At 30.6% G+C, this 122,191-nt stretch overlaps 1 protein-coding gene across 2 annotated transcripts; it reads left to right on the plus strand.

Annotated features, from left to right (window-relative positions):
* Positions 1–4,667: 4,667 nt before the first annotated feature.
* LOC108904423 (homeotic protein Sex combs reduced) lies at positions 4,668–108,306 on the plus strand. Of its 2 annotated transcripts, none has more exons than XM_018706974.1 (3): positions 4,668–5,704; positions 105,174–105,386; positions 107,047–108,306. In XM_018706974.1, the coding sequence occupies exons 1-3, from the start codon at positions 4,999–5,001 to the stop codon at positions 107,160–107,162; spliced, it is 1,035 nt and encodes a 344-aa protein (XP_018562490.1). In that variant the 5' UTR covers positions 4,668–4,998; the 3' UTR covers positions 107,163–108,306. The 2 variants fall into 2 exon arrangements, with proteins under 2 accessions (XP_018562490.1, XP_018562491.1); XM_018706975.1 differs by having other exon boundaries at positions 105,174–105,510; positions 107,047–107,130.
* Positions 108,307–122,191: the final 13,885 nt, after the last annotated feature.

The raw sequence follows: 122,191 nt of genomic DNA on the forward strand, positions 1-122,191 counted from the left end.
AGTTACGAACTGTATAAATAGGCATACCTATACACAGGGGTTGCTAAGAACACTTGAAATAGTTTTTTTATTGTAGAGATGTTGGATAAACGTTTTGACGTAACGTCACTTTATTGTAAAAAGGTAGTTATTTTATCGCAGCGGACAATTTTTAGATATAAAAATTGCATATCTGCTGAATTTTAAAGCTATATTTTATATTTTACGATTTAGAATAATTTACTCAAAGTCAATGTCTAATGAGTGCACTGAGTACCGGTTAAGACTTGGTTAATTAGATGTTTAGACTGCGAATAATTGCACAAAGTTACTCACAGCCTAATCATTAATACTCACTCAAAATACTGACCGGAAGGTTTTCATCTCGTTAGATATTGGCATTTAAATAAATATATTTAGGTTAGACTAAATCGTAAAAAATACTTAATGTTCAGTAAAATGATGAAGTTTAATTAGATTAGAATACCGCAGCTCACCGTAACTGATAACTGAAGCAAAAAAATTAAATACATTTTTCTCTGCAACAATGCATTTTGCGGCACGCAAAACAAGTATAAGTTTCTTAAATAAAGCACTACTTCATAATCAGTTTTCTCTACATCGCTACCAATAAAAATTATGCGACCTATAAGTTTTATGTACTGTGTAAGTTGGATTTATCTTCATTTATCCCAAGAAACTTCTTATCGCAAATTTTATTCAAATTATTGAAAAGTGGATTATATTTGAAACACAACTTTTCTAGGAAGTAAAATTGTATTAAGACAATTTTTTAAGTCCATTAATTTTCATCCAAGGAAGCTGTGTAGACATAGGGAAACGTTGAAGATAATAAGTTTCTGCAAATATCCATTTTATTAATGAGGTTTTATCTGAATTTCAATCAGCTTGCATTGATCACGTCAAATTTTGATTTTTTTAGCATAGGTAGATTTGTTAAAGCAAGGTTCTATACAAAATCTTGTATTCAACTCTAAATAAAAATACTGTTCAATTTGGAATACCTAATTAAAACATTCTCATGCCATGGTTTTAGTGCACATCTCTTTTATCGAATATTTAATTATGTTTAAATAAATTTTTACATTTAGCAATTATAGTCAAAGGTTTCTGACAGTCTTTTGATAGTCTTATGGACTCATACTGAAAAACATACATTTATTTCGTGCTGTTAAAAAGAAATTGTAATTAATAGCAGTCGCATTTTGAAATCAAAATTAAATTAGTGAACATGACTGTTACACATTTTTTTACTATGTATTAAACATTTAAAACACATCACTTTCATAATGTGCATCAGAAAATGAACCTTTCCCTGACTTTTCAGTTATGGAATCTAATGATAAATAACGAGAGAATACTTTACGTCAATATAAATAAAAAATAACAGCAAGGTATGGTACACTAAGAAAAATACAGCTTTGATACATTTATATTAATGGTTATTATCTGATTAGTTTTATTGTAGTTACATAGAGCCCTAAGATTTTCATATTTTAAACATACATCGGTTCAAAATAGATACATACCAATTTAGTTAAAAGAACACTGATCTATACACGAACTTATTATAGCTGAAATAACTGGTACCTACTCGTTTTAGAGAACACTAAAAACAGTAGCATATGCAATATTTTTTATAAAAAAATACTTTCTCTTGTCATTTGTTAGCTATAAAAATATCAAAAATGTCAAACATAAATAAAACGTGTGTTATCTTAACCCAAAATACACTTCTTTGAGACCAACATTTCTGCACTAACTTTGTTCAAATCGAATTATTGATGGCAAAATTTACTTGGTATCTACCTACTGTAGTTAGTCCATAATCGGCAACATTGCACATAGTTGTTGAATTGTATATCACAGTAATAAAATTATAAAGGAATTTCGGTTTGGTTCTTTTGAAAATCGACGTACAATGCTATCCACATGTTCTTACGGAAAATTACTGACAAGGGATGGAGGGGGTGGTCGCCGATCAACTTCCAATTGCAGTTTCACGACAGTGCCGAACAAGTTACGTTGTGATATTTAGTAACAACTTCTTGCATATTCTCAGTGAATGTGACAGCCCAACGATGAAGGAGAAGATGTAATAATATTAATATTTATTAAATGTAAATGTTTGCAATTGGACATTTTAAAAGTGGATTGCATTTCTTAAGATGCAACCATTTCATTTTGGTTTTGAATACCGTCCTAGAGTCAAGAATAAACAAATGGGGATTAGTTTAAACATTTTTTATACAGGTAAGTCTGTGTAGCTTACTGGAAATGTTCACTAACATTTATTTAAAGTATATATACTTAAAAAAAAATGTTATCCTCTTTATATATCAGCAAATGTCATTTTATATACAGCTATTAATGTGTCAATAAAATATCAAACAATATAACATGTTCAGTTCACAGTTGAATTAATTAAAAATAAATTTATACTTGAATAAATCATCTAATACTGTTAAAATATTGAGTCATTTCGTAGGCAGCAAAATCCGTTAGTAAAATCTAGAAACCACTTCGATTTGAAAAGCATAAATTATTTGTGCTTTTGTGGTATGTCATTCCTTTAGCACACAAGAAGGAATAGTTGTTAGTCATAAAAAAATATAAGTATATTCAAATTGATGTAGGTATATGTGGCAACATATAAAGAGTGTTATTTAGTTATGTATTCTCTTAGCAATTGTTCATACAAAATTTTGATAAACATCAAGATATCTATATCCCAGTAGTAGAAAGTAAAAAGTACTCAAGTAAAACTTTCAACTCTGTTGTACTGATGAATATCTATGAAGGTATTTTCTTTCAATTCAAGGCAATTGGTTTACCTACTACCTCTTTTTATATATCTAATAGGTATATTCTTTATAGTTCACAACAATTTTTAGTTTTCTTTTATTAAAAAATTATCCTTTCAGTAAATTTTAAAAATTCAGAAAATTGGTTAGTATTGTTATCTACCTACTGAAAGTATGATTTACAAACATTTTAGTTATATTTACAGCCAGTGTAGACTCTGCCTGAGTGTCCAATACCGATTTTTATATGATAAGGTACCTACATCCAACCAATTAAGTATAAATTTGTTTTCGAAGTGACAGAAAAGTGACAGAAAGAATAGAAGAATAGACAGAAGGTATTTCTTTTTCTTGAAGATAAGTAATAAGAAAAATACAATAGGAAAAGACATTTTCAGTTTTTGCACCTACTGAAAGTATTCAAAATTTTTCTTGTGATTGATGTTTTAGACATCCAAAATCAGTATTTCAAAATTTAAATACTATTGCAACGACAAGTAGGGGCCATTAAAAAAGATATAAAACTTAACCATCCCATGAACTGTTGATTGATAGTTTGAATTATTTTTTGTGGATACTATACATATTAAATATTATTATTACTTACATATTATTATTATATACATACATATTTATGAATACACCTAGGAATATTGCAATATTGACAATACCTAATTATTATTACAGTGTGGTCATTTCAATCGTTTCAAGCACTGATGCGAGAACAAGTTGAGAATGTTAGAAAGAGAGAGGGTGGAAGGAGAAAATTTCCTAATTGAAATTGTTAAATAATAATGTAGATAGGTTTATGTAATGTGAGTATATGTAAGTATTCATATCATAGGTACTAAAAGAAAAAACAGAAACTTAGTTCACAAAATTCTGAATTCTTTTACTAATGAAAATAATTATAACTGCCTAAAGGTGTAAATCAGTATATTGTGTACACCGAAAGCAGAGAGAAAAAATACACAATTTTGTGAGGTACGTATTTTTCTTCTTTTTGTATTATATTGTGTTAAATGATGTAAAAAAAAGTTAAATCAGTTTGGAATTATTGAAATCCTAACCAATGTTTATCTCAATTTTAATGTTCATAATACATTACCACAAAAAAAGTTAAGGTTCACACTTACTCACCTATTTACTGAACTTAATAAATTCCTACTATTCACAATTTATGTTCTGATTATAAAGATATCTAGCAGAAAAATTACAATTGTGAGAACAGGCCGCCAAAATACATTTTGCACCTGCAAACACCGCGTAATTAGTATCTATTTAAATTAGTTCAACGTAAGTTAATAATCATTTTTTTTAATTATTGATGCTGTAATAATTATGATTTCATTGTGTCCGCGTAGTGTTAAAAATGAAAAAAATATACATAAGAGATACAATACAAAACAGATGATAAGAGAAATCCACTGAATCTGGAGTTTCTTAACACTTTCACAAATAGAACAACTCTATTAGCAATCTTTATCTACCAGAGATTACGTTTAGGGTGATTCATTAGTCCAGCTACTGGAATATAGTAGACATATACCGCTCAGCTGAGCATCAAATCTTAAACAATTCACAAATTATCAATTTAAAATTGTGAGTCCCGCCTCTTGCCCCTCCGAAACTCCTCCCCGAGCCTGCGCCGGCAATATCCTAACACGCCGTGTGGACTTCACCGTGCACGCTGACACCAACTTATCCCCTCTAACCGTCCTATCTCACTCTTTACCACAATCGTGAAAGTCCTATCTCGTTCCACTAGGTCTCCTCCGCCCCGCATATTCAACTGTTTGTCAGAATCGCATCCTCGTATACTAAATCCAATCAACGTGTGGTATTGCCCAGTCGTGGCGCCGCTAAGCAAACGTCTCGACGCGAATGTCTATCACTATCACATAAGTCCCCACGTGATACGGTCGACCGCAGTTTAACTCGTTCCCTGAACATACTCGCGATGTTGTTCTTTTTCAATGGTACCTGAAACAAGATCATAAAAATCTCTCGACAGTTTTATAGCCCTTAGACACGTGCCAGGGCTTAGTGTTGTGTTTATTGGTCTATTAGTGCCAGCTATTTTCAAGAAATTTATGACTTCTTGAACTCGATCCTGTGACAGAATAGTGGACTTGTGTTTGTGTTCGATATGTAAGAACGTTGTAACTGCATAAAAACAATACGTTAATCCGCAATGAGTTCGTATCAATTTGTTAACTCCTTAGCCCAGTGCTACGGTCAACAAGCTAGACCTGGAGCAGAACAGGCTCATCAAAGTGCCAGTCCTGGCGGTGACTATTATAACCCAAACGCAGCTGCGGCTTCGAATTATCCTCCTGCATGCTACTCACCGCCCCAGGTTGGTCCCCAGTATCCGCCACATCCTTACGCTGCTCCAGCACCAGGGCACAACATGCAACCTATGGGAGATTACACTCAACTTCAGCCGCAAAGACTTGCCACTGGGAGTAACTCCCACATGCACCACGCGAGCCCTGGGGGACAAAGTCCTGGAATATTAAACCCGTCAGCAAGTTGTAAGTACGCTGATTCTACATCTTCAACAGGCGTTGCTTCTCCGCAAGATTTAAGTACCAACGGTCCGCCAACGCGATCGACTCCTCCTTTGGCTAATACTCAAACTAGCAATAACAGCAACGCAACAATTACTTCGAAAAGTTCCGGGTTAACCTCTCCTCTATCCGTCAGCACGTCGCCTCCAGGCAAACAGGCAACAGGATCCTCCACTGCTTCGCAAAATTTATCATCTCCAGCCTCAAGTACAAGTTCTACTTCTAGCAACGAAAAATCTGGTTCTAACAATAATAATTCCAAGAGTGGAACGGCTTCGAACCCACCACAAATTTATCCATGGATGAAAAGAGTTCACCTAGGACAAAGTAAGTACATAGTAATTATAATTATGTTATATCTTCATATTTAAATATCCACTAAATTATAATAATACGATTTTTATATTATCGCACTATTAATGCGAAAGAAAATAAAATTAAGGAAAGATAAATAGCTTTATAAAAGACGGTACAAAATTAAACGGTGGGAGATATTGTTAAAAAATCATTAATCATAGTAATGGAAGAAACATATTTTATTCTTATACTTTCCGGCCGCTACCAGACGCTACATTGTTTGACACCTTGTCTTAAATACGGGTAACAAATTTGTAGTGCTCTTCCGTTCAACAATACCATACAATATTTACACCTGTTTTCAATTTTTAACTATTTTGCGCCAGCTGTTACATATGGATATGAATATGGTAATAAAATGTATCTGCTAACATTCCCGCAAGTACGCCGGAGGATTTTTTGTCACATAAATTATTTGGCGCTTGTTTTGAATGTTGTGATAATTCGACAATTATTATAATGTAGTGGCAAGTCAACTAATACCACGTAAATCAAAAGGATGTGTCATTAGGGTATAGGGCTGCCTCAGTTGGTAGTAGGCAATAAATCAAGCGGTTTGCTTGAGAGATCGACCTTTAGGTCTGAGATCAAAAGCGTCCACTTCCCTCGTACATTTTCACTTTAAATATTGATAATGCTGCGTGGAATAAAACATAATATGCCTTTATTCCTCTGGGGAGTTCTGTGAATTTATGAATAAGATAATTATTTAAGATTAATAGTTGTAATATTTAATAATTAATGTCCATACAAAAAACTCATTTCTTATATGATAAAACAAATGGTATTTTTACCCAAAAAATCTCATGGGTAGTTTTTATTCTAAAAATTAGGCATTAATAACTTTGAATCATATTTGAATGTACTGAGTGATTAGCTTTTATTTCAACCTTAAACCATGTAGGTTTAATATTTTACGCTATAAAAATATTTTGGTATCATAAAATGTCATTAAATACTTTATTCTTACCCAAGGAGAATCACCACCAATGCATTCTTAAACCTGTTTTCATTTTAAAACAGTTCTTAGCTTGTACGAAAAAAAATTAAAGGTTCCACTATGAACGTTAGGAATCAGATGAAGCTAAGTTTTAAATCACGGCAAACCCATTTTCGAAGTATTGATCTTCCGATATGTCATTCAAAGTTCCATTTACTTTTATCTTGAAACAAAAAGAGAAAAACCACGCAGACACAAAGTTCCTTCGTTACTTGTACTATAATGCAAATAATAAATTATTACAATAATATATTTTCAACGTGCACATGCAGTTTATTATCCTTTGTTTTTTACCGAAGGATCCGTTTACTATCTTCAAAAAAGCCCAATGAAGTTGTATAAGTAATTATTATGTTGCCGCAACAAGGGGCAATACTTTTGTTCGTTTGCTTTTGTTTTATCTCGTATAGATGGTTCGATGTAAGGTATAGTGTCAAGATTTGCAGGGGCGTAGAACATTTTTTATTCTCAAGACTAATGCCTCGGGAAGCAACACTCTATTATTATCTCATTCGCTTACCATCATCTTTAATTGTCTGTATATTTTTTACATCTAAATTGAGGACGGTGCTGCGTTACCTCATTTTATTTCTGAAATATGTATCTTAATCATATCACATTTTTCATTTATTGATTATAATAGTATCGGCATTTAAACCCATATAATTATTTAAAAAACTAAAACATTTTTTTAAATATGTATCTTATTAGCTCTTGTACTTTTACTTTATTTTAAATGTAAGTATTTTATAATTTATTTTAACTTTATGAAAAACTACATAAACTTTAAATATGTTAAGCCAATTCAACTAAATCCAAAAAAAGCTTTTTAGCTGTTTCTAGCCATATTTATCTACTAATGGCACCTAATCTTCTTCATAAAAGTGATTTGATCTTTTTTTTAATACAATGATTATGGTTTATTACTTCAATGGTTCTATGCTAATAGATAGGTAGGTACAATTTATTTAGTTTACAAATACTAGTTTCAATAATAAAAACTGATTTTATAAAATGAATTCACATGTCGATGTCATTACCATTTTATTAATAATTTGGTAATAAAAAAAATTTAATTACCTACAACAGAAAGGCAAATAATTAAAAATAACTAAGATAAATGAAATTATTATAGCCTCTTGTACTGACGAAGACTTATGAATAAAACTGTTACTTCTTGGGCGACGGCTCTGTAGCCTGTGCATGTAAAATAATATCAAAAATCCGACCGTGAAAGGAACAATCTTAGGCAAAATATATGTAATAATACATACATTCTGCACTAATTTTGGTAAATAAACCTTGCATATTTCTTATTATACAATTAGATATGCATTGAGAAACTCTACAGAAACTTTTAAGCCTTTAAGAGCGGATAGTCTAAAAACACAATGACTTAGCAAATGTCATGGTTATAAATCGCCTATGTGAAAAAAAGTATTAAAATAATAAAATATGATACTCATAATATACGTACACATTCAGTATTCTATGAGTTATCTGTAGTTAAGCATGACATAAATTAAAATAGTGAAATAATTTGATTCATTGAGGAATATATTGTCACTCTTTATATAAAAACGATCACAAGCAAAAGAGATCAGAAACTATTCACAACAAAATATTAAGTTATAGAGTCATACGTATATCTATTAATTTCTCAACATGTTTCGTAAAAGAAAAATCATTTACACATATTAAACACAACGATTTTAAGACACCTACATACTTTTAAAATTATTTGCCTGTAGTAGAATCTGCAAAATAAATAATAAGAAATATGTTGCATCAAAACATGATGATATTATAAATGAAATGTAAGAAGATATTTGCGAAATTATCTAGATATTTTTTGTCAACAAAAATTATCTGACCATATGCAGGATAAATAAAATGGAAAATAGAATTTTATTCGTGCTTCCGTTTTGTTCTTAAGAGATACACTTATTATTTTACTTGATCAAAAACCATCCTCGGTGCCATCAAATTGTGACAAAAACACAACTATAAAATTTGTCAAAAATGGATGCAGATTTTAGCTCAACGGTTATTGTTGGAGCTGTTATGGTCATTGTAGAATTGTTTTTACAACATAAAATGTATACTTACCATTATTTAGTACCTTTTAGGTCTACAGTCGCAATTAATGTCATAGAAAAATCAGTATTACCCGTCTTATGGTTATGAAGCTTATAGGTTTGTGCAACAAACATAGTAGACGTAGCACTGCACTAAACCTTTTAGAGCACCATAATTTTTTTCGCACCTGCAACTGTTGCAGACATCTTTTTTTATTGTTACAATAACATAATCTGTATGTAGGTATACCTACTTCGTTAAATATAGAAATTTATTTAGTTTTCTTTTCAAAAGTCTATGTATTAATATCCAGTTTCCTATGCGGTTGCTGTAAGTATATAGCAAAGTCATTACTTTTGTTAATGCAAGTTACTGCCGAATATCTACTCATAATTTTATGCACAAATGACACTTTTATATTTAGTGTCGATTTCTAAAACCTGTAGCTTAATTTTAATTAATAAATCAAGGCTGCGCGGATATTTCTATTCATCATTAGCATTATCTCCATGGGATACTAGATGAAGAACCTTTCAAATAAGATTTCTAAATTAATCTCGCTGTGTTTTTCCTGTTTTGTCGTACATTATAAGTAAAATATTCATTATAAGGAATCTGGTCCAGTCCGTATCATAATGTATGCAGAATTTCTAATGGTTTTAATGTGTTTAATTGCTTTTAGCGGTAAATCAAAGAATATTCATATAACTGCTAAATATCGCTTTGTATCCGGGATGAAATTATATTGGACCAAATTAACACCATTCACTTAGACCAGGACAAAGCAGTTACTTTAATGATTCAAAGCAAGGACAAGTCAAGGATGTAAAGTATATTAATTTTTAAGTAAGTGAAGTTAAAATATCTGTAAAATATAGTCGCTTCATTGCAAAAATTGGAAAAAAGAAAATAGAATGAATCAACCGGTTTTAATAATAAGTCAACTTTGTTAATTATACAAAATATATGTCATTTTCAGCTCAACAAAGCACTTTAAATGAGCTGAAAATTTCTTTCAAATAGATCAAAATAGTTTTGGTCAATTAAATCAACATAGTTTTTGATCAATTTCTTAAGAGTTGTTTAAGATATACAGGGTGTTCATGGACCGGTGGAAAATGTCTTAGATTTGAGTAATAGGTACTTGTCCCCGAGTTGAGAGTTGAAAGTCGATTTGTTTAGGGAGCACTTTTTAGTAAAAGCTATGTTATTTGAAATTATTCATATCAATGCATTCAATTTACGAGGACAGTTAGTCCTGGCCTACAAAAAAATGTGCAGACCTACTCTCTAATTTTAGTCATCGTTTTTTTGAGACCTTCTTACTTTTTTAAGTGAATTAATTGTTCCGGAAAAACTACGGTCTTGTTATGGTTAAATGCCTTAAAAACTGCGACAAAAATTCATAAAGTAGGTCTACAATTATTTTAACTGCTAAGGCTACTGAGGGCGCTTTACCCCAGGCGCCCCAAAGTGACTATCTGTAAATAGAATACATTGGGACAAAAATTATTCAAATGCAATGAGAAACAAAAAAGTGACATTTATTTTTAAGTCTCAATTTCAAGAGCTAATAACTTTACAGATTAAGATCGAATAAAGTTAGATAAACTTGTGAATATGTTTTTGCAATGACTACTCAAATCCGAGAGATTTTCTACTATTTCCTGGACACCCTGTAGACTTGAAATTTAGTTGAATGCAGGTTCCTCAGTTACCTAAACATAAAATCTGAAAAAAAAATAATGGCGACGGGATAAAGTTTCCGATGGGTTTCAACAATGAATAAAACAATTATTTTTTTTATATAGAAGAGAATCTTTTTTGTAGATTTATATGGATCGATTCTAACTAAATATTGTGCCTGTTGAACTTCTTTTGAAGAATTTTATGTAGAACGAAAGTCCAAAAACCATGACATTATAGACACCCGTGAGCAGCAGACCGTAGATAAAAATCAGCTGCTTTGATTTAATCTTTCAACAATTTTGGAAGCTATTCATCTTATCAAGTTTCATTCAAATCAGTGCGAATATATTAAATAAATTAGTTTTTCTGATTTTTTCTTTCAATTGTAAAGGTTACAATCTACACGAAAAAGTCAGTGCTTGTTTAACTTTTAATTGGAAATGAGCGACAGAATTCTACATATACTTAAAATAAGATTCTCTTCAATTCCGGATAACTTATTTTTTTATATTGGAGCTGGGATCTGAGGTCACTACCATAAAAATACATCTTGACAAAAAATTCTGTTTCAAGTTCATATAGAGTTCTTAAGAAGCAGTTTAAGAGAAAAACGTAACTTTTGGCTTTTGTGTATACATAACGAGAGAAATGTCCTTAAAATTTGTCGCAACGTCACTATTATACCTTGTTGAAAAAAAATGGAGAATTCTTTTGTCTATTTATTTTACAAGTACTGTGTAAAGGGAAGCGTATTTCACAATGCATGATTGGCCAAAATTTCGAAATGTATCTGCAATTATTTGACTAAATACAAGAAAATGTTTAAAAATAAGGAAAGGTCGAATTGTGTTTCTCACGGTTATAGCGTAATTCCAAAATTTTTGTCGACAACAAAAAATGTACAAATTTTGCGGTTCTAATTAATTTATAATCAGCTATGACGAATTGAAAACATTATTTTAGTACGATTTAAGAGAATTTATATTGTTTAACTTTCTGCCATGATTTATTTATTGTGAAAGTTTTTTTTATGAATCAGGAAAAAAAGCTTCAAACCAATTAATTTTAGTAAATCCAAAATGAATTGAATTATTTTTTTATAACAGTTTACTCTTTAGTTAATTCATTTCATAGCAACCAACTGAAGTTATTACATATACTTTAATTACAAGCTAGAATACATACATAAATCATTAAAGACATTTATTTCCAAAAAAACACTAGGTTTTTGACACTTCTTTAATTTTTGGAGTAAAAGTAAGACGTTATCATGTAACAGCTAGTTGAAACTAAGAGTCCAATTTTGTATTCCGATCACAACGTTTTTACTTCCCATAATAATTTCTAGTAGCATTAAATATAATTATGGAAATGAGTTAATTTTGATCGCTCTGTATTTATTATTTCATATAAAATTGCATGGAGAGCGTAAAGGCTATCCATAGCGAATTTGCATTTAACATCTTAATTATAATGGAGTGGTTTTCTGAATCTGCCAATTTACCCGCCCATCTGTTTACCAACACCAACCGGTGGAGGATGATTACATCTTCTCTTCGATAAGTATGAAACGCTTAAAAATATATAAATGGCGAGGAGATTATTGTTGGAATTATATCGCAATATATAAGGATTATACCATTTATGACAGGATGCAATTAATTTTTCATACTGAAGATGTCGTCCACAATTATTTAGCAAATAAGTGGAACCAGCATTATTTATTGCAATAATATTGGGAGGAGTATTCAACAACTCAAACAGAAAAATCGTAATCATCTTTGAAATAGAGAAGATGGTAAGTAAAATATATATACCTTGTATATACTATTACTATACTATATTATATATTACTATACTACTTGTATAGTATTATTAATTATTAGTTAATAATTAGGTATAGTCTGAGTGAAATAGAAAACTGAACAGTCACTAGATATTTGTTATTTTACTAAATAGGTAATTTTTTGGGGATTCAGGGGACTGTAGTAACTGTTTGATTAGGTGCATTGATGTATCTAAGAACGCTCATAATTAGATTATCAATATCATTTTTGATATCTTACAGGTTTCTTGTACTCCAAGACGAAATGTGGCCAGATGGGATATTGTGAATTTTGGCAGTCTTTCATCGTTATCTGCCACACATATTTAATAGGGGTAATATCTGAAATAATAGTGGTCATAGTAAGATGAAAAGTTACAAATTACTCAGGTAATAGATTATCATCTTACTTCAAAACTGAATTTAGGAGCGTATACTGTAAAAAAAATTCAGTCAAATTCACTCAGTTTTACTCAATACATAATGTATCAGTTTCTATCCACACCCGATTGAGTGAAATTTTCCCTCTATTAATATGAGTACAACTAAAATTATAAAACTATTGCAACTGAACCACTGCATTTAAACATAATTTTCACCAAATCAACCAGATTAACGGACATCTGTCCATCACTACATGCCATACACCACGAGATGATCTAATAGGACGATGGGAATAGACAAAGACAACGCACGACAACCACAGAATGGGGTGGGGTCACTCAATAATGAGGATATTTGCTCCGATTTAACTACAAGTGTACCAAATTCGAGTTTATCTGCAGAATTTAAGTAACGGTATGAGTGAAAGTACTTAGTTTTAGTTCAAATATTGTAACAAATCAGTAAAATTATCAAAATGCACAATATTGAGTGAAAATGTACTCAATAATTTCACTAAATGGATTCACTCCGTACCTTTATTGCTTTCACTCACACCGATTTTTTTACACTGACGATACAGTAAGGGGAGTTATTGCCTCTGTGGCCCGATTTTTGAATTCTGTGAAAAGCGTTCCTACAAATTCGTGTTCTTGTTTGGTCTTTCCAATAAAACTAAAAACGGAAGTATTTTAATTTAGTATTTCCATATTTAATCCTAAATAATGAACATTTCGGTTCTCGTTGTTCACGAGTAGCATACTGTATGTAAGTATGAACAACTAGTTGCCTTTGAAAAAATAGACAACAGAAATTTTAGCAGAAGGGTCACCCAAAATATTTTAAAGTAGACAAAATGCTTTTGAGTGCATTGCAAAATAAGATTTTATTTTTCATCAACCGTTTTTCACACTGTCAATTAAACAACATTACAAGGAATCTGATTGGCCAGGTACAACAAAACGTATCAATCTATCCTTTTCCTAGGAATATTATTCCCATATACCAGAACAGCAAGGTTCTTATACGAATTTATTAACTGAAATGAATTCCCAAAGGAATTTATTCAACTTCATTTGAAATTTCCTCTGACAAAGACACTTTATGTTCCTCCATAGCAACACGCAGTACGCTACAATCAATCTCTTGCTATGGCCACCAAGATCTTCAGATCTTTACTATATCGAATAATCATGTTAGTCATCTAATTACAAGAACGTGTAGATGCATTAGTGAACGTGTAGGGCATTGTGGTGGATTACACATTATTAATATCAATTTAAATCTACTTTAATGTTATTTTATTTGCTAGAACCCTTTAACATGTATGCCAAAGATTATTGAAGTAAAATCACAAGACATGGATGCCTAGTTTTATGTGTTACGTAGTATGTGTATAATCGACTAGCACATTAAGAAATAGAGGCTATATGAAGAAAAAAAGAGAAAACAAAACCGTTCCAGAATTTATAGAACATACAGGGTGACCCATTACGAATGGAAACACTCGCGTACAAAAGTTGTTTATGGACCGATTTGAACCGGTTTTTTTTTTAAAGATAGATCTCCAAAAGCTCTATCTTGATGCAAAATTTAAAGACGAAATTTTGATTTTCAGGGCCTACTACGAATTTTTTTTTAAGTGAAAAATAGCAAAATTTTGTTAGCGATTTTTTTATAAAAAATCTAACTGCGCCACTGGATTTAGGAACCCGTCAAATGCATTTGTACTAATTTTTGCGAAAAAATGTTTGCCCCTAAAAAAGTTATGACAATATCGGCATCACCAGTGTTTGCCGTTGTCGGTGAACCTATTCTTTTATAAAAACCGAATAGAACCCAAAGGGAAACTAAATTAAATAACAAACACTGGTTTAATAATTATTAATAAGAACCATAAAAACCAGTATACAAGAAAATAAACAACAAGTTCGTCAAATTATTATTATTTCGGGGTTATTATGCCAAAACATTTATAATTTTTCTATTCAAGAAGTCACTGGATTCTACAACCATAATCCAATTCTTTGTGAAGAATTTTCTGGAAAAAATATTACGAGATATCCAGAAAATAACGTTGCTTAAAAATAATATGAATAAAATTTAGTAGGCTGTGAAAAATAGAACAACTTGACTAGTGAACTTTGACAACACATGTCAAACTTCACTAGTAGTGGCACATTGTAATATCTTTTGTGCATGGTTAAATAAGTTCCATAATTCTTTGTGATGGCTCAAAGTTTAACTTTGCATGAGAAAATTGAAATAGTACGCCTATCTGGAGAAAATGATCGGACGGCAAGAGAGGTGTGTATAATTTTTAACAACAGACATCCAGATAGACCTAATATTACGCATAGCACAGTTTTCAAAATAAATAATACTTTATCAAAATGCATTTTAAAAGGGGACAATCAACAGAGAAGACGTATTCACGAGCAGGAAATTTTAAATTATTTTACAAACAATCAGGATTGCTAGTTTAGATTTAAATTTAGCTAGAGAAAGTATCCGACGCTGCCTAAAATAAATAACATAAAACCCTATAAACCTAAGTTTCTTCACACCCTGGAACCAGGCGATAATGAGAAACGAATGGAGTTTTGTCTCTGGGCACAGGGACAATATCTCAATTATCGATTTTTTTTAAAAAATATATTATTCAGCGATGAGGCCACATTCACGACGAATGGAATTGTATCATCACTGAACTCGCGGTGTTGGGTTTCAGAAAATCCAGAGTGGATAATTAATTGCCGAAGACAATATAGTCAGAAAGTTAACGTTTGGTGTGGGATAATTAAGGAGAGCGTCATTGGTCCGTTCTTCTTTGAAGGGAATATGAATGGCGAACAATTTCTACATTTCCTTCAGAACGAATTTTTTAATGCAGTCGATAATCTTCCATTGCAAGAGAGAGTAAATTTACATTTTCAGTTGGATGGATATCCAATACACAATGCGAGACATGTCAGGGAGTGGCTTAACGAGAATTTCCCCAATCATTGGATAGGTCGAAACAGTCCATTAATTCATTGGCCACCCCGATCTCCGGATCTTACCCCCCTTGATTTTTTTCTGTGGGGCTTTATTAAGTCCAAAGTTTATAAGACACGGCCAAATAACCGGGAGGTATTGTGCACTAGAATAAGGGAAGTGTGTGAGGAGATTACCGCGCATCAATTACGAAATGTTGTAAAAAATATAAAAAAGCGTTATGAAAAATGTATAGAATTAAACGGAGGATTAGTGGAAGCTACAAAAATTTAAATTTAATAACGTGATTAGTGTAAATAAATTTGATAGACTCCTTTTTCATTTTTAAAAATGTAATAATTTTTTAAACATTACTTTTTTTTATCAATTGTTGTTTATATTAGAGTAATTGTTGTTTATTTTGTGTATACTGGTTTTTATGATTCTTATTAATAATTAGTAAACCAGTGTTTGTTATTTAATTTTGTTTCCCTTTGGGTTCTATTCGGTTTTTATAAAAGAATAGGTTCACCGACAACGGCAAACACTGGTGATGCCGATATTGTCATAACTTTTTTAGGGGCAAACTTTTTTTCGCAAAAATTGGTACAAATACATTTGAGGGGTTCCCAAATCCAGTGGTGTGGTCAGATTTTTTATAAAAAAATCGCTAACAAAATTTTGCTATTTTTCACTTCGTAGTAGGCCCTGAAAATCAAAATTTCGTCTTCAAATTTTGCATCAAGATAGAGCTTTTGGAGATCTATCTATAAAAAAAACCGGTTCAAATCGGTCCATAAACCACTTTTGTACGCGAGTGTTTCCATTCTTAATGGGTCACCCTGTATAAGCGGTTACTCTTCATTTGCCATTACTATTATTTAAAATCAAACATATTAGTTAACAAAAATAGATAGCAGTTTTTTAAAATCATACACGATTTTTAGAGAATTACCACAGAACGTTTTGGGTAGGTATATAATTTTCACATTTTGTTGCACATAAAATATACATTTCTAATTTTATTCTAAAACGCTTGAGAAAAAAATATAACAGTATTATTACCCTCACCTTTTTTATGAAAAACGTAAAAAACATAAAAATATATTTTTAATTAATTCAAGAATTCTGAATAAATACTTTCTATTTTTAACTAATATTTCTTTGATATTTGAGTATTAACAGTTTCTAATGGAACCAGATATTTTTTAATTTTAAATTGGTTAGGTGAGGTAAAATTTAGAAGAACCAATAAATAAAACGGTATCTCGACTGATTCTGTTTTTTAAGATAAGCGTCACTTTATGGTACGCGCAACATTAAAAAAAACTGAAAATTTGTTATATGTAAATCAGTTTTTCCTGGAAGAAAATCTATAAGAAAACATTATAGATTAGGTTAACCAAAGATTAATAGAATAATCAAATAGCTACGAACAGTTGCATGGATTGTGTGAACCAACCAAGTTATAGGGATAGAGGGAAAATAAGTAAACGTTTAGGTTATCGATGAGTAGATATGTCAGACTTCAACTGGCACTTCTTGATCAACACCACTGTCTTACACATATATTTACTATACCTAGTAGAACTTTTTAACCGATAAATGAGAAGTAGTAACATTTAACTAATATTAGTCGAAGCATGTCTCATTTACAGTTACAAGGGCGATGCGAACAAGCCTTCCTGTAAAATTACGTCACGGTCATACTTCATTGTTCAATGGTTCCGTAATATTTAGGATTGATAGGTATCTGTAGTAAAACGTCTGGTGAAACTCTTAGTAACGTAGATACATATTTAGCTAATCCATAAATATCTTATCAAGACAAATTCGGCTCTCAAATCGGATGCCTTCACTTGTCTCCGAGTTATATTCACTTTCTTGACGTTTTCTTCACTGCTAAAATAAGTTAAAATTAAAGTAAAAACTATCCTACATGCATTTTTTGGTTTATAATTAATTAGTTATGTAAGTTTTTAATAAATTTCCTTGTTACGGAGAAATAAAACAAACTTTTACTTTTTAAAATCCTAACACCAAAGTGCTGTCCAAGCAATTATTGTTTAGAAAATTGATCATAACCTAACATTATATCTGTTTTTTTTTAAATAGTAAACGTGGTATTAAATTAAAACTTCCTACAAAAAGCTCCAACTGTTCCAAGTCGACAGCATTATTTTCCAGAAAATTAATATTTAATTTGTATTTAATATTTTGCAACAATGATTTCCATTCAAGTTATGGTATATTATTATTGTTTTTACTGACTTTTACAATTTTCATAATGTAGTAAATCTAACTAAAGGCTATTTAGCAGATTTTAATGTTACAATTGTATAAAACATAATTTTCTTTTAGGTATATTTAAAATCTTACGAGAATCAATGTCAAAACATAAATGTGACGTGTCTCTGGAAACTAGAGGACCTTTCTATAAAATTTTTAATGTTCTTTAACAGTGAACTATTTAATTTCTTGAGAGAAAATGCGCAAAAAACGTCTTCATAGATTTAAGCCAGTTATACCAAAATTGAAAATACCTCTCAACTGAAAAAAGTATTTAAGTTAACTCCATCAACATTGAGCATTCGAAATTACCCTTTAAATTTTTTGCTTATTGTTTCTGGGCAGCCGAATAAATAATATAGTTATACTTTTATTTTTGGTTTGTTTCTGGGCAGCCGAATAAGTAATATAGGTATACTTTTAATTTTTGGTAGAAGTAATTGGGTAAGTTAATAATTTGCTTTTATCTAGGCGGCTACAAATGCTATAAAATTTACTTTCTTTGTGAATAACTATTTTCTTCTTTCTACCGACTAAAAACTCCTTCCTTCCAAATTTTTGTTTGCTTCCTAGCTCCATAACCGTTAGACCCATTATAATACTAATATTGTCAAATGGTTATTTTTTTTTAATTTCCTCGGAAAACTGACACTGATGATGATGAAAAGATATATATGTGCAATATTGTCTATGTTCAGAAAACAAAAAAAAAACAAATCAGTTTTGAATATCAATCTTTTTGTAATACCTCTTGCAATTTTTATTTCTATACACGCTATAGATTTTATTTCATTTGATTAAATTTTTCTTATTATCATTTTTAAATGCGGAATTATAAAAAAATTTAAGTAAAATGTCTCTATTTAGGAAAAAAAAACACTGGGGTGACTTTTCCAGTCTGATACATGGTTGAACGACTAAATTTTAATTATTGCACTAGAAAGAAGATGAAAAATCCTAAACCTTAAAATAGTGATGATTATATTTAAAAAGTTAAGGATTCTTTTAAGATAGGTTTGTTGAAAAATTGATTCTTTATTTGAATGGAAAAATGTGTGCGAAAGCGGTGAAATCGAAATCCAGAATATCAATTTTTCTTAAAGAAATTAACAAAAGTAATGAAGATACTTTTTGTTTCTACGCTTGGAACATTATGACTCATCTCATCTTTAAATTACCCTACTTTTACTAAATTTACCGGCCTTTTATCTCTGTGACGGTTTCCGAGATAACTCTATCATCGCATCAACTGTGTTACAAAACATATTAGCAGTAGATGATGATAAACATTAATAGTATTAGCATTTTAAATATTTAATAAATGATTCAATTCTTAATTGTAATATGTATCTGTTATACAGGGTGTCCGTAAATGAGCAAAAAATTCAGGGGATAATTCTAGACCGAAAATAAATCCTACCTCTTTCTATAACATTTTTTCCAAAACTGATTAACGGAGTTACAGGGTGTTAAAGTCAAATTTTATTTGCAGTTTTTTTGCAATATCTTTTGCCACACTCATAATAGTTTGACGAGATTTCGTATATGGGGGTTTTCCAGGATGAGGATTATAAATTTGCCCACCGTTTTTTCGAATTTTGTAGAGGGCGCCACATACGAGCCTTTATTTTGATTTGAATGGTTCCAACTTTTTTGTGCTACACTTTATGCGACTTTTGACTGAATATTTTTGTTCTCCTAACCTTTTGACATAAAAAAGGTATACTTTATTTGTTTCGATAAATCTAACCGTTTTCGAGAAAAACGCTAAAATAACATTGCTTGCATGTGATGAATACGAAATCATTTTAATTTATTTTCTACATTAAACATAGCATGCTTTGGAAACAAGCGCTTAGTTGCCTTGGAAACAAGTTTGTGGAGAATTAGTTTTGACAGATAGTAATTTTTGTGAAAATTTGTTGTTACGCTGATGGTGGTTAATGATAAATAATAAAAAAATAACGTCCTCAACAAATAAAGAATGGTTTACTAACAAAATCATAAGGTTAAAATACATAAGTTACTAGAACAATACAAATACAAATTAAACATTCAAATCAAAGGTTCAAAGTGACGTCCTTCCTCTTCAATGCATAAATTAATTCTTCTTAAAAAATTCCGACGAACTCTATGGAATATTCCTTCCTTTTGCTTAATTACCTCACAATTAGCAACAATTCTTTCTCTCAGTTCATCGACGCTATTCACAGGTGTCCTGTATACAAGCGTCTTCAGATAGCCCCAAAAAAAGAAATCGATTGGGTTTAAGTCAGGGGATCTAGGGGCCCACTGTACAAAACCACCGCGTCCTATCCACCTTTCAGGAAAAGTTTCATTTAAGAATTCTCTGGCCGCTAAACTAAAATGCGGTGGCGCGCCATCTTGAAGCAGCCACATTGCATTTCTTAATCCGAGTGGTACATCTTCCAATAGAATAGGTAAGTGGTTTCTTAAAAAATCCAAGTAAACTTCACCATTGAGTCTTTGTGGAAAGAAATGTGGCCCAATTAAGTAGTCCCCTACAATACCGGCCCACACGTTGACGGAAAACTTATTTTGATAACCACGCTCTATTGATAAATTAGGATTCTCATCAGACCAAAAATGCTCATTGTGGAGGTTTATTAAGCCATCATGGCCAAATCCAGCTTCGTCCGTGAAAAGGATATTACGAACAAAATTTTGGTCACCATTATGAAGTATTCTAATTGTATTGCAGAAATTCACACGAGCAGCAGGACCTACGGCAGATAAGGCTTGCACCTTTTGGTAATGGTACGGATGAAGATTAGATCGCGTATTGTTTCATGTACTCTTTGGAATGCCCTCCTGAATAGCAATTTTTCTTCTACTTACATTGGGATTATTCTCTATCGAATTCAAAATACGAGCTTCTGCTTCTGCTGTTCTAGTATTCCGTTGTCGACCTACATCAAAAATTCTAGTTTTGAACGATCCAAATTCTCCCAGTCTTCGATGAATAGTACTGAACATTCGCGTTTCGGGTAGGTGTCTATTTGGAAATGCTTCGCGATACAAACTTCGTGCTGCAAGAGTATTGCCAGCAGCTAAACTGTAATAACAATGCATGTCCCGCAACTCCACGATAGAGTAATTGTTGTTCATTTTTATTATTATTTTTATGATAACAATTACTACAAAAGAACTTAGAACTTACTACTAGAAAAGAACTACAAAATTACTATCTGTCAAAACTAATTCTCCACCAACTTGTTTCCAAGGCAACTAAGCGCTTGTTTCCATAGCATGCTAGGTTTAATGTAGAAAATAAATTAAAATGATTTCGTATTTATCACATGCAAGCAATGTTATTTTCTCGTTTTTCTCGAAAACGGTTAGATTTATCGAATCAAATAAAGTACACCTTTTTTATGTCAAAAGGTTAGGACAACAAAAATATTCAGTCAAATTTCGCATAAAGTGTAGCACAAAAAAGTTGGAACCATTCAAATCAAAATAAAGGCTCGTATGTGGCGCCCTCTACAAAATTCGAAAAAACGGTGGCCAAATTTATAATCCTCATCCCGAAAAAACCCCATATACGAAATTTCGTCACAATATTATGAGTGTGGCAAAAGGTATTGCAAAAAAACTGCAAATAAAATTTAACTTTCACTCCGTTAATAATCAGTTTTGGAAAAAATGTTATAGAAAGAGGTAGCATTTATTTTCGGTCTAGAATTATCCCCTGAATTTTTTTGCTCATCATCAGGGATGGGCGGGTAGACAATGTCGACGTAGACAATGCAATTGTCTACGCGTAGACAATGATCTAGATGAAGTCTTAATTTGGAAGAGTCGACAATGTAGACAATGTCGACAATGTCAACAATTAAGAAACTCTCAAAACTAGAAAAAGGTGTGGTAGGTATGTACCTCAAAAAAATAATTTCGTAAGGCTGTAACTCGTGATTCTTGCAAAAAAAGAAAAATTGAAAATTTGGAATTTGGAAAAGTACCTACCTATCACAACCATCTATAAAAAAAATGTATGAACCGAGTACAAAAGATCAAACAATATCTGCCGAGAATTCACGAGAAAAAAAAAGTGTGTCGCTTGATGCTCCTCGATAGTTTTAGGTCAGGTCAGATTGACCAACATTTTTTTTTCTATAAAATCTCTAAATAATAAAGATATGTCGCATATATTCTTTAATGAAAATTTTATCATTTTTAAAGTCAGCAACAATTTGGAATATCTGATTAAGTTTTAAGAACGCTTTGTGTAGATATTTTAGTTTAGTTAGAGCACGTTAATTTTATTTTTTCTAAAGGTGTTAGAGTTACAGAGATTAATAGAAAAATTTTTTATTAAAGATTTCTACTAATTTATAATATAGGTACTCTTTCAAAATAATTTTTGTTTCAATCCTAGATCATATTATGTAAATATATAAGAACTAAGATTTTAATACAGATCATATAGAGCTGAGCTTTTCAATAAACGATAAATGGTAACATATTTCTGTAAATATTTGCAGAGACACAAGATAATATTTTTTATTGCATTTTCTCAAACTAAATATTATGTTAATTTATTGGTATATGTACGTCTATACATATATGAGTATTATATATATTCCCTAGTTTTCACTTAATGAGGTCACGAATGGAGACTAAAATTTAAAACTGTTTTTTACTGACTGTCTTAATTTATATATTTATATAATTTTTTTTATAATAATTTTTGTTTTAAAAAATATGAAAAAATATATATTAAGTATACAAAAATGAAAGTTTTCACTTTCAACTCTTAACCGACCAAAATTGTAATTTGCTTTACGTCCGCTCATTTTATGTTTATGTAAAAACAGCCAAACAGAAATAGTTGAGTGATGAATTGAGTACAGCACAAAATAGATCATACGTAAATGTAACGCAAATATAATATAGGTTAGATTAAACTCAAACTCCGCTTTGTCTACATTGTCTACATAGTCTACCTTGTTTACATAGTCTACGCGAAGTCTACACGTAGACGTCGACAATTAAAGTCGACGCGTAAACGCCCATCCCTGCTCATCATTTCCGGACACCCTGTATACCTACTAAACATCAGTTGAACATCCCTCTAGCAACTTTTCGCCAAGAGAAAGTATCTTAATAAAACCACGGTCACTGTTATTATAGAGAAAGAGTAAATCCCCTTTTATATGAAAATAAACAATAACACTCCTCACGATAAATCTTCTTTAAACTGAAGTATTCATTGTGTATCAAATTAAAATAGGGTGAAAATTTTATTCCACTCTCCACACATCGTAAAGTTCCTGGAGACTGCATCGCCCCATTTTAAATTGCCTCAAACAATGGGATGAACCTATTCATAGGAATACAAGCCGCAAGATCTATGGGATTTCTTCAGGTAATAAAGTTCTGACTCTGCGGTTGCTAAACGAGTCAATAAAAAAAGTAAAAGTTATAATTTACTGACTATAGTTGATACGCAGTGTATGGGTAGGCAATTGAAATGTTCTCCTGCAAATAAAAATTTGGCAATGGCCAAGTCTAAATTTTATTGGTTTGGGGTTATTGAACATATTATGTCGACTGACAGTTAATATATAGGTATTGCTCTTTTTTGTTAAGCGTGAATATGTTACGGGTAATTGAATAAAATTTTCTGTAAGTTGCTGCGTAGTGCTTATATTGTAGTGATTACATTGTATTTTATATGAACGAATATTTACTTGGTTGTTTTATTATAGAATAATTTTGGAAATTAAAAGGTTCACGGGGAACGGGGAAATAAACTTTGTCTAGTTAATCGTTATTTAAAATATTGAAATATATATTATAATTTCAGAATTCATTATTTTAAGAATGTGTTGCAATATTAGATTAAGTGAAATGGCCAGCAACGTTTCAAAGCTAGAGATGGAAATGACGAAGAAAAGTTACAAGCTTTTGCGGGTGCGTACTTGTTATGATCTTAGTCTTAGTCCTTAAAATTAAAAGATAGGAACTCTCAAGATTAGGTCTTAAGACTTTGTTAGGACTGATATTAAGTTAGGATTTTTATAAACCTACTCCTTAAAATATGTGGGTTTAACTTAGAGTAAAAATTAAGTTAGGCCTAAGTTAGGGCTAAGATTTGTTTAAGTCGCTATTAAAAATTTTACTAAAATATTCTATGTAATTCAAGGTAAGGTGATATTATTACTACTTTTTTAATTTTCACAATTCCGTTAATTTCAAACAATGTTTCTCACTCTGAGCATGCATATACCATAAAATGTTTTAAACTCTACTTAGAACCCTCTTGTTCTATGTATGTAATGCTCTTACTTTATAACGATAGAACGATTATTTTTCGAGATAATTGAAGCTAAATATAGGTTTACACAATACTCTAATTTTAATGTTCATACTCGTTGATCATTTCAGCATTTTTACTCATTGAATTACATTTTTTACATGAAATAAGTTTTGTAAAAGATTTAATAAATTGGACTACATTCCTAATATGTAATAGAATAATTGGCATAAGGAGAATGCACACAACTACAAAACAACACCGGCTATTTCAGTTCAAGTTATTGATGAAGCCACATATTTCAAATTTTACTTCGTTCAATGATCATTCATTATCAAAGTCACTCACTTTTCGCTGGGATACTTAGTAATGCTATGTACTTGTTTTATTTTAAATTTTTACCTAGCTTTGCATCTGCTTCCGTAATAAATTTTTACAAAAAAATTATTTCCTAAAAGCTTATTTCAGGGAAATAATGCAATTTTTCTGAGCAAAACTGTCGAAACGATCAATACGAATATGAAGTAAACATTATCAGGACATTGTGCAGCATATTTTAGGTTAAATTTTCATACTTGACGTATGTATAATTATTAATGAAACGCCCGGTATAACCTATCTCTCGTCGATATTTTGTTTTTTATATCAAACTATTTTCACTTATATTTATATATTTATAATACATTTTATTTAGCGTAATTTAACATTTTACAAGTCACTCAACTTCAACACATATGAATTGTGTAATACATATGAGATATAGGCACTACAAGTAGATTTTAATATATACAGAGTGTTCCGATTTATTGGTGTTCAGTTTTTAACATTAATAAAAAATAAATGCAAATCGAGCGCTTGTTTGAAAACTACGACGTCTTCAAAATGACAGATCCTACACTTATTCATATATTTTTTTTTTATTAATTTCGACTTTATTTTGTACAAAGTATAAAATTAATTACTAAAAAAAGTGTAAGACAAGCCTAGTAGTATAGAATTACGTCGTGTTATCAGGATTTGCGTAAAAAAGCAAATACTATTTTTTTTTTCAATCACAGCAGGCTGAGAATTTGCTGTTTGAGGACGTTATACTTTTGAGATGTGGGTGCTAAAGGAGCATTTATTTAATATATAAATATTTGAACTTCATTTGTTTTTTGCTTATTATGTTAACGGCCTGTGCATCTTTAATGGGGACAAACTTAATTAATAAATTGTATTTTACTATTTAATTGTGTGACTGTTATGTCTAAATGGTTAATTTATAAATAGCAATAGAGAAAATATTATGTAATTAAGTACACTAGTATGTACCTATATTTACCATATCTAGTTTTGTTTGGCCAATAATCATATTAAAGGAATTAAAAATATTTTGAAGTTGTCAGTATATTTATATCTGCGATATGACATTGTTTCTCCTTTATATTTGAATCATGTTTTGACTAAATGCCAACCAAATTCATCATACTGGAAACATTTCTCTTAATAGCTTGATTGATAATTACATAAATCTATCTACAGAATCTCTTAATCTCTGTTGAAAAATAACACACAGCAAATAACTATAAAATATAAAACACAGAAACTTCTTTTATTAGAAAACCGTTCTCTTCGTCTATCTAAAAATAAAAATTTCCCACATTACTCTTACACTTAGACACAAAGGAGAAGTTATATCTGAATTTGATAGCTGTATACACGATGGTGAAGCAACAACGTGGATCCAACAGGTGTATATATTTTGCTAACGTCTGCACAATCGAATATAAACCCTGTTGGGTAATAATGCGGGCAAGAGCAATGGCTTGTGACCCCAGGGCCATAAATATCCCTGGGAGCCTTCGGGATCGAGATACGGGATTGCGCTTCTTGGCTATTCTCTTTAGTTAGACATGTGTTTAGCTTGTTCCAGATGCATCTTAAAGTGGCTAATTTGAAAGTAAGTAACAAGTAGACTTTTAAAACTGTCAAATTTATATCCGTTTCTTTGTTGTAGTTGAATTATTGGTTGTGCAATTGTGAATATTACTGAATGAAGAGATAACGGAGCGCAACAGATGATTCCAATATTCGAGACGTTATTTTTGATGTCTCCGTTTCAGTTGTTTATACAAATTTCTTCATCACTTAGAACTTGAAGATGTTGCCAGTTTTCGAATATAAATAGGAAACTATTCGTAAACATACTAAATGGTTAATATTTAAATATTGAACATAATACATAATTATCTAAAGTACTGCGGTAGAATATTTCTTACTAAGAAATTAAAATTAGTATTTTATTATGACTAATGGCATATTTTAAGCTAGAATACGAGTGTCTTCCAGAATCTAGTACTACAGTCACAACAACTGAATATCTTTGAAATTTTGTATTTCGAATACGTAGACCTGTTCCACCTGTTTGCGTATAAACACCTATTTATAGTCAGTTTAATTGACTACTGGTTTTAAAATAATGAAAATCAATTGGTGCTAAATCCAGTCTAAATCATCTAAACTTTAGCACTTGGCAACTGAAGGAACACTTGAGTTTTTTAATTTTAATAGGTAGAAGTTATTGATGACAGCTGCATATTTTTAGTTTTACTTCAGTTAGATGTATTCATTGTCAAAATCATCTTTTTGCTGTGTATTAAATTGTTTCATAACAACACAATTTTACAAGTAAATTAAATATTAAAATAAGAATATTGTTTAGCTCTATTTTTAACATTAATTATCTCGAAAAATAATCACTTTGTCGTTATGAGCAAGACTAGATTATTTTCGTAAAGAATGTTTGAATATAAAAAGTCGTACTATAATGATGAATCCACAAGTGACGCAGAATTTAGAAAAGGAAAACTACTCCTCCGACCCTGCCGTATGCCTCTGGTAATAGCGAGGTACACCGTTCATCACATAATGTTTTCAAAAGTATCTGACGAAATGAATGCAAAAAATGTAAAATATGACAACCTGTAAGAGGACACATTTTATCCTAGTGTTTCAAGTTTAACCTTCATATGTCGGACACGGTATTATCCAGTTAGCGTATGTCCAGTTATTAATGAAACATCCTGTATTTTTTTGTTTGTACATGATGACCAAGAACTGATAGTTGGCTGTTATTATAGAAAAATGGAAAAATGAACTTTTATGGAATAATAATATAGATATTTGACTTAAAATTCCATTTTGGCGAGTTTACCGCTCTAACGGCTGTGAAGTACTTGAAATTAATTTTCTCAATTTCACATTCCTTGCGTCATATGAAAGCTTTCCTATTTTTCAACAACGTTTGCTCAAAAAGTTCTCCGATATCTTTTTCCGTTTACAAGATAAAATGATATGTAAGGAGAAAAATATTGCTGGTTGGATCAAGTCTGTTACTGGTTACCGTGGGAAACAATGTGTTTTTATAAAGCCGTACTGTTAATTTCGAATCTTTCCGAGCTTTCCTAAAAATTAGGATATCTACTTTCTCACGGAATATTCATTTTTTAATAAACATATTAAATTTGAGCAAAAATTAAAACATGTCAGTGGTGAATAAAAACATTGACGTATTTTTTCCACGGCGACGCTGACAAAAACATACAGTATAGTATATTTTTATCTTTTGAAAGGCAAGGTATATCGAATTTTTTTTTTTATAAATGTAATAATTTAAAAGAAGATTGAGAAAATGGGACTTTAACATCATGTAAAAAATATTTGTGAAATTGGAAAAAATTGTACCCATGGTTTCACAGCGCTAAAGGCGGTAAACTTATCAAAATATAATTTTAAGTCAAATACTTATGCCCCACACTATAAAGATCTCCGTTTGCGGTTTCCTATTTGCTCTTTCCGTTTATTTGTTACGTCGGCCAACCATCAGTTCTAGCTCACCCCGTACAGCGAATAGATATGATTCTCTTGATTGTTCTTTATTCTTAGGAGTGAAATGTGAGATCCATCACCTTGTGGTTTAACCAATAAATTCGTCACCTTCATTTTGAAGGCAACCCTAGCAGTCATTTAGCATTTGCGGCATATGATCAGTAATGATCTCATAGAGCAGATAACGTGTTTCGGAATAACTAAAGTGGAGTGTGTCAAGAAGAAAACAGCGATCTTGTTTGATAGCTTGGTCCGTTGTTAACGATTGCCTCGAGTCTTCCGTTACCACAGACGAGCGTCTTGATCGTTCTTTACTGCCTTGCCTCTTTGAAAACTAGAATTATATCCATAATACTAAATATATCAAAACCTGTGATTTTGGACTGTGTTTATTACAACTAACTTTTTCAGAAACGCTAATATTGGAAAATTCATAATGAGTGATTCGCAGGTTCAAAAATAATAAATGTTGTAGCACATTATTTTAAATTGATGGTCTTTTGTTAGCAAGCGTGTAAATAGATCCATCCGTATGATCCTTATGTTTCAACATTTGTTTATTGTCAAGTACAAAACCAATAAGTACTAAATAATTAAACTATCAGTAATTATACAAAACTATTTTGAGAAAGAATCCATGTATGAAAATTACTTGTTTGCTAAATATTCACTTATTTGTTTATAATTGTATATTGGAAACACGAAACAAAAGTGGCCAAAATTAGGTGTGTCTATGCATGTAACTCACTTTGGACATTATTAAGGTCTGAAAAATGGTAAAAGATCAGGGTTTAGGAACAAAAAAGTTTATTAATTTATGCTGATTCTCACTATTACTGTATTGTTTACAACTCCATTGGTTGAGGAGTTGTGGGAGAAAAAAAATGCCTTACTTGTGGTAGTGCATATTTAGATCACTGCAATGTCAATTTTTAGGGCTACCATTAAAAATGTTGCAACTAGCAGTAAATCTTGAAGTGAAATTGCAAGTACGAAAAATTTTTGTGCAAATTTCTAAATTTAGATGGAGTTGCTCCGTTTTTTGAAAGATATATCTTAAGTAACTGTATTATATCATATGACATTTGAATTTATTTTCAGTTATTAAAGCATATTCATTATTATTTTTTCGTTATCTTGACCAAAACTGGTTAGATACTTTTTTTTAAACTAAAGGTCCCCTCAGTTAAGTTTGCATCTTTCATGTAAAAATATTATTTGATAATTGGAAAATTAATATTAATGTATTCTATCATTTCTGTTTTTCCCAAACGAGGTATTAAGCCCAATTTGTTCCTATAAACTTTAGATCCCTACATGAGGCTTAAATCATAAGTGTGCAATAATATGTCCAACCAAGAAAAACTGGGACTTGCAGGTAAATTAGCCTCCAAGTATATATTTTACGAAAAATTTTCCATTTTGGTGTACCTACCTCACAAATAAATTATAGTTTTGATAGGAATTGAAAAACATTGATACTATGCCTGCAATTTTTGTATATGAAAGACTTATGCCATTATTTGTTTTTTATAAATAATTAATTGGTTTATTCAATAATATTGTAAATGATTGGGACTTGGAAATGAACGTTAAAAAAGCACATAAAACATAATTTTATCTAATTATATTTACTATTTGTATATTGCTCATTACTTTTAGCAAAAACAGAAACGATAAAAGCAAATGCAAAATCCAGCTGCGTAGTCAGATTTTAAATAAGATATTGTTTGTCTTTAACAAAGTAATAGCATTTTTTTTATTTCTCGAATTTTATTTAACTCACATGTAGCATTAAAATGACCAGTAGGTACCACCGATTAGAAAAGTGATGATTTTTATAAATAAATTTTTATCAACGGTTGCACCTTCCTCTTTAGTAGTTACTACTGCCATCTATTGTCATTCTGTCTTTACAGTAGTGATATTGTGAAGAGTATGAACTCGATTTTTATTTATTTTTTTTTTGTACGGCTATTACTTTCATATTTTATGCTGATTGCTCTCACACTGAAGAAGAAATTCCAATTGATCAGAATTTCTTCACCAGAATTTTGTTTTTGTTTTTATTATTTTTAAATCTCTACACCTCAGAAGTTCGGTGGATTATAACTATTTTTTCCAATTTTAAATTAAATATAACATACATACTTCACATACACAAACAGTAAAATTGACAAAAAAATATTATTATAGAACGCACAAGACATAATACTAAAATGTATGTGTAGTATGCTTATATAAATATATAAGTATATAGCATAACTTTCACCTGTTGATAATGTGATTCGGATTTGAGCTTTTTTATAATTATCGATATAGTTACGTATAGGCATTAGTATCTATAACTAACAAATCTATTAAAATTATACAAACAAGGATCGATGAAATCAAATCTGAATTAACAAACTCCCTTAAAAGGTATGTCTAGTTTTATCACATACTTAAATCTTTATTTAACCTTTTTACAGAACGGATTTGTCCTTAGCAATAACTATTTATCAAGACCCACGCATTAACATGTAACAGTAATCTGGTGTCAAAAAATTACATTGACAATTTTATCTTGAAAATATATTACTTAATTATGATATAAAATAATCTTTAAACAAGGTTATTAGTTCTTTTATTTTGTGTCGATATTTAATATATATACTAAGTTAAAATAATAATAAATATTTAATACATTAAAAAGAAAAAAACAAACGGCATTATATTTTACCGAAGACGCCTTAAAATAAGCGAAGAAATTATGCAAATACTGGTGCAAGGCAGAGTAAGGTAGATATAATTTTCTACTAAAACGTTTTGTTGAAAAAATAAAATATACATAACAACTTAATAAAACAAGAAAAATCTGCATACAAGATAATGTTAATGAGATAAATATAAATGAGCAAATGTCAAATATGTCATTATAATTACTTGGTTAGGCAGAAATACAATACAATGGAGTGTTTAGTGCATAATAGAGAGTATACCTATATAGAGTGGACCGTCTTTCATTTTCCATAACTTATACCTATCTAGGAAGTCGTAAAAGGTAGATTAAAGTAAAATAATGTTACTTACGTATATTCAAACGCTTGCAGGTAATGCAAACAGATTTAAGATATCTCCTTGCGTTTCAGAAATATTTTGAAAAAAAAAAATGTTAGAATATAGTACATAACATTTTTATATTCAAGATATAAAGCTGGAATTTGGTACTTTCATATAAAAATAAAAAATTTTGGAAAACAACTTTTTATAGTTGTTAGATGTTCTTATTTTTATATAAAGCTTTTTTCTAATTTCGGTGATACAACTGTGTTATAACTATTATCATTTTATTTTTTCTAGAATGGAGCACTTTTTCTAAAAATGTACAGATGATAATTAAATATGTAGAAATAAAACATCTATAAGAAAAGTAAGATTTGCTTTATGTACCTATCCAACATTTCTAAATTGTTGTGTCATTTTCTTTACTGATGAAGTTCATAACCTTCTATATTCGCCAGATCTCAGTATATCCAGATTTCAGGAGTCAGTCAAGTCTACTAAATCGCCTGGATGTAGACTTTAAATGTTTCGTAGGGCTCGGACTTCAACCTATGTACGTTACTTATTATATTATTATTAAGTCGTGTAAATATTTCGATCTATAAATAACGAACTTGACACCAAACTAATTTACAACAAAATTTAACATACTATCGATGCATTACTAGCAGATTACCTCTGAATATTATGAAGTGTACTTTCATGACTTTTAGTGTCAGTTAAATCAAATTACAATTATTACAAACTTGGTGGATTTACCTTTGATATGACTTAGTTGAAGATTTAGGGGTATTTTTTGATTCTAAGCTTTCTTTTGCTACACAAAATATTTCAAGAACGCTTAAAAAATCGTAGGTTTTTTTGTTCGTAATATATGATGAAATTTCAAAACCCTGATACTCTCTACTTACTTTTTACTGCTTTTGTCAGATCTAAACTTGAATATGTTTTATTGATTTGTATTGAAAAAGTCCAACTTATATTTGCACTTGATCGACATTATCCGCCGAGGGATTTTCCAGAAAAACCATCTCAGAAACGTTTTAATACGTACAGTTACGAAATTATAAATTTTCATATTCTCCGATTAGATCTTATTCAAATAAAAAAATGTATGATTGCAGATTAAACATAGGTACTCAATACTAGGTACTGTTCAATTGTAGCACAGATAAAATACTTTCTAGTGTACCGCCTTAAGTTAATCTTATTTATTAATTTTATAGTTTTTAACATTTTTTGGTAATTTCTTATTAGTTTGTTTAATAATTGTTCTGACATATAATATATCTAATTATGTTTGGAATCGGTTACTGCTTCTTTTTATTCATATTTTGTTTGTTTTGTGGTTTTAGTCAAAAACCGTTTTTTTTACTATTTTGTCTGTTTTATTCTGCAATAGCGAAATAGTGGCGCTAGATATTTACATGCAGTACAATATACTTTGATCTCAAAGTAGGTACCAAATTTCAGTTCTTTGCATGGATTATAATATAACGGCAGTATTCTAACTTTGTATTATGTAGGTGGGAAACTAATAACGATCCACCATGTATACTTAGTTATAAAACCTGAATACGAATTTTAAATAAGTGTTTTGTCCAAGTAATATTTATCCTTTGTAGTATCTGCTTTGCAAATAAATATCTGCTTGTAATTAAGCGTGACTCAGTCTTCATTTCAGTTTTAAAATAATCACTTGAGGAAAAAAATGATAGAAATAAATTTGAATCACGCAAAGTTGAACGCACTGTATACACAATGTTGTATAATCAAATTTTGTGTAAAATATTTTGTATGTACGAGGTTTGATGATTTATTATTGAAAGGAATTGGGAAAAATTGTGCGAGTTTACATTTATAAAATAGTTTACAGATATAAATCAATCAGTAGTCACTGAACTAATTTATTTAATTTTGTTTTCTGTTTTATACCAAGTTTTAAAAAGTAAAAAATAATTTGTTTAATTCGAAATGTTAAATAGTTTTCAAACACAGAGTAACTGATGGATATATTGCTCGAATTGTGTCTATCTAGTGTAAGAATTTAGGTGTAATAAATTACCCATTCTAAAATTATATAATAGCGCTTCTATACGACTTTGTCAAAAATAGTTATAAATATTTGTACATAACCACAATAAACACACGCTGTCTAGATATCAGCTGATGGAATACTTAGCACGGCCAACGAGAATCGATAACGTACTGTTAATGATACTTTAATAGTTAGTTTTACAAACATTTTGATTGCAAGTAGTGTGAAATATATCGAGTGAAAAATGTGTTTCATTTGAAAGATAGGTAGAAACACTAACGCGGTAAAAAATATGATAAAAATCCACGTTTGACACGGTTAGAATTGATTTTGATACGGTTTAATAGTTTTAAAACAATGCCCTAGAAGCATCTGCTTCGAAACACCCCTCGTCGTTTTACTCGACCCCTCGGAGATGTAAATAATAGACTAATCGCTTAGAGATTTTCGAATTATCTGGCGGCTTTAATGGCGTAAGTGCAGGGGGATATTTAATTACTTGTTTTAAAATCTATTAATGCGCAATTCTTTTTATCACACCTCAACCTGTTAATTGCAGTTAATACTTTGATATATTTTACACGATCAACAGTACTAATTTTAATATATACATATTAATAAGATTAGATAATGTTTACATACATAATTTATAAGTAATAATATGAACAATATTTCATAGAAATACTGGCAAAATATAGTGCTAAATCTGATAATCATTAAATCCAATCCTCAGCATACAACATTTAAACCAATTCTTTTATTTTTAGTTGTAAAATGATATCATTTTATGTATTTCAGATGTGTTATAATGGTAAAATTTTAAATATTTGATCTAGTGCCTAACTTTTTTTACTATGAATGCACCGTTTCTGAGGAACGAAGCATTTCCGGATCACATGTCTGTATTTACTTTTTTTTGTAAGCGTTGGCCCATCAGTTGACATTTTTGAGATATCCTATCCTGTAAAGTTGACGCAGTGACAGCAGCTTTGTATAGTATAGACTATACATAACTACAGGTACTATATATGACATATATAAGATGTAGGGGAGATCGATGTCATTTGTAACAAAAACTCCTCTAATTATCTTGGAGCCTAAACTATTTGGAGTATTTTCTTGTAAATTTTATTGCTTTTATTGCATAGGCATGTGTGATTGCTTGACGAATCCAAGTTGGCTCCGAAAACAAATAAACTTAAAAGGATAAATTTAGATGCTGATACCATTTTTAACATAGCACAATTGACCGCTGTAGATAGTAACATCTCAAGATGCAGTTGTAAAATATTTTTATTAAGAATAGCATCAATTTTAAGGAAATAGCATTCACTAGAAGTAATTAAATAATTTTTACGAAAGGAATAAACGCTGATGATCAATATAAATGAAATAATCTAACTTCATACTAAGTGCAAGTATTTTTAGAAATGTGGGGCAAAGAAGATCACAATTATTATAAATGAAATAGTAATATTTTTCCCACATGAACAGTGCTGAGCATATTCAGTTATGGATGTTTGGAAGTTTCATTAGTTTTCAATTTTATAAAGCGACTCGCGTGACATTTGTAACATTTCTAATTGAGCGTTATTTTTATCGATAATTTCTTTAGCTGCTTTTTGATAGATATTTATCAGTAATTCTCACGTAAAACAATATAATTGAGACCATCAGATGCCGACTTTTTTAATTTAAATTAATTTGTAAGAAAAAATAAGTTCAGACTATTATAGTAGTTTTCACCTATTCTGAACGCATTGAACAGCACATTTATTTAGTATACGCCTATTTAAGCATTCATAATTTATATATTGCTTAATGTAAATAGTTGTATAAATGCAAATAAATCGTATACTCTTATTTTAAAAATACCTTCTGTCTCCATTAAAATATAAAAGTCCATTACAAAGTATCTACAGATTTATCAATTATTTATACAGATCCGTCATAAATAATTAAAAGTAACGTGACCGGTAATTTTGTTTGAACCAAATTTTTTTTTTACATTGACAAATTTCGGTAAAATTACAAATTATTAAACAATAAAAGCAAAATAACATTAAAGCACAACATTCTGTTTCACCGGCTGGTGATTGGTGCAACTACTCGCGAGATTTTATTCAACCGATCGGCGTTCGTATTATCTAGAGAGTGTAGACGTAACAGTGTGTTATTGTTCATTGTAAACGAATCGTTAATATTGCTGACACTAAGATTTAGGGAATTTAGTTGACAGTAGGAACCGTACAATGTTGGTTGTCTATGCTCGGCGGTCACGTGGCTTGTAATCATTTATGAGGGCCCTGTACCTATTATCGAATAATTATAACTATCAATACTGTTTGTTAAATACACAATTTCCAGTTCTTTCAGTATAGCTGTAAAATAGAAAGCGTTGATTTAGGGACGATTAAATTAAGAGTTACACAGGGTGTTACAAAATGTTGTTCAGAAAATTGTAGAGCAAATTATACATTCGAAAAAAATTCCTAGGTTCGCAAATGCTTTGTTTTTGAAACAGATAATCTCAAAAAAATGTTATTAATGTTATCGACATGTTATTGGTAACATTAATAAAGTGAGTTTATTGTTAATACTTTCTTGTAAATTTGGACAATTAGGTTTTAATACAAATGTAGGTACATTGAAGTGAAGATACAAGAGTTTGATAATAAATGTTTAATGTTTCTTTAAAAATTATTTGCATGATATTTATAAATCTTCAATAGCTCGAAAACCGCTAGCTAAATGGCAAATGTGCAATAGAAAAACCAGTGGCGTAGATTTTCTGGTCAAAAATCAATAGGCACTCCCGCATATCTACGCTCCTGATGGCTCTGAAATGCAATCGATTATACTAAATTATAACCTATGTATCATAAATATATTAACCCAAATTTAAACGATTTCCAATGAAAAAATTAGAAATTATCAATAAAAAACATATTTTTTCATTTAGTTTTTGACACCCTCTATTTCGGAAACGAAGCATTTGGGGATCTATGTTTATAGGAATTTTTTCTCGTACTTTTGAATGTAGAATCTGCTCTAGAATTCTCTAAAGAACATTTGCAACACCCTGTATCTCTGATCTGTCTGAAAATTTTTCTCATTTCCTTGTATGTATTCAAAAATTAAGATGTTTGCATCTACCAACTTACATTGTACCTAATGAAAACTGAATTCTTTGCCTACAATATTCGAATCGAATATCTGTAGTAAATAGAACAGAATGAATAGAATGTCTGTTGTAAATTTTCACTACATTATTCACTTATGAAGTTAAAGAAACTATATATCTTCTAGTTAACTACATACATAGGTATTGCATCTGAAATTACTTTATTAGATATTTGTTTCTTTTTGTAGTAATCTTAATTTCATCATATCTATTAAGTTGTATGACTACTATTGTTTTAATAAATTTTCAGAGAAGAGACAATTAACTGACAGGAAATTCTGTTGTGTAAAAGAACGTTGCAAATGTTATAATTACATATATCGAATACCTATGAAGATATATGCAGAATTCCAGTTACTATATTGTCAAGGTTTTATTTGTTGCTACTACAAATACAACATTGAGAGATGACTCAAAAATCAGAGTAAGAAATATGTTTTATTTCATAACGTGGTTAATGTCAAATTCCTTCAGAACAGCAAGAAGGATATTGTTCCAATATCTCAATAAAATGTCTCACGAAAATATCAAAGAAGATAAATATTGTACAGTGACGAAAGAAGTGAGCGTAAATTAATAGGAAGATAAAAATAGTTACATATACTATTGTCTTCCATCTGACGGTTGCGGTTATTGTGTCATGTTTCATTTATAGGTATATATTGTACTACTAATAATATTTATAGATTAAAGTAAAGATTTATGTACATGTACTACAGAAATTAAGTGTTCTTGTATTATTTTTAATTGATATTCATGAACATAATTGTAATATATTTCTTTTTGAACGAGCTAACACGTACTGCTATTAACTTTACTAACTATAGAAATATAAATTTTGATTGTTTTCTTAAGATGGCGATTAATGTGCTACTTTAAAGCACAAAAGAAACCTTTAAAAATTTCATTCTTCTTCGAGAGGTGCTATTTTAGTTATAGTGTATTTTTGTTCGGAAATAACTAATGAAAGTATTTTCATATAGTCAAAAAGTAACAAAATAGATACGCTAAATATTTGAATTACTTGTTTATAGAAGAATGGTATTGTATCAACACATGTATTTGTATTATAGTTCTCGCATACCTGATATAAATTAGGTGTGGTGCATTTACGTTAAAGCGATTTATATAAAACAATTTATTGCTTCTCCAGATTTTAACGTGGGTGTACATAATATGCTTTGGTAATTTTCATTTAAGTTACAAACACACTTTATAGTCTATTAAATGCAAATAAATAATAGAAATGGGACCGGTAGGGAAAAATTTAAATATGATATACTGTTATACGAAATCACTTAGTAAGTAATTATAATTTTATATATTCGGCCTAATGACAGGAATCAATTAATATTAATTGCTATAACGAACGAATTATGTTCATGTTAAAATTGTAGATTTCCTAGTAGACCATTACACAATAATAGTTTACGGGAAAATAATGCGTTATTGTTTGGTATTTAATAAATTTTTAAACATAGAGATGACATTGAATAATAGTAATTTACGTTTCAGTGTAAACCATTTATGATTAATATACGAATGAGTCAGAGAGAAAAGAAAATATTTTGGGATATGATTGTTTAGGTCAATCTAAAAACAGATTGCTTAAATTTGGTTACTATTCGGAGCTATAGCAATCGAATTTTTAAGAAAACCACAGTGATGAATTTACAGGGTGAGCACAAACAATAAGCAGATATTCTGAAGTAAAAATAAGCAAATAAATTATATAAACTTTGGATATGCACCAATTTCGAAATATGGCCCTCAAAATTTTTAAAAACAGCCTTAAAACATTAAATAATAGCAATGACAGGTTCTCAAAATGATATAAAGTAATGTCAATATTTGTCTATTATAAAACAATAATTTCGCGTTTCATTTGCCAGTTATAGTCTTTCCGATACCAATTGAAGAACTAAGAGGTTGGCAGTATGTACCAGGTTCGGTCGCTGACTCGGCTTTGAAATATTTAAAAAACTTGTTCCCATATTTATTTAGCTGGATATGGCAGTTGAAGAAAGAGCGCGCGAGCAAACGCTGCACAAACACAGCTGCACTGGGCGATTTGGCCATAAATTCAGTTGTCAACAAATGATCTAGCAGTGCAGTGCACAATGCGAAATTTGATGTGATTCAAGTAATTTTAATTTATTATAGTCATCTTCTATTAATCATTTATATTACAATTGCGAAAGGGAGAAATAAGAGGGATATTTTGTTTACTACTCTTTGATAAGGAACAAAACGAAATTTATCATCAATATAATAAAATCGAGGAGGAAATAAATAATTAAATCAAATGAACATAAAAATAGAAATTTTCTACACATTATAAGTATACAAATTATTATAATTTTTTACCTTTAGCAGAAAACTTTTTTAGGGACGCCTATGAAACGCATTAAATTTTATTGCTACGCGTTTTTATACATGTTCAATTGACTTTGTCAATAAAACTATACCCATACTTAATTATACTTGATTAAAAGGGACAAAAAAATTACTCTTGTTAAATTATCATATTTTCATAAATATTGATTGCTTGATATAAAAAGCAATAAGAAATAATTATGAATTTAAACAAGTGAAATTTTTTAGACTTTCGGATATTTTTCTTTTTAATTTATACATTCATAACAATGTCAGACTATAAAGTTTAATCGTTATTATGCAACTCACATGAAAATCAAAAGTAAATATAGAAAATTTACAAAATATTTTTTTTTTCTGAATATGTCACCTTAAGCATATATGCACAAAATATTTCAAAATAATTGTTACGCTTCAAAGCAGCAACTGAAATACTGGATTACCTAAGTTGTGAACCTAACACTGTACCTACTTACAACATGAAAACTGATTTTTTTCAAAAAAATAATGAAGGCCCATCCAGACCAAGGTTAGGTTAGGTTTTTTTATTACTCTTGCCTGAGAAATGTTCTCTTAAAGTTGGTGGTACACTTTTTCATTGGACACCCTGTACTTTCCTGTACTTTGCATTTCCCAGATATTGACTTTATTTCTTATACATTTGTCTTCTTCTATCCTTATAAAATGTTATCCAGGGAGCTCAGGTAGGGAGATTGTGATGGCTACTTACCATCAAACAGCTCATTATGCCGGTTGCTGCCTTCACTTCCATGATGAAGCCAGCTGTAATGAGAAAGAAATACATGAATAATGCAATTTCTGAATAGAAACCAAAAATGTTACATATTGCGTTGTTGTGAGTTTCCGGATTTCTGTCGTAAATAGGTCCTTCTTTTACACTCTATATTCTGTGATTGTAAACCAGAAACGGCAAGCACGGCATACTATCAAAATGGAATGACTCAAATTTAAATTGAACAGTTTTCTTTCTACTGACTAAAACGTGACTAGTTGAATTTAAAACTATTTAATTACAAGTTTTTATCCATGCCGAACTGATTTAAATCACATCCATTAGTTACATTATCCTTCAGCTTACCCAAAATACGTCCATTTGGAAATGGAGAACTAAATAACTTATCTTTATATATTTGCATTGAGGTGTGACTGTGTTGTGAAAAGCGGGTACGCAATTAAAATAATCCGGTCTATCAATCACTAATCAAGCAAAAACAAATTATAGCGCCACTAGAAAACACAGGGACCATTGGCATCGACTACTGAGCCTCGCACAAACATGTAAGAGAAACAGAAGATTAAACCGACAAGTCTATCAATCAATTCAGTCGCCTTCGATAATGTTTTGATTGTGGAAATCTATACTTCCCTCAAAATTTGATTTATTCCAGTTTATTATTATAACACTTCTCTATATAAACTCACAAATAAATAACGATTTATCTAAATATTTAAAAGCACCATTGCGTTTGCAGAATTCGCTGGAATTTGAAAATTTTCAATTTTTTGGTGGTTTCAACAAAGAAAGTCCATAGCAATAAAAATGATTATCCGGCTATGTTCGTTGCAAGTATAATACTATCTGATTTGAAAATAGTAAAGTAGTTAGAGGTATAAAACTAAAAACGATCCCATGTTTGCTTAAAATCTGTGACAGTATTTTTAAGACGAATAAGAAATGTTACATTCTATTTACAAATTTTTGTGTAATTTAAAATTAATTTGAAAAACCAAGATTTAAAACCCAAAATGTATTGATCAATGCTTTCTGGGCGAATTTCATGTCGATCTTTATCTTGGATGATCAGTCATAGGAAAAATAAAAGTTTAATTTATGGTTGAAAAGATCAGAGGATAAGTCTATACCGATGACGTGGCAACTAGGTAGATGATTATTCTATCAAGTATAGGAGTTAATTTTTTGTTATTCGAAATATTTAATGATTTCAATATGATCGGTATGTTATTTTATAAAGTTACTTATTTATGGCATATGTTTTTTATTTATTGTGTTTTGCCACCTGTGATAAAATTTAAAAACTAATTAAATAAGTGATGACCGATAAACAAAAACTCATTATCAATTCAGAAAACCAAAATAGATTGATTTTCACTACGTGAACAACTGTGGCAAAATTATTTTCATAAAAATAACTTTCATGTTCCTTTTGAGGCAAGGGATTATTTACTTATTTTTTAATTTTTTTCATAGGTTGCAGCATATCCAATAAATGAAGAAGAAAAGAGACCAGTGGTTGCTTTTTTTTCAGTAGTATCTGCAATACAGATTTGTTTTATATTTAAATAACTACCCAGACCGACAAAATTTTAAACTAGACACCTGGTCATATTTTCCCAAAAGTATTTAACGAGCTGAATCCAAGTCCGACCTTGGAATTGCTCCATCTAGTTAGGTTTATGAGATATCCTTATGACGAAGTAATTTTCTTCAAATAAATCGTTACTACTCTGTCCCGCCAAAGTTCATTTTGGATCTTCTTTCTTCTACAAGAAATCGTTAGTTCAAAGTGATTAGTTTGGCGCACTTATCAATATTCGTAAATGGAGTAATATCAGGTGAATACAGAGAGAAAACTCAAATTAGAAACATCAAAATTCCTACTGTATTTCAGATATTGGGGTTGCTGATTTCGAATCTGAAGTTAGAGTTACAAAATTCAACATGGTGGATCCAATATGAAGGATGGAACCAAGAAATGGTAGAATTTAGAAATTAAACATTTTTTTCGAATAATACACAGTTTCTAGAAGAAATTGTGAGTATAAATTTTATCATTTAAGGTAATATTTTTGATAAAAAAAATCGTGAGGTTTTCAAATTACCATCACTATAATACTTATTCGTTAGCACATAATATGCCGAAGAAATCTATTGCCATCATTTTTGTTATATTCTGAGGTTGTTGAGACTATCGTATGTCTCTGCTATAAAGAATTCTGAACTTGTCGTGGTTGTTAAACTGGCATTACACTTTCGAAACTCAAGATGTAGGATCTAATATGACAGGTGATTCTATAACACCAAAATCACTAAGGACAAGACCGTCGCTATAACTGATATAATAAATTCCTGAACCCCATAGCCCTGTAAAGAAAATTTTTCAATTCCATTGATCTCGAATTTCAGTGATTCTCAGTGACAGTAACTTACGTCAGTAGTAGACACATTGATGTAAGTAGGTATTTCTAAATTCACTAAATTTTTACCTTTAGATAACCATTATCTCAAGTTTCATTACTCAAAGTTAAGTACATTCAGAAATATTTTAGAAAATGTCACATTTCTTTCAATTCATATTCGTATTTCCATCACACAAATTGAAATTTTAGGACTGAGTAATTAATCCTAAAACTGTGCGGGTAACTTTAGTTGGTAAGAATTTATTACAGTTTTAATAAATATTTTCAATTAACTTGTAGGTAGTTATTTAAGATACAAGAGAGTATCACTCTTTATTGCACGAACTTCTTGGTTAAAAACACGTACCAAACGAGAGTTATTAAGAGGTGCGTTTTATCTTTGATAGAACAAATTCTCATAAGAAATGGTAAGTTTTCTTATATGAAGTTGCAGCCTGTAGAGTACCATACCAATAAATCAAAAGTGTTTAGCAGAGGTGAAATAAACATTAGCGTTGTAGAAGATATCGTTAGTATATCGATAGGGAAAAGGTAAAAGCCAACAGAGTTCGAAGAAAGTACAAAGCCCAATTGTTAAACAATATCATAGGTTGCCCAATCTACAGTAGTAGAGTATATAGTATATATAACACTGGAGAGTCACCTGCAACCATTCATGCAAGTGCAGGAGGAGTAATGGTGATGGGTAGAAGTCATCGGTGGTGGCAGAAACGATTGAAAATAAAATTGCGATATCAAAACAAATTTTGTGCATAAGTTGCCCATTACATGTGTGTCCTGTTCATTGCAAAATAAAAGGTGTCCCAAAAGTAACGCAAGATTTGAATTGTGCGCTATTTTCATTACGAAGAGTTGGTAGTATTGTGCAGGGTCACATGTTGTAGTAAACACGTTGCGGTTAGGCAAAATGAAGCGCGACGGATGAGCGAGTGAAGATTGTGAAAATTCTTACAAATACGGAGAGTGTGTAGCTGAGACTGTGCGCAAATTACATGGAATTTTTAGTAGAAGGAACGCCCCAAATGAAACAACTGTGAAAGGATTATTTGCGAAATTTGAACAAAAAGGTTCGCTCGCAGACAATAGAAAAACGGGCTGGCTTCGTACTAGTCGTTCAGCCGAAAATATTGTTATGGTGAGTGATAGTGTGGCGGAAATTCCTTTTACCTCAGTGCGCCATCGGTCACTGCAATTAAACGATTCAAAAGTGGACGATGATTTTGCTAAGAAAATTGTATTTAGCGACGAGGTGCATTTCCATCTTAGTGGACAAGCATCACTGTCGAATTTGGGACAGAAACAATAACCAGCCACAAACACAGGTACATCTGAACGTTCTTGGCTCGTTGCATATCGGGCGCGCGAGTCTAACACGTACGTTAAGGGGGAAAAAATAACACGCTCTAAGTCTTGCGCTACGTGACGTCCAAGATAGCACGTCTACTCTTGTTATGTTTTTACGTGTGTGGCTGATATTTTGGAGTAAAGCGATTTTGGACCCAGTTCATAGAAATATATAGGAAACATCCAGCACTCTGGATGATTAAAAGCAAAGACCATACTAATAAAAATTTGAAAGACAAGGGTCACCGTAAATTAATCCAGTTGTGTAAGCAAGTAGTAGCAAGCCCTGATAAAAATTTTGTTTGCAAAAAAATTCAGTCTATACGAAGCGAAAGTATATATTTTTTCTTTTTTATAGCCAGTTTTTTCCCATTTCCTTCTATTTTTTCCATTGTCTATGATTCCAAAGTACGTAAAGGCTATTGCTACAATTTTTTGCTGTTATCCTTTTTCCGCCATTGTCGAGCCACATCAAAATATCAACCACGTTTGAAATCCAGGCTCGCGTTAATTTTGATCAAGTACGTCAATATTGATGTCCATAAACACATACCCTTGGTATGTACGTCAAAAACTCTCATCAAAGTATTGCCATTTAATATTTTCGTTAATGAACAACAGCGTTCTTGGCTCGCTACAGATTTGGCTCGCATGCCATGCTAAAACCTTCTCCAAGACGTTGTCTGTGTGGCCGGGTAATCTTCGAATCATTCAAGACCGATCACTGTATAGCCAAAGAGTGACAGTGTGGTATGGATTTTATGCTGATGGTCCGTTCTTATTTGTAATGCATTTTACTCGCTTATCCGTCGTATAACGCTCCATTTTGTCTAATCACAACGTGTTTGCTACATGTGACCCTGCACAATGCTGCCAACTATTTGGAATGAAAGTTGCACATAATTCAAATCCTGCGTTACTTTTGGGACACTCTTTAAATGTACCTACGCATTGGTAAAAACAAAAGTGTGCAATAAAAGTTTTTATGATGCCTGTATTTATTTGTTTAGGGTATTTTTCGTTTTTCTTTATTTTTATTGGGTATTTTACACCAGTAAAAAAAAATTAAAATTAAAAATTTGTATTGCATGCATAGTTTTTGACACGATCTGTAAATAAATGTATCCATGATGCATGGTTGTTTGCAATTATATTAAGTAAATTAAAGTGCAGATGTGTCATTTCGTTAAAACTGAAAATGATACTAATGAATATTGAACAATTCCTTATAATTTCATTTCAACTTAAAAAATGCGGAAGCTTTAATTACTTTCATCTAGTTAAATGCAATTGACTAGCATATTTTGATTGCATTGCCGATTTATAAAATTAGAGTGGTTTACATCAGCGGGAAATTATTTTTGGCTTCTCACCTTGATGAATTTTTGATACCCACTATTTATCAGAAATTAGTAATCTTGTTATTAAAGACGTTAAATAGTGTTGAAAATATTTTTATTGTTATTTTAAGCTGGTCGGCATAAAATAAAGGAGCGAATTAATTTTCTACAAGATCTGCTAAACATCTTGACAAACAAGTATAAAATATGAGCTCCGTGAAAACGCCGGTGCTGCATATATAAAATATTTAGTACCAAAGAAGTATTGCATGCGATGTAGGACTTTTTATTGTTGTGCCGGGTCCGACTTTTGTGCGCTATGTGATAAATAAAATGGAACTTCTTTTATACTATTTGCGACTAAATGAATACCGAAACACGTCACCGAAAGATAGAGTTTAATTGAACACGAATAAAGCCGCTCAAAAATGTCCATCGTCCGATACACGATTTAGACCTACCAGGCAGACAACACAAAATAAATCATCAATCACCCGTGCCTTGAAACAGTTGAAACAAAGCCGTATAAAAGCAGCGGGAAATACGAACTCTAAGATTCTAACGAGACTATACTTAGCGAAAGATGCATTGTATCGGACTTTTTATCCCGTACAAAAACTATTACTACAGATTTCATAAATAGATGATGGATTGGTTGTTGCAGATGGTTGGCTGCTATTGTTTTGTTCAATGAAACCAATCTAAAGTTGAATGTAATCGACGTGATTTTAGTATTAACCTTAAAATGGCTTGTAAAGCAAGTAACCGTTTTAAATATCCTTTATATGAATACCACGTTTTCGGTAGCTAATGATGTATGAATTGAAACTAATGAACATATACAAATTACATCAGAGGGAAACAAAAACTCGTTAATAACCGCATCGACTAATATTTTTGTAGGCTATCAATCAAACATATATAACTATATAGAAATAAAGATCGCACGGCGTAACCAATCGTTGGCTCATCTAATATTCTAAAATATTAAAATATGCTTGTAAAATTCGTTTTAATAAAAACAAGGAAATGTTTTATTCTTAAAGGTCGAGGAGTTTTTTAATAGGATGTCATAAGTTCAGGAACATATACCGCAATTAATTTAAAGACTTTGAAAACAGCTGAATAAATGCATGCATAACTCGGCTTTGTTTGATACCCAGAACATCTAGTGGACAATACAGAATTTTGGAAACTAATATTATTTTTCAAAATTTGAAGGAAGAACACAAAGACTAATTAACGTTAAAATACTTAAACAAATCTTAATAATGCATTCTGCGTTACAAATTAACGACAAAGTTACTATGGTTCGGAAATGCTTAGTTTTCAAGATAGGGAGTGTTAAATTCAAAAGCTGTCCGGAAACTGCAAATTGGGAAATAAGCGTTCATGCTCACATTATTCTTTCTCTTTTATTAGATTTAATTGTGGAACAGAAAAGTTAGGAAACATTTAATGTAGGTATACCGAGTGGTTAAGCGAGAATTGACTATTTTTTTTGTTATTATGTGGCAAAAATAATTAAACATCATGTTACTGATCCAACATGCTTATCTTTTTAATGGAACACTTTACATATTTTCATATACATATTTAGAAAAATATGCATTGTTGGAGATCCATCCGTCTATAACAGCCTTGTATTATAGTAAATGTAAGTATATCGGTGGTTAGCGAAAATTGGCTACATTTTTCTCAAAAAACTATTACACCAATATGAAGCATCAGATTTTCTACCTTTGGAAAAATACAAAAAGGTTGGAAGAGAAAGAGGAAACGAAGGCTGCAATTTATCTGAGCAAAGGCTATCATTTTACGCGAATGGTTGACTAATCTTATATAGACTAAGCTCTAAACTTGTAGGATAACATAGCTGCACTGTAGATGATTTGTTCAACTACAAAATGGTGTAGTAGATGGGTACGAGAAGTGGCAAATTGATATGTATTATTTGTATCTTCTTAAATCTACGAAAATATATGTTTTAATATTTATTCAGAGTGCAGCTTATAATCTAGCTACACATTTATACTTATTTTGAGTATTTTGGTTAACAAATTAAAGAAAAAAAATCTATAAACATGTGTATGAAAATGCTTTGTTCTCAAAAAAGAGGGTGTTAAATTCAAAATAAATAGTGGTTTTCTAAAATACAGGAAAATGGCTGAATAGGTACGTATTTTTAAGACAATTTGTATTTTTGCTCATAGTGTGTGCCACTTTTGTCCTGTATATTTACAAAATGTGTGCAATAAAGTTTATATGTACTGGCTTTATATGTAACAAAAATATATTTCTTATAAGGTCGTTTAAAAAAATATTTAAAAAATTGTACATACCTATTGTTTTTTTTTTCACTTTCACTTTCACTTTCACTTTTGTACTATTGACTAACTAAATGTACTGTTTTAAAGCAATTTTTTATGTAATCTTGGCGATTCTTTTGAATTTACTTTAAAAGCAAATTTTCTTGTCTTCATTAGGTGTAAAACATTGAATTATCCTTTCTTTGAAATTGTTATATAACACAAGGAGGATATTGTAAAACATGAATTTTGGAACTCGCTCAAAAGATAACACAGTAGTTATATATTCATATTTCATTCCATCTATATCTAACTTTTGTTATCGAAAATTGTGCTTCAGTTTGTTTAAATTTCAATATTATTAGGTTTTCCAAAAGAGTGTCAATTTAATAAAAGAAATAGAAGGAATTTACAGATCATTATTAACTGAATATGTGGTTCAATCATGTCAATTTCCTATACCTATATGTAATTGAAATAATACTAAATTGATTCAGATCAACGGACTCATACGTTTAGTAGTGAACTCACCAACCTTCTCGAAAAGTTTTCAGTCAACTACAGTTTAGCTGGCTTCTACCCAAATCCTATAATGGCACATCTGTAACTTCAAACACTTCTATTCTGCATAAAACTTCAGCTATCCAATCTATAGTAAAACTCCTGTCGTTCAGTTAGGTTCTACCTTAGCAGTTTCTTTCTGTCTTAAATTACTGTATTAAATTACCACAACCAATCTCAACTACGATTAGGACTGCTGTCATTCAAGAGGCTACTAAATTTTTTTCGTCAGGATGGCCAATATAGTGAGGGTTATTCCAGATAAATATTCATTCTATAATAATTAACTTGTAGCTATAAAGGAAATTCTGTAACTATATGGAACTTAATAACAATATAATTCTACCGGAGACCTCAGTGGATACACATGTACACCACACCACACGTGTCATAACGTCAAGTTGCTTTTGAAATAATTCAAGTAGTCGCGTTATCCATGAATGAATGAAATATTATTTATAGTACATGCATTACCTGTACTGGTTATAACTTGAAATAAAAAATTCTTTATCATTTTCCAGACATGATTAGACTCCAACTTTTTTCAAGCACTTTAGTTGCACCCTGTACATTTTAATGTATTGTCTGTTAATAAGCGATTGAATCAAGATACGAAATATAAAGAGGGTAACTTCAATATGCTTAATCTTTTGTTTAGGTAACGTTGTAAGTTTCCTTTCATTAATCCAACTTAATTGCGCAATACGGAACGACAAAACCAGAATTGTCAAAGGATTTTGATTTACGATATTCAAATACTAAAAATTATCAGGCTTTTAACAATTCACCCTCCAAATGCGATGATCGTTCCGAAACCCAGGGGTGAGGGAGGACACATCAGAGAGGAAATAGACAGACAGTTATAAATGGATAGAAAAATTATCAGAGCATTTCTTATTCGATCCAAACACTATACAAACATTGCATTAACTCGTGCCAACCTTCAAAATAAAATTCTTTTCTAAATTGTCATTCACCCCTCGAGGATTTTTTAATAGACAACTGACATTGCGTCCCAAACTGTTTATTTATCATTCAGTGCAGTTTTTTTATCGATGTATTCAATGCAGATCTGCTTTTTAAAGAAAGAAGGCTTATTGAATTTACTTTAGGTACTATTTCTAAAAATTAAATGGATTTAAAACATTTGTGGAAAATCTATTTTATTAAATGTTTATTAACATGTCTTATTATCTGATACATGCATTTTTTAATTGACGTGACACGTGTCTTTTAAGAATTTTATCTTACAGAAATGATACTTTTTTTGCCTTATCGATGGGACATAATATTATAACGAAATTCCAATCGCATATCGCTAAATATCTCCATTAGCGCGCGTAATTCAAAAAGTTCAGTTATTTTATTAACAGACTTCGTATAAGCCGTAGTTATAGTGAAATTCATATATTCAACTATTTTTTTTTTGTCACTGACAGTTCAATTAAAAAAAATCAATTTTAGCATTTTGCACTAAATGCTATTATTTGATTGTTACTTACATATGTCAAATGCAATGAAATTATATAAATAGAATTTTACACATATTCAATAACGTTAATATAGAAGTTAACAAATGTTCTTAAAATAAATAATTAAAATAACCTAAAAATAACTGGAATAATAAAAAAATAATAATATTGAACTAAACTAGTGGATTCAACATAAAATATAGATGCAAAAAGACTAATTTTTGCGAAACAGAAACTGTTATTCTGTTATTATACTTTACTTACATTGGCATTCAATACTTCATATAGTTATTCGAATCAGGACCCAAAATGCTGCACTTCAGTTATATTCACTGCACTCGCACTTTTAGAAAAAATACTTAGATTTAGGTAAAAATGTACTAAATATAAGTTTTTTAAGAGTAAGAGTGTAATGACAGTCCGTACAATATCTATACATATATTTCAAGGAAAGAATAAGCCAATAAAGTTCTGTTAGCGGAACTACTGTAACAATTTATCGCGGCGGAGGCGTGCTTTGAAATTTTTGTACCTCGGGTGTCGAATGCGGTTAATTTCAAGAAAATGACGCGGGGGTGTATTTGGAATTCTATTTCAACAAATATCGAAAGGATTGTATATGGTTTTTGTTCAAGTATTTCCAAAAACGAGTAAACTTTTCAAAATGCAAAAAACTAAATGTAAATATACTCAATAATTTAACTCGCTACAAGAATTATTTACAGTGTAGAAATAAGTACTAATGGATGAGTGCTATAAGGATTCAAAAATTAACATTTTTTAACTGTTACAGGATCTAATATTAAGCAAATTAATAAAACGAACGATAAGACAGGAAGGTAGCGCATTATAAGATTCTTATGTCCTTAACGCAAGGTAATAAATAAATATATGCAATTTTAAATTTATTTTCGGTTTTAACAAGCCATTAAGGATTCCTTAAATACCTCAGGGAATAGTTCCACAACAATTCCCACACGTCAAGTTTTCTCTTATAAAATTTATGTACCGACGTCGCATAATTAGAATTTGATTAATTTTTATGTTTAGCGAACGGCTTATAAAAGTGAACGTTTACGGGCAGACACAAAAACATGCTCCCCGCAAACACCAGGTATTAGAAAAAGCTTTTTATAAGCCACTTTTCAAGCGTATAGGTTAGGTTTCCTATCGTACATTCAGTTATTTATAATCTGGAATATTTAACTACAACTGTTTGTAATTTACGAGGTCACAGCAAGATTTATGGTACTGGATTCTTATACGTTTCGGATTAAAACAGTCTCGAATTTTTATATAACCAAACAACAGGTATGTGAATAAATTATTGCTTCTCATAGTAGCATTTACTTTTAAAAGAAATATATGCATATTTATACTTTATTAGGAGAAGCGACAGAGATTGTTATCGTTTAATTTATTATGATTTATGATTATGACAAAATTATCACTTAATATATTGCTAAATATGTATGTGCATACTTGTAATTAACCGTGCGTTTCCTTTTCGCTCACTGATTTAACTGCTCATAGAGTTTGAATAAATTACTAGATCATTGGTTACTTTGACGCCACACGTTATGTAAAATTGCCTTATACAAGTAAAGTTACATCAAGTACGTAATTTTACAGATTTTGTGTAATTAATTCAAAATGTAAATTCACAAATCGATATTTGTATACTTGCGACAGAAACAAGAAAACTATGAAGTAAAAAAAATCAATGCATTATTTCGTTATATCATTTCTATGAAAATATGCTATTTGTAGATGTTTATATTTTTCCAAGATAACAAAATACGACATACCTGAAAGGAGGAAGAATAACATTAAATATACAGGGTGTTCCGCATAAGAACCGACACAGGGCAGGTGCATGTAGGAGTGTCCAAAATATTGTAATTTAACCAAACTTATCTATATACAAAGTTGCACCCCGTGAGGAGTTATTAGCCCCCAAAGTGGGGCCCTAAATTTCGAAAAAAAATAATATCTCTGCAACACTTTACCGCAGAAGAACCAAATGTGGTATATGATTTAGGTTTATTACTGGTCTTATTTGACTATGATTTAAAGTTAATTGAAGCACTACAAGGTGTTCATTGGGGATGACTCACCCCTAAAATTGCACCGATTTTTATTTTTATTTTTTTCATTGACCGAATTGAAAAATATTGATATTAATTTAGTGTAGAATTTAATTTTAATTTTGTTTACTCTTGTTAAATAAAAAAAATGGTTTTCAAGAAAAACCGTATTAACTAACACAAGATTTTAATAGTGTTCATTACAAAATAATCGAAAAGTCAGTAATAGGCTTTATATTTTAAATTTGAAAATTTGCCAAATAAATTTTACTTCACTTCTCTCTTAATTTTACAAAAAGAATACAAGTACCTAGGTAGTTTTTAAATAAGCGAATATTGTATTAAGTAAAAAACACAAATAAATAATAAAAATAATAATTGATATATTTTCAACAACAATCAGAGGCAATTGTTGAAATAAAATAATTTTATTACTAACTGACAAGTTTGTAAGATAAATTCATTGCCTACTGACTTTCCGATTATTTTCTAATAAACATGTAAAAATGCCAAAATTGCCATTTTTGAGGTTACCTATGTTATATGGATAGGTAATTTTTTTGCTAAAACCATTAGTGGGATTTTAACATTTTAACTTACTCTTTAAAACGCGCTTATATACCGGGTGGTTCAGTTTGGTATTCGCCCTGTAGCTCCTTTTTTTTTAACAAATAGCTATAACAAACCCTATATATTTTTAAATCGCCGCTCAAACTCTATCAAATGACATTATTAGATCGACCCCATGATAACATATGTCAAAATTGCTACAGTCAACTCTTTTTGTTCAAATGGCACACTATATATTTTTTATCAATTCTGGAAGATATTTTTTCTGCGTTTAGCTATGTAAGGGAGTCTACAGTTTCATTAGAAATATTGTTAGAAAGACAGCAAAAAAGATTAACCCTACTTTTCGTAGCTTTATTCTGAAAATGATAGCCAGCTGTGGAAACAAAATACTATGTTTTTAAAGTAACATATTTTATTTTTAATACAGTAATATAACAATTTAAAACAATATTTATTTCAAATGTTCAAAATGACCTCCATTCGCTTTCAAACACAGAATAGTTGTGTTTATCACTCCCTCTTTACAAACACATTCTAGTGTTTCTTCATTTAATCTCCGTCATTCTACTCTCATTCTGTTTTTAAGGCTATCAATATCATTTAAAGGCGAAGAGTAGACTTTTTATTTTAGGTAAGGCCAACGAAAGAAATCTATAGGAGTGAGATCCGGAGATCTAGCAGGCCATTTAACATCTTTATCTAATGTTCTTCATATCTTGCCCTTCTGGGTTTAAAACTCTTCCTTTCTTTTGAAAACTTCCATCTGCCGCCAAATTCATAGCTAACTTTCCGAAAATTTTATCTGACCGAAGTTGTGTCTGCGGAAAACGATGTTGACATAATTGCCTGGCAGCGTTAGCATTCTTTGAGCACTCTCCATAAATTAAAATCATATCCAGTTTTTCTTGGTTACTGTAAGTATTGATATTATAATTACTTATAGATAGAATATAATATAATATAAATGTCAATTATTTTGACAAACCGTTGTTTAGAAACGTCAAAATTCAGTTGTTTCCGCAGCTGGCTATTATTTTCAGAATAAAGCTACTGAAAGTGCGGTTCATCTTTTTGCTGTTTTTCTAGCAATATTTATAATGAAACTATAGACTTCCTTATATAGCTCAACGCAGAAAAAAAATCTAAATACCAGAATTGATAAAAAAAATATATAGTGTGCCATTTGAACAAAAACAGTTGATTATAGCAACTTTGACATATGTTACCATAGAGACGATCTAATAACGTCATTTGGTAGAGTTTGAGCGGCGATTTAAAAATATATAGAATTTGTTGTAGCTATTTGTTAACATAAAAGAGATACGAGGCCGCGAAACTGAATCACCCGGTATATCCTGATATCATATAATGTTGAAATTTAGTAGTTTGACTTAGGTATTCTCGATTTTTATACAACACAGCACCACAAACCTAAATTTATCGGCACCCGGAAGTAGAGTTCTTATATATTTTTGGGGTCGCTGATCATGAATCTGAACTTCAAAATACTTTATCACTCCAAATTTTGCAATAAACTTTAAAAAATGTCAAAAAATTAGATATATGGCCGATATTTGCGCATTATATCGATCTGGAAATACATTTACACGCAAAAAAGGCTAATACGCTCAATCCTGAACTCATAAACCCTAAGCACAAAAACCCTAAGTCCATAAACCCATAAGCCCATAAACCCTTAACCCATAAACTCCAAACCCATAAACTCTAAAAATCGAGAAATAAATTTCAACATGCAATTTCTCTAAGACGAATAATGATATCGGGATAAATCCAAGTGCGTTTTAAAGAGTAAGTATAGTACTTTAAGACCCCACTTTATGGTTTCAGCAAAAAATTACCTTTCATGTAACATAACCTCAAATATTAAAAAAAAATCTATTTTGGCACTTTTAGCTTAGGATATCTCGAAAATCAGAGCTAATTGAGAAATTTAGACCTCGGATTCGAATTCAGCGCACCAAAATCCTTTGGGAAAGTATAGTCGTTTGTTGGGTTAAAGTCTTGTCAGCCTGTAAATTAGTTATTTTTTAGATCGTTTAGATAAGTTACATTGTTTAGATTGTGTTAGATTGATAGATTGTTTTTAGAAAATATGTTTTTTACTTTGTCAATTCTGTTTGCAGTAAATTTGTCAAGCTTAAACGAAATTTAAAATTGAAATTGCACTGTTTCCTTTAAAGGGTTGCTCCTAATTTCGTTTGTCGAATTAGCTCTTTATTCGATGCTCATTTTTGTACCGATGACACAAAAATATTATCACTTCAGTTCAGACGTAATAACTCCGCTCCGCTTCTGTTCATCCAAACGTAATGAAATTTTGACAGTACATCAGTGAAGGATCTACTTTTCGAACGCATGCAACTGCCAATAGATGGCCTCATTAGAAATACTACTTTTGAAAAGTCCTGTTTACTTTGGAATGTACCTTGTAAATTTCTTTATTTATTTTGATTTACGGAACATGACCTCAAGGCTTGTCTACTTAGTCCTGAAAAATCTTCTATACTAAATTTTATTTATTGTCTAGGTAACATATAAAATATGAAAGAATATAAGAAATCGCATGTACAAATACTGACCTTTTATTATTATATTGTTTTCTAATGTATACTTACCTTTTCCAAAGCGGCGCTTTTTTCGAAGGTATGTTTGTATATAAATCTATGATAAATAGGTCTGGCTGGCATAATAAAATAAAATATAAAGTATGCTGAAGCGATTTAAATTTATAGTGAGAAAGATTTATTACCCCTAAAATAAGTCATTAACCCTTCATATATTCGAAGTTGTAAACTCAGTCACGCAATGTATGTCAAATTAGGATAGCGCGAGAAGCAAGTTCAGCAATATTGTAATTTTAGGGAAAATCCATAACTATTTTTAATGCTAAGTAATGTAATATCAAGCAGAAATAACATTTACTTACTTTGTTAACAAGTTACTATGAATATATACCTATTGTTCTATATTCATTCAGTTGCTTTCTCTTATACCACTTTTTTCTTTTTGTGAATGGGTCGAGAAAAAATGAGGCAATATTTTTCTTGTTTGTTTTCTAATTACTTTTCATATATTTCATAATCCTAATAAATTGTGTCACTAGCTAATAAATATGAAGTGTAATAATTTATGATGACATAACTGAAAGTTGTTAGTTGCCAAATTTCATTAGTCAAGATTTTGGGTGTCCCTACTACCTACGTATGGGAAATTTATATTTTTTGATAAATCATAACAAGGCTTTATGTAATATTCTAACTACTGGTTAGACAAAGGTTATAATATTAATTTTTTTAGTCGCAGTAAAAACAGTGTCACCAATTATTGTGATTCACGAAGGGGAAAATCTGGTTTTATTATTACATGACGTTGCAGGATGACGTACCATAAATGAAATTCTAGATAACAGAATGTTAAAAAAAAACATATTTTTTATATTTTATCTTTGAAATATTGGATTAATTTTTTTTAAGTTGCTAAGATTATGTTTGCCAATATCTCCAAAAGTAATTGATATATCTTATTGAAATTTGGTGGTGTTAATCTTGTAAGTCTTTAAATAGTTTGTTATACAGGACGTTTATTATGCTGCAAACTAGGAATATTTCACAACTCTTTTAGATTAGGATTTTAAGATGTTTAATAAAATTTTCATGTCTTTAATCCCACACAAAAAATATAGGTACTTGTAATTACTTGGCATCGTCATAATTTTGCTAAAGTAAAATGCAGAAATAGTAAATTCTTATACATCGAGGCTATTTTTGAGTGATAATAATAGTAATGGCGATGTTAGAGCAACACCAATACAAGATTTCTCTTTCAAAGATTTAATAATTCATAATTTCAATGGTCACTGAACTAGAAGATTTACAGGGTTAGTTAAATTACAAGAAAGTTGTATATTTTCATGACATTTAGGATTATGAAGAGAAATTGCAGATAAGTTGCATCATTCCTGAAATAAGCTGAAAAAACTGAAAATTTGATTTTTCTTATTTCTTCCATATCTTTTTTATTATTGAATGTAGAGTAATGAAAATCGGTATATAGGTCACATATAGACGATATGCTTACCGAAAACACTTGAGCACTTATTTACAGCTGTAAATTATAGTTTACTTACTTTTGAATAGAAATGTAAAAATTTTCGTTGGTTTTTTCATAGCTGCTACGATCGAATTAAATAAATCAATCAATTGATGTTTTTTGCCCCCTAATAAAGTCCCTTCACCTAAGTATTACCTATACCTACATCGTTGAACTCGAAAAGTAATGATTCTTCTAATGGTACAAAAATTCAATATGGCGTCCATAAGAAAATCAAAATCATCTTATGTATTACTCTAGTTTCAATAAGATATGGAAGAAATAAGAAAAGTCAAACTTTCAGTTTTTTCAGCTTATTTCAGGACCGGTACAATCTATCCCCAACTTCTTTTCATAATTCGAAATAGCATGAAAATATGCAACTTGTTGGTAATGTGTATAACCAATGCTGTAGTACAAGAGATACACACATAAAAAAGTGACCACTCTGTATACCATTTTTAATTTTTAATTAGACAATGATTAATTACTACCTGTTTACTAGATATTGCAGTTACAATTCGATGATAGTGGGGAAATACAGCGTATAGAGTATTTATTTCCCACAATATTAAATATCTTTTGCATATCGACATTTTTGGTATCAAAGAACATTGACTTCCTTTGATAAGATATTTAGGAAAAAATTTTCTGAATTTATTTGAATTAGCTTAAATCTTTAAAATAAAGTAATTAGTTTAACCACTACTATTTAGGTGACTGTTTTGAATTAAAGGATGTACCTAATTTATTAATAAATATAAACTAATGTTCATAGAGGATTTTCGTAGTAAATAGGTATTTATGTTTCTGAGAATTGAGAAGAAGGCAACGTTACCAAACCGTGTATACCAAATTTGTCAGAAATGAGCAAAATTTTGTTAAATACTTTTCAAAATTGAATACAACTAATATGCAGAGAAACAAAGCTGAATCTTTTTCTGTTTGTTGAATTACAAAATCTGTTCGTTGTTGTATTATGACCTATTTAATATCCTGTCCAGAAAAATTTCATAATTGTTTCCTGTTGTAACGCTTTGATGTAGTCCAAAAACTACACTTGATTTATTAGACGATGTCATAAAGCTGCTGTTAGTACAGAATTATAGTCTGAACTAATACATAAATATAAATGTAAGGATTTAGTTAATTATTTATTTTACGCAAATTATACGAAGAAAATTCTCTCCTACTAATGTTTTTAAATGTAAATCAGGAGTTTACTATTTAGTAGAGTAGTAACATTTTTATTTATAGAACGAGAAGCGGTTACTTGAGACGTGCTTAAAAGATAAATGTATTGTCATTATCATAATTGTTTATAATAATTCTCGCAATAACTTTTTATTATTTACATCATTAAACAGCTTATCTTTCTACAAACAAAATGAAAAATCTTTGAAGACATTTATTAATGGATTTTAAAATAATATAGTAAGATAAGGACATACATTTATTATACAAATATATCTATAATGTGCAATTTACTTATCAATCCAAGATTTACACTTGTCGTTTATTTCCATTAATATGGTTTCCTTCTGAAAATGCTAATAACAGTTATTATATCATTAAACATCTATTAATTCAGTGTGTTTTATACTCAAATTACATAATAAGTAGTTATTATACGCTTTATTTAGTTCTAAATTTGTATCAAATATTGTGAATTTTATAATTAGTCATATTTAATTATAGATATTAACACTTGCTTCTAAATATATGAATGTTGTAATATTAAGTGTCGTGTAACACAAATATAGTATTTCATATGTATATTTTTTGAATATATGAACATCTGTGTTTGATGATAACAATAGTATCGAGAGGTCAGCAGAATTTTTTTATAACTTTATACTTTTGATAATTTGAATGAAGCGTAGAATAAAGTAAAACTTTTTTTTTTATACAGATGACAACTTACAGTAATGTGATATTTTTATATTTATTAAGCAAAAAAGAATTGTAAGGGATTTAAATGTAAAAGTTTATCAGAAAGTTAACTCATTAGCATAACAGAAATGTACGTCAAAGAGCCGTGTGATGTAAAGGTATAGTCAGTTTATGTTTATGGTCAGCATTGATTACATGTAATATGGTATTTTATTACGAGGAATAAATATATTTTTTAATGGTTAATGTCAAATAAAATTGCCGAAATGATAAAGTTCCCCATCGTCCATTTAGTCAATTAATTTCAAGTAACGTACAACAAATATGATCATACTTCTTAAATTGTATGCTTCCACTAAATTTTAATTTTGCAAACACTATAATGACTACAATTTAATTGATTTAAGGAGGGCGTTTTTATGAGTAATTTTTAGTGATTAATTTTCTGTGAATTTATAGCAATTTTTTGACAAGGATTTCAGAAAATCTAAGTAAGTTAGAAACTATATTTCTTCACTGTACCAGTTATACAAATTTTCTCCAGGGTATAAGACAGTTTATAAGCTGACAATAGATTTAGAATAAGGAAAAAAGTATATTTTATTTCCTATGTTTATCATTACATGTCCTGAACTTTCCAGAAAATATCGTATGAACATAATCACACCCCGCAGATTGCGTCTATGAAGCTATTAAGACATATTATTAATTATAATTATTAAGTACATTTACAAAATTCAACGAAACAGGAAAGGTACATTCCGATGTTTACATGGCTGCTCATGTTTATTGTGATCTTTCACTCCGAAACATTAGAGGAACACCTGTATTTCAACATTTTTATAGTTGTATGGGTTTTCTTGTTCTATCATTCTCTTATTAAAAGTGTGACTTCTTGTCTATAAAACGTCAGACTTAAAAATACCTACCTACTATTATGTTTATTTGGAAAACAGTATCTACGTTTAGGAAACCTTCTATGAAATCATTTTTTTGTACCAATAATATATTTATTTAACTGTTTTCTGTACAAAGTCAAATTTCAGAAAAGAAAAATAATCGCAAAAATAATTATCTGATAGTAATGATTTCTGGATTATTTTCCAGTACCTTAGAACAGAAAATAGGCACAAGATGTAGACAAAAGACATAAAAAAATAAAGATAAGTAGTGGAGTAAATATTGGAACACACCTAAACTTCTAAAAAATTTTGGAAGAGATTACCAAGCGGATGGAAAAGTGAAACATTATATAATAGAATTAATATCTATGGTACTAAATTAAAAGGTCTTCTATAAGCTTTATTCTTACATGATATTTCATTTGTTGCCAATGAATTAATTACGAATTATGTTTTATTTTAAGATTAGTATAAAACTTTACAAAACGTGTAGCTCTTCATACTAATTTTAAAATAAAATATAATTTTTAATTAATTTAGTGTTACCTTATCCATTTCCGTTATTCTTCCAGATACGCATATCGTGTAAGAATAAAAATTGTAGAGACTTTTTAAATTATGACCGTTGCGCTATTTTTAATGGAACCCTTAACATATTTTGACATAATTTGGACAGAAATATGACGATTACAGTAATGTAAAGTCTCATAGATCTGACTCTAATATTAAAGAAAATATTATGAAAAGGTTATGCCGTCAGGTCAATTCGTTAGACCATTACGACCTGTTATCTAGGAACTACTCTCTTTTCTATCACATAAGGCTTATAGCATATATTTTGACCATATTTCTTTTATTCTTACATAGACTCATCATCAGGTCACCCACAATCTCATCAATACAAATAGGAAAAAATATACACGTCTGTAATTCGATGCTCAACTGTTTTTTGTAATAACAGGTATTAAAAACTAAAAAGTTTCTTAAAGCATTATTCTGTTCTTACATCGCAAAATAACTGAGGATAAGGGATGAAACTTACATCCCATATCGAGAGTAATTTCTTAGCAGATTTAGTTTAATAATCATGTATTTAATAAAAATGAAAGGCAATGAAATAGTTTTATTTTCCAGACATCTGGTAGTCATAACCTTTGAATGACTCAAGTTTAAAAATAACCCCACTAATTCGGTGACACAAATTTAATTTTGAGTTCTGTTAATAAAATACAAAAATATGAAAAATGCAACTTCTACGATTTATATTCTGTTTAAAGTAAGTCTTCTCTGTCTGCTCTATTACCATATTCAGCACAGGAGAATCAAAACCATGAAGGAAGAAATATATTATACAAATGACAATGAAAGTTACAATTACTTAATTAGCACTCTATAGAATCAGTGCTCACTAGAGGTTGAAAGAAATTAGATACAATTTTTAATGATGAATTTAAAAAATGTACAGTAAAATAAAGTGTGGATACCAATAATACTCATTTAAGGACATATTCCCACAAGCATGGTTTTCACATTTGAGGACGTAAGAGCTGATATAACAGAAGACATTTTGTGAATTTATATTTTTTAAAGAGCTAGAAACCATGTTCTTTACTTTGATGGAACCGCTGACGCCTTCTCAAACATGTAAAATATACTGGGACATTTGCTTTCATATTCACTAATAAGAAGATCTGGTTCTTCGTACAACTGTAATATGAATGTTTTTGAAAAATGATTAGACTGCACCATCTTTGTAGTTTGAAATGTCTTTTGAATGTAGAAAGATATACAAAATTGCACAATCATTTCGATTGGAAAAAACTCTTCTTTATAATTAGGAGGATATGGTTGCTCTTACAATAAGGAGTGCATTGTAGCCCAAACTTTGCTGTTCGAAGTTTTGATCATCTTTTTGTATCACTAATATTATTTGATCTTTTTAAAATGACATCTATAAGGTTGCTTATATTTACCTCTAACTGTGTGGAAGAAATAGATATAAATATCCCTTCTAAATATTTGTTTAATTGGCCTACTCTCAGTTATAAGGACCATGCCAATTATCATAATAACATCAGGCTCGTTGGATCTTTAGTATCATTATGATACATTTACTTGCGAATATTTATAAACATATTAATCTTTGTGCCACATCTGAAACATCATAACATTTCTCTTAATGTAAAATTTTGCAGTATGCAGATCGGGGCATGTTTAATGTGCTATAGAAAAGTATTTATGGCAGTTTAATGATGACCTCAATATTATAATTCTCTCCAGAGGTCATCAGACTCGATGTCAAGATGGAGTGACAAGTGAAAGACAGGCGCGGGAACAAACAACTTTATATCAACGAGTCCGTCACATATTCAACTAAACGCAGAATAAATGTGATGATAAATAAAAAATGTAGGCGGGCTTTAAAAATACCTGCAATTGAATTGTCACGTCGTGATGAATTGATTTTGCTACATCGTTACCTTTAGAAACGTATTTAAAAAATACGAGTATTATTCTCATATATGCTCGCGGGTGTAGAGTGTATATATCAGCCTAAAATAAAAACGAATACACGAAAAATAGGAAGCTGCTGAAAGGTCTGATCTTTTAATTTATCGCTCATCGCCTGTCACTTATATAAACAAAATATTTGTTGCAAATGTTGTGCTAGTCCTAGACAACATGTAGCTTAACTAGAAGATAATGCATTCTTTAGCTTTACCCTAATTTATTTTTAAGTTATTTATTTTGTTATGTCTTGACTAATCCACCTAGTGAAATATTTGAAGTGTTCTCCGATTCGTCTGGGTGGTCGAATGGTGAAAAACGATAAATTTATGACAAGTAAGTGCCAATGCTTAGATATTTCCAAAGGCGAATTTACGCCACAAATAAGATCTAAAACAGAAAAATGTTCAGTACTTCGACTTTAATATACTGATAAACACATTTTGTTTGAAAATAAAATAAATAGTATAGGTTATTAATTCAAATTAATTTAAAACATAAGAATTCATCCATATAAACTTCCCGAAGTTAGCAAGAGAGTAGGTACGTTTGGTATATGAAAGACGATGTCATCTGTTATAGAAATTACGGAACTGCCGCGAACGCCTTTTGGTCGAGTATGGCTGTTGTGAACATCACGCGATATCATATTACGTTGCTAAGCGCACGCTATATTTTAAATATTCATGACTGCTTTAAACGATCAACATTTTATTTACTAGTACTATAACTACTCCATAAACTCTTCAGACATATGTATATGTTTTAATTCGATAAATTATGGTAAATGTATGCATTCACGGCAAACTGCAATTTTTCTGTAAAACGTAAGTAGTTAACAAAAAAACTTGCATTAGGTATACCTTATTGATACGATAATGGAAAAGTGTAGCCTAATTGTAAAAGAACAAAAAATTGGACAACTCTCCTAGTATGCAATTTACAATGTGCGTTCCAAATATGACTTTTGAAAAAATAGAACAAAAAAACATTTTTTTTTGCAAAAACCGGCTTATTTTATTCAAAATCGTCCACCGCGATATCTTGCAGGAAGTCGGACGTCCAGAAAACCTTTTCCTTTCATTGGCAAATCCGAAAAGGTAAAAGTCGCACAGTTTTGTGGACAATGCCGTTGGATTCAATATTGTCTTCACTTCTCCAAACGAGATTTTTTGTATTTTGGTTCCTCTGGCGCCTTCCACTCGGCACTTTAGCGCTTGGTTTCTGGATCATATTGAAAACACCAATTTTCATAACCAGTTACAATTGTAGTCTGTGCGGGGATGCACAGAAGTAAAAACAATGTAATTAGGGAAAAAATATTTATTCTCCTTAACTGAACCTCTAGACACATAGAGAATGACAATAGTAATGGACACATTCGATATCTGCCTTGCTAATTCTACATTTTCTTATATAAACTTTATAGAACAACGACGGTTATTGTAAGGATGCAAGGTGATATCACGCGCTGGCAAAGAACATGGGCCAGGGTCGGACAGCACAATGTTGTAAATGAAGTTTTCGTCCTTTTTGGTCTCCTTGATGACGTCCTTCGAATGTTGAATTCGAATGAAATGAGTAATTTTTGGTAATCAGTCAAAATGTGCGGAACAAACCGTGCACACATTTTTCGGCTCAAATGTTCGGCCCAAAGACGGTAAATTGACGTTTTTGAGATGCAATTCCATGAATTTCAATGAAGATTTTGTCTGATTTTTGATAAATTCACACACAGTTTTGGTGGCATCTGCTGTGGTGACGGATTTCGGATTTCGATTGACCAAAATGTTGCTCATTATTTATGTCCTTCCGACCGTTTTTAAACCGCATACGCCACTCCTGAACTCTACCACAGGATAAATAATCATCATCATGAACTTGGTTCATCAATTGAAACGTTTCGGTAAAAGTTGTAGCTCTTTGTTTGATGCTCATTTTTGTACCGATGACACAACGTACAGTTACTTCAAACGCAATAACTCAGCTTCTATTCTTCCAAATGTCATGAAATTTTGACGTCAAGGATCTACCTTTCCGACGCATGGAATTGCCAATAGATGGTTTCACTAGAAATACCAATTTTTTAAAAGTCCTGTTTAATTTGGAAATCACCTTGTATATAACGTTAGTACAACCAGAATCCAATACTCGTTTTAAATATACAAGGTTTTTAGTGGTAGTATTTCCAAAAACTCAACCCTTTGTGTTACAACCATATTAAAGATGCGTCTTATATAAAAAGATTATGTCGTATGTTCATAGAAGAATATTTTGATCAATTGATTGAGAGAAGAGTGGATTAATTAACCAAACAAGATCGCTGTTTTATTCTTGATACACAACACATCAGTCATCATCAAATTCTCTGCTACCTAAGACTGCTAGTAGCTGATCAGTTAAGTTAACACAATGAATATGATTTTTGAATGACTAGCCAAACCAAAAAATGCAACATACATTGTCTGACTGAAGCCTGAAAATGTATGAGTCGAAAGCTATGCAACAATATTTGTGTGCGTGAATTCTAAAATGTAATCGCTTACAGACGTTGGATCTGGTACGACGAAAGCGATTAGAATTCACACACATAAATAGTGATGCATAGCTTCAGTAATAGCTGCAGCACCGATAGCGATAGCTTCATTTTCATAATTCCTTCATCTAAAGCGTATCTTTAATTACTGTCCAAATATATATCTGGTTGTACAGCCTTACATTTTAAACAAAGTATTAAAAGAAAGTGGACGAAGATTCTACGTCTGTGTGCAAAAATCGAGTATTTCTCCAACTGCATCTGTAATATAACACAGACAATATATCGTAGCTATATTGTCTGTGTAACTACTGACGCACATGCCAAAATGAAAGGTCATAATCGGCGGTGCATCAGATCGTGCAAAACCTAATAAATACCTAATACCTAGTAACTAGTAAATGCTCATATTTTTGTCAGATCTTTCGACGATTGAGACATGACGTTGAAGATATCAAATGTACTATGCCTTTGAACAACCATGCTCACTAACTTGTTTCTGTAAAGGCACACTAATTCCTTCAGCGCTTTAGATGGGTCTGGATCATCTGGCCAGATTTAGTGCCAAGTGATTTTCAGTTTAAAAACAGGTATCAATTAAAGATTTGATTATAACAACGTGATGGCGCAGACACGAGGGTAAAAATTTGAAGTGCAAAACCCCATATTTCAAAAAATTAGCTTTACATAGAGACTCGTAGAAAAAAATAAGTACATATGTATTAAATTAAATATGTAATGAAAGTAACAATCAGATTAAGACTAGAGAATTAATTTTCATGAAACATAATTTCTTAATTTACCTAGCATCAAACGTTTGTGGGGTTATAAATACATAGGTATTTGAAGATCTATGTAATAAGTTGCAGAATATAATTGCCCTAAATAGCAAATATAAGGGACGTGGATTATGAAATTGTTGGTAGTACTGGTACTGTAGTAGTTGAATTCATAAAACACATAGGTCCCTTTTCTTTACATAATGACTAAGTCACGTATAATTAAAAAATGTAAATCTACTAAAACGGGTCGCGTATTTGTTACATGAAATATACGTAAAATGTACAATATTCAATAGTCTTTTACTTCACTAGATGTATTGGTTTAGTTGATCTGATAAATCTAATTACTGTTAATAATTCGTAGCTTCAAGTCAAAGTTATGGTTCGATGGTTCGCTGTTTCAGCCATCGATTTAAGGTTTTACTATCCGCTGCAAAAAGGCAAAATACTAAACTGATGGCGACAAAGAGGTAGGTCGAAATATAAACCTATATGATAGGTGCATACAATGTACTTTATGGTAATGTACCACCACACTTTCTCTGTTGCAACGGTTTGTTCGTCTTAGGTCCAACTGACGGCATGAGATGGCATCGATCCACTAAAATTCATCCCAGATGAACTATTTCAAATGATCACTTTCAATGATTCACTGTTTACACGTTTCTTTTTCATTCACAGTGGATTATTTATTCATGACGATCATCCAAAGTAACTGTATAAATGCGATATAATCTTTTGTTTACCTTGGTTCTTGATAGTGGTTTTAAAGCTTTCCAACTGATATTTAAATTACGTTTTCAATTGTATATGTACCTGGTCGCCTGTAATTACAGATTTATCCTTGTTGTTCTTGGACTAATCTCAGTGGGGCAGACCCGCTATATTAGCCTTAGGTTTGCCCTAACAATCGTTTCATTCTTGCTGTTGATTCTAAAGACGGTACGGACGAAACCGCTTTTAGACAGTGGTGGTCCTCTGAGGCGTTCCTCTAATTCCTAGCTATGGCTAAGAAAGTTCAGTTAAGTCTGTAATTAGCGGCGACGTGGCTACAAGGTTAGAACATAAAAATTATCGTACGTTTGGTTATTGATATATTCCAAATTATTTTCAAAATACATTTTGCCGATTTATTTAAATAAGTAGGTACAATTTTTCAAAAAAAAAAATGTAATTCTGTATGTGTCTTAATTTGCCGCAAAATATCGATATCTAATTTATATTTATTGGTAAGATAGGAATTTGACTAGCTTATTTGTACAGGGTGATTCAAAGCGAGATACAAATATTCTAGGAAACGGTAAATCTTCAAAAATTAAGCCAGTTTACTAATGTTCATAATTTCAAAATGGACTAGTTGCAACCTCTCAAAGACGAAAGAAGAAGAAACAATTTTTTCAATCGCGTGAGAGGTCACCCACTAGCCCCAAAATGTACATTGATTCCTACTTATTGAAATATTATGGTTTGTTCCGAATTATTCTTGCTTATTCCCATTTATACCGATTTATTTTATCGTAGGTGCATATTTGTAATTTTTCAGACTTTTTTGACCTTTCGTTGGCTTATTTACTTTTTATCTAAAGAGTGACAATTGAAAATTCTTAAAAAAGGCTCCCAATGGTAGTTGAAATGTATTCAAACCATAATTAAATCATCTCTAATGGCACATTAATGAAAAAATGTATACCAGTAACGTAAAATGTCGTTTCATGAAAAAATACCAATCACCAGTAGCAGACAAGTATGAAGAAAATATTTATTGTAAGTACCAGTTTGTATATTTTCGGAACTATTGATGCTAGTCCTTGTTTCTTCAAATCTGACAAAGGTGGAGTTATAGCTTGCAGCTTTCTTCATGCAACACCCGGTAACAATGATCCTACATTCATGTAAATTACCAATGCGATGTATTGTCTGAAATTGTAAAATACTTTGACTTGAGGTTGTACGAGTATAATCGTTTGAGATTTTCGGAATTTTGTTTTTACAAAATACAACTTAATAGCGCGTGTGCGACTTCTGGATATGTTTTTTTTTTTAAGGAGAACCAGGATAGCAGGGGAGATTCTTTTATAAGATTCTTAGTAAAAAAAATATAAATGTTCGGTGTTTGCTCGAGTAGTTTTTTTAAGTCATATTGCTTTTTAATTCATATCGACATATCGATATCCCAATCTGCAACGGCACTTTTATCGAGTTGCTACTATTAAATTGAAATTAAATTGTACAAAGACATTCATGACGATTAAATAAAAAAACCATATTAAAAAAAATGTTCTATATAACCGCACACACCATAACTTTATAATACATTTAATTAGCCGGAACTAATTAAGTTCCACTCACAAGAAGAGATTCACTTACCGCCCGCAAATGCAAGAGAAAAGAAATGGTGTTACATATTAATGGACCATCCTGTATATAGAACGATTTTGTTTAGCAATTTGAATTATCGAATAAAAACTGTTGCTGTTGCTTTTATAGCAATTTAATTCAAATACAGTAATAATCACACGAAAAGTATATAATTGTAGGTCCTAATCACGGTCTTAATATACAAATTGCCGTAATGAATTGAAAACTCAAAAAAAACTGCTGACACTAAAAACTGATGATGAAATATATTTTTACTTTATACATTAAAAACATAAGGTGTTTAATTGTTTTCAATTGTGGATTAAAAACATTTACTAAATTATTTTCATTCCGTGTATTCCAAGTTGTTCAAGAATTTTACAAGTTATTCCGTTCTATTCCAATGGATTTTATAGGTATACCTACATGGAAATACAAGTATTTCTCAATATTATCTTCCTGTTTTGTCTTTTTCCACCGGTACTGCGGCTTATTCTGTGGTATTCCATCTTATTCTAGGTTATTGCAAAGGATTGCCACCATATTCCGATCGAAACGTGAACTGATTCCGGATATAGATCACTCTTCGTTTTAAATTCTTCTATCTATTAAATTTAAATTTTATTTTTAAGGCCTCTAAAATTAATCAACAAATAACGACATAAGTTATTTGGTGTAATTTTTTATGACGTACACACTGAGTGAACGTATTGGTTCATTATGCTTCGCATATCCTTAATTTTACTTCATTATATTTTCACATTTTTTTTATTTCACATGTCCATCAGATTAAAGAAAAATTAAAAATTTCCTTTTATTTATTTTTTGTATCCGCCATTAATATTGAAAAATGGGTTGTTTTGGTTCTTGAGTCAACACTTGTTATTGTAACGTAAATTACAACAACAAAAAAATTCCCATGCGGTTATATTTGGGATTTCTCAAAAGAAATATATGAAACTGTCTTGCTGTTGTTCAAAACAAGCACATGATAATATGTAAAATGACTCTTTATAGAATGATGACATGATACATTAATCGAAGTTCCCAAATAAAATTCCTGTATTGGGGATTTTCTTTGTTTAGAATTAATATTTATTAAATAAAGATAGAAATAAACGAAATTAATTATCTAGTCCCCTGGAATACATATATGGTAAACCGGCAATAAGTAGGTGTATCTACTTATTCCAAAATTGATATTTTTATTGCTAACGTGCCGTAGATACTGGCAAAGTAGTACAATTTTAATGAATATCATACCTTGTACATATATACATACCTTCAAATATTTTAGTTGTACCTAGTAGTGATTACTCATAATAGTGATTTATGACACAGGATTATTCACACAACCCTCCCCTCCCCTACATATTTTTTATTTTTTACTTTCAAACTTGAAAAAAATAGCCTATACAGGGTGTTTTCACTTTAAATTTGGAAAATGCAGGAATGTATTGTGCAAAACCGTACTTATCTTATCAACTTCGACGTCACCTGTTACATGAGTGTTGCACAATAATGAAAAAGTAATATTTACGGTCGGTAGAAGGAAGCACAAAAAACAAGCACTTAGGTAGGGAATTCTGGAAGGAAGCCAAGATAGTTGAAGATAGGCAGTGGAAGTGGGAACAGTGTGCAGATAGGTAGTAAGACGATCGGCGGGCAGTGTGACAAAGTAGTGTAAAATTATGCGTTTAACCGGTATTAGTTAGCAGGTAATATTCTTTAAGTACTTTATTGTTAATTGTTCTATGTAATCTTATGATTGTGATGTTTATAGATGTTTCATGATAATAATTCTTTATATGTTTAGCTTCCATTGCTTTATGCTCAAGGGCATATAGTTTTCTAAGGTAAAATTGTTACAATTATTATTAACGATTGCTCATTATTTATTACATGTTAAAATATATAAATATTGTCGTATATATGTAACGACTCCTTTGTTTCACGTCTAACCTGTTTTTGTCATTATTACGTTGTTCGAAAAACATAGATGTTTCATGATAAGAATTCTGTGTATGTTTAGCCTTCATTGTCTTACGCTCAGGGGCGTATATTTTTCTAAGATAAAATTGTTACAATTATTATTATAGATTGCTTATTATTTATAACATGTTAAAATATGTATATTGTCGTGACTGCCCAGATATTGCATTAACGACCTCTTTGTTTCACATTTATCTTGTTTTATCATGATTAGGTTGTTCTTTGATTTCTTGTGCTCACTTTATGCCATACGTCCATACGAGCCTTGTTGAATTTACTAACATTTTCGCACGTGCGGAACGAATCTGGATTAAGTTCGATTGCCTCCCGTATGGGACTCCAGTGTTATGAAGGATCTTCCGAAATCTCAACTAGAGCTGGATTGCCTCCCGTATGGGACTCCAGTACCTTCCGGCTCTGCCGACTAACTAACACCAAACCTCTTCAGTTTTACTTGGAAGTGTGTATGACTAATATGAGGTAACAGATGACATTTAGTGACACATTAAATGAGACAGGTCTTATTTATCATTAGCAAAGGTTCTTAATTTATACCTTTGGTTAGCGGTTGTTTTGTATTTATATTTGGGTGGTAAGAGCAAAGATTGTGGGTTTCTCTGCCATGCTCTTTCCACACAAGAGCTCTAGGTGAGCCGGGCACTCTCATTCTATGTTAAATGGTTGTTAATGTTTTTGTTGTTCTTTCTATTTGTCACATGTTTAATTTGAAGATTGTTGTACGTAAATAATAAAGTTAGATGTATTTGCTCTGCTTTTGTTTTATAAAATTAAACCATACATCCCCTCAAACAAAGTTAGTAGCCAGCGCCTTCCGTTCATTAAAATAATAAATACACACAACGTACTTAGGTATTCCTATATGACGATCACATATTTTTGGCCACAACTACGTATATTGATTTTTTTGTCGATCGAACCTAGGGTTGTTATACTAGAGTATTCCCTATCAAAAGTGTAGTTTGCTCTATAAAAATTTTTTATGAAAGCCTTTGTTTTGGAGATACAGGGCGTTGCAGCTTAAAAAAAATAAACACTTTTTGACATATCTCGGCTATCCACGAGTAGATTTGATTTAAACTTAGTACACATTATGCGTATTGGAGGTTCTCATAATAATTAACAGAATATTAGTCCTATCGCATTAGCCAGTGGCGTGCAAAGGGGGGATGCGTGGCCCCTTTTTCAAAAAAAAGTACGCCATTGAGTTTTTCGAAGAATGTAAAGTAAATTTAAATACTACCATACAAAAGCAATCTAAAAGGTCACTTGGTATATTTCGATAATACGCAGCGTTCATGAGATTCTTGGACTATTAAGATTCCAATGCAAGTTTTAAGAAAATATATTTACCAATACTGGTATAGATTATACTTACCAAGGCCTGATGTAATAAAATTATTTTCTGGGAAAGTTCATTGTTCTGTTAGTAGCATACCTATTTTTAAAAACTGATATTTGTTAAAAATCGGTGTTTCTTTCTCATTCCCATTTCGAGAAATACAGAAAATTATACCTATTCTCTTCTTTGAATAAGACTGTTAACCATGATTGAACGAATTTATAGATACTTAGGTACATTACAAAAAAATTAGAATTCTACGACCAACTGGCTATATTGTTTTGTGTAAATTTAATCCAGATTACCTTGATTTATTTAATTTGGACCATAAAATATAACCGTAAAATTACGATTTAAACGAAAATAGTTTAACAGTTTCTGATAGCGAATCTAATCCTGTGACACGTCAGATGTTTCCCTATATACTTTAGAAAACTAATTGCGTGTTTAACTAACATCTATCACAATTCAACTTAACAAGAGCTAAATGAATAATGGATAATTCCCGACTATATTTCATATCTGACTAAATTTGTGCGTAAGACCTGATTTATTAGAAAAATTATAAAAGAACATACACCTATATCTTATGGTAAATAAATGTTTCTCTTTGAAAAGTAAACATATTTCAATATTTATAGGATTAGTTTTAGGTATATTGACGATAGTTAATGCACATTGAAATATAAAGTTCTATACTTTTAAAAGTAAAGTAAACCTGATTTCCATTAGATAACGTCAACGTTTTCCTGGAACATTTTTTTGAAAGATATATTTTGTTTGATTAACAAAATTGTAGGTATCAACCTAATACAAACATTTTGCACCTTTTGTTGCCGTGGAACATTTGGAAAGTTACCTTTCCTAATATTTATACAATTTTGATGTAGGTACAAATTCTATTTGAACAACGATTACATTAATTAAAGTTAACAAGGGAAGATAGGAGTATATTATACACAAAAAGTTATTTCGAAGAAATTATACTTTTATTTTGTATACCTATCTGTCTTAGCATATCATAATTTTCAATTAATTTTTTTTAACATCGTTATTCAGTCAACATTTAGTTATTTAATTTTTAATAATTAACAATTAATACTCAGTCTGAGTACACATATTTACGTACAAAGTATAAACGTATTATAATACATATATGGAATTAAATAACATATATTCATTTAAATTAATCTAAGGAAAAAAATACTTATATCAAAACTATAGATGTATGAATATACAAATACTTGAATCGAGATAATAGCTTTTCTGAATAATTTTAAGATAAAAAACAGTCATCAAACGGATTTAAAGATACTGTTAAAAATTATTATGGCTGTATATGTATAACTAACAATTCTATGTAACTAACAAGTGCTTACATGTGTATAAGGAATTCAGACACTGTTGTAGGTACCTACATCTCTTTTTTTAACTCAATTTTTATAATTCGTTTTGCATAAAATTATTCATAATCAGGATTATATCACGCACAACACTTAATACGTATATATACCGAGTGATTTTTTAAACCTGAAACTTTCACTGCAAATAATCAAAATAGCTTTAAAACAAATTTTATTTCTCAAACTTTACTGAAAAATTACTTTGTCAAGAAATTGCTATTATTGTAATCCAGGAACAGACGTCCTTTTTGAGATAGTTGGTCAACGCGATTTCCATCGCTTCTAACTTATCGGAGTGTGTGATTAAATCTGCTTCCAAATGAATGTATTTTATTGTATTTTGTTTTGAAGATACCATTTCTTTTGTTAAAAATAATTTTTATAAACATGTTTTATTATGTTTACATTTAACGTTTGTGTTATTTCTTTCTTCGTATTTTTTGTGACTACAAAGACACAAAATAAACGTAGAAAGAAAGAAATAACTTCAAGAAACAAGTCAGTTTAATCAAGCACCCCGAAGGGAATACAAAACCACTATGTCCATGTCGTTCTGCCTAGTTACGCTAACAGTAGTTTATCACCATTTACATTTCTACAGAGGTACCAATTTCCCAGTTATTCCAAGTTTTTAAAATGAATAAACTTTTTTGGCGACGAATTTCGAGTATTTAGATAAAACTTGGCATTTTTTATTTCAAACATATTGTAAAATCGTAAGTTCTCAGTAGGAGAAATGGAAAAAAATTGAATTCCGAATCTGCAATAAAAAATGGGGGTTGCTATTTAAGATTTCAAAGTAACACCCCTCCCCACCTACAAGGGTGAGGGAGAGAGACTAGGAAGGACTAATATCCTAGTCTCTCTCCCCCACGCTGCCCCACGAAATGATTAAAAAACACCCGTTGTATATCAAAATTAATGCCAATATTTCCCTATATTTTTCAATAAAATTTTCTAAAAAAGAATAAAATCATAAACATTTTCACAATATAAACTATTTCTGCGATAAATAAACACAAATATAATATGTAAAATTTAATATTTTGTTAAATTTTGCTGCTATAAGAAGAATCATTTTTTGTAAGTTATATCTAATAATATATAAATGTGTTTTATGTTTGGTAACATTTTTGTCTGTTTGTCACGTATTATGGAAGATTACAATAATATAGTAATTATTTATAATATAAGACACCATTTTCCATGTACTAAACTGAAACTATTTACAGTTTTTCGACAGCATACATATGTATAAAAATAAATTGATATGGCAAGACATCATTTCAGTGAATTTATTTAAATGACAAATAAAAAATACTATTAAATATGTATTTCCCTCATAAAACATATATTTTTAAGTGAATATCTGGACATTTTATAGTGAAACAAAAAGAAAAGCATGCCAATCATACCGTCAGATATATGATATGTGAGGTCTCGGTTCAGGATGAGTCGCGACAGCGTCTGGAGTTATCCTGGAATGGGAAACATGGGGAATCTGTCAGATGTTGTTATTTTACTGAGAATGCTAGAAGTGACAGTCAAACCATGAATGCCTCTAACTGAGGGGAGGGACAATGGCACTCTTGTTCGAATCGTTTTCAGATCAACTCAGTGTCTCCATCCCAAATATTTTATTTACGTTTTACTATACTTTCGAATATAAAATTGTAAAAAGGGCCCTTCAAATTGGTATTAAAATGACGACAGAGGTTTATGAAAATAAGTAACATACCTTTGAGGTAATTATTGTAAAAAATTCATCGGAACTAACAAAGCTGCTAGTATTATAATTTTAATATTATGTAACAACAAACTAATTTAATTCGCGTCGAATCTCAAAAACTTAAAACGTCTGTATCTCGAAAACGGTTTAATTTATCGATTTGTAATTAGTACACCTTTTTTATATAGAATTGAACGTAGTTCAATAATTTGTAGTTAAAAAATTCAAAATTGTAAAATACAAAAAGTTAGACAGATTTTTACATTGATAGGGTATAACTAGCGCCCTCTAGACGTGACCCCAACACTGTTTGCATATTAAATATAAATTTTAGAATTTTTTGCCTCCTCAAAAAACGTAAAACTACACATTTTCAAAACAATCGGTCCATACATACTTAAAATATAGATAAAAAAGGAAAATATTTTTTCAACTTTAACACCCTGTAGAACGAAAAGGAACAATAACTGATTAAGGCAGGTTTGGCTCAATCACTATATTTTGACATTAACAATATGCCATTAAGCTGTGTACCATTATTAATGACTCACCCTGTATATGTATTTATATATAAAAAAACTGTTTTGATAAAAAATGTTGTCTACTAAAACATTTCAAAAACTTCAAATTGGTAGTACATTCTTTTACAAAAAATATTGTCTAACATTTACTATCAATTATTCTGATTTTAACTTACGCGAAATTTTAAATAATGGCTTTAAGTCAAATTTATGGATCTAAATACTAGTTTTCTTAAACATACACAATATTGTCTCATTAAGAGGCATCATCTTTAAATTATATACACTTTTAGACAATTGCGTAACTTTACGTAAAACTGGTGCAATTTTCTTTAAACATTTTTGTATTCCTATAATTAATAGAAATCTTTGTTAGGTTCGTGTTGAAATAAAAATATTGTAAAATATTATTTTTATTATAATAACATGTTTCTGTTAATCTAATAATCAAAATAGTACTTTTGGTCTTAAATTGGCTTTCAGCACAACTTTTACAAGGTATGTATTACAGTTGTCTCCATTCTCCACAAAATCTATCCGAATATTGAAAATAATAGTTTTGATTTTTTTTAAATAAAGCTGTCATTAACTCCTTGAATCAATCCAATAGACAGTCCAATGGTTTTTCTAAAACAATATAAAAGTCCTTAAATATTATTATATGACATGATTTTCAAAATATTTGTATTGGTTAGTAACTTTCATTAAATTCTTTTCTTTCGTGGTATAACAATTTATTTGCTTCCTAAACTCCTTTAAAATAAAAAATAGGTAGGTACTTACAATCTCCATAAAAATGACGAAAATTATATTAAATTTTTAATTATACTTAAAATTTAAGAAAGTGCATATTTTGGCATGTAATTTCAAAAAAAGTCTCAAAATACTGTCCCTTTAATTACTTTTCACATACCCAGTACTTATTAGCCAGGAATACACTGAATAAAGAACAAGATCTGTGTCTATGAGATTTTAACTTGTAATTAGATGTAGAAATGCTTATATCTTAATTTCATATAATTCTAATATTGGCATAAACCCTTTAGATATTGTCTGAAATGATTCAGAATAAAATAATAAATATAGGTACTATTTGGTTAGTTCATATAGGCATTTAAGAACTTTTGAGAAAAAAAATACATGTATTTGATGAAGGATTATTAGAATTTTATAAAAAATAACTAGTAGAATAATTAATGAAAGGACTAGGCTTTTGCTAAAATGCTATTTTGAGTTATGAACTTCATTTATGCGTCCTATTTGATGCGGCATTTTCGAATCATTTTTCAAAAATGCTAAATAATTTTATTAGTTCCTAGTATTAGTATTAGTACCATTCGTTCAAAAGCTTTGATTAAAATTTATTATCTTTAAATTACAAAAACACCTTCTCATATCATCTATTTTAGCCGTTAGAATTTCTCAAACTTCTTGCTTAATTTGATGCTATTTATTTGTTGGTTTGTACAAATTCTACGTATAGGTAAGCAACTTCTGGGAGGAAACTGTACAAAGTCTGTACAGTCATATTCAATAATCATCTTTGAAAAATCTTAAAGCTCTTAGAAATTGCTTTAGGAAGCTCTAGTTGCTTAGGAATTGCTTAGTAAATGCTTTAGAAACTACTTTATGAGTGCTCCTAGAAATTGCTTTAGAAGTTCTTAGAAATTGCTTAAATTGCTTTAGAAATAGCTTAAATCCTAAAACTCTTAGAAATTGCCTTAGGAAATTGCTTTAAGAAATGTTTTTTTTGTTTTATAAGTTTTTCAGAGCCTTACTATCATATGTTGTACATTCACTTACTGCATCAAAGTGAAATCAAACCATCTAAAGAAAAATGGGAAGAATCGAAAAAAGATTAAATACAAATAGGGATAAATAAAATAATAGCTGTAAATAAAATTTCATTTGACACCATAATACTGTCACGGATGTGACAGTATTTTTTAATTATAATCAGACTCAGAGAACAATTTTTTCTACTTGAAAATTGTATTGTAGATATTTCCGGAAGGCTACAAATCAACTGCAAAAGTTTCCGCCACTTTTATGTAATAACATATTACTGTTCCTAAGTTTGTTCATTTATTTATATATTTTATACAATTTGTATTAATAACCTTTAAAAAATGACCAACTGTTCTGATTTTAATTGGCCATAGTATAGGATGATGTTGTAGCTGGCTTGGTGCCTAGAAATTGTTAACCTGCCTTTCGGACAAAGCCAAACGCCATAGAGCAGTCTCATGACAAATTTTTAAAATAGACTGCCCATTTATAATATCATTATATATTGTATGTGTCAGTTGTAAAGAAAACATACAAGAGTTTTAATATTCTATTGTTTTGACAAGATAAATGTTTTATTTTTAGTGATTTTGTATTTTAATAAATTCCATAACACAGGCGTTATTTCTGGCTTTGTAGTTTTACAGAGGACACCCAGAAAATATATTCTTGACGTACAGATCCAGTAAGTTCGAAAAATAATTATGTTTATTTAAAAGTAACTTAATTTGTTGTTTGATGCAGGGTTAGTATTTGATTCCAGTCAAATGCTGTAAAAAAATATGCATATCTTTCCGCCACTTTAACAGTAGAACAAAAAATTATTTGAAAATCTTGTAAATTACTATCACTGTATCATATACAACATGGGAGCACATTAAAAAACAATAGACAATAGACAAATAATTGTTTTGGTCGAATCTGATACATACAACATATTTATTCTCAATAATTACACTATCGAAATAACTGAAAATAAAATAATGTATAAAACCAAGCATTCCTTAAATATTAATTTGTCTGCTATTACCGGTAATGACTACGGGCATGGTATTCTCTAACTTGTAGTCAATTTGTTAGGCAGGATTTCAGGATTTCAAGGTCTTAAAATCCTGTGCATTTTTTTATCCCTTAGAAGGTTTTTGGAATTTAAGATCAAAAGTCAGATGGATCACTAAAAAGTTTCTTTAGGTTTCCAAGAAATAAAAATGTCTAATTTCTGGATTTCTGATACCTGCTTTTTAAATACTTTATAACATAAACCGGTTTACTTTTCGAAGAACAATATCAGTGATGCAGCAGTGACTATAGTTTCCGAAGAGCCCTCAAATAGTAGGTATAATATCGGATGTCTCAAAATTCACGCAAAATCTGCTTTTTGCGCCATTTGTGCGGTAAAGTGTTTGCAACAAAGAAAAGGACAGCGTGACAGCTGACAGTTCAGGGTTATTAAAAATGGAGACATGAAAGAACAACGCGGTTTCGTTGTTGAACAGTATTTTAAAAATAATGAAGATTTGAGTCGGAATAGTGATTCAACATCATCAACTGTAAAGAGATTAACTGAAAAATTCAGGGAGACTGGATCAGTTACTGATCTTAAAACACCGCCCTTCAAGTTGTTCAACGCAAAACATCGGAGCAGTTTGTGTGTTTTGATGAGAGTCCAGGAATATCTCAACAGCGTATGCCCACGAAAGATTTGGATCTTCATGCTTACAAAGTTCAATTGACTAAAGAACTGTAGTTTACTGACTACGCAAGGCGAAGGGAGTTCATTGATTATGCAATAAGAAGTGGATGTTGATTTTTCGAACAAAATTATCTTCAGCAATGAGGCTCATTTTCATCTTGATGGCTTCGTTAATCGACAAAATTGTCGCATTTGGGGTTCAGAAATTACACTATGATTGTTGACAAACAATTGCATCTACAACGTTACTGTTTGGTGCGGAAATAATTTATAAAATCGATAGAGCTTTTCCATCGTACACTTCATACTAAATATAAAACAAGTGGCTTTCATAGTTTAAGAAAAATTAAATAAAAACCAAAAAAAAATTTTAAGGAGCTTATATCTCTAAAAGGAAGCCTTCGGAAGAGTGTACACTTCAAAATGACGTTACTTTGATGAGATCTATCGATGGTTAAAGTCCTAATCATGAAAAGTGAATCACCCTGTATATGGAGGTGCTTTTCATTTAACCCGGCGTAAAATTAAAGAAGGCAAAACTATTTTTCAAATATGTGACATTTTTTCGAGAACTCAATAACGAAAACAAACTAATAATTTATTTTAGATGAGTTCGGGGCTGCCTAAAGAAGATCTTCGAAGTTATCACTATTAATTTCATTCACGCAAGCTATCCCTCGGCGTATTCATAATCCAGTGCATGCTATTAGAAGCAAATATTTTCCTCCAATTATTTCCAATATGTTCACTTTAGATCTGTACAAATTTTTCATACAACCTCACAAGTAAAATTTGCTTCGATTACAATGTGGTGGCTTGATGGTCCATTGCGACCTATTCACTCATTGGCTAAGTATATTTTAGATAATACCGCCTTTCATGTTTAAAATGAGATGGAATACCGTCTTGTAAAAACCACATAACTTATATTTCAGGGCGCATCTACAAGTAGTTTATGAATGCTATTTTACAGAATGTGTAGATACTCTAAGGCAATCATTTAGTTTGGTAGCATAAACAGGCCAATAAGCATACTACGAGAGTGGTCTGAAAAGTTTCCGACCTCAACATGAAGATGGCAGCACTCGTAAATAAAAGCTAGTGAATTTCGTTGTTCATCTGTTGACAGTTACTCACCAAAGTTTCAACCATTTTGGACGCGCAGTTGTTATGTAACAGTCATTTGAGTGAGTTGATGTGAGTGAAATGGACAAAATCGAGTATCGAGCTGTCATTAAATATTTGTTTTTGAAAGGCAATACGCCTACGCAAATCAAAGATGAGTTGGATTCTGTGTATGGGGACTCTGCACCATCATTTACCACAGTGAAATTTTGGGCAACTGAATTTAAACGTGGCCGTAAGAGCTTGGGAGACGATGAACGTTCGGGACTTCGAAAAACTGCAACTACCGACGAAAACATCGCCAAAGTTCACCAAATGGTGCTAGACGACCGCCAAATTAAAGTGAGAGAGATAGCAGAGGTTATGAACATGTCAAAAGAACGTGTTTGTCACATATTAAATCAACATTTAAACATGAGAAAGCTGTCCGCGCGTTGGGTGGCCGCGTTTGCTCACGTTAGACCAAAAACGTGTTCGAATGAACATTTCCAACGCTCTGTTGTCGCAGTTTAGGCGCAATAAATCCGAGTTTTGGCGCCGATTAATTACAGTAGATGAAACTTGGATACACCATTATACGCCCGAAACAAAAATACAGTCGAAACAGTGGACTGCAAAGGGGGAACCGGCTCCAAAAAAAAGCAAAAACTGTTTTTTCGGCTGGGAAAGTGATGGCGACTGTTTTTTGTGATAGTCATGGAGTTATTTTAATCGATTATCTTCAAAAAGGAAAAACCATTACAGGAGCATACTACGCATCATTACTTGACAAGCTGAAGGCAGAACTTGCGGAAAAACGGCCACATTTGCAGAAAAAGAAAATCCTGTTTCACCTCAGCGGTTGCCATGACGAAAATCCACGAATGACGGTTTGATCTGCTTGACCATCGTTACTCACCAGATCTAGCCCCAAGCGACTTCTTTTTGTTCCCTCATCTAAAAATTGCGCTTAGAGGACAGAGATTTTCGTCAAATGAAGAGGCAATCACCTTCGTGAACAATTATTTTGCAGAGAAAAACGCCGAGTACTATTTGGACGGGTTACAGAGATGGGAGCATCGCTGGGAGAAGTGTGTAGAGTTACAAGGAGACTATGTTGAAAAATAAAAAAAAATTCTGAAAAAATGTCTTGCATCTTTGTTAGGTCGGAAACTTTTCAGACCACCCTCGTATTAACAATACCAGTCTAAATATTTATATAAAATTTCTATTGGAAACTTGTTGGGCATCTAACACGAGGATTTTTCGTGGTCCATACATGGTTGTTTTGAAAATTATTTATTTCATTGTGAGTAAAAGTTATCCCATTCGTTTAATTCATAAAACCGTAGAGGGTGTTCTTGTGCTTTCAAAGCTTGGACTTGGACAGGTTTGCGATATAGATAAAGTTGATTTTCACGGAAAATAGTTCATATCGAATGTGCAATATGGTTGGTACCAGCTGTTAGATTTTCTACAGTACCTAATACATCTTCAGTCTGGCAGTCTGTAATATTCTAGAGGGCCCATAGATTTTCCGGTATGTCTGTCGCGATTTTTCTATAGGCCTTCTGTTTCGCGAGACCCTTGAAATGAATGAATGACAAGGAAAACGCTCTGCATGCAATTGTGATACTATATGGCAGCATTTTGGTAACACTTCCCGTACACATCAATTAATTCCTCAGTATTGTAAATATGAGCAAATTATAACCACTAAAGACAAAACAGAAAAGGAAAACGTGATTACTATACTATAATAACGTAACTAATTACCTACTAAGTGGCTTGGACTTTTCGCTGTTTTTGAGATTTTGTAAAAATGTTATTTGAAAAATTTCTTTACTTTGTTGCATTCTGTGGAAAACTCCAATTTAAGAATCATCATGCATTTCACACCTCACCAAACATTCACTGTCGGTTTTAATAAGTGCCTATATTTCGTAAATTAATGTTATTATCAACTAATTACAATTATCAATTGCATTATTAATTTCTTTAAGGTCTTTAAGATCTTAAAATCTATAAAATACCAAACAGAAGAAAAATCAAATTGATCAAATTGTGTTGCCTATGTTACTGATACTCATTCTCTGTCTCGTCGAACAGTGAACATCGTTAGGTATGCTTAATATTGCTCAGATGGTAAGGTTTTCTGTCTGTTTTCTGATTCATGTATTTAAAGATTTATTTCATGTTGTAAAGGTACCTTGGAAGGTACCTTTCATATAATTGAGAAACAGAAGGTGAAGTAAAGGCTTCCAGAATCTGCGAAATAAAATCAAGCACACGTAAGTTGAGCACTATTATAAGAGGACATAGAAATTGTCTGACATTTGCATAGAGCTGACGGCGCCGGCGCGGCAGTTGTACAACATATGGCTAAACCGCATTTTCTTAATTTTGAAGAGTACGAGAAGTGTAATCTTCATTTCAGCTGAAAGCAATTATTTTTTTACCTTAAAAGTAACAAAATGTTTAATAAATTATTCAGAATAATTCAAAATGTTTAGAATTATGGTAGTATGTACTTCCTTTCAATTTTTACGTTGTTTTTTAAGTTTAATTCCCTTTGTCTTTATTCAAGTAAAGTGTAGATTCCACATTGATTTATTATGTCGAAATAATAAAATCATATTTTGCATTTTTATTCACTTTTTTAAAACTGCCAACTTGCAGCCACTGCAACTTGAATGTGCAGACATACATAGGTACATTGACATCATTTTTATTTTCAGTTTTTAAAAATTATTTGCAGGAGCAAAGAACACATCAGTAGCAGCATCTTAACACTAAAAATTCTTCTAAATATTTAGCTGTCCTTGGAACATCGTTCTACATTTTTCAGAATAAGATTTGGTTAATGGCAACAATTTTACTTTTAAATACAGTAAAATCGGTAGGAAGGACCTTGGTATACATTAAAGAATTGTAAAGGCAAAATAGTAAGAATTTGCATACATAAAAACAAGGTTAAACCCTTGCAAATTTCTGGAAGTGACACTCGTGTTACCTTAAATTTATTGCCTTTTACCATTAGATACCTACTATAGTGCCTCCAAAGTAGGTAAAGTGCATCTGTTATGTTGTATTAAATAATGTAGGTATGTAGTATCAAATTTAAAAATACAAATTACTAAGCAATATTGTGAACATGTCTCGAGTATTACCATAAATAAATATTTATTTCCCAAAATTTTCAGTTTTTACTTGACAACAAAACAGGTCTATTAAAAACTATTTCCAATAACACATGATTTCTCAAATGTTGTGCTTGATAGTCTCTATTGTGTTTTTCTGATGTAATACGTGGAGTGTCCCAGTTCTTTGTCAAACTAGAATATGATAGATAATAATTTTAAGAATAATAATTTCCAATATGCAGGACTTTCAAGTTTCACCCTAAATTGATTTTTGGTCAACATCTCAGAAAGTTCCAATGAAATTCAATACCTTAAAACATTTTCTAGGACCATCTATTTTTTAATATATGGACTACACTTTTTAATAAGCGCTCTAGTAAATATAAAAAATTAGTTATCCAAGTCAACAGTGGAATCGTAACCAAAAATTAAGTTTGTTATTATTTTTCAGCAGTAAAAGCCTTTATATTAACTCACATTAGCAGATTAAAAGAAATGCATTCCAAAACAACCTCAGTAAAATTTTTAAAATATTTGTCCCCTTCCAAAATTGGTAATTCCTTCCGATAAGGCTAATCCGAAGATCAGAAAAGTCAGCTTAATTTTGTTTTAGCAATTGCACTCGAGTATTACGCTTTCCTATATTTTATACTCGTATATTCTAACTAACATTAACAGGTTTAAACTGTAACATTTTGAAATGTACTGAATTCTGATAAATAATTCTAAATAATAACAAAAAGTCAAATGTGAAACTATTCCATTGCTCTTTGAATATTATGTTTTATTAGTTTGCCCTAACATTGATATATTTTAGATACAATATAAAATTGAATTGCTATTCGAAACTTGAAAAAACTCTATTTAAAAAAATTTAGGATTTTGTTGGAATTTTTTAGATAAAGATTATTTTAATACGAATAATATGTAGTTTATTTTAAAATAAAATAATCCAGTTTATTTAATATGTCTTACACTGAGATATTAGATGTTACAGAAATACTGACTGGATAATGAATAATTTTCCTTCAATCTACAGAAGTTATACTTTCTCGTTATAGCACATATTATATAATATTTAAAAAAAGAATGGATTTTCCATTAATTTCCTTATAGTTAAAACCATAAAGTCATTATAATGACCACCGTTACGGTTACTGTTTATTTCCTATCTTTAAATGAGCAAGCATTACTTTTTCTACTATGTACTTACCATAAAATGAGTTTTTAATATTATTTAGTTTGATCCGCTGTAGACTTTATAAGCCCCTATTTATTAAGTCATTAGTATGATTTTAAACTCATTTTTACAGACAAATGAATGTATTATTTTTTCGTTACTACTGTTTATGATTGCTTTACCAGTACATTTCTTCATAAAAGACTACCGAACTGTAAAAGTCATGGAAATCGTTATATTCCTTCTGAAATCTACATTATTGAACCAGAAGTCAGTTTTTTTCAAATAAAATAGTATATTTCTTATTGCGGATTTCGTTCTATATCGAAAAATGTGAAACTTTTGTTTAAAACATTTTTCTTCTAAAATGCGTTTTTTTTTATCCATTGACCTTTGATGTTAACCTCATATTTCCGTGAAAGCTCTTTCACGTTCGGAAAATTAATTTTCATGAAAAAAAATCGTCATGCTCAGTATTAAGCGGAATAAATTCTCTCATAGGATTATTTTTGACTGAAGTGGCCTAATCTTACTGAAAATTTCTTTTTTTAATCGGTAAAAAGTTTTACATCTCAGAGGAATATTCAGAAATTCGATAATCTACAGGGTATTCCAATGAAAACATGACCTACTATAAAAAGCAGACTGTCTCATACAATCGAAACTAATTTGAAAACGTGGAGAAAAACTTGATTAATTTTAGTACAACTATTCATTTCAGCTCATAGCAATCCGCATTTATAAAAAATATAACTAAAATATTTGGTGAAACTCTAAATATCACAAATTAATCGATAAAGTTGCCATAATAGACTATTTCATTCAAATTTGGTATGTATCTGTTGGTTTTGATTGTCCACAAATGTTTGTACATGCCACAGTTTTTTTAACATAGTATCATGGTTTTTAGTAACTCACTTTTTCTCTAAGCATATTTCAATTTGGTCGCTAGGATACACAGTTTTCGAGATAATTGGCAAAATACTATACTCAGTGAAATCGACGAAAAAAGAAAGTATTGCTAAGATAATCTACAACATTGCTATTTATTTACTATTATTTATTTACTATTTATTACTATATTTTTAGCTCCTCTTATCCTAAAGATAACTAGTCAACTTATTGCAATAACTGCCTTTATTTGACCACTTGAAAATAATTTGTCTACAGTTGCAAAGATGAAAGCTGGCGCGTTCTCTTCATGGTCGATATACGCAGGCACACAAATCAGGAAATCATTTTGTGTCCAACATTGCAGCAGAAAGGACTGTCCGTCTTTTCATAAAACAACATGTCAGTAATACAATAGCAATCAATCAATTTTTATCTATTTTATATAGAGGACATTCGGAAACTGAGCAAAAAATTTGAAGGGTAATTCAATTCATAGAAATAATGCTGCAAAGGACCCCGCACTGTGTTTATGAAAATGTGGGCTCGATCAAATTGGCAGAAATTGTGGTAAGTTGTTGGTTTCGTGCTACTGACCAAAAGTTTCCACAGTACTTGGGTCTGAAAATCAATTATTTGCTACTTATGGCGGCCTAAGTCAGTTCAGCTGATGATAACTGCAAAGTAGTATGAGTAGAATATTGCAATAAAAACAGTAACTTCTGTGAAATGTTTATAGAAAAAATTAATCGAATGACGTCGAATAAGTTCTAACCAAGGATTACTCATCAGAATTTATTGCTTACAATTGTAGAAGACACCATTTTAAAATTCTGCTTCGTTTATACTGCAAAATATGTCAGCTTTTATTGTTTAAGGGTTAATGTTATCCATTTGGGACAAGTTGATTTCTTTAAAAGATTTTTTAATTTTAATGGTTGTGATCAATTTTCTTTCTAGTCAATAAGAATGTCTTAATCCCTTTAGGACTCTAATCATTGATTTTTGATATGTGTAACTTGATACCATTAGTAAAACTAAACTTGAAGAGCATCGCAAAACCTAAAAACAATATGGTTAAAAATAATTGTGAAGTTATGCAGCAACTGTGAATTTGAGTGGCATAGGAACTTGTAAATTTATTTTTATAACATCTTTTTTACTTATAGTTTCCATCACCTATTCAGTGAATTAGAATAAAACTATGTAAAAGATTTATTTATAGTAATATTTGTTAGAGTATAAACACTAACTTAGTACTAGTAATAGGAAGATGGTATTAAGTTATAAAACAATAAAAATAACCTTTGTAATCGCTAGTTTTTTAACAATATTTTAACAATGTAACCTTTCTGGAGACTATTTAATACATACATTTAGTTATGGTTAATCAGTTTTTAAATATGGTTAAAATATATTTCCCTCAGTGCAGGTAGTACCTAGTAAATGCTATAAATGCCATTACGTCAAGTTAGTAACATAGTAATTCAAAGTAACTTATAATGTTGTAAACATCATGACATCAAGTTATTAATATAATTAACCACTTTTTCTATAAACGCAATAAAAGATATCCATATGACCACTTTCAACAACTTTTTTGCAATAAAATAAAAAGCATATGCGTTTATTAAATTTGATCAGCCTATATTTCAAAAATGCATTTTCGAACACATATTTATGGTTGATTTGTGACGTACAATACGTCGTTAAAGTTTAGCAAAGCACTTGAATGAAAGAAAATCTATCATTTTAAAGTAAATCATAAATGTTGTTAATGGAAGCAAATTAATTCAAACAGTGAGAAATGTAAAATTCGGAACAATTAATGCTTCAATACTGGGGTACGAAACGAGATGATGAATATAAATAACATTCATATGTAGTACTTAGCTATAAATAATGCAACACCCACACGACATGAAAAAGAGGCAGGTTAACCCTTCGTCGGCAAATCCGAACTATCTACGGAGGCTGTGTCCGTTCCTGCAGCGACGTCTTTGCCTCGTAATTTATCGAGTCCGTTCTGTATTTATACATCTGTTTGGAGTTCTATAATAATTCATCGCTAACAGGTGAACTATGCGGAATTAGGTCAAATCGAAAAAAATACATATGTTATCATTATTCACGTTTCTCCCAGACTGCAAACTTTAATATAAGTTACAAAGAATTGATTGATAATTTTACAGAGCAATATTAACGTATATAAATTACATACTTGTAAATCATTGGATGCATTTTAAGGGATTTAGTTTGAAAATGTTCACTGCTTGTAAGTCATTTATTTTATAAAAATAATTTATGGATTTCTCTCTTTTATTCAGTTTTTCCGGACACGAAACATTTTCTGTTATGACATATTTTTATACAGGAGTATTTTTAATTGAATATCGAGTTCGTTTAATATTTTATCTTATAAAATAAATTTATTAATAGATTTAAATATCGTTCCTTACCATTCAGAAATACTGGATTGATGATTGTCTATTTCAAGCCAAGTCATTTACCTACGGCCGTTCTTAAAATAGGAAGTTTTTATTTTTTTTTTTGTAGATTATGGAACCAATTAAAACATAGGTAACATCTCAGTAAAAAGTAAGAAATTAGAAAGTGTAAAGTTCGAAGACAACGTATTAGAAGTACGTGGAAGACCAATAGCAATACAAATATAATCTTCAAATGTCGAAAGAAACAACAAACGTATCCATACATCTAAATGGTCCATCTGCCGTTTCACATATGACATACTGATGATAACTAATAAGTTCTCTTATATTGTGTATAAACTTTTACAAAAAGAAAAAAAATACAAGAAGACGTAGAAATTGTAAACAAAGCCTCAAGTGAAAGTATTCATCAAATGATCGGCTCAACGGAAACGAACGTTTCTAGTAGTTTCTCAGGTATGCGAAACATTTTCAGCATTTATTGAAATTCGTCTTGTGCTTGGTACAAATAATATAGGTCTATCGGAAATTCTTCGGCAACACTTTCGATTGGAAACATTTGCCAGATGTGTGACCAATTTAATGTGTTTATTGTAAAGAACATTTGTCGATGCATTAAGTTGTTTCAAGTTGTACTCGTGCAGCGAACAACAGGTAAAGAATATATTTATCAGCATTTGGAGAAAAATTTCCTTTACTGTCCTCATTTTAATGATCCAAATCTAATGTAGCCATTTACTTTTTCGATAGTGATACCACGTTCACTATTTTCAAGAGTTCACGCGAACTCCATATACCTACGCCTAGACAACTCAATTGCTTCAGTTCGCTATATTTGTATAAAATATGGTGGGAATAGTGATTTACCTTCATCAACAGTGAAGAGATTAATTGAAAAATTCTGGGAGACTGGATCCTTAAAAACTCTGACCGTCCTTCAACAAGTCGTTCAACACAAAAACATCGAAGCAGTTCGTGAGAGTGTTGCTGGACATTTTAAGAAGCTCTCTACAGTGTAATTTCACGAAAGATTACAAAATTCAATTAACCCAAGAATTAAAGTTTACTGGCCACGCAGAGCGAAAAGAGTTCATTAAAGGGATTATGGAACAAATGAATGCTGATTTTTCGAACAAAATCATCTTCAGGGATGAATTGTCGCATTTGGGGTTCAGAAAGCGATCATTGTGAAACAAGCATCCACAACGTGACACTGTTTGGTGCGGATCTTGAGCTGGAAGCATCATCGGTCAATTGTTCTTCGAAAATGCGGCTGGTATTGCGACATGATCCAGTGCCTAAATTAAAAGATATGGATGTAGAACACATGTGGTTTCATCAGGACGAGCCCGAGAAACAATTCAATTACTTCATTTCCTGGTCATATAATTTCCCGTTTTGATGATCAGAATTGCTCGCCCAGATCATGTAATCTAATGTCGTTGAACGTTTTTCTTTGGGTTTTTTTGAAGTATATGATTTGTGCCACGAAGCCCACGACCACCCACATCTTGAAGGAGGAAATTGAACACTGTATCAATGAAATTGAGCGGCATTTATGCAAAATGGTCATGGAAAATTTCAACAAAAGAGTGTGTGTGTGCCTTGGAGGCCATTTACCCGATATGATTTTCCATACATAATCCTATACTCTATACCTACTCTATGAATGAATATATTTTCAATTTTTAATTAAAACCTGTATTTTCTATCAAAATTACTTCTTGCATTAATTTTGGGACACCCTTAATTAGCAATTTAAATGAAATGAGATAAACACATTATTAAGTTTCAGGAAGTTATCCCAAATATTGTAAATATTTTAGTTAGTTTAAATGATGGAAATCCTCCACACTATAATAAAAAGTATGGTAAAACTCCTCGAGTTTAGCATGGAATGTTGCCATGGAATGTTCAAGTAAAATTCATGTAGTTTTATTCAGTTATTGATGTGTAGAACATGTCGTAAACATTTATGTAATATTAAAATAGACTATACATGAACTTTACTTGAACATTCCTTGGCAGCAGGTTAACACAGAAAGTTCAAAGAGTTTTACCTTACTTTCTATTACAGTGCACTTTTCCAAAAATTACCGATTTCATTTTCATCGATAGGTTTCTTTTTTAATGTAAGTAATTATACTTTTGCTTTTATTTCTCAATCAATTATTTTAAACATAATTTTATCATTTTGAAATGGCAAATTACATATGTTCTAATTGACTTCTTTTTCCGATTTTATGTCATTCCAAGACCGAAAGAGGAGTGAGATGAATTCTATGCATAATTCATATTTATATTAGCTACTAGTATAACACAAAAACATCCTAAGACTATATTGAAATCGAAATTAATAAAAAAAAACAATTCAAGATAATTCCATTTGATACAATTGGCTAATAAGTAAAATTCTACTTAAAATACTAAAAACCTACCCTGACTTAACTTCCAAATGTCCAAAATATAATTTGAATTATTTTTTTGGACATTTGGAAACTCATCATTACACTATTTTGGATAAACTTATCCAGTATATTTATCACTGCATTAGAAAAGCTGACACATATATAATCTTGCTTGTGGTAAGCCACTAGTAAGATCGTTCAAATCTTTGACCTGTCATGCATTAAATAAAAATCACGCATACTATTGTCTTGAAGCCAAATTGGATTCAGTTTCTGTTGGCGCTCCTGCTTGCTTAATATTCAGTATAAATGGAAATTCTAAAATACTTTAAAACTAAGTATAAACAAGGTAATTTCATATTTAACTAACACTCCCTTGGAATATTGTCCTTAAACGAAACTCGAAACGATTTTTTTTTCTCAAAGATTACGAGAACTGGGGAACCTTCAGAAAAGCTGCCACAAGTCATTACGGGTTATTCAGACACAAGAGCGGACAATCATTGCTTGTAACCCAGGGAAACACATGACGTCTTTGTAGCAAGCACTTCATTATTGGCGATACGCCAACGTTTGATTTATTCGGTGGCAGTCGCAGGATCTTGAGGGAGACGCTCTACAAAACACCTATGCCTCGTGGTGAATTACGGCTTGCCGTGTCATTTGGCCGTGTCCGAGGATTGCGAAATGTTTGTATATCATTTTGATGTCGGCTTGAGGATTGCGCCGCTGTGTTATTCCGGTTATAATTGGGTTTACACCTTAAAACTAAAATACTCGCGCATGTGGGTGGTTCCTGGCTTACGTGATTTGTGGGAGTTTATCATAAGCGTGTAGGAATCATATCTTAGTCAAATATATAATTTATTTAAGTGATCTGGGTGTCGCCCCAAAAAAATACCACTGACGAATTTTTTGTGCATTAACCATGTTAAAACATTTTTCTACATTGGTTGTTTATGCACTATTCTAATTAATTAATATATTTTACGTTGATTTACTCTTCAACAAAACTAGGTATATGAAAGTGAAAGTCAAACACATTAAAAGATTTCTAAAGTTGTGATTTTCCATGAAATGGAGTTTTGCTGAATATTTTAAATTCTTTTATATCCTTTTTATATAAAATAATATCAAATATCCAACTTCTGGACAGGTTGCCACGTCGTCGGCGTAAGCTTCTTCAGATGAAAATTTTATCAAAATTTATTTAAAATTGATACGGATAGAGATTATTTCCTTAACATATTCCCTTTCTTTTCCTCATTTGAGATTTGTTCTTCATAAACCCTTCAAATTCGACTTATGCATACACAAAAAAGTAGAGCCTCGTATGATTTACGGATGGTTCCAAAACAGATAATAAAACAAGTTCTGAAATAATTGGACTGAAACCCAGAATTCAGATTGTGAAAAAGTTTGTCTAAAATTCCTATATGAACTGGTTCCAATGAAGTACCAATACCGTTTGGGCAAATTTCAATGCCATAAGGTCATTGAAATAAATAAATAAAACGTTTTTACGTTCTAAAAAGAGTTCTGAGATGGTTTTCATAAATAGTTTTCTATGTTTTGGAGAGATAAGTGACAGAAAAATGGTGTGAATAACTTAAGACAGAACAAGTTCACAGTCCAAATAGGATAAATGTCGGCTATTTACTTGAAGAAAACAATAAAAAATGAAAATTTAACAAGTGAGGACTGGGAATACGGTGTTGCACGTTCTGAGTGATTGCAAAGAATTTGCATGCCTTAGATTTAGGCTCATTTGTAAACTTACAAGGAAATTAAAAGAAATATGCATTTAGTACGAAAAGCAAATCTGCTTATCGAATAAACGGTGGGAAGCATAATAGACTAGAATTGACCGCAATGCCTTGGGAGATCGGAGGATGTGTTGATTCTGATGCATCTCGAAAAGAATTACAGGTTACAGAATTACTGCAGAAACAAATATTTATCTGTTATGATCACAAATTAACACATTTTGAAGGATAAGTAGTTAACACATTTAATATTCATAATAAGATTTGTTTTGAACAATTCATTTGAAGGTTGATTATTATTTTAAGCAGATAGCTAAAATTTAAATTTATATATACGTTACGCTTGATGATCAAGACCTTAAATATCGTAGCAAATTATTGCTTTTACCAAAACTATATTTTTTTCGCGAACGACACCTGTAACGTTTGAAGTTATTAATACACCTTGAAGCACTGCAAAGCCTTATGAACAAAGCAGTTATCATTAAATATCAAACTTAAATGGTAGAGTAACACTCCTAATTATGTATAATTAGGGCTACTGCCAATTATTATAAGATAAGGCAAGCTTCTTCATTTACCGCTGTTATTTCCACTTAATTTATCTTGATCAAAAATTATACAGGATGAAAACATTTTTCATTAAGAACTGGGCACAGCTTTATGAATAATTCCTAAATGGACGCTTGAGTCAATCATGCCTATATTAATTGATTCTTAGCTGCTTAGCTGGTCCATAGATTTTTAAAATTTATTTATTTATTTATCTATTGCAACATCCGCAATAATTCGAGCCAGTATGACAAACAAGATGTATATTTCAGTAGGTACGTTTTTTTGAGGCGAAAATTTAAAAAATAGTACTCGTACGAATATAGTCGTATTGAAGCTAGCAGTTTGTTTCGAACAATTTTATTTGCCTCATCACAACAATGTTTCTAACATCTTAACAACTATTGATGTTATGAACAATAATATACCCAAAAAGACGTTTTAAGTCACCGCCAGATGTTTGCAGCAATTCTAAATAGTATGTAGGTAACGCAGATACCATTGCTATAGTCTGAGAGAAATAGGTTATTCATTTATTTATATTAGTAAATATGTATTAAATAACTAAAAGAGGGTACCTACTAGGGATGAAAAACTAGATTTAACCTATCAAAAATGCACAGATTTCAATGGGAGTTTTTCAGTAATAAAATAACCTGTTTTTAGAATTTATAGAGTACAGTGAAATACAAAATTGTTAATATATCGAAAATTGTTCGGTGTTTTAACTATCAACTATGAAACTGCTTTCAATCAGAATTAAGCAAGGTTTTACTATTTTTTATCCTAATATTTGTGTGTGGACACATAACAACAATTAATATCATATTTCCTTCACCACTAAGGGAAAATAAATATAATTCCTATTACATATCTGAAAACAAAACGAAATGTTTGAATAGGTTTTATCTATTGATAACACTAAAAACGTTATTGTAGTTAGGAAAGTAACTGTGGGTTACAGTCAAAAATAAATAAAAAAAATTACATACAACCCCAAAATATAATTGGTTTAATTATTACAATTTGTAATGTTTAAATATAATTGTACGTGTTACTGGAATATTTAACGTTTATTTCAACAAGTATTAACATTATTTTTAATGCAACTAGAAACCTACGAATTCAAATTCATTAAGTCTTATAAGGTCAACTAAAAACTAAAATTTATTAAATCTCCACCCAAACATAATACACTCGTATAATAATAATATAGTAATAATACTACAAATAAAATTGGACAAACAAAGGTGGCTAATATATTATATCTCATACTATCGTATTAGTAAATCAGATTTATTAACAAAAAGACAGAAGTAAATATATTTAAAGAATTTAAATTTTTAATTTTCTTGAATTTTAGATCCCTAAAAAAAATGTGGAACATATAAATGCTAGAGGTAATAATGCAAGATGATAAATCACTTAATATATCAGTGCATCAAGTCAAAATATTCTTATCAGAAGAAGAAAAAGTCTAATTTAAAATAAAATAGAATTTCTTATAAATATATTACATTAATTTGAATATGCAACATACCCACGCATCGGTCAACTAGTTACGATGGGATATTAAATAATTAGTACACATTTAACTGGAAATGGATACGTTCTACTTAACCATTATATCTCGATTTAATGAAAATTTTTCAGCAACTGACGCTTGTCCACAAATTTTGACGTTTGTAGGGTGTCAGGATCCAGAAAGCATTGCGATCGATACCCTCAGGTCTAACAAAACCTCCATTTATCTTTATTATTTATTAAATATAATATTATAACCTTATTATTATAGTTTATGTAACAATTTGTCCTTTTTTAGGGCATGCTTTCCTAGATCTGACGACATTAAACCGCTGTCCCATTGCCGTAGACGCCCTAACTTTCTTCCTTTTATCCTGTAGGTATATCTAATGGTAATATTTATTACTGGAGCCATATTGCGATAATCTAGACATAAGTCATAGCAATCCTCTGCATCTCGAAAACGAAGCAGTTTTCGGTCCTATGTTTAGATATTTTTTGACTTATTTTTGTGAGGAACATGTTCTCAAAATTTGTCGACTTAATCCTGAACCGTGACAGATACAAAAAACCTGATATCGATGTCCTTCCTCTTCTTTTGAATTTAATTCGCTGGTACCAAAAGATCTTGGCTAACTTGATACAGGATTTTTTTGAAAAATCGCCCATTAACCACCTAGAGGTGGTAGATCTCCGTTGTCATTAAATATAGAAGAAAAAAGTTTGAACATTATTTGTTATATTATTTATGGGGAAGCCATTGGCGTTCTCAGATTTTTTACAAACCGCACAGTTTTTCCGATATTACATTAAACATAGGTTTTTTTAAACAGAACATTTTTTGGTTGTACCCTATAAAACTATCGAAAATCAACCACCCTGTACATATTTGTAGGGTTATTGTTATATTGTTATTAGTATTGAGAAAATGCACTTGTACAAATATTAAAATATTTGGAATACTTGTTGTTATTGGAGAAATAAATTATACATAATTTATGACATCAAAATTCGCATAAGTATTACTTTAATAAACTATAAATTTAATGATGTGTCATAAATAAACAATTTCTGGAAATTAATTTATGTCACAAAATGATATTCGAATGGCCTGGCAGTTTATTAAGGAAGGAAAAAATACTGTCACATATGTTTTATTTTATAAAGCATATGCGTATAAGACTGTATTTTTGGCATGCTGTCACTTTTGAAATAAGCTAGCATTTGTGTATGCCGTAAATCTTGGTATTCAAAAAAGTTTAAGACTATTCTATATTTATGAACCGAATCACGATTTTATCGCAAATAATACATTTTAGATTCAAGATATGTTTATCGAACGACTTTTAAAGTACTTTTATATAAGAGACGAAATAATTTGAAATGCTGAATTTAAATTAAAAGTAAATGAACTAGCTAATTACGATTTTTCTGTCTTTTGTCCTTTTTTTTTTTTGAAAAAACAGTAATATTTTTAAGGGAGTAATTATTTTATGACATTACCACAACAGAAATTAAAGAGAAAGCTATACATTTTAAGAAGACCAAAATAATTTTAGGTGAGATATAACATACAAAGTTGCTACATCTTAAGTGGTCACTTCTACTTAATGCATCGACTTTCAACACGACAAACTGGCAGAGAGCGACTTGCTAATTTGCAGGTACTTATTATAAAAGATCAGTGAAATACACTTGTAAACTAATAGTACTGTGAGAAACAACTACTCTATGGACTAATACCTTCAGTATACCGGTTGTGCCATAATTCGTGTGTGTGTGAACTTTAGCTGTATAACGTAAAAAGTTACTTCATCTTAAGTGGTTACTACTACTTAATACATCGACCTTCAACACAAGCTGGCAGAGAGCGACCTGCTAATTTGCAGGTACTTATTATAAAATATCAGTGAAACACATTTGTAAACTTATAGTACTGTCAGAAACAACTACTCTATGGACTAATACCTTCAGTATACATACAGTAAATATATCTTTTTCTCAGTAATACCCCCCGGCTATACCGGTTTTGAACTTGTTAGTTTTCATCTGTATGCCATAGATAATATGATCGACAAATGATCTAGCTATTTTGATGTTTATCTACAAACATGGTGTGAGTAATGGTGAGATATAAAATACAAAACGCCAAAACGGCAATGAGCAACCTGCTAATCTGCACGCACTATGAAAGCAAGACCAGTTATGCACTAGGCGACGCAAAGTTATAACTAATTGCATTGCGAAATCAAGCAGTTAATATAAAAAGACAGAATATGCAGGTAGTTAAAAATTACGATCAATACAGTTATTGAATATATATTATTTTATAAAGCCAATGTATATATTAAATGCCATGTTGACGTTGTGTTTTCCAAATTCTCAAACTGACAATAACATTTCCTAAAGATCTGATTATAGAGTTTATGAAGATCTCATTATAACATTCCAACTTTATTGCCAAAGGTTTACACGTACTGCTCCAACTGACAGTTGGTGTAGTTGAATCAGCCACTCACCCACTCCCACACGAGACATGTTACAAAATTAAAGATATAGTGGAAAAGACATATATCTTCAATAAAATCAAGGGAATCTAGTCAGATCGAGATGATATCTTGGTGAGTTTTGAGGTGACATCACAGTGAAGGAATATCTGTCCATCTAAGGTTCCTAGTCCAGGCGAATCTAAAGAAATACTTACAAAGCAAAGCTCTGGAAAGCTCTAAACCGGGCAGGATTTGAGATTAACATTTATCATCTGACCTCAAGGCTATAATAGCATAGAAATATTGCTAAGGCGACTTCAGAACTATAATGTTGAAAGAAGATGGAATCTTTCCGTTCCTTGATGTCTTTGTCAAGAAGAAATCCAAAACCATACCTCGTTGAGTCTTATTAGCATCCGGCACAGAAACAAGATATCGTTCTACAAGACTCACAAGTCTTTAGAACCAATGGGTTCCATCTAACAAGATGAACAAAGAAAATGAGGAATATCTAGGATCTATTTACCTTATACATGAGGACATATTGATAAGATAGCTCGTTTCTTAAGAAAATACGATACTGTTACATCAAGGAGAATAGGAGAAGCCTTTTTAAGGCATATACATGTATTCCAAGCCTCTGGTTTATAAAGCATTTCGTTTAAATGTGCTAAAGTATACAGGGCTGGAAAATTCACATGGTCCATCTGCCTTTACATGAGAGCGACAAAGTAAAGTAAAGAAAGTAAAGACTATTCAGATTATGAAACGTCTTCAATGTAACCATCCTTGTCTATCGCACGGATTTCTATGACTTATTTTATCGCTCTCACGTAACGGCCGATGTACCATGGGGACTTTCCGAACCTGTATATTGGACATGTAAGAAGCATCGTTAAAGCAGCATAAATATCACTAAAGTATAATATCAGCAGTTACGATGCATAGGATAATTAATAGATCTAAATAGGTAATACTAGAATTCTAGAAAGAGCAAAATTTTGGCCTCAGACAGGCAATAAAAATCCAAGACAGTCGAGATAATTTCACCTGAGACGCAGGTTTAGAACTGCCTTTATGCCAGGAACTATAGACATATATAAATACTTATACGTAAATATCAAGGACTGAAACATCAAATGCCAGTTACTCCAAACTACGCATCGGAACGCCATGAACCAGCGCTCACAGCAAATATAAATACAAACCAGAGGAATTAGTTTCTGAAGAAGAGAGCGATGTGCCCGTAGAAGCCTTAAGAACTATAAACTCGGAAATGGTTAAACCACTTAACCTAACGTTTATTTAGAGTATGAGAATTGTACATATATTAATTAAGATTAAGGTAACAAAACATGTTTTACATTATGCATTTTACAAATAAATCTGTAACATAAACCGTAAAACAAAAAAAATAGAGAAACTGTTTATGTTTATATTTTTGCAGTTTTATCTGTAGTACCTATGTAGATTCTGGATTTTAGGTTATATTTCACTTTATTAATCTCGAAGTGATGACTAATGACTAAATATCCATCCACCAACAGATTTTTTGTAACAGAGTAAACCCTGTATCAGACAATGCAATTTAGTTGCAGCGACAAAATTGCGGGAATTTTGTTGGGGGGATAAAATTGCATGTTTATTTATCACACAATGGGACAGAATTGCTGCAATTTGTTTAATTTGCAGTAATGTTACCAACTACAACTGTGCATTGTTTAACATGTAAAATTGCTTGTACGTATTTTGTAAACAATTATTTTTTATTCAAGCAAAACATTGCAATGGAAGAAAATTTAAAAGTAAATTGCTGTATAGCTTTATTAGTGGCTTCAACGGCGTTACTAACAACAACCATGATCAACAGCCAACAACAACTAGGTTGGTAATAAACAAATATTCATAAAAGTAACTACATAGAATCGACGCAATTTTGTTGCACGGAATAGAGCATGTTCTAATTCATGCAATTCAGTTGCCGGGACAGAATTGCATAGTCTGATAAGAAAAATTTCATGGATTCTATCGCGGCAGCGAAATCCCTGCAACAAAATTGCACTGTCTGATACAGGCTTTTGAGATGCAATGCGCTCACCTACCCACTGGGTACCTACAATTACGCCATGCACCTACTTTGTTTCTGGGCATTCCCTAAAAAACCGGAACCTTATAAATTGTTTTTTTTTCTTCCATACTTAAAACATTTCGTTATTGCGGATAATCGTTAAATTTCTTAAAACTTATATAACTTACATAAAATTATGTAATCATTAATAAATAATTAAACACTTTTAAAAGTTTCATCATCTAAAATACTTTTTGCCGTTGTCCAGATGAATGGAAAGCAAATCGAAGAATATATTTTGTAAACTGTCACTCGCAGTGATTTATATTATGTATTTTTTAATTTATTTTCTGGTTAATTAACAGACTTTTGTGTTAACTATACCTAGATCATTATTACAAAATTTGTTAATAACTTGCCGAAACAATGTGTTGAAAGAGAGCAGACACAATATTTATTTATTTACTATACAGATATTTTGACAGAATTGCTATTTCCACATAAAAATACCTAAAGTAAGTATAAAAGTCTCAAAAAATATTTATGGTTAACTAAGAAAACTGTAAGTCTTTGCACAATGTGATCGTTTCGTTAGAAGTTGAGTTCCAAACCTACGCTTCGACGGCTGCGGTGACGACATTTTTGACGATGGTTAGAATATGGTCCAGTTCATTTTGGGAATGACGAATATAAGAATAATTAAATAATAATTGATAAAGACATAATGACAGGAAAGGCAACCTAATATTTTTAATTATTTTTATAATCTCAGGGAGTAAACTCTCACTATGATAATACAGAATTTAAAGTAGGACATGACATCTACATAATATATGACATTTCTTGCTTATGCCAGATCAGTACATACAAATTTGAATTAACAATTCTTATTATTTCAGGCCAGTGTAAAAAAAACTTGTAGACCTCAAGATTAAAGTGTATGTTTTGGGCAACAACCTTCGACATCGGAATTGAAAGATACACTTTGATTTCTTGACATACATATTGTACAGGAAATGGTGGGCCAATATCTCGGATTTGAGTTGAATATTCGGGCACACCCTTGTTGAGAGAAAAGAAATGCAGAATTTCATATAAGGAAAAAATGATTAATTAAAAACTTGGTAATTTTTTTACAAGTTTTTAAATATAGACATTGCCACTAAATATAAACCAGGATATAGGACAGATTTGACATACTAAACTTTTCGTAGTTGTTTCATTTAGGGCGTTCCTCCTATCGAAAATTCCACATAATTTACGCATAGTCTCAGCTACATACTCTATGTACTTGTAATGAATATTCACAATTTACACTCAATCATCTATTGTATAGCGCTCCATTTTGTCTGGTAAACACGTTGCGAGTGTTTACTACAACATATAGCTCTGCACAATGTTGCCAACTCTTCAGAATGAAAATGGCGCACAATTCAAATACTGCGTTACTTTTGGGACACTATAATAGCGTTTTCGTTTTCATGTATTTATTACTATTAAGATAATTTCGAAAATAGTACCTCATCGTTCAAAGTTTTTATCGCTCATAGGGTTTGTTGTGACGATACTAAAGACATTACCTTTTTCAGTTAAAAGAATACGAAACTAGAAATTAAAAAGCGCTCTTGCCCCGGGCTACCAAATTTGTAATCGGTAAAACGAATACATTAGTAGAAATTTATTTAAATAATATAGCTCTTGCCAAAACTATCCAAATTTAATAACGAACAAAGAAGTTAACGAAAAAAAAAAATCGATTTTTAGTCTTTACAAGGTGATATTTTCTGCCCTATTAAACGGGAAATGCTACGAAAATGTAAATGTCAAATTAATGATTTTTTTAAATGAAATACTAACAGCGTTTTCGACTTATTTAAGCCTTACACTCAGTGAATGAATATATTTCAATCCTTTATTACAAGAGTTGATGGTACAGCAGTTTTGTTTTACTGTACCTAATTAACTTTGTACGCTTACCTTTTCACTTTGCTAAATGTATCAGCCTCTATAATAAGTAATATTTATCAATGTAATTCTAATAAGATAATAATGTGGCACCGAGATTTGAAATTTCTGGTATTGTCAAAGCAGCATAAAAAAACTTTTTTCAACTAATAACAGATTTTAGTCACCCAGTTCAAGCTGTAATCGAAAAAAAAAAATTGCAAACAATATGCTTACGTGACATACCAAATCAAGATTATCGGTACATCTTTATCTAGTAAGATATAGGTAGGTATTTTTAATAATACTGAAAACGTGTTACAATTAGTGAAAATAAACGACTCCAAAGTTTGATTTCTCTCAATTCTTACATTCTTTTGGCAAATCTATCCATGATCGAAACAGTGCTTATACATACCGAGATGTTTTATTGCTTGCGGAATATTTCACTTTGTTAACAATATTCACAAGTCAATAAGTGCCGTAACATTGACTGTTATTGGAAGAACATATTTTTATTATTTCCGGTGAGATACATTCTATTTCGGTATCCTCTTTATTCAAACAAATTTGATACAGAGAATGTTACAATATGTTTGTTGTATTTATTCATAGAAACAGTCTTGTAAAACCGTTGAGAAATCTGAACCACTAAAAATAAATGCTTTGTGTTTCTTTTAAGTAAGTTTACACATTCGTCAATATATCCTTGATGACATTCTTCATAATCGACATGTGCCAAAAAATGTTTCAACGTTTAAACCGCATGTTATACTGAATATTTTTAAATTCGTATATGCAATATATGTATGTAAGGTAAACTGTTGATCTCGCATCTAATTAAATAAAATATGACAGTTTAATATAAAATATAAATTTCGTTCGAACTGTTTCAAGAACTTTGACTTGGACATGTTTATCTTAGGATTTTATAACATTGTAAAAACCATATAAAAAATATATTTCAGAGCTGTAAAAGCAAAAGCTGTAAAAGCATATTTTTTGCGCACATCCAAAGTTTGTTTGAAACTAGGAACCTCTAAACTTTATAACTTCGAGTCAAAATTATTAGTTACATTCATTAAAATGTTATTTAAAACTACACACTACATCATTGGACCTTCTGTAGCTTTATAGGTTAATGTAAAATTACTTCATAGAGTAATGCAAAATTTCCTTTCTTTATACAAAGGAGGTAACTTTGCATCAACCTACGTGGTATAAACATTAGCAATGATCTAGTAAAAACTTTTATATACCTTTAATTTTTGTGAGTGTACGCGTTTCATAAAATTAAATGTATTTTTCAAACCATTTTACCCTTGAAAATCAATATTTATACGAGACGGATATCCACCTAAGTTTTTCTAATTTTTTTCTAGTATTAAATTTAACAAGTTATTTATATATGTGTGTTTTTAAGCTTAACATAAAGCGATAATAATCGATTGGTTCTTCTTTAACTCTTTTCTTTTGCCATAACGTTGAAAGTAATTTGTTGCGGAACAGTAATTCTCGAACAAAAAGTAAAAACAAAAGTGCCATAATCTAAGCCGTATCTGACCCCGCAAATAATTTATGTAGTTCACAAATGCTTTTGTAAGTCGTTTTTTGATTTAACATTGACAAGAAATATATTTGCTCAAGATCTACTGACACAGCAGTGATATTTTTATATGAGTCAAGCAATTAGCAAATTAAACGCAAGGTTTATTTTTATAATGTTTATATATTTTTAACAAATAGGAGAATTGAATTAACAAACACTTTAGCTGCATGTACATTATGCATCTCATATGCAATACAAATACATGTAGGTACAGATCACGATGTTTAAAAGTAGTAAATAATAAATAAATAATAATATAATAAAATACTTTAGCGAAATCGCTCTAATGCGCTTTGTTTATACATTTGTTTAATTATTTGTTACATCATATTTCTATTTCTTTCTTTCATAATCTTAGAAGCTTGGACATTGTTCTATACTGTTCTTATAAATTGGGAATTTTGAGAAACAATAAATATATATAAACAGCGCCAATGCGTGGAGAGTTTTTGAAAATTGACAAAGTTTGGAAACTGTTGTGTATAGATTGTTCTAAATAAAGGATTGAATACAAATTGGTGTCAGAAGCGGGATTCTGAATATTATTAATTGGAGAAGACAGTGAATGCCAGTGAGTACAAGATCTAAAGTAGCAGAAATGGAAAGTCAGTGAAACAGTTTATGAAAATGATGGTGGCACCGAAGGCAGGGCAGGATGAATTTGGATCTGTTATAAAGACAGGACAGTATGTACTAAATACATTAAGATCTGATATGTGGAATATGAAAGCCAAAAGTGACATGAAGAAACAATTAGCTGAAGAAGACAGTAGGACAAATAACACCAAGACAGAAATAGACAGCCGGTTGGCAAACGTAGACAACCGATTCGGAAATCAATTTGACAACAGTAGATTTGACAACATATAGAAAGCAGTGGACGAAGAGATTAATTGTAAGGAATGAGATGTAAAGATAGAATTTGAAAAAATTAAAACGAGGCGTGACTCTATGACAGAAACTGTCACGATTTCACCAAGTTTTGGTCAAAATTCAGCTTACGATGGTAAATCTTCTTGGCAAATCTACATAGAACAGTTTAATATCTCACAGAAAGTTAGTAACTGGATTGATAGTGAGCAATTCCAAATGGTAAACTTGTCAGCACCTAAACGAAATAGATTCGATACTGTTGTAACAAATCTCGGATGTTGCATTGCAACACCGCAGCTGGTCACATGGTAAAATTTTTGAAAAAGTTTTTAACTTAACCTTAGCTTTAGCGTAAGTAAATAATTATGGTGAAATATCTTAATCCTGAATGATTAGCCACTGCCACCGAAGAATATAATAAAAAGGTATTATCTTTCTGGCACGAAAATTATCAGTAATAATACGACAGAAACATTAAAGGTAAATTCAAAAAATGAACTCCTAACTATTAAGACGAGTGAGCTGTGTGGTAGTACTAAAAAAACTAAAAATTTTATGTATATTGGAGTACAAAGAGAAAATAATTTATCGCTTCTTATTCATCTAATATTTTTAAATATGTAATGATGTTATTTGCTTGGTTATATGTTCTCTCCCATATCTAGCAAATTGTTTAGCTTTTAGTAAAAGGTGCCCACTGCTGTAGAGTATATTGCGAACAATTTATCAAGTGACAGTATTTGTCATGCGTTGGCTTGGAAGTCGGAGAATTGTATGGGAGACAGGACATTGTTTATTTGGCATTCGAATTAAGTATGCACGTTTGCTATTTACTATTGATTTTATTGTGCTCAAATCACCATAAATCACAATAAAATGGAAAAAATGGTGTGAAACGGCGCCGGCGGTGGCACTAAACACGGCAAAAATAAATTATTTTAAAACTACAATAATTAATTGAATTAATTTGCAGTACGAGTTCAATTACAGATGATACACTAATCTCTCTCTCTCTCTAATCAACTCTAAAACTATTTGTTTTACAAAAAAAATAGAGGATTTTGTTGGAAATACAAATAAAATGTAATTATCATAATGTAAAAAAGCATACCTAAATGTTTTTGTTAAATAAATAATTTTGGATTTATATATTCAGCTATTCAGCTTAAATTAAAAATTAAAAAACTAAAAAATGTATCGTTTTTTTATTAAAGTAGAAGACCTCTACATTGCTAGAAATACTAATTGAAAAAATGCGATTCAAATTTCAAAATATCCAACGGCGTCGAAATTTTAAAGTTGTTAGCGATAGTGATTACCAGTGTAGTACCTCTGGTTCTGGTAATCACTATGGCTAACAGATTTGTGTACCAACTCGGTGAATTTTTGTCCTTGACCCAAGTTTCATCAATCTCCGCAAACATTTTAAAATGTACACGAATTAATTATTGCGAATTTTTAAAAATTTCAACATGCCGTATCTCGAAAATTTCGGTCTATAGCTACAAAGATGTATTTTATCAGACATTCTACAGAAATGACGCAATAAGCAAGCAGTTGTAATAGAATTAGGAAGAAATTATATGATAATACCTACTTATCGAAAAATGTGTATCCACTGAACGTTTTTTACGTACCGGGAATATAAGTCGTTTCAGAAAAAGGTATTAGAAATCCTAGGGGTTACAGAATATTAAAATATGGCTGTTTTTTGCTATGACCTATGGATATGGATGGTCTTTTGTTTTCAATTTACAACGCATTGAAGATAAATTTTTTATAATAATTTGGTCCATATCTCCAGAAGTAATTTTGAGAAGAAACAGGTTAGGTAAATTTTTTGAAGTTAGAATTTTTTGATACTGAGTACGAAAACATGCTATCTCATACTTCGGTTGGAAAACATGCTATCTCAAATTAAGCTTGGAAAACATGCTAACTCAGATCTTTAGGTAAAAACATGCTATCTCAGTGTTTTATAATTTGTTATTTCAAAAAATGTCAAGTACGTGTTGCAGCATACTGCATATTATTCTATTTTTTTAATTAACAATTTTGTCGTTTATAACAATGTAACTTAACAAAATAAATTGAAAAATGTTGAATAAATAAAATAAACAGTGTACCTGAACATAAACATTCCTTACTTTTTAAAAAATATATTATATAAGTTTATTATAAATGCACGGTTTCAATCATTCCATGTGCCAACTTAAATTTCTAGTCACACCGAGATAGCATGTTTTTACCTAAAGATCAGAGTTAGCATGTTTTTCAAGCTTAATTTGGGATAGCATGTTTTCCAACCGAAATCTGAGATAGCATGTTTTCGTACTAAAGCGTCGATACTTACAATTTTTTATATATTTACTTTTTAATCCTACACTAAGAACACACTCTAAATAAACATTCATAAAATCTATTCAAATTTAAGAAGAACCGTAAAAATTGAAAGTGATTTTAAGCTATTATTAGATAAGTTTTGCTTTTTGTTCAAATTTTGTTTAATTAATATCGTCTTTTAAAACAGTTTCAAAAAGAAAGTAATCTATATGAACAAAACGTTTACACAAACGAAAAAAAACTATAGGATATTCAAGAAAAGGAATATACCTAATTTTAATGAAAAAAATAATAAAAAAATTAAATATTGAAAATAATAATTACTACTACCATTTAAACAGGAATGAAATGGTCTCAAAAATGTTGTGAAGTAAAGTATTTCTGGTTTCAAACATAACGAACGCCCTGTATAATTCATTTAAAATAATAAACTATATCAGACAATTTAAAACTTCTCAAATTGTACATTTGATACAATTTTTTTTCAATACAATATCCGTATTGACTTCTGTTGGAATATATTGACAACATTCTTGAGAAAATAATCATTTTAACACCTTTTATATTAAAAATAAAAAACGATAAATTCATCGCTGATAAGAATAAACATAAAGTTTATGATACGTTTATCTGAAATACCCTATTTATAATCATTAGACATCGGAAACTTTTATGGCGACAATCAAATAAATAAGCAGTAGTAACAACCTAGATTGTTCAACGACACGCCAGATCAACATGACAGGCATTAGAGTCCCGCTAGATACGTATAGAATAAATTGATCGATACGAAGCTTCAGATCAGAGGCAGATATGTACGTATTATTTTACAATGACGCGGATAGTATGGGATTACCAAAATGTGAAGTAGTTGATGTTTCGCCACCATTAATAAAAATTGCATCTGTTAAAAACTATTTTAGTCTAAATTTTGAACGGTCATTTTCGTTTTTCAAATGGGTATTTACCGGTCGCAGAATCCTTACAACAACTGCTAATTATTTTCTACAATCGTTTTCCTTATGAGTAAGAAATTATTATTTTGTTAACTCTCGCTGATAATTATTATTACGTACTATACCTATATATTCTATGGTACTACTCCTTTTTAGTTTCATACTATTATGCAAATACTTACATATATATTCTTATAATATTAAGAGCGCGGTTATAAGAGGCAACGGTTGTGTCATTTTTGGTTTGAATAAAATTACATAAAAGAGAAGCCGGCCTACAACCAACCCTGCACCACATTGCAGCCACCCTAACATGTCTGATTTCCAATAATCACATTTATATTTAACAAACGTAAAATTATTATATCAGTTACCACATTTATTTCTGAAAGATAAAACTTTTATTTGCTGAAATATATGTATCTATTTCAAATAATATCGAAAACAATGTGATTTAATCCCGCATGTTTTTCAATAAATACAAAATTTTTTTCCCATCACAGTTCTCGACAATTACCTAACAAAATTTTTAATAAAAGTTTGATATTAATCGAATTTATTTAAGAGTCGATATTGATTTAACCACATTTTAAAACAGTCAAAATAATTCAAGAGATGAATATATTAAGTATGGAAACTAATACGAACTTCTTTGGCTTATTGCAGGTACGGTGAATGCCAACGGAGAAACGAAGCGTCAAAGGACATCATACACCCGATATCAGACTTTAGAACTCGAAAAGGAATTCCATTTTAACCGGTACCTAACCAGGAGACGGCGCATAGAGATAGCTCACGCTCTTTGCCTCACGGAACGACAAATCAAAATATGGTTCCAAAATAGGCGTATGAAATGGAAAAAGGAACACAAGATGGCCAGTATGAATATCGTTCCTTATCACATGTCCCCCTATGGTCATCCCTATCAGTTTGATTTGCATCCTAGTCAGTTTGCTCACCTCGCAACTTAGGATGTTTTGTTGATTGTGATTCATTTTTATAGGTATTTTATTTATTTTAATTTTATTTTGCTAGCATTTTATTTTGCATGTTTTTAATAATAAAATGAAACAAATTCGGAAACATACAGGGAACTATGTATGCCAGATTATATTTCATAATTGTAAATAGTTGTTAGTATGGCTGTATGTACGCTTTGTAAGTTTTATTATTAGTTTGTACTAATATCTATTCAGTGCAGATTTATAGATATTCAACATAATTGCTGTGGAATGTGCGTTGCCCTTCAGCCCAAACATAAAATATTAACAAACAAAAATTGTAATATATTCCACAACAAATATAACATCTAAATAAAATAACATCTATAATAAGAAATTCTAACCACCTATGAACGATATTTTAACTAACAAGATTTCTTTTAAAAATTATTTAACACGATATTTATTTGTGGACAAATGTACTTATAATTGGAGAAACTGTTAAATAATTTTGAAGAAGTAGATACACTTAATGTGTCCAAAAAAAAAAAACAAGAATAAAAATTGGTTATTTTACTTGTAAAAACGTGTTGATGAAACTTTAGCCATTAATAGTCAGTTTGAGTTAATGAAGCGAGGCAAAGTATATCTCAGAGGCTGGAGGTAGAATTGTTTAAATCTAAGATAAGCTATTTTTTTCAAAAAGCTTCATAGTCTAGGAATTATTTAGCATAGTCTAAAATAGCCTTTACATTATGCGGTCACTTGCCAAACAGTTCTTAAACTTAAACATGTGCCGTATAGTGTAAATGGTGTATATCGATACATTCGCAAGTTTGCCTTCTCTTAAATATTCATCAAAGCTATACTAACTAAACCTACGCGGCACATACCAATCGACTGAAATTAGTAACTTTTCTAGATTCACAGAAAAAAAATGGTAACCTATCATGCATAGAATGTTTATGAACATTTGGGGAGATATTTGCTTATATTTTACCGTATGTACGATGCGCTTTCAATTTTGACCAAATAACTGATCAATATCTGGAGACGATTTAAGTAAGAGAAAAGTTTTGATTTTTGATTTGAACTAATATTTTGCGCACAATGTCCCGTATGAAAATTCACTCTTAATCCATATGTGACTCAAGAATTCTCTTTTAATTAAATTTGGTTTTATTAAATCACAAAGAATGCTTTACATTTATTTTGATGGATGTTTTATGTTTACGAGATGTTAAGCAAATAGCTGAACGTTATTCCATGTAGAAAACTGAGTTTATTTATTTTCCGTATAACGTAGTACCTACTGTAAAGTTTGTACACTTATTACTTGACTATCTACTGAAAAGCTTTTTCTGTACTTACCTACATATATGTTTGTAAATTCTGAATTAGAATTGTACATATCTAACTATCAAAGAATACTGCTCATTTCGTATTTTATACGATATATGTTTAACGTGTCGTCCAGGTATATGTAGTCACGTGTACCAACCTAGAAATATATTTCCCCAATATTTAACAACCCAATCCACCCTTCCATCCCTAAAAATGTGCCTTGGATGCAGTGCTAATACTGTTCCATGTTACAGATTTCCACCTGGCGTCCCTCCAGGACGAAGGATACGCATTCCACCAGGCCATGGGGATGGGAGGTATGGGATCTATGCAACGTGGCCTCTACGCTTGCGGGAGTCCCTACAGCTAGCCCTGGGCCACTTACAACGGAGACTGCGGGCCTTCTTAGGCCAAAATCGGATCTTTGTGCAGTCTTCGGCCCATGGTTCCACGATGATTCAATTTATGGGGCACCACAAGGGATACGTTGAAGGCTAATCGAAAGCTTCTTCTACAACTTGTGGCTTAGTCTCCATTGAAATGCAATTGAAACATGGTGAAGTACCGTGGGTTTATATTTTGTCTGTGCCAATAGACGTTTCGGCGAATTGGTATCGTGAATGTCTGTGACAGAAAAAATAATAGTCATTTTACAGATTAATGATTTTAATGTAAAAGAAAAGAAATTTATCCGATATCAGATATATCGAAAAACTTAACAGATCTTTAATAAAATCTCAGTAGCGCATTTTACTAATTTTTAATTCATGTGCAAATATTTACTTGCAAAATGGAATCACTGTTAACAATTTTAGTTTAGTTTATTTAGTCATTATCACTTCTGAAAATTAATATTTTTAATTTGAAAAAAGCGAACATGTTAAAATGTAATATGAATATCATATATAAAATGTGCAATATGTTGTTAAAAAGTTATTTGTTTCACAAAAATGTTATTGTTTATACAAGGTAAATTGTCTGCATTTTTAATCTTGTGAAAAGACACTGTGCTCACTTTATTAATATAGTTTTGAAAGGAAAACAAGTGTGATTATATAGTTAGGTACTTAGTGTAAATATAATAGATTCTGCACTCCTTTGTAAATATTGCAGCAATTTTAAATAAATTATTATTTAAGTTATGTACTGAATGAATGAATTCTAGGGTACATGTAAATAAATTATACCCCTCTAACGTTGTATAGAATACCTCATACGTATAAGATATGTATCAGACCATAAATATGAAAAAATAATTGTCTGGGGTTGAAAAAAGTTTTTATTTGAAAGCAATATTTAGTTAAAGGCAGAATAAATATACCGTACTGAGGATGTATGTAAAATTGTATTATAGTGTGTATATCATTAGCTCAATATTGTTTATAATTTTTGTTCAATTTATTTATGTATTTGTACTACTGTGTGTGTGGAACAAACAAGTTAGATTGTACAACATCTTCATAATAGTTACTGTTGTAATTGTCCACTCTGAATAAACTATTAATAAAAACGAACCCATTGTTTTAGTGTTGCCTGATATTAGTTATTGTTTTACAAATATGTATGTTACAACAATTAATATATCAAAATGTGAAAAATATAATATAGGTTCAATTTTAACTAGTAATTTGTGGAACAGTTTAACAACCATTAACAGAATATTGAATAATTCATGATATAATGGAGAATATTTAAATTGGCAAGGTGTACACTTTAAGCATGCCAGACATAAAAGGGTCATTATACCTACCACAAAAAAGATGTGCACAACTTATAAAAAATGAAATGCAATTAATAAAATTGATTTCTATATTTACTAATTATGTAAAGCACCCCTTATGTTATATTTGTTGAATATGTCAAGGAAATTTAAACATATTTTAAAATTTTAAGGCGCTTTGTAAAATACATATTAGAACAATAAAAAAATTCACATCAGTATCATAAGAACATAACGCTGCATAATTTATATCTGACTTCTATTTTAAAAGTATTAAGCTGATTCAAACAAATTAAACAAAAAAATATTCTTTATAAAGATCTTATCAAATAAAGCCAGTCATTCAAAAAAACATCTTGCATCTTTGTTGTTCTCTCATCACCCTTGACAAAGACGAAGAAAAAAAGAACTATTAGAAATATACGTATCTTTTTGTTTCTACATTTTACTTCATCAAATAGCATCCTCTTGTATAAAATTTATATATATTAATACATATAAGAAATTATAATATGACATGAAAATTTTAGAAAAAAAGACATTCTGAAACAACAGTTAAAAGCGTTGAATATGAATTGTTTTTTAACGAACCGATATTTGCTGGTTTTGAAAACCTTTTAAAAAACATATACCTACTTCAAAGGTATTTTGTTATTTCTAACAAATTCGTTTTTTTTTCAAAATAATAATAATAATAATTATTATTATTATTACGATTATTNTTTTCATCAATGACAGATACTCAATGCGAAATGTTTCACGATATGACAAGAATAACAAGTAAAAGACTCCAGAAGCAAAAATATTATATTAGGGTGAAAATATAACCATTTAGATCAAGGTACCTCTCTAAAATTTTGCATAATTAAAAAAGTACAGGCCTTTAAAAAAATGTTACATTTAATCTGAAGTAACTTACAGGGTTTTAAAAAAAGAGTGTAAAATATTTAAGGAGGTAATAGTATGAACCAAAATAAGCAGAAAAGTCTCAATAAACATGGGTCCGCAAAGTAACGGTTGCGGAGATATAATAATAATAATAATAATAATAATAATAATAATAACTTTATTTTCCTTGAAGCCTGACATTGTATAAGAATTGTCACATTTTTTTATAATTAAAATAACTTAAAACTACCTACACTGTACTTTATTTATTAAATACTTAGGAATAAAAAAATCACTTAAGGTAGGTACCGATACCTAAAGTGTATTTCTTATTAAATATTTGCGCATTTTTTTCTCCAAAGAAATAAAATTATTTGAGTTCTTTATCTCAGAAGGTAATTTATTAAAAACTTTTAAACCTAAATAAAATAGTGAATCACAAGATGCTTTATATTTAAAAAAGGAATGTGAAATTTCTTATTTTGCCTACCTAGCGTCTTTATTATGTATATTTTTACTTAATTTAAAAGTGGACTTATATACGGACAATTCAAAGATAAATAAAGATACAACCATTAAAATATTAAATTTTTTTAAAATTTGTCTACTTGAATGGTCATAAGATATTCCAACCATATCTCTTAAAATACGTTTTTGTGAAAAAAAAGCTGATGCAAGTGAGGAATTTTGCCAAAAAAACAACACCATATCTCAATCTGGAACTCACATACGCTTGGTTAACAGTTATTAATTATTGTAAAGAAGTTAAAACAGGTTTCAGGCTTCTTATCAAATAACCGAATATAACTTCGATATTATCAAAGTACAATGAGATTTCCACGGGAGGCATTCGTCAATTGGTACTCCCAAATATAATTTCATAAGTTAAACATAATTTGGCACAATATTGTTACCAGTTATGGAACCTAATTACTTGAATTTTTTCAGGATTGAGATAGAGATGGTTGGACTTATACCACTCACCCACTGCCTTTAATAAAGAATTAGTTTTTGTTTCTAAAGACTTGTCTGTGGTATCAGATGCTAACAAGGATGTATCAACGGCATACATGACAAAAGAGGTATCAGAAACTACATTGACAAATTCGTTGGTATACAATAAAAATATAATATGGATCCATGAGGAACCCCTATACCGATTCCAGAGGTTCAGAATTTACATTTGACAGAATTTTTTCGTTCGTATACGTCAGACTAACATACTGTTTACGTCTTAAAAAGATGCGACCCACCCGTTTGATACTCCTTTTACACCATATACGAATCCAATCCAAAGATTTTATCAATAAAATCAAACGATGTTATTCGATATCAGTTATGTATCTAAATATGAAAAAGACAGAGGATTTGGAATTTGTTTGAATCAGCTTAACAACTTTAAAATAGAAAAAATATTACAAAAGGTAATGACACAATTATTTTTTAAAAATGCTTATCTGGTTGAGAAAAATTTGTCAGCTTTGTGCACGTCTAGATTATTCTATATACATAGTTACGTGATTATTTTTTCTGATGTAGGTGACAATCCAAACAGTAATTTTTTACTTAGAAAGCTTATGTTTTTAGCAAAGTTAATATTTCTAAGCTTCCGGCAAGTCTTTCTAAAAAATTTCAGCATTTAAGGCTTTTACAAGAACGAATATGTATAGAAGTGTACAATATAGAATATTTAATATTTTCATGGAACGCTACCTAAATAATAACCAGGCCTATCCCGAAAGCTTAAAAATCCTACATTAATAACATCCACGCATATTTCACAAACGTACGCATGTACTCGCAATCAGTTTAACTTTTGATGTAGGTAATATACAATTATTCAGGAATATTTGATTTTTTCGTAAATGAAATATTTTCTATACCTTCGGCAGATTATTTATTATATACTTTAGAATGGTGGCAGACAAAGCTCAATAAATCTAGGTACTTGATTTTATACCGCAGACAATTTCAAAAAAGTACAAACAAGAAATATAGGCAGACATTATGATACTGATCAGTTTTCCGCCACCATGCAGATGATTGTGGTCAGTAATGTTCTGTGGTTTTTAAATCCATATATTTATTATAGGTAAGATTTATTTTAGTAAATTATCGTCACACATTCAAAATGTGACATGTGCATATTTTCAGCAAAACCGTTAAGTGCAGAATTCGATAAATGGCAACAAACCGTTCTATCTGGTTAAAAACAGCCTTCTTATATTCTACATAATTGTGATTGTCCGATGTAAAATTAAAAACAATTGTTGTAATTCTTAAATAAAAAAGGCCAAGAAACAGTTTCCTAACTGTACTCAATAATGTGATAAAATACCTACACATGTCGCATTTTGAAGGCGCAACGACGAAATACAATATAAAACATTTTCTACAATATCGTCAAAATCAGTATTGTCCGAAAGCACTTTTTCACAATCAGTGAAAACTTAACCTGAACGAAACACATATATACAGCACATAAACTCATTCAAAATCAACCAACAACAGTTTTATCCATGGTCTCATGTAGATGAAAATGACTTCTTTAATAACTATTAGTGGTTATAATATAATAGTTTTTAGAATTCCATGATTTTAAATTTCAACGTTGAGAGCAACAGAAAAAGCAACCCCCTACCGCAATAAATTATTAATAAAAATTGATGTATTTTGTAATAGATTCAGAAAAAGATTGAAATAGATTCTGCACATGCAATGCAATTATTACCTGAAAGATATTTATTATATTATAAAAAAATTATCTGAAGTCTGGTGTATAACTGGTTGCCTGATCTACTTGATCTGCGCTTTATGTCAGCTTATACTGCAACCAGTAAATCACGTACACGTTCATTTTTTGAAAAAAATTGTGAAGAAAAATAATTTTCGAGAAAAGAATAGACGCAATAATGGACTGATATTTTTTTAATTTTTAATAATTGAACTATTAAAATAAAACCCATATTCCTTTAATATTATACTTTCTACAAACTATTTTTTTTTCTGATTTGGCCAAAATAATAGACGGATTTGTTTAATGTACAAAAAAAGTACTCAAGAATCATAGTAAATACAACACATCGATAGTTTACTTAAATATTTTTGAATATTTTAACAAATTCTTGAAAAATATAAGTACATACCTATTTTTGTATGATAATAATAATAGTAATAATAATAATGTTGCATGAACATAAATAATCACAATAATAAGCACTTGCATATTTTATTATTATTACTATTTCTTTATTACCTCTATTTATTTTTATGATATATGAATTTCTTAGTGCTGGTCGCAAGTTACTAGTATTTCCTGATGAGCATTACAAAATATAAATACATATTATGAAAAGCTTGAACGAATAATATTTAAGTAGCTACTGCAAAATCAGTACCAACGAGTCATTGGTTATGGTTTCGTATATTAATTCAATTTTATTAATAAAAAGAATAACGAGAAAGCCACAGTTCTGAATGATGATGTGTGAAATTGAAATTTATTAATGAATCCACTTAAAAAACCGAAACAAATTTTAGTCTGAACGAAAGTTTCCCACACTACTGTGAAAATATTTATTAATATCAAGACAAATAATTTAAAGCCGGAATGTTCTTTTAAACAGAATTAAAGATGAGACTGGACGTACAAAAGGACATAAACTGTATTCGCTTTTCCACGTAATTCTACATTACAAATGTAAATCTGCAGCATTTCATTCCGCGACATATCAAACGGTTGGTGGTCAAACATCAAAATAAAGTCTTCTGTGTCAGTCTTCCCTTGACTATACTCGACATTTATATAGCGATATCTACAAAGACATTAACATAATCCTTGTTTGCATATAAACAAACAGTATATATAAAGTTGGTAGAGGTATTCTGTACTGAATTAATAACAAATTCACACATGCATATTCGCATAAACAACTATTGTGTAGTCAATAAAAGAGCTCTACATATTCGTTTTTAGTAGATAAGTATGAAAATTATAAATTTGTGTACAAGACGTTCGTCCTATGACATTGACTGAGAAAATCGAGAAATGTCACGATCATAGAACAATTCAAGGACTAAAACCAATTAATGAAAGAATAATATATTTATGACTTTCTTCTATTGAAATGGAAGAAATTTTCTGCTTCAAAATATTTTTACACATCATAGTGCACCTGTTTGCAATTGCAATAAAATCTTTCAAACTAAAAGATAAATGTATAAGAAAATATGTTGCAAGTAACTTCCCCTTGTGTTGTTAATTACTAGAAAGAACAAATTCCTGAAACGGATTGACAATATATTTCGTTGTACCTACACAGCCAAGACAAAGCAATTTTAAATCTATCCTCTTCCACTTCTTATATTTTTCCCTATTAAAAAGGTTTAAATACTTAGGACTTAAATAATATCGCAATATCAACCACAAATGTTTTACTCACTGATATGATCTTAAAAAGTCTGTCGTACTCGAAATTTTAGCAGAAGTATTTTTAAGGATACATATGGGGTACATTTATAAAATATGAAGGTGGTCATATCCCTGGCCGAGAAATGGTGAAATTTCTGGCATTTTTAGGTACTGAAATCTTGAAAAGTAAAACGTGTAGAACAAAAGTAAGCACAAACATAAAATCCTTGATGTTTTGTTTATTCATTGTTACCATTTAAATTTACCCAAATAAAATAATAACTAAAAAATGCGTTTGTAAAACATGCGATTTCTGTTATCCTAACCCCACATTTTAAGAATTATTTTCACCTACTTATAAATAAAAATAAACAATTTTATATGTAGGACTAAGCAAGTAAATGTTATAAGAATATTTACATGTGGAATTATATATAAAAAAGTTAGTATTTTCGTAGATTTCAGTACCTAAAACCTTGATGGTTTGATCGTTTTTTGCACCTGTTTATTCGTTTTACTGCGGTGTCTTTGAAAATACTCAGGTGGCATGACATAACATTCCTATTATTTGATAAGCTTTAGATTATTCAGTTATTAAATGTTTGAAATTTTTTGTCTTTGCGGAAAACACTATTTAAATAATATGGGGCCCTTAAGAATGTTAAGCAACTTTACATTTTCGTACTATCTTTAATTTCTTCTATATGAAATATCGTCATAGTTTGAGTACTTTCAGGAAATTAGGATTTGAAGGATCGCTTTTAAAATTTCCCTCGATTACATGGTACTAGTAATAGTAGTAGTGATAGTAGTAGTAGTAGCAGTAGTCGATTAGGGTGGTCTAAGCCTTTCATTTTTAATAATCACATATGTTACTAGGATTGCTGCATATTTGAAACTACCTTGAACTAGATATAATTTGAAAATTCTAAAACATAAAGTTCCAGGAATAGAATGCACAAGTAGATAATACTACTACTAAACGGACAGTGCAATAATGTTTTTTTTTTAATTAAGAGACCATAAAAAATGTGAGCAAATTTAATTTAGATGTATGTAGTGAGTTTAGTACCCACATTTAATGTTAATTCAGAAACTCTTCAGTTTATAATTATTACTTGAAGCTTCCCCAGCACAATTTTTTTTTATTTATAAGAAATGGAAAGATATTGCTTTGGCTGTGAATTGGAAACTTGTTATTCATTAATTATTGATGAAGAATTAGTTATTTGATTTCATAGGAATTATATGTGATATTGAATTAAAAGAATTATTTTCTGGAAACAGTAAACTTCAGTTTTTGATATGAGCACCTATTACTTCTCATAAAAAATTATTGCATACTGAGAAACCCAGTCATTATAAATATCAAAATTGTTAACAGTTAATATTGCTTAAGGATCTGCCTCGTCATAACCGTCGTTGAATGCATAAACTAAGCAGTCGAGGTCTAATCCTAAAATTTATCATATGATTTTTGAACATAGTTCACTTTTCCAATAGGATCAAACGATAAATAGTGTTATTGATATGGTTCAACATCACAGTCGTATAATCTATTAAAGTCTATACCCAATAATTCAGTTACTACTTACCTACAAAATGTTAATAAAATCTGCAAAATAGATAAACATTTCAAATTTGTTGTGGAGGATTAAGAGAACGTTTACTTAATGAATCCAACCTCAAGATGTCGCTTTGGGGTAAAGTGTAATTTTATCTTGCATATAGGTATTCAGGTATACAGACAGTGTCCATTTAGAATCACTGGGACTTTCAGTTTACATTTTACTTAACAGATGGCGTTCGTATACATGTGTTAGCAAACTTTAGGCTCCATTTTGTAGACAAATACTGTTTTAGATTCAACGATTCAGATGTCGCAATTTTACTTTTCCAGACAGATTTCTTCCACAGCAATAACATTAATTTAATTTTGAAATAAGAGTTTATATATTGTATGTTTTTTTCTCTAATTCAGGTCACCTCTACGAATATTTTTTTACAGTTTATTTGTTTGCAGATGTCCTAATTTATTTTTATCTTGCAAAGTGATATCATAGGGATAGGTGGGGCATAAAAATTACTAAAATTTGTCACGTTTTAATCATGTTAAATAAGTTACAATATATTTTAGTCTGCTGCCTTTTCTTAATAAGTCAAAAAATACAAAGTGGCGGCTGTTTATTCAAGAACGTTGTAGCTTTAAATAATTATACTACTTAATTTAAAATGGCCACTAAAATTACAGACACATATATTTAAATTCACAATTTGGTTAATCTACTCTATTTTCTTCTCCAAAACGAATTTTCTCAAAATACAAAACAACTTAAACTTGAATATTCCCTTGTATTTGTAGCTATATCTAATTGTTAAAAAAAATACTCGAAACATTTTATTTTTCACATTATGATTGTTGAAGGAGGTTTAAAAACAATTTATTTCATAGTTTAGGTATATTTACTAAAATTTACTTTCTATTATCTACTTTACTTTGTAACACTTTTCCCTGATTTCTCTTTCAATTCAAATTCAAAATAAATTTTTATTACAGTCATACCACAAAAGAATTTTGTTTATCTTTTGGAAGTTGAGACTTTGAAGGAAGAGATAAAGTGTCTTAATTTCACAGATACGTTTCCATATTTCTAGTAGCAGTGGTAGGTAAATTAATTTTCTGAATAGACATGATGTAATGAAGACATCGAAATAAGTTAGGTAGGTATCTCAGCTTTCCTTTAGCTTTTATTTTACTAAATTTTTTTTTAGTTTCATCGCCCTTACAAACACAACACAACAAAGCTATATGTACACTAAAAATGCTCTACTTATTCCTTTTAAATCTAAAAAAAAATCTGTTTTTATTACGACTTCATTTTATTTTTATTCTTACAAAATTTCATTCCCTCTCCATTTTTTGAACATCTCCATTCGGTAGCCATCTGTGAAATATCCTCAATGTGAAACGTCGTTGTCTCCTACAGAAACATTTATGACTTGTACGGTAGAACTAATCATTTCTGAATATGGTATGACCTTCCTGTACGTTTTATGGGCATATGTAACATAACAAAAATTATTTTAAGATAATATAAAATAGATGCAGGAATACTAGTCCTATAAATTTTGTTTTAAAATGGCTTGTTTCCTATTATTGTAGAATACCAGGTACCCAAGTCCTATGACGTCATCACAGACCCTTCATGCAGCTGTCAGCACAGTGATCCCGGTCCAGGAGCTGGTTGACAAGGGATCAAATTCAACGCCGCCTTTTTTATAATGGCCGTTATTATAAGCAGACGCATCTCTTTTCATATATTTGCTGGAATTAATTCCATATGTTCTCAGACAAATTTAACCGTAATTTAATATGTAACAGGCATATTATATGCAGTAAGCAGCTATTTTGGCCAATTATCGGGATAATGGTGTAGAAAGTTAATGAATGACACATTTTGTTACAGAAAATGGAGAAGACAAGCAATTTCCTAAAAATAATTATTTTCGAAATATATAGGTACTTTTTTTTTGTAAAAGAATAAAATAATAGCGGACTTGGTTACTGCTTTGTCCTCTTTATGTAGAATGTTTTTAACGCATACAAATTAATATTAAAAAATAAAACAATTTTGTTTTCTAAGGATGGTTTGAAAGTGAGGGATATTTTATACTTAAAAAACTTTGTAGGTAACTTTATAAATTGTTTTATTAATTATCCTAGATACTTAATAATACTTAATTATAATACCTAATAGAAACCGGATCAAACTAGAGCATATGATCCAACTTTGCCTTTGGTCACCTTTTTTTTTATAAAAAAATTGTGATTTTTTTAAATTGGAATTATTTCTTATATTCAGCATTAGAATATTAAATATAGAACATCCGTAGAAACAGCGCAGTATACTTGCGAAAAGTTACAAGAATGCAAATATGAAAATATAACGAAAACCCAAGATATTGAAAACTATTTTGCTAAGTAGTATCAGTGACAATTAAACATTCTTTTTTATGTTTATTAGCGTGATTCTATAGAAACGTTACTTCTTCCTAGACAAGAATTGTAAAATTAGGGGGCAATATTTCTACAGGTTCTATGTCGAAAAGGATTACTTTTTCTTTAGGTATATATCAAAAATTCTTCCTAAGAAAGTTATAGCCAGTTAAAGGGGCCACTCTGGTGATGATTTCTTCTAAATAACTCCAGTTGAAATAAATTTATGAAATTTGGTAACTAGCTTAACTCTTACGTGCTCAGTCCGCTACTAAATCGAAATTTACAAATTTTCATACAAATTTTCATCATACAGGGTGTACCATTGAAAACTTTGCACCCGGCTTATTTTGATCTACGTTCCAAATTATTAAAATTGGCGCGACACGTCCATTTTGTTTTCGAGGGGGACACATTTTAGCGTTAAATACAGACTCGCCAGAACAAACCCCTTCGCGGGGGCGCATTCAACTTTAGAATCTTAAATGGCACTCTAGGTCGAGTGACACTTCATTCGATTTTTAATTCTGGTTGTCATCATGTAATTTTTGTTCAATTTTAGTTCATCTGTTGTTGAAAAAAATGTTAGGTACTTATGCTTAGAAATAAAAGACAATTTTGTATTAATCATTTAATTAATTGTTCAAAATGCCAAAGGGAAAACTATAAAATGTTTCAATTTATTTTCACTGTAAAAACTGTTTACAAATAAAATGTATTTTGAATAATGAAAAAAAATTGGTCATAATCATTTAATTAATTGTTCTACTTCCATGCAATAATAAGAACGTTGTTCAACATTTCGACGAACATTGTTAAGAATTTCGGAGGTAATTAGGTGGCATTCTTCAATGATACGCCTGAGTTCTTCTAGAGACTGCGGCTGAGTGGCATAAATTTTAGATTTTAAATGTCCCCATAAAAAGAAATCGAGTGGTGTCTCTGGGTGGCCACTCAATAGGTCCGCGGCGACCTATCCATTGATTTGGAAAAATTTCATTTAAAAACTGTAAAATGTGGAGTTGCGCCATCTTGTTGCAACCAAACATTGTCTTCTAAAATGTTGTCATCATTTTCCATAGTTTCAACAATCATTGGATAAATGTACTTATTCAAAAGCTTAAGGTACATATCCCCATTAAGATTTTCTGGCAGAAAATATGGTCCAATAATCTTATTTCCGAGAATTCCTTCCCACACAATAAGTTTTTCCGGATGTTGAGTGTGTTCCTCACTAAATAATGTCGAATTGGTGTCACTCCAATAACGGCAGTTATGACGATTAACAAAGCCATTCAGATAAAAAGTGCATTCGTCGGAAAAACATATTGAATATAAAAAAATTTTAATCGTTTGCCAATCGGTAAGTCATCACTTCCACAAATTGCAAACGACGCAGCTTACGAATGCTCAAATTATGATCCGCTTCCACATGACTAAGAACGGCAATTTCGGTAACCTCATTTCTAACAGGGTTTCAAAATTGTCGTTTTTTATTTTCCACTGATCCTGTTTCACACAACTTTTGAACCTATCTGGCGACGTAAACATCAGAGGTGTGTTTATTTGGGTGAAGTTGATTAAAAATTATTGCCGGAAGCCGTGCATTATCATTGTTTTTAAAATAGAGACAAATTATTTCAACCCTTTCGTCTTTCGAATAAGTCATTTTTAGAATTAATAATTACTAAACACACTTCTGCTAAACACTTTTCTTTGAGAACTGAATAGCGACTAAAAGATATTGACTGGTAAATTTGTTACCAGCACCAATTTTTTTTTTTGTAAACAGTTTTTACAGTGAGAGTAAATTGAAACTTTTTATAGTTTTCCCTTTGGCATTTTGAACAACTAATTAAATTATTAATACAAAATTGCCTTTTATTTCTAAGCATAAGTAATTTTTTTTTTCAACAACAGATTAACTAACATTGAAAAAAATGCATGATGACAACCAGAATTAAAAGCACTTTCGAATGAGGTGTCACTCGACCTAGAGTGCCATTTAAGATTCTAAAGTTGAATGCGCCCCCGCGCGGGGGGGTTGTTCTGACGAGTCTGTATTTAACGCTAAAATGTGTCTCCCTCGAAAACAAAATGAACGTGTCGAGCCAATTTTAATATTTTGGAACGTAGTTCAAAATAAGCCGGGTGCAAAGTTTTCAATGGTACACCCTGTACGTTCCAACATTCAGGGAAGGGGGGTAAAATTTACGATAACTTTTTTATGCTTCCACTTTCTTTACTTGACTGAAAAGTATGAAATTTCGGAGTTTTTTAGTAAAAAAATTTACTCTTGGTTCACATTGGTAGAATCCGTTTAAAAATAATGTAACGACCATTTTCCTGGCAGGTGGATAGGTAGAGGTGGCCCCATTCTATGGCCACGTAGGTCTCTACATCTAAATCCTCTATACTACTTTCTGTGGGGTAGGATGGAGGCTGCAGTTTACGCTACAGAAATAAATTCTTGCAACAGAGGATTTATTTGGCTGCGAATCAAATCAGACAAAATAAGTTTGAAGTTTTTGAGGTCTTCTCGGGCAATTCGACGTCGACCTGAAAATGTATTCAGCAAAATGGAAATCATTTTGAGCATTTGATAAAACAATTGTATTATTATTAAGTCGATTCATCGGAGAAAAGTATATTATTGACAAAGTTTCCATTATTCTGAATGTTGTTCATCATTTCCTCACAAAATTGAATCCTTCTATCAGGGTCATCCTCATTTAATTATTGTACTAAATGTACTTTATACGGACGAAATTTATTTTTGGTACAATATCCTCCTTACCGATCTCTAGCTAATATTGTGATATAAAGCTACTCGAGGCACTGAAGTTTTTGGTTCTTCTTGTGGATTATCAAGAACATCTAGTGACATCTTCATGTGTTGCTAATTTACGTGCGCTAGATCTTGAAAGATTCTTAAGAGTTCCCATTTCATGAAACTCTTTCACAACCCTTGAAGCTGTTGATTTTGAAATACGGGAATTTCTTTCAGGAAAAGTTACATTAAAAATATTACATGCATCTTACAGAGATCTCTTCTCGTCTTCAAAACCTGGCATCATCAGCAACGAAATTCTTTCACGTTCACTTAGTTCCCCCATAACTTGAAGTTTGAACAGCAATCTTAATGAGTAATAACTATCTGTCATTATTGACTGCATCTGAAAGGAATAGATGATTTGATTTCTTTTAAACAAAATTTGCAAAAACGATAGTAAACCCGATTATAGTCTACAGTACAGCCCCCCCCCCCCCCCCTGGAAAGTTGATTACCACATACTTTATAACTCGTGAGGGGCTTCGTTTTGACGAGTCTACCACACTTTTCCTCTGCGATTTTTCTCAATTCCTCCGCTTTTCCACTCGGAAAAGTCCAAAAACATGGCAATTTCCCGGGGTATTGAAAAATTAAGACCACATCTTTTTTTTGGGTTAAGTTACTGGAAATTTTGTTGCAAATGCCGATTTAAATTTGTCCGACAGAAATTCTTCCGACATTAACGTGTCTACCGGCCGAAACATGCCAAAATGACAGGGTACGTATAAATCTATTATACCACATAGGTAATTTTTAGTAAAATTTATTGTAAATAATTTATTCAGTCAGAAAGTATTGTTGTCCGACAAATTTCAAGCCGCGTTTTTTCAGTCCGACAGCTGGAAATCGGAATTTTCACGGGGTATGATAAATTGATTACCACATACCACTTTTAAATTTACTGTACAAAATAGTGATATAAGTGTCCGAGGATTTAATGTCCCCAAATTATTAAAAAATCAATAAATCAATAATCGTGATGAAATTTAATTTTTTCACTCCAAAAATTTCATATTTATACATGGTTATTAATTATCTCATTTCAGAATCAGATCAAAGTGATGAGGATGATTGCGATGAAAATTATGACACTGATGAAAACGAATCTTCAAGCGAAGAAGGATAAACGGCTAAAAAGTTAAAGTTTGCAATGATAACATTTTCTCTACATAAAATTGTATTTATATATATTTTTTGTAATAAAATCATCACATCAACATATTATGCATTTGAGGATCCATAGGAAAAAAAGAGGATTATGACTATAAACTGTACTACTATATAATGTACTATTTCTAAATAAATTAATATTATATATGATATAAAAATCCTTTTTTCTCTTTCAAGTCTTCATTCGCGTTTGTTATTTTTCTTTACAAAAATTTTCCTATTTTTCTAAAAGAAAATCCCAAAACTTTTGTGCATAATTTTTTTACACCATACATACTTTTTTAAAATCGTTTAATTATTTTCTCGATATTTATTTGGCTAAATTGAACATATAGAGATTTACAATTACAAGAATAAAACGAAAAATATATACAGGGTGT

This window comes from Anoplophora glabripennis, unplaced genomic scaffold (genome assembly GCF_000390285.2).
Source record: "Anoplophora glabripennis isolate ALB-LARVAE unplaced genomic scaffold, Agla_2.0 scaffold65, whole genome shotgun sequence".
In the NCBI taxonomy this organism is placed as follows: Eukaryota; Metazoa; Arthropoda; class Insecta; order Coleoptera; family Cerambycidae; genus Anoplophora; species Anoplophora glabripennis.

What these genes read in the sequence shown, in the direction of transcription:
- LOC108904423 (XM_018706974.1), top strand. Translation starts at nt 4,999, where the DNA reads ATGAGTTCGTATCAATTTGTTAACTCCTTAGCCCAGTGCTACGGTCAA. An exon ending in AAGAGTTCACCTAGGACAAA is followed by an intron (nt 5,705 to 105,173) that starts GTAAGTACATAG and finishes GGCTTATTGCAG; the next exon opens with GTACGGTGAATGCCAACGGA. An exon ending in AAAGGAACACAAGATGGCCA is followed by an intron (nt 105,387 to 107,046) that starts GTATGAATATCG and finishes TCCATGTTACAG; the next exon opens with ATTTCCACCTGGCGTCCCTC.